Source organism: Myodes glareolus, chromosome 4, assembly GCF_982192425.1.
Source record: "Myodes glareolus chromosome 4, mMyoGla1.1, whole genome shotgun sequence".
NCBI lineage: Eukaryota > Metazoa > Chordata > Mammalia > Rodentia > Cricetidae > Myodes > Myodes glareolus.
In genome coordinates, this window is record NC_142029.1 from 64,998,828 (window position 1) to 65,120,629 (window position 121,802).

Sequence of the window (121,802 nt, forward strand, 5' to 3'; positions counted from 1 at the left end):
CCTTTTTCCCCAGACCCTGGACCTTGAGGGGCCCCTCCAGCCTGGGCAGCCGAGTGAACCTGCCTGCCGGAGATTAGGGACACTCCTCTGTGTGCTCAGGGCTGGTGCACCTGCGGTCAGCAGGGGTCCTACTCCTCCCCTCAGACACCTTTGTTCTCAAGCCTTTGTGGCTGGCCCTGGCCTCCCAAGCCAGCCCACCAGCCCTTGTCCTTTGCCTGGCAGGTCTCTCTCCCAGCCATCCCCCCTCCCCTTTCTTGCATAGCTTTTTTCCCAGATGAGAACCTGGCATGGGACGGGGTGGGACCCTCGGCTCACTGCAGTCCTTCCTCCCCCAATGCTCCCTCTTCTGCCCACATCCCTTACTTGCCCCAATCCCCTCACCAGTTCTGGCTCCTCGCCCTCCCCTATCCTCTCGTCCTGGCCCCCTCCCCATTTCCTCTTCCCTCCTTTCTTGGCCCTCCAGTTCGGGGAGTCGAGTCGGTCTTTCTCTCGGCAGAGGCAGTGGTGGCTCGTTGTCCTCCCCTCTCTCCTCACCCTCTCCCTTCTCTCTTCCCCCTCCAGCCTCCACTCCTCACTCCTCGCCTGCTCACTCACCCTCTCCCTCTCCCGCTGCCCCCCCTCTTTCTCCCCCACCTCTTTGTTTCAGCTGAGAACCGGCTCCTCGGGACAGTTCCCACACTGCAGAGCCTCTGGTGAGAAGACAGCGCCACTGAGGTAAGCTGGGGGTTCGGGGACACAGGCGCGGGGCAGTGGAAGCCCTGGGGGCGGGCAGGTGGGGACACTGGGCAGTCCGGGCCACATCACTTCTCTGCCCAGGGCAACGGAAGCAGCAGAGTGCTAGCCGCAGGTGCCCTATCGGTCAGCAAGAGCAGGATGGGGGAAAGAGCTAGCTAGGAGCTGGCAGGCTGTCCTTGCCCTGGTACCCAGCTCCTGCTGATGGCCCAAGACTGAGGGAAACCCTGGGGGACCCGACAGAGTGAAGGGGGAGGCTGGGACATCCAGAACAGCGCACCCCTGAAGATTTGAGTCTACGCCCAGTCCTCCCTGCCTCTAGCTGGGCTGCAGCTAGATTGCCAGGGGGCGTCAGCCGCACTAACCGGGTTGTGACCCTCACAAGTGCCTGTCCCGGGGTTGGTTGTGGGTCGGAATGTGCTGGGGCTGTTTCTTCTGCTCAGGTGGAGGGGGGCGGGGCAGAGCTCTTTCCCCTAGCACCAGCTCCCGGGTTTCCTCCAAGCTACTGACCCTCACTCAGACTCACAAAGCCATAGGAAACGGGACGTGTTTCCCTTCTCAAGGAGTCTTTGACCAGCTCCCGCCCAAACACGGTGCCCAGCACAGCATTCCCCAGAGTTGCAAACGGCATCTGAGGCCAGGGAACAGATGTTCCTGCAATTGACTCGCTGGGACTGGGAGGGACAGAAAGGTATCGGGTTCTGGGGGGGGGGGGGGGAGGAGGGAAAAGCAGGTGGAGACAGAGCCCTGGCTCTTGGGTGAAGCTACAAGTGCACTTTCTGGGACAACCTGAAGCCACCACAAGAAGCTTAGAGCCTAAAGCTGGGTGGTGAGTGGGAGTGGACAGAAAGGACAGGGGCTGAGCCGCCAGGGCCCCCTTCTCAACTGGGACTCAGGGCTGGTTCTGACTGGGTCCAAGACTGAAAAGTTCATAGTCCCAAGAGCTCTGCTGGTTTCAGGAGAGCCAGAAAAGGGTAGGAGAGTGGTGACCCACGGGGGACCTTTCCAATGGGGTGCATTCTGGGGGAGTGGTCTCAGGCTGCCTGTTTGGGATAGGACCAGATTCAACAGCTCCTGAAACACCCAGGGCTAGTAGTGGACCGGACCAAGAAGGTGGATATGATCCTGAATCAGAGTTACTAGGGGTGGTGGCCTAAGGACTGAGCACCTAGGGCACACACTCACAGAGGCTAATTCTCCCTCACCCTTGTCCAGAATTTCGTTTTAACGGAGCAGCAGCTGCTGCTACTGAGCCTACCACCACTGCACCCAGATGTAGCGGGTATAGCTGCTACAGACCAAATACTCACTTTTAGCCCACACCCTCCAGTCACTACGTGCCAGCCTGAGCCAGAGGGAGGGGGGACAAGCAAAGCCTCAGGACAGGCATGAGTGGTTACCAGGGGGGAAAACTATCCCTCCCAGGCTGGGGACAGCTCACTGCAGCTCTATCTCATGTCTGCCTAAGTCACTGGGTGTTAGGGCTCACCCCTTCCACCCACATGGACAAACCATCTATCTCCTCCTCTAGCATACTCCAAATCATAACCCAGCCTGGGGTCAAACCAGCCGTCTCCTCCCTAACTGGGCCTATGTTCCTCATACATGAACCAAACTCAGAGAGAGGCAGGCTTCCCTGCCTTTTTTTCCTGAGACATCAGGGGATCACCTTCCCACAAGACAGGCAGCTGGCTCACGCTCCAGCTAGTCCCCCTCAGCTCCTGGACCTCCCGGAACTCAAACCATTCCTGAACTGGAGACGGAGCTCAGTGACAGACACTCCCAGACACATACACACTAAGAACGGGGGACTGGGATGTAACTCAGTTGGCAGAGTACTCAGCTACCATTCATGAGGCTCTGGATTTGATCCCCAACACCACATAAAATTGTGATGATGCCACACATCTGCAATCCTAGGACTCATGAGCTAGAGAAAGGGGGATGGAGAAATTCAAAGACATCCTCGGCTATATCTCAAGTTCAAGGCCAACCTGGGCTATCTGAGACTCTGTCTTAAAAAAAAAAAAGTCAGCAAATGTCACTCTAATGTCAGAGGACACAGGTGGCAGGTGGCTTGCTTGGCTTCAGGGCATAAACACCAGAGTCCTGCTGGCTCTAATCTTGGCCTTTTCTGGCAAGAAGGGGCCTCTCTAAACTAAGATCTCCTTACAGGTATCTTTGGAAGATACTAATATCTGAAATATTTTATTTTATATAAGTGGTTTGTCTGCATGTATGTATGTATGTATGTATGTATTTATGCATGTACATCACATGTATGCCTGGTGCTCAAAGAGACCAGAAGCGAGTGCTGGGTCCCTAGAACTGTAGTTATAGACAGTTGGAAGCTGCCATGTGGAGGCTAGAAACTGATCTCGGGCCCTCTGGAAGAGCTGCCATCTACAGCCCCATCTATCTAGTCCCTTTTCCCCCACTTTCTCTCCCCAAGCTTCCTGTTTGCATGGAGTTTTCCCATAGAGATCCACCTGCTACAGATAACCCCGCCCACCAGAGGTAAGCAGGGCACAACACTGTCTACAACAGAATAGGAGGAAAGAAAGGTGACGGGGCCAGGACAAGGGTCTAGAACCTGACTCCCACTCTAATGTGTCTCCCAGTTCACTTAGGTGCCATTCTAGTGAAATTTTTATATGAACACAGACTCCACACCCTCTAATGGATACACTAACTGTACAGTCTCTCTATCTCCCACATCCTCAAGACACTGATGACATTCCCAGGGACAGAGGGGCTCATTTATTCCCAAGGATGTTTGAACCAGGGCTTTCATCTTGATTCCAAAGAGGGCATCTAAAGAGTTGCCAATGAACTGGGTGTGTGGTACCTTTAATCCCAGCACTTGGGAGACAGGCAGATGGATCTCTGTGAGTTGAAAGCCAGCCAGGGTTATATAGTGACCCTGTCTCAAAAAAAGTAAAAGTAGAACAGAGTTGCCAAGGCTAAATGAAGGCTACAGGGATGAGGTCATAAGGAACTTGCAAAGGTGAGGGAAGAAGGGAGAAAGTGCTGGAAGCCACATGCTGTGTCTCTCCGCCTGGAACCCTCCTAACTTCTCACAAACCTTCATTCCCTGCCCTCTTGCACCAATCCTGCACGTCCTCTTGGCTTCACCCACTGCTAAAATCTTCATGAACCTTGCCTCTGTTATCAGAGTAAGGCTAACTCCCCCACGAGGCTCTTTGCCATCCTACATCTCCCAGCCTTTACGGTCTCCTTGCCCACAATGCTCCACAACATCCCCAACATTCTAATCACACCAAACTGCCTACCCCTGGGAATGGCGCAGTGTGGAGGAGGCCTGCTCAGTGGCTGGTTGGAGGTTGCGCTTGACGCACACGCCTACGCATGCGCACTCAGGTGTATGCGCACCTTTATGTAGAAGTTCGCAGTTTACGTGCGTGGGGTTTCCTATCGGATCACTCACCACGCTGCCCTTCCATCCACAAAGAGACCAGCAAATCTGCTTTAGGGATCCCTGAAGAGACTAAGTATCATCTCATGACCGTCCTCCAACCCCTCAGGGACAAGGAAAGCAAAGGTACATCCCCTTTAGGACTCTGCCTGAGCCTTAGGTTGACCTCAGGGTATCTGAACCCCAAAAGGCAACAGGGAACGACCAAAAAGGTACAAACCAGGTTCTTGTGCTGGGCCTGTGACTAACTTGCTCTACTGTTCCAGGTAGACCATCTTCTCTAATTCTCCAGCTACAGGACAAATGGGTTTAGCTAAGTTGACCCCAAAAGGCTCTCCAGACCCGCAGCTCATGCCAAGGTCTAAGAATGAGGAGACTTTAGGATAAGGAGGGCTGGACACCCTCGTGGAACAATCCTCTAGCATCGGCACATAAAGATGGAATGGGGACTTGGGCAGCAAAAACTTTAGTCAGGAGAGCTGGCAGCCAAAATCCAAAGGAAGGGAGTACCTTCAATAATCCATAATTGATACAACTCGTGTATTTAGCCATTCATTCATTTATTTTACTTTTTAGTGCTGGGAACTGGGCTAGGACTTAACACATGCTAGAATAGCAAGAACCATTGACTATATTCCCAGGTTTTTTTTTAAAAGCTCTTTGAAATGGGATCTCACTTAATTGCCTAGGCTGGCCTTGAATTCTCTCTGTAGCTCAGGCTAGTCCTCCTACCTCTCAAGTACCTTGGGATATATAGGCCTGTGTCGCCAGGCCCAGCTACATAATTGACATTGGTGGAGGGGAGAAGGTCCCATTAAGCATTAACTGCGAGGAATTTGCATATTTTCATCATCTAGACTGGCCAAATACATAGGTGAGCAAAAGTCCACCAACTGTTTGCTCTAAGGGGGCCCAATTCAGACCCTGGCCCCCAGACTCTGAAAGCATACAGGAAAGGGACCAAGGTAGGCAAGGGGAGCTCCGGCAAGTTCTGCCCATATTAAAACCCTCAACAGACAATGGTGGCAGCCATACCCACAAGCGACCCTACTCTGAAAAGCACCTGTGGGACTGCAGATGCATTCTGACACCAGTGTCCTGTGCCCACATGCGCACCACACAAAGACAAGTCCTTGGTCCCCGGCCCTCTTCTCTTGAAGTTCTTGCCTACAACTTGGTGTCCAATGGGAATACATTTCCACGGTCAAGGATACAGGGACAGGACCCCTCTAGCGGATGCCAGAACACCAGTGTAAAGACAAAATCCCCTGAGACTTTGACCCTCTACACCAGGAAAGAAAATGGTACACACCATTCCACAGAGCCAGCTTGCCTTGCCTCCCTCTCTCCCCATACCTGGAACATGCAGGATCTAGGTCTCTGCATCATGGTCCAACTGCTAGCCAGACCATCCAGAGTCCATGGTGAAGGGCGGCTCTTCCCAGGACACCTCAGCTCTGACCTAGGGCCCCGCACACCCTCACAGTGGAAGAAGGGCCCATAGGAGCAGCCCCAGGCCTCACTGTTCTCTATGGCTTTTTATTCCTATGTGATTCTACTGCTCACTCATATAGGGATTGGAGCCGTGGCGCACGGTGAGGAAAGCCAACGGAGAGCTCTCTACTGAGCAAGGAAGCTCAATGACAGCCAGACCAGTGGCTGCAGACCAACCCAAGGGATTCACTTCTGACAGCTGTGACGGGATGGGGTGAAGGACTGTTGAACCCTACTGCTTGAGTCCTGGAGACACATACTGAAATGCTGGCACCAGGACTCTGGCTGTGTACCCAGAATACATGGAACATGGCATGTACAGAACATGGCATGTTTAGCCTGGGGAAATGGGATGGATATGAGAAAACAAGCTTAATGCCCTGCAGCCTGAAGAAACCCCTTGGTAAAGAGAGGGTAAGATAAAGGATGAATGCTAAGAGTGGTCCAAATACTGAAGGTATATCCTTAGTAGCAAGTAGAAAAAATGCTACCCAGCAAGGCTACAGCAGGAGAGGAGAAACCACAGCCAGGTTGCCACAGGGAGTCATTGTTGAATAGGTAACAGTCCTTAAACCTGTCCTGCTCACCCACATTGAGGCTGCTAGGGGCCACAGTCAACCCTCACAGATTTCCATCAACAGACCCTGAGTGCCCCACAGAGAAGGGGGTGGGAAACTCTGTGAGATACTGGTACCAGCGCTAGGACCGCACCATGGTCCCCTTCCCAGCAGCTACTTAGAGTTCTGCACCAGAGAAGCATTGAGAGAAGAGCTGAGACCCCACAACATGCTCCTTTTTATTTTCAGGCTCCCTAGCCTCACTCCATGGAAGAAACAGGCTAAGACCTGGACAGATGGGGTCCTGGGTAGAAAATCAGGACTGGGAACTGGAGCTTCTTCTGGGCCTCAGCACTACCTGCTGACATGACAGAAAGTAGGGGAGAAGAATCTTGTTGGGGGAATGAATATGGAGAAGATCGAGGGAGGTAGGTGGAGCAGTAAAGGAACCAGGCTAAGGGAACAGGGATTCCTAATTCACAACAAGGACCTGGGAACCAGCCCTGGATATTCCTAGGAGACCCTGCCCTTGTAAGCTCCTTATATACTCTCAAATATGAGCTATGCCATCACTGAGGATGAAAAATCAGGAGGTGGACATCCATAACATTGGTCCCTGTCAACCCTGTATGCAGCAAGTGTGTTCCACCCTGGAGGCTGCAAAAGAAGGTGTAAGAGTCATTGTGGGAGAGGACGGTGGCTATGTCCAGGCCTTCAGCAGAAGCCTGGCTGACAAGATCAGACATGACCCAGGCCCCAGCCGCCTTTGTAGGCCCATCCTGCCCATCAGTGCCTCCACTCAAAAATAGCACATCAATAGGCCCCAGTGGCTGTGTGCCCAGCTCTGTTCCCACGCGCAGGGCCAGTTCTTGGTTCCGACCACCCTTGCCAGATCCCTGCAGCTGCACCGTGGGCTCACCACCAGCCAGGAGGCAGACTGGGCCTTTAGCCTTTGCCACAGCTTCCAGAGCCTCCTCCAGCTGCAGGTCTGGGAGCTGGAGCTCAGCTGCCAGCTGATGGAGTTTTGCCTCCTCCTCCAAAAGATACCTAGCCATGGGTGAAGTGAGATGGGCCGCAGCCACCCGGGCTAGCAACCCATAGAATTGGGCCACACTTTTTACATCACCCTGCATGGCTGTGCTCAGCACCATGGCATGGTAGCCCAGCACCTCAGCTTGCCTCTGAGCCTCAGCCAGTGCCAGAGAATTAGAGCCAATGATCACATTGAGGACATGACCACAGGCATGTGGCCCGCGGGGGTCAGAGTCAGCTCGAGAGAGCACAGTCTTCACAGAACGTGGCAGAGCAGCACGAAGACCATAGCGATTAAGAATCTGCAGGCAATCTTGCACATTGTGGTCACTGGCTACAGTAGGGCCGCTGGCGATCACCTCCAAAGGGTCCCCAATCACATCTGACAAGATGAGGCTTACCACCTAAACAAAGGACACAAACTAAGGCTCAATCTTGACTCCTCTATGTCCCAGAACCCTTACAAACAAACTAGTCCTGGGTGCACACCGCCTGGCATGCTTCCTTACCCTCTCATTCGCCTTTGGCCTCCTCCCAAGACTTCCCCGTTGAGGCCCCTGCCAACTTGTACGTTGGACTTAGCTTTCATTTCCCTGTCACCTGTGGGGAACCCGGGGCTGGCTGAAAACGTGATGACTGCACCTGAGCAGGATAGGCAGCCTGAGCCAGCCCTCCACCCTTCAGCTGGGACAGGGCCTTCCGGATGGTGTTCAGTTCCTGGATTGTGGCTCCACGGGCTGCCAGCAGCTTGGTGAGCATCTGTTTCTCCTCCAATGTGACAGGTGGGATGGGAGCAGGCAGCAGGGCGGAGCCCCCACCTGTAGAAGCAGCGAGAGTGTTGGGGTGAAGGGAACCAGGTAGACCGCAGGGAAGTGGACTAAGACGATGGAGTTACAGTGCCCCCTGTGGGCATGGAGTGAAGTTGTTCCCCTAGCTGGGGTACTCCACATCCCAGAAGATGCTGGGAGGACTGGTGGTATAGCTCAGTAGGAGAGTGTTTGCCTAGCCAGTGTAAAGCCCTAAACTCGATCCCCAGCACCAAAAAAATAAATAAATAAATAATAAAACAATTAAAAAAACAAAAAAACAAAAACCTGCAAACAACCAAAGAGAGTTCTGTGGGGGCTGAAAACTCAGTTTGTGGAGGTAATACAGTTGCATACAGCAACAGTTTCCAAAGGTTCTGACATGTGTTAGCATGTTAGTGTGCCCTCACCATCAAAGTTCAGGATAAACGACTGCCCTGACACCACCCACAAGGCACCCTCTAGGCACCTCACTGTTTCCCTTGGTTCCAACTTTGCCCTGTGACCATGGAGGCTCAGGTGAACTTCTCAAGGATCTGGTATTTGGGGCACCCCCTGAAGCTGGAACCCACACCTGAGATGAGCACAAGCAGCAGGTCATCAGCCGTGAGCCCCTCTGCCAGCTGCTGGATGGCCAGGGCAGCCCGCAGTGCATCACGATCCGGTAGGTTGTCCTCTGCACCCTCAAACACCTGGATGCGGCTGTGTGGCTTCAGCAGCATCTCTCTGAAGAGAGAGCAGAAAAGGAAGGGATGGGGTGGGATCCTCTCCTCCTACCTGACTTCTCGGCTATACAGGTAGAGTGACATTGAAAGAGATTGCCCACAGCGTGGATCTTGAAACCAGGCCAGACCCAGAAGATAGGGAGGCCAAAAAGAAACAGAGAGGTTTGCCTTCAAAGGGCAGTAGAGAGCAACCTTCCACACACCCCCCCCCCATAAATTCTTACTGCTTTCCAGCGTGCTCCATAGCAGTTCGGATCCCCTTGGGAACGCTGATCACACCCTGCACAAGATGCTGGCCCAGTAGCTCCTCGGCTGCAGCTGCCATGCCCAGTACAGCCTTGCCGAAGCCCACTAGGTAGAGGTTTTCCCGTAGCTGAAAACTCCGGTCCCGCACCTTCATCTGTCTGCCACTAGGATCCAAGGACAGCGCCCTTTGCAGCATGGGGCCTGGCTGCACAGCAACCACGGCACTCTCAAATAGCTGCCGTGCCTGTTCTGCCAAGGCCATACCACTGGACATCCGGGCCACCGGAGGACCCCAGAGGAATGGACGTGACGGAGCTCGGAAGAGACAGGGCAGGACCTGGAGGGCTGCAGCCATGCCCCTGCCTCTCTCAACACAACCTTGTATCCATAGCTGCCTGGAGAGGGAGGAGAATGAGTGAGGCCACAGACCGAACCCCACCATCATTGCCACCCTACTGAGACCTCAGGACTGGTGAGCTCCAAAGCCATGGCTGCAAGAGTGAGCCACCTGAAATGAAAGCTAAGAATCCATGAAGCCTACAGGCAGCCTGACACTACTCCAGTCCTGCAAGCCCAGCCCTGATGCCCAGCCACGTCCTCTTCCTCTGTAGGCCACACACCAGTCTTCTAGACACTCTGTCCCAAGTTCAAAGTTCCTATTCAGTGGACCCTCCTCCTGAGTCACCTCCTCTGGCTGGGAGTTAATCATTCACCTCCCAGTGGTCCCCTGCACCACCCACTCTTTTTCCACAACCTCTGCTTCTAAATTCTCACACCAAGGCAGTGCCCCTTTTGGCATTTCTGCCTTATCTTTTTACCATTTCTACTGCGAGAGAGAGAGAGAGAGAAGAGAGAGAGAGAGAGAGAGAAGAGAAAGGTTGTTGGTTGTCTCACCAACTGACCCCAAGCCCACTGACCTCTAGCCTGCTCTATTGCATTAGCTCATAAGACTAGTCCGGGATTGCTAGTTCTGTGTAGAAAGGCTACCGGCTATCAGTGCACACAACCTAAGGATTCTCAGCACTTGAGACCAGTTCATCAAAAGGTCCGGGCACAAATCAGGAGTAGCTACAAAACTGGACTCAAGGTGAGCCCTTTGGCAATCCCCAGGTCATATGCAAGTGGGCATGTGCTATGAGGCTCATTCTACAGCACAGATGCCCTTCTACCCACACAGCTGGACAGGGTCAGCCTTGCCAGGAACACCCCTTTCTGGCTCCATAATAGCAAAACAAGCTCTGAGTTACACCACTCACAGCAGAAACAGCCCAGTGCCGAAGCAGGCAAAGGCCAGGCTCTTAACTGTGATCAAACAATCATTTTCCCACTGGACAGAGTGAAAAACAGAAAAGGTCTTGGGGTAAAGGTCAGGCAGCTATACAGGGACAATGAAACCAAAGCACTCATCTGCTTAAAAAAAAAAGTATCTAAATTTGGGGATAGAGGAGTACTGGAGACTAAACCCGGGTTTTGCATGTCACAAGTATGCACTCTACCAATGAGATAGATTAAAGCCCCTAAAAATGATACTCACTAGAATAAATGCCTACCATTATGCTGGAAGACAACTGTATCAGTAAGCGTGGATAGAAGAGGAAGTAGTTTAGGAATTGGGATGCTAGCTTTTTTAAAGTGTGTAGTATATCTTTTCTCAAACTGAGCAGCTCATTTGCAAGGTGGGATGAAATTAAGCCTAATTCTTTCAGGGAACTTGAAAAGTACAGTTCTGTGGGAGAGACCACCCGCCGGGCATCAGTTGTGGACTCCTCCATAACAGTGAAGGGCTGATACTCATTCGCCTGACACCTCAGGCTTTCTGATACTCTGTCCAATCCAACAGAGAAAACTCCAGGTAACAATTTATCCCCCTCCTAAATCATGTGCAACTTCCAGACCTGTGCCAGTTAGCCATGTAGCACACAGCTAACTTGCAAAAAAAAAAAAAAAATGAAAAGAAAAGAAGAAAAAAAGAAAAAGAAAGAAAGAAAAGAAAAAAAATAATTGTGTTGTGAAAGGAATATACAGGACACCCAACTTGGGATGTCCGGTTTTCAAGTAAGAGATCCCAAGGGTTTGGAGCTAAACGCATCTTAGCTAAACACAACATAATGCTCAGTTCTAGGTGAACTTAGTCTATCTCACAGAGGTGCAAAAACCTAGAGGCTCCCTATTAGACTCCAGGACAAAGGAATGCTCAAGATCAAAGTTGTCAGATAAAATGCAGGGCATTTGGTGAAATTTTTTTAGTATAAATATGATCGGTACATTTGGGATTATTTGTAACTAAAAATTACGTTGTGGTGAGTTGAAATCTAACTGGACGACTGGCCTTTTCAGTTGCCAAATCCCCAACTCTTTTTAAGACACTACACCTTTCCAGCTCCGGAGCACTCCAATTGCTAAATGAGGAAATGGGAAGATCAGCCTTGACTCCTCCCGGAACAAACTGGAGTTGACATCACTTCCGAATTTAGCCAACCGCCAGGTTACCGGAAGTGACGTCGCCAGAGGTTGGTGGCCTGTGATCTTCGCGAGAGAAATGATTACCGCACAATGCTCGGTGTCGAAAAAATTAAGGGGCTGCTGTCGCCTGGATTCGCCTCCGTCCGGGTCAGGAATGACTTCCAAGGTTCATGTATATCCTTGAGACGCAAACTTACCTTTCTGCCGCGTCCAGCGCCGGAGACCGGAAGTACTCTGGGTGGGTGGGTATTCATCCGGAAATGGCAGATCTAGGGCCACCCTAGAGACCAGGATCGTGACTTAGAACTTTCATGGCTTACTGACAGCCAGAAAATCTGAAAAGAAGTGTATGAAGTCCTCCGATTTCTGTATTCCTGCAGTGGATTCTCGGTGATTTGTAATTATCCTTCCCTCTTCGTCCTGTTAGTTATGGTCAGTCATTAAATACACTCTGAATTCCCGTTAGGTGCCAGACACTGGGCTGAAAGATGAGAGCTACAGCCCACCGCTAGATTTAAGGTCATCCTTGTTCCTTCGCGTATTCCGTGACGATTCATTGATGTTTATCACTCTTCTCCATGAGCTACCAGATACAGCTAATTCAGCAAATGATTTTTGTTCCATGATCTTTGAACTCAAAAGTGCAAACTGCCTGTAAACAAAAATGAGCCTGAGCCTTCTTCCTACCTGCTCTCGATCGCACCTTGTGTCCACTATGACCCAACCATACCGCCTTCCCACATTTAAAATCAGCTATTGACTGGCCTCCCCCCCCCCCAAAAAAAAAAAGTGCCCTTTTTTTTAACTGATGGAAAATATTTCCTCAAACATGTGTCCTTAAAACGTTTTGGATTTTTGTTGTTGTTATTTGGGGTTTTGTTTGTTTTGCCATGTCCCCCACCACACACACAGGGACGCACTGCATAGCCTAGGCTGATTTCTTTCAAGTTTATGATTCTCTTGCCTCAACCTCCTGAGTACAAAAATTGCAGGCATGTACTACTGTGTAACTGAGAAGCTTTGTCACCCACCCACCTCCCGTTCTAAATTTCCTTGCTTCCTGATGCTTCCTCCACTCAGCAACATCTCTCTTCCTTTTTTGTGAAATACCTTCTGTTTTGCAACTCCATGTCTGTTTTGCTATTCCATGTCAGTCTGGCAACCCAGTGGGATCCTGTCTCAAAAATATCTTTAAAAAGAAAGAGGAAGAAAGAGAGGAGGTGGGGTAGGCTGGGTAAGATGGTCCAGTAGTTAAGAGCACTGTCTGCTCTTCCAGACGACCTGGGTTCAATTCCTAGCACTCACATGGCAGTTCACACCTGTCTATAACTCCAGTTCCAAGGGATATGGCACCCTCATATATACATGCAAACAAAAAGCACCAATACACATAAAAATAAACCTTCAAAAGAAAAAAGAAGGGGGAAAAAAGGAAATTCCAGTTTCTGTTTGTACTCAGGACAACAGAGATACAAGAAGGAATTAAATCTACTCAATACCATTCAGGAGTTTACAGTCCAGTGTGTTTAATGTTCTTGCTGTTAAATGCATCCTGTGAATAGTTTGGAAATGGCAATGGAGTATTAAAAACCGGGTAAAGGAAAATGGGTACAGGGAGCTGGAAAGATGGTTCCATAGTTAAGGGCACTTGTTGCTCTGGTCAAGGTCTCGGGTTCTGTTCCTAGCACCCAAGGGGTTTACAACTATCCAGAACTCCAGCTCCAGGGAAGCTAATGCCATCTTCTGACCTCAGCCACCGGGCATTCATGTAGTACACAGACGTGAGGCAAAACATTTATACATATAAAGAAATCTCTTTAAGAAAATGAATATGGGGCTGGTAATGTAGTTCAACTGATGGAAAGCTTGCTTAGCATGCACAAGGCCCTGCGTCTGATCTCCAACATCACATAAAACAGTGTTTATGGTTCATGCCTAAATCTCAACATTTAGAAATCAGGCTCTCAAAGTCATCCTTGTCTATGTAGTTTAAAATCCGTTTAGGATACATGAGACCTTGTTACAAAAAAAAAAAAAAGAAGAAGAAAGAAAGAAAAATTAGGGGGTTGAAGAGATAGCTCAGCTGTTTAGAGTGCTTGATAGTCTTCTTGATAGTCTTTCAAAGGATAGGGGTTCGATTCCTAGCACCCACGTGGCAGCTTACAACAATCTGTAACTCAAGTTCCAAGGAATCCAATTCCCTCCTCTGGTCTCTGAGGGTACCAGGTACACACACAATACACTTACATACATGCAAGCAGCACACACACACACGCATAAAAGTAGAAAATAATAAAACAATAAATGAATAGTACCTGAGGAGTAACACCCGAGGTTTTTTGTTGTCCTCACACACATACACACAAATAAACATACACATTACACACACATACAAAATAAGTTATCCGCAGGTTCGGTGTCTGGTCATGGCTTTGTTTCTGTTTCCAAAATGACAGTTTATCATTGTGTCCTCCAGAGAAGATGAAATAAGACTTCACATGGTAGGGAGTTGAAGGGTCTCTTAGAAGAGGTCTTGATCTCATTTACAAAGGACATACCCTCAGAATCTAACCACCTCCCAGAATCCCCACCTTGTTGTTGTTTGGTTTTATTTCAGGTTTTGGTGTTTGTTTGAGAAAGGGTCTCACTGTGTAGTTCTGGTTGTTCTAGAACTCACTATGTAAAACAGATTCATAGAGATCTGCCTGCTTGTCTCTGGTGTGCTGGCATTAAAGGTTTGCATCACCACACACCTGAATAAGGCCCTACTTCTTACCATTATTTCATTGAAGAACTTTAGGGGGATACAAATACTCCAACAATAGCAGAGGTCAGTGGACCTGTGTCACACCTAATGGAAGGTTCTGCAGACTAATTTACTGACTGGAATTCTATGGTTCTGAGGAGCTAGAATGCTGCACATTCTAGAGCCGAAATTATCTGGGGCAAATTTTAGTTCCCTTGAGTTTTCTTGTTTCTTGAGTCTGGTGTTTCTTAATATTTATTTTAGATTATTTGTATGTGGTGTGTGTGCCTCTGTGGGGGCATATACACATGAGAATTGGTGTTCAAGGAAGCTAGAGAGTCCCCTGAAACTGAAGTTACAGTCAGTGGTGACTCCTCACATGGGAGACTGTATGGGAATTGCTACCCCGAGTTATATTTCCCTGCCCCCATTTGAGGTGCTTATCTGCAAAGAATCTTAACTTCCCTCTGCTCCTGGAGTTGGATGAGGAAGTTTGAGTGCACGTGATTATTCCTTGATCCCTGCTGGGGTCAGGTGACAGTCCCTACTGGGGACAGGTGAAGGTGGAGTGCATGTGATCAGTCCTTGACCCCTACTGGGGTCAGGTAAGAGTTCCTCCTTGGGTCAGGTGACAGTCCCTTCGCAGCCCCTTCCCCATTTGGTGCCATGGTATAAAAGCTAGCCCCAGCAGTACAATAAACGAGCTGCTGTTTCACCTCAACCTCGTGCTCTGTGGATTTCATTCAACCTGGACACCCTCCGCCGAGACTCGTGGTTCCAGACCGTGCTGGCGCGGTAAGACTGGAACTGAGCAAGGGTCCTCTGAAAGAACCAGCACACACCCTTAATCACTGAGCCCTTAGTGTTTTTGGGCCCTTAGTGTTTTTGTTTTGTTTGAGACTGGGCTATGTGGAACTCTGCATAGTCCAGGTTGACCTGGAACTCAGCAATTCTTCTGCCTTAGTGTCTTTTGTGAACTACCATCCCAAGCTTTTTGGTTCCTTAAAAGACATTTATCCCCTGCCTCTCTAACTGGCCTAGCATCACTTTGACTACCATGTGAGCCTCTGGAGTGCAGTGACTTACTACCTTACTAGCAGGCCCCAGCTTCTGCCAACCCAAGAGCTAAGAATGCCGTTAGGTAGCATCTGAGACCGACAGCAGGGTTTTCCTGTTTTGGTAAATGCAATGATTTATACTTCTGTGATTATAAAATTATCATATAACTGCTCCTATGGTGGGCAGTGCCAAGCAGAACAACTTGAATCCATATCCCCTGGTCATGGTCACACATATTTAGCTCAAACCAAACTCTTGGGCCCTGTGGAGCAAGCACTGTGTTTTGCAGTGATGACCCATAAGAGAGAGAGATCCATCTTAAAATTCACAGCGAAAGTACAGTGGGGCAGTGATCCCAGCACTCGAGAGGTAGAGGAAGGAGGATCTCTGTGTGTTCAAGGACAGCCTGGTCTACAGAGCAAGTTCCAGAACAGCCAGGATTACACAAAGAAATCCTGTCTCAAAAACCAAAAGGAAAATACACTGATTTTTACAATTTTATTTATAAAATTAGATTGTGTGTTTCTAATGTATATGTGTAGATACAAGGGCATATGTGGAGGCCAGAGAACAGTTCTGTGGAGTCACCTGTCTCCAGCCACATTCACATGGGCTCCAGGAATCCAATTCAAGTTACCAGGGCTGTGCAGCAAGCATTTTTACCAATGGAGCTGACTCATCAGCCCCAAACTAATTCCATTTATGAAATATTTGAGAGAACTCAGACTTCCATCAGCTCCATAGTAAGAGCAGGTGACCCTCCTAAAGTTGCTTTAGATGTGTGTCCTTCACCTGTCCTTGATATCCTGGATCTTGGACTCCATAGTTTCTTGTCTCTTAGGTACTGTCTAGCCCCTCTCACAGGCTTTGCACCAGCCGGTCTGCTACCTACCATGGAGCTGCTTGGTGGGACTTCCAAGGTCAGCCCTGTATGAGGTTCTGCTGTGCCCAAGAAAGCCAGTAACTCTAGAAACAGAGCGATGGAACAAGGAAAGGGTTTGTTGTTTTGTGGCTCTTTTTTAAGGTGTGGTGGAGAGCAGAGAGCATTCCATGTGTATACAGGTGCCCGTGGAGGCCAGAAGAGGGCATCAGATCCCCTGGAGCTAGAGTTAAAGGTGGTTGTAAATGACCCAGTGTACATGTTGGGAACAGAACTTAGAAGTGCTCTTAATTACTGAGCCATCTCTCCAGCCCCTTTGTGTTTTTATGAAGTGCTGGGGGCAGGGGGGGGCCAAACCCAGGGCTTCATGCATGCAACTGAGCTGCATCCCCCAACAGCAAGGAATATTTCTTCCTTTTTTCTTCTCTTTTCCTTTCTTTTTTCTTTTTGTTTATTGTGTGGTTGCTGTTTTTCATCACCGCCACCCGGCTAGTATTTCTTTTCTTTCAGACAGGGTTTTACTTTATAGTCTTGGCTGGTTGGGAATTGGTTGTGCGGGTCTTGAATTCACAGAGATTTGCCTGTCTCTGCTTCTGGAATACTGGTATCAAAAGGCATGAGACGATCATGTTTTCTTAAATTCCCAGGGGAATCTATGGTGCTCACTGACCTCTGACCAGCAAAAACCACAATCAACATCCCATAACTGGTGTGATGTATCAAGATTAATGAATTCTACTTGTGCACACCTATTTGATACTGAAAGCATTTCCACAAAAGATTCACAAAGCTAAGCCTGGATGTACATAACCTGTAATCCTAGGAAACAGACACAGGAGGATCACACAGAGTTTGAGGCAAGCTAGTTCTACTTAGCAAGTCCAGGCCAGTCGGAGCTAATACTCAATGAGATTTTATCTCAAACAAAATAATAAATGCATTTTTAATTAAAAAAAGGAAAGAAAGGAATAAAAGATCTAAACCGCTTAGTTGCAGCAACAGCCCAGGTGTTAGACTCCTATTTCCCAACATGTTAAGTTGCTCCAAATTAAAACTTTTCTTGGGCTGGGAATTTTGTTTTGTAGTAAAGCACTTACTTAGCATATGTGATGCCCAGGGGTTCATTACCCAGCACCACGTAAAACTGGGCATGGTGGTGCATGTCTATAATCCTAGCACTCAGAAAGTGGAGGCAGGATTAGAAGTTCATGGTCACCCTCACTACACCAGATCTCATTATAGATGGTTGTGAGCCCCCATGTGGTTGCTGGGAATTGAACTCAGGACCTCTGGAAGAGCAGCAGTGCTCCTAACCTTTGAGACATCTCTTCAGCCCCAGGTTGGTATTTTCCTGACAAGTACTTTTTAATTGTAAACCTTCCTGTAACCTGTGAATGGGGCAGCTACAGAAGAATGATCAATACATTTTAATTAACTTTACAGTTCATTAAAGCATGGAGCTGTGTGCAAGAGAGAAGAAAGCCGCCCTAGTGAATTGAAGGACACACAAAACCCTTTCAATTTGGAGTGAGACCTCAAGCTTGGGGCCAGTCCTCCTCTGCCATCACCCTTGGCTCTGACCTGCTAGCTATTCCTTGAGTCCTTGTCTACTGGAGGGATGCAAGTGTGAAGTTGCTCTGTGGAAAGAAGTGGGGTTGGCAGTGCTGGAAGATGGCAAGGTGGAACGGAAGGTGCAAACTGCACAGAAGCAGCTCAACTGTAGAACTGATGGGGGACCGACAGAGTACAGTTGTTCCTTAGGAGGTAAGAATTAGACCACAGAACCACCAGGACTCCCCCCCTCTCTCTCTCTTCTGGTTTTTCAAGATAGGGTTTCTCTGTGTAGTTCTGGCTGCCCTGGAACTCTCTATAGACCAGGCTGGCCTTGAATTCAGAGATTTACCTGCCTCAGTGCCTCCCAAGTGCTAGGATTAAAGGCGTGTGCCACCACTGCCCAGCTATAGTTGTCTCTTAATAGCTGGCAATAATGTCTACCAGTGGGCATGGCGGTACATGCCGTTGATGACAACATTCCAGAGGCAGAGGTAGGTGGATCTCTGTGAGTTTGAACTGAGCCTGTTGTCTACATAGTGAGTTCCAAGCCAGCCAGGGCTACATAGATAGACCTTGTCTCAAGAAACCAGGGAGAAAAGGGCCAGAGAAGATGGCTCAGCAGGTAAGAACACTGGTTGCTCTTCCAGAAGACTCAGGTTCAATTCACAGTCTCAGAATGATGGCTCACAATCATCTGTAACTACAGTTACAGAATATCCAACACCTGTTGTGGAATATTATTTTAATTAGGCAAAGAATATTACTTTAACTAGGCAAATGTAACTTGGTGTTTCCTTTGTTTATGCTGTATTTAATGATGTAAAGGTGTGTTACATTCATTTATGCTGCATTTGTTTCACTATGTAGTTATGTTGTTTTACTTTGCCTGCCTAAGGCACCTGATTGGTCTACAAAGAGCTAAACAGCAAGTGGCTAAGTAGTAGAGGGACAGGCAGCTGAAGAGCAGAGAGAACAAGCAGGAGGAAGAAGAATCTAGGCTGGGAGAAGAAGAGAGAAAAGGGAGAAAGAGAGAGATACACCTAGGGCCAGAAGTCAGTCAGACACAAGAAGCAGGAAAAAGAACAAGAAGGAAGTAAGGAAGCCCCAAGGCAAAACATAAAGAGAAACAGATTTAAGTAAGAGCTAAGATAAGGCTGAGCATTTATAACCAATAAATCTCTGTGTCATTTGTGATTTGGGAGCTGCTTGGTGACCTAAAAGAAAGCCTGCTATAAACACCCTCTTCAGGCCTCAATGTGTATCCATATGGTGCATATACATACATGTAGCCAAAACACCCATAATAATAATAAAATATTTTAAAGTAACAATAATGTCCACCAATAATGGATTCCATATTTCCCATGGATACCAAAACCCATGTACATTAAAGTCCCGTAAAATAATACTTTTGTTTGTTTGCTTTGTTTTTGAGACAAGGTCTAAGTGTGTAACCCTGAATGTCCTGGAACTCAGAGATCCACCTGTCTCTGCCTCCCCAGTGCTAAACACATGGTGTAATGATTCAGCGACACAACATGGCTGACACTTCTGGGTTCCAGGGTCATGCCCTGCGGATAAGCCCACAGGCAGAAGTGCATAATGGCCCCAGGAATCTTAAAGGACCCTACATGACCCATGTGCAGCATGGTTGCATCATCGATATATGAAGCAACTGCAAGAGCCCTTGCACACATGCATGAGCTCTGTCATCTGCATATGACGTAACAACGCCATCGTCCTGTGTGCATGTGCTACGCAGACCTTAAAAGCTGGAGGCACCATCTTCAGCACTCTCTGTATCTCTCTCTCTCTCTCTCTCTGCACACCAACCTTCACTAGGCCTGTACACCCCCCTCAAACTCCTAAGCGGAGTTTATGTCACCCCCCCAAACTCCTAAGCGGAGTTTATGTTCCACGTTTCCTTCTCACTCACACCAAGTAATTTCACATGGGACACCACACCTAGTCCTAAAATAGTTTTTGTATATAAGCCACATGCCTCCTTCTGAGATTGCCTCTTTTGTATTGGGGGGGTTCCAGACAGGACTTCTCTGTGTAGCTTTAGAGCCTATTCTGGAACACAGAGATCTGCCTGCCTCTCAAGTGCTGGGATTAAAGGCTTGCACTACCACCACGTGGTATATAATTCTTAATACAACATGCATGCTGTGTAATCGCTACACTGAACTGTTTAGGAGGCACCCACATGACAAGAGAGTCCTTCCACATCAGTTTAGATCTGCCCACCACAGGCTAAACTACATTATCCATCTGAAATCCATGGGATATAATGCAGGTTAGTTTATCAGAAAGTTTTCCAACACTTTAGAGACAATTCTGTGGGCTTTGTGATAGAGCTTCAGGTCAGTCCATATCTTCGCCTCAGAATAAGACAGCATTGTCTGCCGACAATAGACTTTGTTAAATATAAATGGTTATTTGCCCTTTGCCTTGGGAACAAGGCCAAAGTTTGAGTAGCAGAGCACTGTCTGAATCCAGTCTTAGGTGTCTGCTGTCTTCATGACCTTGAGAAATGGCTCAGAAACCCAGGAAAGCTAGCTTAACGGGCCCTGGGTTCAAACCACAACAAAAAATAAAGAAACCAGGCATTGGAGGCAAAGGCAGGCAGAGTTTGAGACCAGCCTGGTCTACAGAGCAAGTTCCAGGACATCCAAGGCTACATAAAGAAACAAACAAAAAAGAAAGAAGTTTTTGTTTTACATTTAGTTATTCACTTCATGTGTGTATCTTCCACACCTCAAGCATGGAAGGCAAAAGACAGTCTGAGGAAGTCTGATCTCTCCTCCACCATGCGGGCTCCATGAGTGACCCTATGTCATGTCCACCTTGGTAGCAAGCATTCTCACCCCTGAGTCAACCCATTGATCTCACATACATGGTTAAATAAATAAAGCCATCAATGGGGTTGCCACAGAAGAAATTATAATTTCACAATTTCAGAGTGATAGAAAACGTTATCTTCATTTATTTATACCATAGAACATTTATTTCCTCAGGGAATGAAATGAAGCTTTCACTTAGCAAACTAAGTAACTCCTGAGGTCCGCAGCAGTTACCACGAGCTATGCACAATCTGTGAAACGTACTACACAAACCCCTATACAGAGTCACCACCCGCTTCAATTGTGTTCCACACCCCACCTTTGTTCTAGAGTAATTGCTCTTTCCCACACACCCTCTTTTCAAAGGCCCAGAGAAGTCACCTGACTCCAGTTATTTTGAGACTCAAAGAAGCCCTGCTGGGCACTTGCACTCAGAAATGTTCTCCATTAGAATTTGTAAGAAAAAACCTGGAAAGGTGGAGGCACAGGCTTGTGATCCCAGCCCTCTGGAGGCTGAGATTGGACAACTGCCGTTGGCCTAGCCCTTTTTCTGGTTTTGGTTTGTTATTATTTTAAGTAGTCTTACTAGGTAGCATAGATTGTCCTCAGCTCAAAATATTCCTCCTGTCTCAATCTCCCAAGTGCTGGGATTCATGTATCATTCTCAGCTTGATATTCGTATCACACTCAGCTCTGATAATTTTGTTTCATCTTAATAAAACAAAAAACAAAATCTCACTATATCGCCCTGGCTGACCACAAATTCACTAATGTAGACCAGTTTAAAGGTGTGAGCTACTATTTTCCCTTTCAAGACAGGGGTTCTCTATGAAGCTTTGGAACCTGTCCTAGAACTTGCTCTGTAGACCAGGCTGGCCTCGAACTCACAGAGATCCACCTGCCTCTGCCTCCTGAGTGCTGAGATTAAGGTGTGCGCCACCACTGCCTGCTCTCCTAGAGCTCTATTTAAATCCATGCGGTTTATTCCAAACTCCAGCTTCCCCTCTGCCCCTTGCTCCCTGAAGCCAGCCATTTGGGGCTTTTCAAGTCTGTCCTTTCAGGCAGCGGTGTTGCTGGAGCGAAAGCCAGACAAGCCCACCACAGCAGAGCAGGGAGCCAAACACGAAGTGAAACTACAAAGTGTTTCATGACACTCTTAAAATATTTCAAAAAAAAACTTTCTTTGCGTTTTAAAAATAGTGCAGGACGCAAGTCTTGTGAGGATGCACGCTTTGGTCCTGGGGCGCAGGACACAATTCTGAAAGCCACCCTTCTAGGATGTTTTCTGACCGAGAACATTCAGGAGATTACGGCTGTGCCCGTGGTCATCTTTGTATGTTAATATGGACTCTTCTCACAAAAATGCCATCTCCTCAGTGCGTTTGCTACCCAACTACTGATATGAAAGAACAGCCTCGTCCAGGACAAGGAGGAGCCAGTTCATCCTAAATACCTGGTTCTCCCTGGAAGAGATCTCATAAAGGTTTAGTCACAGAACAGTACCCCCAAAATAAAAAATCACCATGTTGACCAATTTTATTTGTGGGACTATCAAGTAGATGGGCCCCACAGCAAAACTGCAAAGTGGGAAATCCCAGATTTCAGATGTAATGCCACAGTCATCTTAGCTGTAGGGTTGATGGAGCTAAACGTTGTGGTGCTCTCGGGAAGTTTATCAGTTAGGAGGATGTTAAAAGTTAAAGTGGGGCTGGAGAGCTGACTCAGCGGCTAAAAGCACTGGCTGCTCTTCCAGAGGACCTGAGTTCAACTCCCAGCACCTACAGGTGGCTCACAACCATCTGGAGTGGGATCTGATGTCCTCTTCTCACAGAAAGTTGTACATGCAGATAGAGCACTCATATACATAAAACAAATGAATCTTCAAAAAAAAAGTTAAAGTAAAGCTGGCAACTAAAAGCAAGGCTGGCTTAGATGGCTCAGCAGCTAAAAAGCACGTGCACACCTGCACACAAGCCCGCGTGCGCACACAAACACACACACACTATACTTCTTAAATAGGCCTAAAATAGTGATCGTTTGGCTCTTGGCTACATTTGATCTCCCATGATTCCGATGTCCTAGTCAGTCTGCAGGATTTTTACTAGAGATGTTCTTCAAAGGCCTTCAGTTCACCCAGCAGGTCCACAACAGGGAACCCGATCTGTCCTTGCCTCTCAAGCGTTCACAGCAGATTGTATCCTCCTTTTTAGATTCAGAAACAATCCCTGGGAATTAAGTGCAACAGTCTGTGAAAGATTTTTCTTGAATCGATATGCAATTTGGGAAGTTGCCATCCATTCAGGTTGCACTCAAACCGGTTTTTCCCCCCTCAACTCCCAGAACAAGCTGCAGCCATGAGCTCTGTTTTGTTAGGTGGCAGCTTCAGTCCAGGCTTAGAATCTCTCTCTTTTTCCCTTAGCCAACAATTTCTCTATGTAGATACCTCAGGTTTTTTGTTTTGTTTTATTTTGTTTTTACAGAAGGATGTGGGATTCAATTTCTAGTTATTTCCAAGAAGACTACAATTTTTCTTGTGTTTCCATGTCGTGGTTTTCATTTCGCTCACCACTGTCCAGGTTCTATGGGACTCAGACCTTCCTTCCTCTTAGCTGCCAGTGAGTGAACCTTCATTAGGCTCCCCCTCCTTCCGCACTTGAAGTTAGCTATCTTCATGCGCTGAAGAAGCTATCTTCTGAAGCAGGTTTTAAAGAAAGCTCTGATATTCTGAGCATATTATATCCAATTGAAAATAAAAGGTCACCCACTTAAAACTGTTTATGTTGTACTTCATTAAAATAAGAAATGGAGGCCTCCTGGGTTGGTGGTGTAGTGGTCAAGCCCCTCAGTGATGGGTTCCCTTGAGTCACCCCACGAACAGGCCACGCGGGACGATCACGCTAGTACCGGTCGCCCCAGGGATACCTGACTGTTCCTGGTAGCACTCACAAAGGCACCAGTCCCGAGGCGACCTCAACTTTCCCGCCCTCAGGAAAGGCTTTTCCACTCCACGCCCGCCGGCCTCCCCCAGCACACCAGCGAGCTGCGATCCCGGGCCGCGGAAATGTGCGCCCGCCCCGCTGACGTCATCTCCCCGCCTTCTCGACTCGCGCCTCCGTTCCCGGCCCGCCCCCTTTCCCGGCGTTCGTCGCGGCCGAGCCTCCTCGCCCTCTGATTTTGCTTCTCCCTTCAAGATGGCGAACACAATGAGCCGGCACAGCGCCGGTTGGCCCTGAGGTGACCGCGGAGAAGAACGGTCAGCGAGGTCCCGTATCCCGACGCGAGAGCGTGACCTGAGGAGGACGACGCGGCGGCCTGACTGTCAGCCGTCCTCCCGCTAGCCGCCAGCGCGGCGCCCGCACCGCTGGGGTTGGCCCTGAGCAACCCGCCCGCTCTCTCGCCTCTCGGCCCCGCCCCGGCCCTGCGCCGCCGCGGCTGCCTCCAGCAGCAGCAGCCGCCGCCATGAAGCTGACCGACAGCGTGCTGAGGAGCTTCCGCGTCGCCAAGGTGTTCCGCGAGAACTCGGACAAGATCAACTGCTTCGACTTCAGTCCCAATGGGGAGACGGTCATCTCCAGCAGCGACGATGACTCCATCGTGCTGTATGACTGCCAGGAGGGCAAGTGAGTGTGGCGGGGGCCGCGGGCCGGGCTCCGAGTGCCCCCCTCCTTTCCTCCATCGCTGGTCCCCGCCTGAGGCCCCCCCAGCCTGTCGCTCACTCCGCCTCCATCCTGCAGTGCTGCAGGAGCTCTTTCCTTTCTCTAAGACGATGGTGGTCGTAGTAACACCAGCCTTGCTATTGCATGTGTCTCCGGTTTCTCCCGAGCGCGCTTCCCCGTCGCCCGCCAAACCCCACCTTGACCTTGACCTTTAAACGCCGCGTCCGTACACCCGGCCACCAGAACGGCGGCCCTTTCCGCCGCTCTCGACTGTCAGGAGGTGCGGCTCGGCTCTGAGCTCGGTACAGAACCGTAGCAGCGGCTCTGCCCAGCAGCGGCGCCGGCTCTCTGCCCTCACCGCGGTGACCTGGATTCAGCCCTGGCACCGCGCCCGTCCCTGCCCCTCCGCTTCCCGCGCGGCCTTTCTGCCAGCAGTCCCCGCGAGATGCAGTTTTTAGCTGTCAGGATTTATCGATTGTGACTGTGTGAGCGTACTGCCCTTTGCCTATCCCGATGCCCACGCTTGCTTACAGTTAACTTGTTAAACAGCCTCCCGGAAACTTTTCTTTGCCAGACTCATGCGAACTTGGCCGCCCCATTCTGGTCAGAATGTGAGCTCCCTTTAAAACAAAGAAAGCATTCTGAACAATTTAGTGTTTCCTTTTGCATTACAAAAGAAAAAAAAGTTTCCCGGGGTGTGGCGGCCCAGCCAGCAATCTCAGCTTTTGGGCGACAGGAACAGGCAGATTCTGAATTCTGGGCTTAGTAGGCGAGACCCAAAACAGTCCAAAAACCCCGCCAGTATGGTTTGCTTGGGATTAACAAAATTCTGGATCTGGTTATGGGTGTCACCTATTGGAGAACTTCCGCGGACAAGGATACTGCGGTTATGTATCTTTGCTGAGCAGAGCACTTTGCCTTTTTCATACCCTGAGTCCGGGGAGACATTGTCTGCCTAGTCTTACCCCTGTGAGTCCAAGTCCTTGATAAGCAGTGACCTCCTTTGCAGCAGAAACTAGTTTTAGGCTAAATTTGATGTCCCTTGTCAACTTTAGCCAACAGTTCCTAAGCAGATGTTTGGTTTAATTTAATAGCTACTGTTTTTAACATTTTGTTAAAGCTACCTATGATTTTGAAACTGTTCCTTTTGTTTATTTTTTCAAATAACAGACAGTTTTCTTTTGGAACTTGCCTCTCTGAGTTCATCTAAAGTAAGGCTGTGTTGTAGACTGAGCTGTCTGTGATGTTTTTCTTGACTGTTTTCCTCACTGGGGCTGTAACAAAGTATTATGTAACTGTCTCTGGACCGGCCTGCTGTGGGGAAGAGTTCCCTACAATGGTGGTCCTGGAGATGAGAGAATTGCTAGCTGGACAGATAGTTGTTTGAATTGATGTTCATTTTAGTGCATTGATTTTTGTTTTTGCCCTACTCTGACCATTCGAATTTGTTTGGAAGAGCTGGTAGAATTTTAAAGTTGGAAGCTAGAAGTAATTTGAAGTTGGTTTGCTTGAAATGTTTAATTCAGTACATAGATCAGAATCTTCCCCCCCAAAAGCAAAAATGGAAATGCATATTCCTTATTCAAAGGAATAAAATGCTAAGACTTTAATACAGTTTATTCATGCATAAAACCTTTTTACATGACTACAGACTTAATAGAAAGTTACAATGTTCCAAAGAACTTTCTTGCTCAGCAGTACCTGTGATTCCAGCACTTGGAAGAGTGGGAGTGGGAATATTGGAATGCAGCGTGAACTGCATAGCAAGACCCTGTCTCAAAAAAAGAAAATAAGGAACTGGAGATCCTTAAAAGTATGCTTGCTGCTCTTAAAGAGGGTCTGGGATCAGTTTCCAACTACATCTTGGAGGTTCACAACCATCTGTAACTCTAGTTCCAGGAGATGACCCCTGCTTCTAACTTCCCTGATACCAGGAACACATGTGATACACAGACATACAGGCAAACACCTATACATATATAAAAATAAAATAAGTCTTTAAAAAACAAAATACATGTTTGAAAAGAGGATCCAGGAGCTAGAGAGATGGCTCGGGGTTAAGAACACATGCTAATCTTGCAGAGAACCTGGATTGAATGCCAGAACCGACTTGGAAGCTCACGACTACATTTAACTCCAGTTCCAGGGGATCTGATACTCTCTTCTGACCTCCACAGACATTGGAAGTGCACAGCATGCACATGCATAGATGCAGGCAAAACATGCGCATACATAAAATAGATCTAACAATGTATTTTAGAAGAATAATCCAACATTCTCAACATTTGGAACTCAGTATGTCAGGATGGCTGGCTTCAAACAGCAATTCTCCTGCCTCAGCCGCCTGTGTGCTAGGATTACAAGTGTGAACCAATAATGTTTGGCTTAAAAAATGTTTTCTTTTTACATTTTTCTTTTGTTTTTTTTTTAAAGATTTATTTATTTATTATGTATACAACATTCTGCCTTCATGTATGCCCGCAGGCCAGAAGAGGGCGCCAGATCTCATTACAGGTGGTTGTGAGCCACCATGTGGTTGCTGGGAATTGAACTCAGGACCTCTGGAAGAGCAGCCAGTGCTCTTAACCACTGAGCCATCTCCCCAGCCCCTACATTTTTCTTTTGTATCAAAAGTAGTTTTTCATACAGTTTTTTTGTGTGTGTGTGAGCTTGCTGTACGTGTATACGTCAGAGGACAGTTTGAAGGATTTGGTGTTTTCCTTCTATCAAATGAGTCCTGGGGCTTTAACTCAGGTTTTTGGGCTTAATGGCAGTTGTTTTTAGCCCAAAAAGAGATTTTGAGGATTTTTTTGTTGTTTTCTGAGTTATATTTCAGCTTGAAAGAATATAAGGGACTTTTGCTTGTGGTTGGCAATACAAATTATCCAAAGCATTTTGATTTTTAAATTTTATTCTAATTATGTGTGTGTACGTGCACGCACACAGAGACACACACATACTTAGCCTTAAGACAACAGTTTCATGTAACCCAGGCTACCTTTCAACTTCCAATGTATCCAAGGCTGGCCTTAAACTCCTAATCCTTCTATGCTCCAAGTGCTTGATTATAGATGTGCACCACCCCACACACCAGCTGGCTTTACTGTCATTTTCTTTGTTCATACTTTGCCTCCAGAATCATAGTTCTAAAGAAGGAGCTTGCCAGAATACTTGGGGGAAAAAAAGTGCATGAAAAGACATATGCAATGGTAATTTAGGCTCTTACTTTCATAATAGAACTGAAATAAAGAAATAGCGTTCTTTCATTAAGAACAAATCTCAGTGTTTTTTTAGATTTAAGACATACAGGTCTTATCTTAGTGGAACCACATGCTTTACTGCTTTGTCTTTGTTTATTTGCAGTGTTGAAGTTAGAATCCAGGACCCCATGAATGCTAGACAAGCCCTCTGTGATTGAACCATATCCCCTAGCCCTGTTTTCAATTTCAGATGGGCTGAAGTACTAGGATTTCTGATAAATGCAAAGTCATCAACCTTTAGTGTAGGCACATCCTCAACTTTACTTAATCATTAATTACCAAACACTCCAGACAGAAGATTGGATCTGGTAGTATGTTATTTCACAAAAGGCAGACATATAGGAAGTATACTACAATTTGAAGAGCTCTTGTTTGGAATAGGTTTCATGAGGCAGAAGGCCTCACCCTCAATCACTTTAACAATTGAAAATGCAAATGATTGACTTGATCACTTGGATCAAGCAGCCTGGATCACTTGATTGCTTAACCTACTGGTTCCAAAATAATTTTACGTTGAGAAAGTAAACATTCTTTTACATAAATTCAAACATTACTGCGGGAGCTTGATTTCTTTTTGTTTTTGAGACAGGTCTCATTTTGTAGTTTAAACTGGCCTTGAATTTGTTGTGATCCTCCTGCAGCCTTTCAAATTCTGGCTGTAATTACAGATGTGAGCCACCATGTCTGATTTAAAATTCTTCTAGACATAAATGTAAAATATGTTAAAGGTTTTCTTATTTTCTGACCTGATTCATATGGAGAATTCTAGCATTCAAATTTTGTTTTCTAGAGGTATTTGGGTTAAAAAAAAATTCTAATTTAAACAGCATGTGACAAACGTTTTGGTTATAGGTTTTTCTGAATTTTTTTTCATTTATTTTATGTATGAGTACTCTAACTGCATGTATGCATTTATGCCAAGAGATCGCATCAGATCCCCCTGGAGATCTGTGAGCCACCATTTGGTTGCTGGGAATTGAACTCAGGACCTCTGGAAGAGCAAGCAGCCAGTGCTCTTAACTATTGAGCCATCTCTCCAGCCCCTTGAGATTCTTATTAGATCATCAAGGTTTGCATTAAGGGACTTTAACACATAGTTTGGAACTTTGGTGTTGGAGACACATACTTTTACATTAAAGTAAAAGAAAAAGGAACCAGGCTGGATAGATGGCTCAGTGGTTAAGAGCACTGGCTTGTCTTTCAGAGGACCCAGGTTCAATTCCCAGCACCCACATGGCAGCTCACAACTGTCTGTAACTTCAGTTCCTAAGGGTCTGATACCCTCATACAGACACACATGTAGGCAAAACACCAGTGTACATAAAATAAAAATAAGTCATTTAAAAAAGAAAAGAAAAAGGAACCATTGACTAATTTTGCTGGGGAGAGTTAGATTTGCCTGTTTTCTAAAAGGCTCAGCCAGAACTTTGTATCTCTCTATAGGGAAGTTGTGCACCTTCAAGAGTGAGTGATATTAGGAATATAACAGTGTTACATCAGGTTTCAATTTTGATAGATTATTGCCTTTAAGAAAGTGCTTTCTGCAAGGTGGTGGTAGTGTACACCTTTAGTCCCAGAACTCAGGAGGCAGAGGTAGGTGAATCTCTGAGTTCCAGGACAGCCAGGACTGTTACACAGAGAAACTCTGTCTCAAAAAAAGAACAAGAAAGTGCTTTCTGAATGAATGCTTAGGAAAAGTTACTGGCTTTCAGTTACTCATATCCCTCTGTTGTAAGTCATGATTTGTGATGTTTTGTATACCCTTTTCTCAAATAATATTCTCAGAGTTCTCATTTGAAGCCAGGTGTGGTGGCCCACTCTTATAATTCTAGCACTGGAGAAGCCCAGGCAGGAGAATCATGAGTTCAAGGCCATCAACTACCTAGGGCCTTGGAGGTCATGTGAGATCCTGCCTCGCGCGCCCCCCCCCCTTCTTTTGAATATTGTGTGGTAAAGAAATTGAATTTATGCCCTGTATTTACTTTTACTTTCTAACTTGTGTTCACAAGTGAAAGACTATTATTGGAACAATTACACTCAGGAGATGGGTTTTGGTGGCTGGAGAGGTGGCTCGGTTGTAAAGAGCTTGTACTACATTTACAGAAGACCTGAGTTGAGTTTACTAATAATGCTTGCCCCTGCCATATCAGTCAAGTGCTCCTGTTTATGTGGAGAGCTCTAGTGTTTGTGATACTGGATTCTGATGGCTTCTGTTTTTCCCTCTGTTTGCTCATCAGACCAAAGAGAACCCTGTACAGTAAGAAGTATGGTGTGGACCTCATCAGATACACTCATGCAGCTAACACAGTCGTTTACAGCTCTAACAAAATAGACGGTAAGCAAGCCTTTTTAGGAGGTCACGGTCATGGTTCCTTTGAAGTCCTTGACAGAATATGTGTGAGAATTTGCGCTTTGGTTATAGTTGGTTTAAATATTTTCCTATAATGTTAGTAGTGTTAATTACATCTTTAAAAGTGAAAGGATGCTGGAAGCGAGCCACTGCACTTTGGAAAGACTTGGAACAGAATATGAAAATGTCTACTTTACAATGGGGAGTAGGAAAAGGAAAAGTAGGAAGTAACTAATTGTTTTATGATTTATACTCCTTGAAACTTGAAAGAATACTTAGAAAAAAACGAAAGGAAGACATACTTGACACATAGCAATTAGTAAACTAATGGGCCTTTCCGTTCAGAATGTGTGGGTTAAGCCAGGTGTGACTGACATGTTACCTCTGTATTCCCATCACTTGGGAGTCTGAGGCTGGAGGAAAGGCTAGCCTGGACTCTACGTAGTGAAGCCTTATCTTCAGAAACTAAAAATAAAAAAGGCAGGTGTTTGGTATAAAGATAACTTTTACATTTCTAACTGAGGGAGAATAAAACAATTTGCAAATACTCTAAAGGCAAACTAGAAAGATCAGTGCATAAGATTAAGAGTAGTAGAAGCAGCCAGTTGATGGTGTCACGTGCCTTTAATTACAGCACTCAGGCAGATCTCTGTGAGTTCAAGGCCAGCCTGATCTACTAAGGGAGTTCAAGGACAGTGAGGACTGTTACACAGAGAAACCCTGTCTTGGGAGGAAAAATAGTAGAAGCATCTCAGCACTCAGGGCAGTTTAGCCCTATCTGGACAGTTTAGCATTTGTAGCTAGACCCTTTCTTAAAAACAAGCAAAAAGGCTTACAAATCATTCAGCTGTGCTAGTTTAGGGGAAATTAGAAGAGTTTGGCTCTTTTATGGTCTGTGTCATAAAGAATAGTGCAATGATCTTTGTGGTCTTTGATTCCAGGAATACTTACTGTTTTTTTTTTTTTAAGTAATTTTTTGAAGAATTGAAACTTTATTTTTAAGAAATAGTCTTTGCTTTTGATTGATTTCCCGTGGAATAAATTCCTAAATTGTCACACTGTCTCAGTTGTTGAATTATCACATGCTTGTATTTTAATCTTATTTTATCCTTATTGGTACCGGTTTACTGATTGGCTTTTTGCAGTAAGATTTCTTAGTACAGAGATAGTATCACTGTAATTTAGGTTGCCCTTGATCAATGATATTCCTGCTTCATACACCTGAGTACTGAAATTATGGGTTTGTGCCACTGTGGCAGGCACAGTTAGATTTATTTTTATTTATGTGTGTGGGTGTGTGCCAGTACCCTTGGGACAGAAGAGGGCATCAGGTTCCCATGTGCTGTGAGTGCTAGAAACTACACTCAGGTCCTCTGGAGGAGCAGCACTGATAACCTCTGAGCCATCATCTCTCTGGCATCTGGCTTTTTCTTTTTTCTTAAGGTTTATTTTTGATCTAGTGTATGTGTGCATGGAAGTGATAATGTGCACATGTGAATGCAGGTGCCCACAGAGACCAGAAGGTATCAGATCCCGGACGTGGAATTACAGGTTGTTAATAACTGTCTTGGCATGGGTACTGAGGAACTGAGCTAAAGTCCTGTGCAAGTGCAGTATGTGCTCTTGGTCACAGAATAATTTCTTCTGCCTCCCTCCCTATTTTGAGACACACTTTCACTGTGTAGCTCTGTCTGTCCTGGTACTCTGTACATAGACCAGGTTGACCTTAAACTCAAAGGAATTCTACTCAGTGCTAGGACTAAAGGCAAGCACCACCATGCCCGGCCACTCAGCAAGGATTACTTAAATACATATTGCTATTTTAATATGTCTCAAAGCAAATAAGCAGAAGTTTTTCTTTAATGAGACTTGATTTTAGTACATATCTAATTTCTATTTTTCTTGACTGTTTCAGAAGTAGTTTTCTAAGTAGGCAATACTGTTGATGCTTTTGGATAAGAATAATTACTAAGATCTTGAGGGTGGATGGTTGGATGTATGGATGAATGGTTAGTTATATCTAAATAACTAGTGTATTTCTTTTGTTGGGCTACTTTTCTGAGTGATTAAACGATTCTCCAAATATGGTACAAGATGAGGCAAATGTGTGGCACTTGTAGCTTTGCTGCCAGGCCTCTGCTGTGGGGATGTTGCCTTTCCTGCCTCGTGTGCGTCCTGCAGAGTTCCTCCAGTGCTCCGTTCTCTTTTGCCTGATTCCAGGCTGAGGTAGTAGTTTGTACAGTTTGAGGGTCTATGATACCACCCGGTACAGGAGATAACTGTACAGGCCACTGCCTTGCCAGGAACAGCGCACCAGCTACCAAGTGGGGTGGAGAAGATGGCGAAGCCCTGCTCGTCTCTAGGAGTTCAGGTAATGGGGAAGGGATCTCTTCTCTTAGGGCAGGTGAATAGTTTCTAGCACTTGAATAACCAGAAATGCTTCATGATTGTCATTTGAGAGACTTGGAGTTGTTCAAATAAGCCATGTAGAATTCTGTTATTGATCCTATAGAAAGGATTCCTTTTCTCAGACTGCATCCCTGCAAGCCACGTGTGTACAGTAATCCCAGCATTTGGGAGCCTGAGGCTAGAGATTTGCTGTTAGTTTTGAGGCTATCCTGGGCTATATAATGGGTTTCAAGTCAACATTTACTATAGAATGGGACCCTGGGAAAAAAACAAACAACAATAACAACAAAACACCTTTATAAGCCACTTGATGCTTTGGAACTCTTTATGCTTTTTCCTTTGTTTGTTTGTCTTTGTTTTGTTTTTTGAGACAGAGTTTCTCTGTGTAACATCCCTGGCTGTCCTGAAATTCGCTTTGTAGGCCATTCTGGCCTGGAACTCACAGGAATCCACCTGCCTCTGCCTCCAGAGTGCTGGGATTAAAGGTGTGCCGTCACACCTGCCTTGAACCTCTCTTATCTTCTGTTAGCCTTTATAATAATATCTTTTGTCCTTCCTGTATTTGGTGCCATGTTTATTATCTGTTTCTCAGCAACAGTTTGTTTCTCTTCCTATTTTTTGTTTTTGTTTTCATTGGCATTTCAGTTTGGTTTTTGAGACAGGGTTTCACTAACTGTACAATGCTAGTCAAGCACTATGCACTGACCTGCACACCCAACCTCACTTCATTCTGTTGTCATCATACTCTTCTTTCCTTCCTCCTTTCTTTTTTAAATGTGTATGAGTGGTTTACTTGTATGTATATCTATGTATCACATATGTGTCCGGTGCCCAGGGAGGTTAGAAGAGGATGTCAGATCCTGGAATTGGAATTACACACAGTTGTAATATACCTTGTGGCTTCTGGTAATGGAAGCTAAGTGCTCTAAGCGTCTGAGCCATCCTCTAATCCCTATTGTTTACTTTTCTAGATAGAATTCTTTTTTTTTACCTCTCTTTCTGTCTTTTCTTTGACAGATCAGATGTGTAGCTACACTATTTTCAAATTCACTATGTAGCCCTCTGATTTATGGGCCTGATACTCAATGTACGATTTATCACTTTGCAGACACTAAAATTAGTCTATAGCTAGTGATTTTTTTCCTTGCCAAAAAAAAATTTATATAGGACAGATAGAATTTTAAATTATGAAGAATCTAAAGATTGGTAGCAAAACAATTATTTTTTTTAACTGTAGTTTTCACTCTGAGTCCCCCACCCCTACCGCAGTGCTGCAGATTGAACTATCGAGATTCCCATACACTGGGCAAGCACATCACCATTGAATTGTACATCTGGGCCCCAAAATAGTGATATTAAATGTTGGTATAAATGCTGTCAGCTGAAACACTTGGCTTTTGAGTTGTATGAACCTGTATGTGTACTCTTCATTGAGAGAAAAGTTGTTCCCCTTTAGCTATCTGTAATTTGCTAAGGTAATAGGATATAGTAAGTGCTTAGACGTTGTCTTTTCAAAAATGAAAATGCAACGTAAATTTTATTTAAATAGTAAAATGTCATCCCTTGTTTGTTTTCTTACAGATACTATTCGTTACTTGTCATTACATGACAACAAATACATCAGATATTTTCCTGGACACAGCAAAAGGTAAGACTCAGTAGTGTATGGTTATACCTTCCTTTATCCCTCAAGTGACTCAGAAAATGGACGAGAAGGGAAACGTTTTCTTGGTAAATCCAGCTTTCCTTACTGCTGTTCAGCCTTCCTCTTCATCTTGTTAACTGAACTCAGTCACTTCTTGGTTTGCTGAGGTTATGGAAGCAGAAGATGAGTTTCAGAGATAACTTACCACGTGATCTCTACTAAAATTTTAAGTAAGGAGCCAGACAGTAGTGGTGTACACTTTCATCCAATCACTCAGGAGGTAGAGGCAGGGGGATCTCTGAGTTTGAGGACTTTCTGGTCTACACAGAAAAACCCAGCCTTGAAAAACAAAGGACCTTTTTAAATAATGAACTTAGAGTACAGTGGCTGAGTACATGCTAAGCATGTATGTGGCTCTATATTCAGTTCTTCTTACCAAAAATAAATATAATTAAGGAGAGGGTTAGGTGTAACTCAATGCAAGAGCATTGCCATACAAGAATCCTGTGTGTGCTTAAGAAATGTGGGCTAAGGACTGGAGAGGTGGCTCAGAGGTTAAGAGTCTTGGCTGCTCTTCCAGTGGTCCTGAGTTTGATTCCTGGCAACTACATGGTGACTCACAATTTGCTATTCTTCTGGCCTGCAGTATAGAACACTGTATACATAATAAATATATAAATCTTTAAAAAAAGAAAAAGATATGGTGGACTAAAGTTATTGGGTGATAACCTATGCTTTAAAATTAGACTTAGTGTTTATTTAGCAAAGCCAAATCTCAGTTAGCTCTTAACAAAAGAACTATTTGCATTTATAAGACCTTCCATTACAGAGCCAACATTGAATTAGCCTCAACATGCTCCTTATGATGTGAAGGAAGACTTTTGTTGTTAGTTTTTTAAGACTTATTTGTTTATGTGTTTTATGTATATGGTTGTTGTGTCTACATAAATGTCTGCATTCCAGAAGAGGGCATCAGATCCCATGGGGCTACAGTTATAGGTGGTTGTGCACTACCATGTGGGTGCTGGGAATTGAACCCAGGACCTCTGGAAGTTCAGCCAGTGTTCTTAACTACTGAGCCATCTCTCCATGGCACCATTTGTAAATGGACTTTTATTTTTGTCTCGCCTGTCAACTCCCAAATAACAATATAGAAACTTATTATTTATTATAAAAGCTCAGCCAGTAGCTTAGGCTCGTTGTTAACTATCTCTTACAACTTAAATTAACTCATATTTATCTGTCTGCTTTTTGTCTCACAGCTTTATTACCTTTACTTTGTAATGCCCATGCAGCTTCCTTTCTTCTGACTGGTGACGCCGCCTTTCTTCTTCCCAGCAGTCTCTCCCCCGAAAATCTTGCCTAGCTATTGGCCATTTAGTTTTTTAGTAAACCAATCTGAGTGACACTTCTTCACAATGTACAAAAAGATTATTCCACAACACTCCAGCCCTCTACTCTTTATCTTTCTTTCCTTTCTCTCTCTCTCTGTCTCTTTGAGACAAGGTCTTACTGTGCGGCTTTGAATGTCCTAGAGCTCATTGTCTAGACCAGGTTGGGCTCAAACTCCTAGAGATCTGCCTATCTTCCTCCCAAGTGCTGGGATTAAAGACGTGTATATAAATGTAGATGGTAGAGTGCCCTGACAGGTATTATGTCACTTTTGCTGAGAGGTGTAAAAAGACATCTGTCTTTTTTTTTTTACTGGTATCCAGAATAGGATACCAGTGATGGGCCAAAGAAATGATTTCACCCAAGTCTTAACTTTGTGAACCAGTAAGTTTAATTCTAGTTGTTTATAGGAGCATGGGACTTAAATGGCAGCTATACCCATCTCTCTTCTCTTCCACGTAATTGTTAACTCCTTATATATCCTTGGAAGGGATCAGGGTCTTTTGAGGGTTCCACAGTAGTAGTCACAGCTGCCCTGATTTCAAGAGGGCCACATCATGCCTGAAGGATGAAAAGAGAGATGACTAAGAGCTGCCTGTTGGAAGTGGTCCGTCTGCTGTACATGGTGGAGCATGCCTTTAATCCCAGCACTCAGGAGGCAGAGACAGGCAGATCTCTGTGAGTTCCAGGCCTGCCTGGTGGTGTACATAGCAAGCTCCAAGACAACTAGGACTACATAGAGACTTCACCTCAAAAAGCCGGGGGGGGGGGGGGGGAATGTGTTTCTGGCTGAGCATGGTGGTATGTCCTTGTGATTCTAGTGCTATAGGGGCTGAGCTAGGAGAATGTTAGGACTTGGAGGCTTGCTTGGATACAGAGTAAAGTAAAGGTCATCCTGGGATACATATTAATACCCTGTCTCAAACTCCTTCTCCCTAAGGGGGGAAATCAGTAAAGAAGTTGCACTTAGAAACAGGCAGGGTATTTCTGTGCTGCTGAAGACAGGAAGTGTCAGTTACTGTGTAAGCCAAAGGATGGGCCACTTTATTCACTTTGGCTCTAGTGTGTTGGCACAGTGTGAACTGGCAGGTAAGTTTCCTAGGGCCAGGGTTTAGTTCTTATGTTCCCTGTACTTATCAGCACAGAGCCTTTTGTATCAACTTAGTCCTTGTGAACTTTTGAGCTAAACAATGTGACAAAATGTGTCTATATACATTCTGCTCTCCCTATTATATTGTCATGGCAACCTGGGCTGCACGAAACCCATCTCAAAATAAGAAACACAATTTTGTGATTGTCTGTATGTATGTATGTATGTATGTATGTATGTATGTATGTATGTAGTTGGGCAAGCACTGCTACTATAATTCCAGAATATTTTCATCTCCTAAGAGAAACTCTATACCCATTAGCAGCTAGTCATCTAAGAGCTGTCTCTAGACATTTTGTATAAATGGTGTCAGATAACATGCGGCCTTTTGTGTTTGTCTTTTTTCATGTAACATGATGTTTCCAAAGGTCGTCCCTGTTGTTATGTAAATTAGCACTTGGTTTCTTTTTGTTCTCAAATAATATTGAGTCATGTTATATAGCTAGCCCATTCTTGTTGATTTGTTAATTAGTGAGCATTTGGGTTATTCCCATTCCAAATGCTACTGTAAAAATGTGTACATTTTAGTGTAGATATTTTCAGTTTGCTAAAGTATATATATCTAGGAATGGAATTTCTGAGTCTTTCCAGAAAATGTATGGTTGGTTTGTTTGGTTAGTTAGTTTTGACTTTTTGTGATGGGGTCAGAGGATCAGACTTGGAACTGGCTTGGAACTCACTATATAGAGCAGACTAGCATTGAACACACCTGCCTCTCTCTACCTCTTAAGCACCACCACACCTGGCCTGAAAAGAGCTTTTATAGAGCATCTGTACCCCATATTTCATCAGTGGTGTATACAGGGGTTCTAATTTTCCGCCATGCTCCTCTTCACCAGTGCTGAGCAGTCCTTTTATGACAGCCATTAGTGTTGTGAAATAGTATATCACTGTGCTTTTGATTGTCAATAGAATTACATATTTTGTTTTTAACACTACCACTGAACTGTATAGCTTCAACTTGAGACCATGCTTTTTTTTTTAAATACAGAAGCTTTAGGTTGATTTTTTTTTTTCATTTTACTATTGCTTTATTGCTTTTGGTTGCCTAAGATAGGTTTGCGTGTGCTTCTTAAGATGGTAGTCTTGGGAAAACAGGTTTTATGTAGACAGGCAGAATGGTTTAGGGTTCACATCCAACTTTTACTCGTATTTTGCTTCAACTCCTATTTATCTTGATACATTGCAGGGTGGTGGCCTTGTCCATGTCACCTGTGGATGACACTTTCATTTCTGGGTCTCTTGATAAGACCATTCGACTCTGGGATCTCCGGTCTCCTAACTGCCAGGTAATGGTACCTCACAGTTATATTTTTGAGCATTTTCTGTGGAAAGCATTATCGGCTCTCCCTCTCAGTTAAGGGAGACAGCAGCGGTTCCATTTTGGGATCCCAGAGTCTTCTTATGTGGCAGCAAAATATTTTCTCAGTTGGCTACTGCTTGATCAGCAGATCTCCTACTCCAGAGCAGATTGCATTATAATGTGGCTTAGTGTCTGAACAAATGCCTAAACACTTTAGCCTCAAGGGGTTTGTTTCTCTTTGAACTCTTTAATATTGTACAGTTAAGGCTGATTGGAAATGCATCATATAATGACTTTTTACATTTTAGTCAGTTTACTTCTAATGTTTTATAGGTAGCTGGGTGCAGTTCCTATTCCTTCCTTAGTTTTCATGGAAAAAGTCCATGATTGAGTGGTAGACTCCTTCATTAACTTGTTGTCTTCTTTTCTCTTAGGGCCTCATGCATCTACAGGGCAAACCAGTTTGTTCCTTTGATCCAGAAGGGTTAATTTTTGCTGCAGGTGTCAACTCAGAAATGGTCAAACTTTATGACCTTCGTTCTTTTGATAAGGTAAATCTTTGAGTTCTTGAGCTATACTAAGGTTGCAGAAAATTTAAGGGCATGTTGGAGTGTGAGAACCTTTTCTAGGCCAGGCATGGTGGTGCACTCCAGAGCAGATGCAGGGGATCTCTGTGAGGCCAGCCTGGTCTACATAGTGAGACCCTGTCTAAAAAGACAGCCTTTCTGTGGTGGAGGAGGAAGTACTGCGCAACAGAAAGTGGCAGAGCTTGCCCACTTACGAAGACTCTAAATGGATAGAAAAGAAATTCTACTCAAGGAAGTACTGATGTGTGTGGAGCCTGGGAACTGCTATTTTTTGTGTTTTGCAGGGACCATTTGCAACCTTTAAGATGCAGTATGATCGGACTTGTGAGTGGACAGGACTTAAGTTCAGCAATGATGGCAAACTCATACTCATTTCTACCAACGGCAGCTTCATCCGTCTTATTGATGCATTCAAGGGTGTGGTGATGCACACATTTGGGGTGAGCTGACAGCTTTGAAGTATGGCTATTTCCTTGCTCATAAGGCCTGGGCTGGGAATGCTGTTAGCTGGATTGTGGAGATAATGGTTATCGTTGACTTAGTGATGGGGCATGGGCATATGTTTTCTTCCTGCACATGAACTTTACCTCCTTTGTACTGGAGTCGTTCACCTTTTACAAAGTGCCCTAAGTTTACTTTTTAAGTATAATTATTAATAACAATAGACAGGGGTTTTTGTACCCTCCCCGCTAAATATGGAGTTAGGGTTGGGGGTGTTTTGTGTGGAATAGCAGCTACATTTGGTCTTGGTGACACTGTACATTCAAAGACCTTTGGTGAAAAGGGGTTTGTGTGTTGGGTTGGTGTTTTTATGCAATTGTTTTTATCAATGGCCCTATAATGAGAACCATTCTCTTTTGTTTCAGGGTTATGCTAACAGCAAAGCTGTTACACTCGAAGCTTCGTTTACTCCAGATTCACAATTTATTATGATTGGTGAGCTGATTTCATTTTCCTCATTATTCCTCTTTACTATGCATATGTTTATGTTATCAAGCAAAGTAACTAATGCTGTTTAATAGATGGTTTCAGATTCCTGTACAGCACCTTCAGACTTCGTAGTTTCCTTTACTGTGGAGTGGATGCTAGCATACACGCAGTGCCATGTATGTGGAGGTCAGAGAACATCTTTGGGGAGTCAATTTTCTCCTTTCACCATTTGAGTACCATTGGTTAGGCTCATGCCATCAGACTTCCTGGCAGGCTACCTTTACCTTCTGAGCCTTCTCTCTGGCTTTGTTTGTTTGTTCATTTTTCTTTCTTTTTTTTCTCCCTATGGTCTTGTTTATATATAGCCCTTCTGAACTTGAACTTGCTATATATATAGTCAGGGCTTATATTGGATTTCTGATTCTCCATCTCCCAAGTACTGGGATTGCAGGGTATGTCATCACACTGACATGGGTTCTTTATTGGAACTGGCAATGTGCTGGTTTTCCCTTCGTGGCTTAAAAAAGCACTACTGTGTTGTATTGGTAATTTGATGTAATCTTCAGTAGTCTCGTTGGTGAGATGTTGGCAGGCTAATGGTATTTAGCCCCCTTTCTAGATGAGAATGTAAAGGCGTGAGGGGAAGATGGCATAGAATAGTAAAGCACCCTGCATAGCCACTCCAATTGCCAGCACTTGGGTGCTGTTACTAGAAGGCAGAGGAAGGAAAGTTAAGAGTTTGAGGCTGACTTGGGCTACGTACAGAATTCAAAATTAATCTGGGCTATTTAACAAAACTAAGTCCCTAAAGAAAAAGGAACAAGTAATTAGGCCAAGATAATTCCCAGTGTCCTTCCGCCATTGTCCTCTCAGTTTCTGCTGAGGGATATGTCCTGAAACTTTTTTCTAGATCTCAATCTATCTTGTTCTCATCTGTCTCTATTTGCCTCTTGAAGTGTTACTGTCTCCATCATTCTCTTTAGGTTCAGAAGATGGCAAGATCCATGTCTGGAACGGAGAGAGTGGTATAAAAGTAGCTGTATTGGATGGTAAACACACAGGTCCCATTACCTGTTTGCAGTTCAACCCCAAGTTCATGACCTTTGCCAGCGCCTGTTCCAACATGGTATGTAAACAGTAAGAGATATTTTCCATTATGATCCTTTGATTTGGGGTGTGGTGCCTCAGGCAGCAAGCTAAGTATTCCATTCACATAGTACAAGTTCATGTTTCAGAAGTGGTGGCTTCCCTGTCGCACCACCACGTCATGAGATACCTGAAGGAGTTTCACGATTACTCCTTCCGGTAAGATGGGATTATCTATGCTTTCTAAAGATTTGCAGAACAGTTTTTGCTCTGATCCTGGGTTTGGGTTTTAGGCCTAAGCTACTGGTTTTTGTTGTTGTTGTTGTGTTCGTTTGTTTGTTTTTCTCCTTAAAATATTCTGACCAACGTTTTATAGGTGCATTCTTTCAGGAGTTTTGAATATTGTTTTGTTTTGGTATGGCTTTTGGAAATAAGGTCTCTCTCTAGCCTTGACTGACCATCTACTCCAATTAATCTATCTGTGTTAGTCTCCTGAATGCTCAGATGAAAAGTGTAAGCCACCATGCCTCCATTCTTTTCCATTGAGTTCTTCAAAAATTCTTCTAGTAGCTCATAAATACTTATTTTCACACTTACTTTGTTTTTATTAATTTTTAATTTATTTATTTGAGGCAGGGTCTCTATATAGACCTAATTGTCCTAGAACTCTTTGTAGACTGGAGTGGTCTTTCTTGAACTCAAGAGATCCACCTGCCTCCCAAGAACTGGGATTAAAAGTGTGCACTACCGTGCATAATTTCATTTTGTTTTTCCTTCGTGTGTTCTTGAACATGTGCCATGGCACACATGTAGAGGTCAAAGAATGACTTGTGGGAATTGGTTCTCTCCTTCCACCGTGTGGTTTCCAGGGATCAAACATCAAGCTTGGTGACAGACATATTAATCTTAGCACTTGGGAGGTAGAGTCAGGGTAACCAGGAGTTGAGTCCAGCCTGGGTCACACAAAAATGAACTAAAAACAAGAAGACTGCTCTACGGGTATTGAAACACTTATGCCTGACAACCTGTGTGTTTGATCTCTGGAACTCATAAAGAGAAAATCAACTCTCACAAGTTGTGTGACCTTTACTCATGCACTATGGTTCACACAAACACAAATATAATTTTAGAAAGCGGAATTAGCTGGAGATGGTGGTAGATGAATCTTGGTTTCTAGTTTCCCTTGAAGATAGGAACTTGGATGAGGTATTTCACTACTGCCTTTATCCAGAGCATAGTACCCTCTTCCTCTAATGTTGAGGCTTGAGCCTGGGGCCTTTACTACTGAGTTGCACCTTTAGCCCATTTCTTGTGTTTGGAAGCCAAGAAGATAGTATCAAAGAAATGCAGCAATGGTTGTAAATACAGCTTAGTTAGAGCACGTGCCTGCCATGTATGAACCCTGGCTGGCTGGGTTCAGTTCTCCAGTACTGGAAGGACAAAAGGAAACTAATTTAAGCTGGACGTGTTGGTGCACACCTATAATCTAAACATTTGGAAGGGCTTATGTGGTAAGTTTGAGATCATGTGAAACCAAAAAGCCATCTAGCCCTGAAAGGCAGCAAAACCATCTCATTCAAACCTTCTTTCTTCTCAGATTCTAGGAGGAAAGGGTATGATTGAGGCCACCTTGAGATTAGCAGTAAGGCCAGGTTACTCACAGGAGTGGATGTTGGAGGTAAACAGAACCAACTTTTAGAGTGTCTCTGGCTCCATAGAGATAATGGTTTGATCAGAAATAAGGGCCACCAGACGAATTCTTCATACCATTGGGGTTGGGTACCTTGATGCTGTGAGGTGGGGGGAACAACCTTCCATAGTGAGAAGCCTAGCTTTGTAAGAAGCCTATTTATGTTCTCCTTCCAGGCCTTCTGGTTGCCCACCATTGATGACTGATCCTGACACTGCTCAGCTATTTGTACAGTGAGGGCGGCCAACAGGAAAGTCAGAGGTGACTGAGATGACAGTGGGATTGACTGGACTGGAGAACATCTTTCCACATGGCCTTCCCAGGGATGTGCTGTCCATCGTTCTAAAGAATTACTTTGCTGAGCGCCTTCCAAAGGACTCTTGGTGCTGCAGACTCAGTCGGCACTCAGCCTTTCCAGCTCTCACTGCACCGAGCTCTTCAGAGGGTGGTTACTTAGGATCTGGTTACAGTGGGGCCCTTGGGCCCTTTCAGTTTTGAATATATTTGCTGCTGAAGAGCCAGTGACGTCACCAATCTCCGCACATCCTTCTCCCATCCCAGAAATGCATGGGAAGCCACAGTTCTGGTTTGAGATGCTAGGGCAGCTCAGCACCCCTTGCCCTCACCCTGCATGTCTTGTTACTGGGTCTCCCTGTGTAATTGTGGCATTATTCCACAACCATCATGTTTTGTAGGTGCCAAATATTTACAAAAATAAGTCTTCATATACCTTGGGGTCAAAGAAGGAAAGAAAGGGACAAATAGAGAAGGACCTTGTTTGTCAGGAGGCTTTACAGTATTCCTGTGTATGTGGGTGGGGTAGGTCTTGGGCTTAGATGTTGGCTAACAAAAGGCCCAAGAGTACGAAAGGGAGGGAAGGGAGTAGCAGGTAAATTCTGAGAGCTGAGAGGTTTAGCCGCCTGGTGCAATTCCCCCATCCAGACAGTCCCGCAGTCTTTTTGTGGGGATCCTACCGAGCTGGGCTTGTACAAAAGCAAGGTAGTAGTTTATTTTTGTACCTGAGTCACATCACGTTTTCCTGTGGGCCAGTATTGTGGAATGAGTCTGAGTTGTTTACACTGATGCCTTCCTTCCCTGCCCACCATAAATTGTGTACATAGTCAGCAGATGATGCCCCTCTTACCCAGCTCTTTACCCAAGAGCTGGCTCTAGGCCTGTGTTATATGTTATATTTAGCCTTTTTATATATGACCCTTGATCTGTTTGTATTTGAGCACAGTGTGCGTTTCCACTTAAATACATTTGTGCAAACATGCACATAAGTGTGTATATGCCTACTATCTCTCTCGTCTAGTTTATCAAGAGTTCATCAGGAGAGGGAACCCTGCAGCTAAGAAAGACTATTTGTGGGTAGTGTTTGCCACAAGTGTTAGTCTTCTCTGTTAACCTTAGGGAGACAACGTGAAGCAGAGCTTCTAGTGTTTGCTGTTTCATGGCAGCTAAGTAAGAGCCTTGGGATGACTCCCGTGCTCTTCAAGCCACACTTCGGGGCCCTCTCTACAGTATTAGAATCTTTTTTGCCTGATTATGCTCTGTCTGCACCTGTATATGTGTGACAGTCACTTTTGCATGGCTTCTGTGCCTGGCTTGTGGCATTTGGGGACAGGGTGCTAGAGCCACAGTGTTTTAGTTTGTCAGGACTTCTCATCTGTTTGTCTACATCATTGCCCTTCTGAGAGCAGGCTAGGGCCAAACTGAGAAGAGCCACGACTGACCTTTTCTTCCCAGTATGGCCATAGCAAACAAATGGTAGTCAAACATTTAGGCAAGCAATACCCCTGCAGATCCAGAAATCAAGACCCAATCAGCTATGATTTGCCCATGAGTACCCAGCTGCTAGGTGTCAATCAGGCTATCGCTGCTTCTGTTCAGGAGCAGACATAGGCTTCGAATCACTAATGCTATTTTTTGAGCAATTACTTTTTGACTTGTTATTCCAACTGAAAAGGCGGCTACCTTCGCTGAAGTCTAAGTGTTGCTGAGCAGTCCTGCCTTTCCAGAGTCTGTAGGAACCAGGTCGGAGTTATTACTGCCTACCTTCAGAATCTAAGAGTGAGAGTCCATGTTTAGATAAACTGTTGAGAGCAAATGTCTGTAACCATGGATTAGCAAGACTGCATCACCTGAAAGAGCTATGAAAGAGCAGCCTGCCTGGCTGCAGGGAAACTGAGTTCAGGAGAATCCGAAGCTGAGGTACCGTGCTCTTGGAAGACATACTGCCTCACTGCCACTGCTGGGCCCTGTGGCAGCAGAGCTGAGTTCTGAATTAATAGAAGATGCAACTGGAACTGATAATACTGTATGTTGTCACAGGGTAAGCAAGAGGGAGAAAGCAGAGTTGCAGTTTGGGGGTGTATCCCTGAGATGTAGTAACTGTCCTCTGGAAAATCGGCTAGAGCCACTGCTCTGTGTGAGACAACTGACACTGCACTGTTCAACCACCAGCCACTGGGGTATTTTTTTAATAAATTGTTCCCAGTTGTAACTGAAAATTAACTGCTTATGAAGGAAAATTTGGGAATTTTTAAGAACCAATTTGCCACCCAGATGGTACCACTGTTAATCTTGATGTTAAATGTTCTTCTAGATATCTCTGTGCATAGACTTTGATGTGTTTACATAGTTGTTATCCTACTGTATATACAATTTTATGTCCCTTTTGTACTTAACATAAACTTTTTTTTTGCCATGTTACCAGTCTTAAACAGAATTTATGGCTTACAGTCTCTTCTATTGAGTTTCTGTGACATGGTTTGCCTGCTTTACATCAGAAGGGATGCACTGGTCCAGTGCTCTGGCTCAGGTTGTGTTGTGTGAGCTGTTGGGCCTCCTTCAGGCCTGTGGGCAACAGGAGTCCCTTGGACCCATCCCTTAACCCCAGAATCCAGTTAAATTACCACAGAGCCAGTAATGAATGCCTGGAGAAGGTGAGCCTGACCAGCCCTGTTCTTCAGAGACCTCCTCACTGTCTGCCTTGCACTGTTTACCTCAAACTTTGACCAGATTGGCATCCTAGGGCCCTGATTGATGGAAAGTGATCATTGCATTTGGCAGGACCAGCTGGCTGCCTGGTGAGCCACCTGCTTGGGTAATGCATTGGGAATCGTCACTTGGGACCTGCTTTCTGCGTCCCTGACTGAACCAGAATAGGTAAAGTTGTGGCCTGCTACTTCGGAAGAAAATGGCTTGGTTTAGTTGACCAGGCTTTCCTACTTAGTCTACTCTAAAAGACCCCTCAAAGCCAGCAAGTATCCAGCAAAATGGGTAACTGAAAGCGCTTACCACGTAAGCATGACAACCTGAGTTCAGTACCCAGATCGATCCCATGGTAGAAAAGCCACTTCCTGAAACTTGTCCTTAGATTATGGCATGTGCACATAAAACTCACAAATGTAATAGAAGTTCACTGCAGCTACTACTCCGACATGTTTGCAATGTAGAGACCTGATATGCCCAATCCCTTGTAGTGTGTGAACAAGAGGAACAGACATAGGTTGTGGGGGCGAGCTGGCTCAGCAGTTGGTGTGGGCAAGAGGCAGCACAGGATGTTGCCTGCACTGTGCTGAGAGGATGTGGAGGGATGTACTGAAGAAAGAGGAAGCCAATTTAGCAGCCTTATACAGTGACACTAGCATCTGCCAGCTATCTGTCGGGCTTAGGGGGCCAGTTGAGGGTCTGTTTGTGTTACGCAGGAAGTGGAAAATACCAATGTGGCTGTCCTGTCTTCCTTGGATAACATACAGGAAATGGGTCTGCGCATCCTAGGCAAGTTAACTACACAAGTTTTGTAACTGCAATCTAGAGCTGTGTGTTACCTGAAGCCCCTTGGTTGTGGTATTAGGAGTCAGGTAAAGTTCATGTAATGAGTACTATATTTCAACAGATAATTCTGAACCTCAGTAAGTTTTAGATGGAGACAGAATTTGGTTTGGTTTATCGAGACAGGGTTTCTCTGTGACAGAACAGCCCTGGCTGTCTTTGTTATTTTTTTGAGACAAATTCTTTGTGTTGCCTTGGAACCTGTCTTGGAGATAGCTCTGTAGACCAGGCTGGCCTCATACTCAGAGATCTACCTGCCTCTGCCTCCTGAGTGCTGAGATTAAAGGCATGTACTACCACTACCCGGCTTCCCAAGTACCGCAATTAAAGGCATACGCCACCACCACCACCCAGCCTGGACTGGAAAGTCTTAAGGGGAAGATGAGTGAAGTTTCACTAACCCGCCTTATATAAAACCTTTACTAACTCAATGTAAAGCACCAGGTCACTCAGAAATAAGTGAGGAATCTGGTAATGATCCACACCTGTAATCTTTGTATTTAGACTGAGGGAGGAGGATGAGACAGGCCAACTCAGGCTACCTAAGTTTCAGACCAGCCTGGCCTACATAGTGAGAAACCAGTCACTCTAGAGGCAGAAGCCAAAGGATCACAAAGTTGAGATTACAAAACAGTTTTAGGATTGCCAAGGCTATATAGTGAAACTCTCGCAAAACAATTTTTAAAGAGTGGAAAGGCAGCCCTTCTGGTACCTATAATCCAGAGTTCACAGGTATTAAATGCCTTTTCATTCCCTAGCAACAATGAGGGATCTCAGAATGGAAAACAAGTCCTGATTATATACAAGCTTGCATGGTAGATCTAAAAGGAATTTACTGAGAGGCCACAAGAAGTGGCAAGATGTGTCGACCAAAGCTGTGTGAGCAATTCATAGTTCACAAGGGCTCTTTTACAACAAACATTTAATACCAGAGACTGGCTGAGTTCCTGCAGGGAATGCTACATGTGGCCAATGCTGCGGGTAGAGGTGAATGAATCCTTGGAGGCTGGGCAGGGTAGAGTGGGCAGGAGAGCAGCAGAGTGGGTGGGGACAATGCTAGGTGACTAAACTTGGGTTAGAAACAAGAACTGGATAGCTGAGAAGTAGATAAGATCTGGCATAAGATCTGGGGAAACAACAGACACTGTTGGCATAGATATAGGCCTGGGACTGGTGAAAAGCAACCAGATTGGCAGTCAGGCTCCAGGCAGTGACAATTGGCCTAGCCAACTCTGGAAGCTTCTCACTCTGTTTTTGCTCTTCCAACTTTATCTGGGACCTGTGCCCTTCATGAGTAGAGCAGGACAGGACCTGAACTAGTCTCAAGAGCTATCTTCAAGATGGCTGGTCCAGCCAGGCATAGTGGTGCATGCCAGCGCTCAGGAGGCAGAGGCAAGTGATCTCTGTGAGTTCAAGGCCAGCCTGGTCTAGTCTACATAGCAAGTTCCAGGACAGTCAGAACTACATAATAGAGACCCGATATTTAAAAAAAGAAAGTTAAGATAGTTGATCCAGCAGATGTGAAGGCTGCCCAGAGATTTCAAGAAGGTACCCTGTGTTAATGGATGGTTAGATGGATGACCTGACATTCATGAGTTAGAACCAAGTGAGTTTGCTGCCTGCTCCCCAAAGCATCTTAGTACCCTAAACCCTTTAGGCCACTGAGGAGCCAACAGACACCATATGTTGCTGCCAGAAGGATGTTAACCACTGCAGAAAGTAGGGTCTGGTAGGTTAGGCTCTCCACCCACTGCTGTCTTTGAAACAGTTAAGGCAGAAAGTAAGAGCACTGAGCTGTGGTTAGGGACAGGTCAGACAGGGTCCGCTCTTGGCCACAGTGGATGTCCAGTATGTCCAGACTGCACTGGTTGTGAAGAGGTCATAGAGTGCAAGTATCTGAATCCTCAGTGGCCACCACTCCCTTGGCCTGGGCTGTGCAAAGGAATCACGAACACAGAGACGTCATCGTAGGACACCTGCCCTTCTCCATTGGCACCATCATCCTTCCCCTGTGTGTTGTGTATCAGCACTTTGGCCAACTCTGAGAACCTGTAAAGACCAGATGTACTTTGGGGATAGAGCAAAAGGCCAAAGCCAGTCCTCCAGAACTCAATGCACAAGAAAGAACACCTGGGAGACCCCTTGTGGCACAACCATAAGACAATCAGCAAGCCTGAAAGGGCCACAAACTAGATTATCAGACTAGACTTAAATTTTTTTCATATCCCCTCTCCTTTAGGTCACTTGAGACCTTTATCAGGCTACCCCCCCCTGAGTTAGTACTGTCTTCGCAGCTGAAGCTACTTGGACCAACCCAGGTCCAGTCAGGTCCCCTTCAGCTACAGTACCTATGTGGGTCCTCTCGGTTCCCAGTGAGGAAGCTCCGCACAAGCCGTGCCACCTGCTCGTTGGACAGGACATCCCAGAGCCCATCAGTTGCCATGACAACCACATCCTCCTCTTGCAATGCCAGCTGGTCCATATCCAACACAGTCACCTGCAAGTTAAGCCTGAAGATCCTCCAATGCTCCCTTCCCAGCTCCTACCAGGTTTTCTCTGCCCTTTGTGGGCAGTTTGAACCTGGAGTGGGCTACATTGCTCTATCACCTGTGGGATGGAGAGCAGGAAGGGCTTGAGCTGGATGTTGGTGTCCAGGACTCTGAGTTGATGGTCCCCCAGGCCTCGGGAGACAGCCAGTGTTCCTAGTAACCGAGCCTGGGGGAAAGGGAGGATGCAATGACAGTAAGAAGCTTAGATATGTCCAGGGTCTGGCTCTGCTGAGCACAAAAGGGGAAGTGGACGTGGCTTCTAAGGGAGAAACATCATGAGGGAACAGACACCAGGATAACAGCCACAAGTAAGGGACAAAGGAGCTCCCACCTTCAAGGAACAACTAAAGAGGGATTCTTGGGCAGGGGGCACTGACCTGCCTACCCTGTCCGTGAATCAGTGGATACTTGAGATCAGACTTTTCCACCTGTTTGTAGCTCCTGCAGGAGCGGACCTAGAATTAGCCAAAGGCCCACACCCTACTGCAGCTTCTCCCATCCTCCACCCAGCTACCACACCTTCACATGCCCACCTTGCCCAAGCAGGACTGCCTCAGGCCATCCAGGTGAGCCTGGACCGTTCCCCACCCTGTCTCCCAGCTCACCAGCCGTTCATGTGATGATCCCGGAACAAAACCTTCTGCCCTAAGTCATCCCCCTTCAGCCGCCGTGGAAACTCCAATCGGGTGAACTCACCAGCCAGAAGCTCAGGGTAGATGAAGGCCTAGGACATGGAAGCCAAGTTCAGATCAGGATCCCTTCCCAGAGCCCTGTGTGGGCCTCAGCCCAGGGAGTTGAGGGGTCCCTCTGCCAAGAGTGCCTACCAGCTGCTGGATCCGCTGCCGCTCGGTTTCTGGAGTGAACTCAGAACTCAGCACCCGTATCTCATCTCTCCGCACCAAGATGGCTCTACACGGGTTGGGGGAGCGGAACAGGTCTATGAAACAGCTTCCATACTCACCCATGGCCACCCTCCTACCACCCTTCTCCAACCACCAGGGGCCACTTCTGGCCATTCTGATCCCTCCATGACTGCTTAAGACCTAGAGAGTAAAGATACAGCCCTTTAGCATGGCCCCTGTAGCCCCTTCCTGCTTTGGCACCACTGTCCACTCATACAAATGCATGGTCAGCCAGTCCCCTCATTTCTAAACATTTCACTGCCTCAACTCCCTCTGGTACCCTCTTGCCCACTACCCTGCCCTGCCCTCCAAGGTTCCACTCACCTGCTATCCCCAGCATTGGCCACATACAGCTTCCCCTGCAGGGACACAGCCACCAGGGCTGTACAGCCACCCACCTGGCCTGAGGCCTCCAGCTCTCTCCCAATCACATCATCCTGGAGCAAACCAAGGGCATCACAGCTGCTGCCAGAAGTGTCAGACATCTCCAGTTCCCCACCCCTTATTACAACCACATTCTCACAAAGCAAGCCTACAAATCCCAGCTCAAAAGCTTGACCAGTAGCCGGGTGGTGGTGGCGCATGCCTTTAATCCCAGCATTCAGGAGGCAGAGGCAGGTGGATCTCTATGAGTTCGAAGCCAACCTGGTCTACAGAGTGAGTTCCAGAACAGCCAAGACTACACAGAGAAACCCTGTCTCAGAAAAAAAAAAAAAAAAAAAAAAAAAAAAGGCTTGGCTCCTGAATTCCTGTATAAAGAGATTTTACACAAGGGAAGTGTAATTCAAAATAGGAAGAGAAACCAGTGTTTGCTCTGAGGGCCAACAGCAGTACAGGTGAGCAATTAGCACACAATAGGAACTAGATAAATGGAGAGTTAAGCTGAAGACCTCGGGGCTATGACTAGAAATGAACAAATACACACAGTGGACTTTCTCTCCAGAGTCCAAGGAAGGGGGTGACTATGGTATGCAGTTACACCCCAAAGGCCCCACTCACACATTCCTGGAAGGCGTTCTCCAAGGCCCCAATCACCAAATCTTCTGCCCGGATGCCCTTTTCCTTCACAAACTGAGGGTCACTGGAACAGACACAGCGGCCACTGAGATGCATGGGAGGCTGGGTGGCCAGCAAGCCGTCTACCACAGCCTCCAGCTGCCGGCGCAGGCAGGAATGCAGGGTATTAGCAGCCAAAATGGCTGCTGCAGGTCCGCCATGCCCATCAAACAGGGCCCAGTAATGACCTGTCAGGAACTGCATAGGAAGAAGGACTGTCAGGCTCCACCAAGCACCTCCTGGCCCTAGCCTGAAAGTGGGGTTCAGGCTGGGCTGTACTCACCTCCTCTGGGCACACCGTCAGCCACTCTTCTTCAATCCCAAACTCACATCGCTGGATGCACAGCTTCCCACAAGCAGCCTGGTCCTCATTGAACTCAGATTTCTCAGCATTGATAATCCTGAGGTCATAGACATCACCAGTCTCATCTATGCCTCTGTGGTACAGAGACTTCACCGGGGAAAACTGCTTCTTGGGTGCCATCCCTGACACACCTGGACAACTTTTTTCTTTTTCTTTTTTGAAGTTCTTTTGTGACTGTGAATGTGTGTGCAGAGACCAGAGGTGGACGCCAAGCGCCTTCCTCTATTGCTCTCCGCCATAGTGTTTTGAGACAGGTCAGTCTCTTACAAAGCCTGGGGCTCACTAATTCAACTAGACTGCCTGACCAACAAGTCCTGTTGGTCTTCTTTCCGCGTCTACCTCCCCAGTACAGGGCGCAAACGCCACATGCAGCTTTTTACAAGGTTGCTCTGGGAGACCCGAACTCAGATCCTCATGCTTGCTGTGCAAGCCAGTTACTTTACACTGCCCCAATGATGGAAGTCTTCTAACAGTTCATTGGCTTTGTCGCTAGGGTTTAAATCAGTGCAGGCCCCTTATAGTTATTGGGCAGGTCCAGGGTTGGTGGGGTATCATCTCTACCCCAACCCTATCCCATAGAGCATAGGCCAAACCCAGAGTGAAGTGTGAGGTGGGACATACATCTCAAAAGACCAGAATAAAGGGGGGCCCAGTTGGATGATGGCCCTCCAGGGACCTACAACCTTCTCCAAAAGAAAATGCCAGAGTGGTTAATGGAGGAATGTTGTCAGGAGTCCAGGGGTGAGAACAAGAAGGGGGTTAACGGGAGTGTCCATACTCAGCCAGTTTTCTAGGTCAGTACAGAGCCCAACGAGATCAAGGAGGGAGTCTGAAGGGGACACGGGGGCAGGGACACTCACTCGGCGTAGCCTGCGTTCCAAGGCAGCGTGCGGCCTCGCGCCGGGCAGCGCACGGGCCGGGAGTCCGAGCGGCGCGAGGAGTCGGTGGCGCCGAGGCTGGAGCCCGAGCCACGCAGGAAGCGGGGCCGGTGATAGGGCACCGGGCTGGAGCGCGGCCCCGGTGGCTGCGGCTCGGGAAGCGGACCCCCGGGTAGAAAGCGGCGCCGGAACCAGCCGGCGGACATTGCGTGGCGGCCGGGGGCTGCCCGCGTAGAGCGGGACACCCAGGTCCCGCCCGCCCTAGAGAGGAAGCGGGCCTTGGGGTGGAGCCTAGGGCGGGCACCACACCCCCTCCTGTCCCTCCCGCCCCTGTGTGTGCGGCTAGAGAACATCACCTTCACCTGTAAGGAGGGAAAGGCTTTCGCCCACCCCACTTTACTAGCGAGGTGAAGCCGCCTGCCTGAGGCCGTGTGGCACTGAGCAGGTGCGAAGGCTCACCCGCACCTGTGGGACTCGATCCCACTGAGAGGGGAAACCCTTCCCTCTATTCTAGGAACCGTTAAGTCATCTACAGTGGGTGCTGGGCGAGTGCACACAGAGCCTCAGCCTCGCGCTGCTAGCAATCGCCTGACGCAAGAGGAGGATGGGGACAGCATGTCCTTGGAGGTGTGAGATGACACATTGACTAAGAGCGTGCCCAGAATGCTCCAGAGTTCTGCTCGTCCTGGTGCTCATTCTCAGAGGCCCACTCCCAAATGGCTGTCCCTGCAGTCAAGATGGCGTCTCTGGACAGCACAAGATCCTCCCTGGAGTGTGAGTGATGGACAGCAGGAACCTATGGGAATTTAAAGCAGAGCATGGTTCCTTTCTCCAGTTTGTCAAAAGTGCAACCTTGAACTGAGGGAAGTGTAAGAATTTCTCTGACATATTTTGTTGCTTTGAGACAGGCTTTCACCATGTAGCCCAGGCTAGCCTGGAATTTATAAACCAGGCTGGCCACAAAGTCTAGGCACTCCTTCTGCCTTCCATGTACTACAATTACAGGTAAGTGCCATCACTCTGGCTCAGAATGTCTCTTAAATTCTAGGTAGCTGTCACTGTTGGGGCTAGCCGCAGTGTTCCCTTTTATGTCTGCACATTAACAGAGCCCTTGTCACTTTCTGTCACCTAAGCCCAGCTGCCCCTCTGCAAGGCTGCAATTTCCATTTCAGGCCCACAGAGGGGAAGTATTAGCTACCCAGGGTTTGCAGTATGACAGTGCAGCGGAGTCGGACCACCCCTCAAGGGATTTCTCTTCCTCTTTTCTCCTCCAGGAAGCCAATTCAAAAAATCTCTTAAGGGCCAAGGATAGATGGATGAGGCATTCTCTCCCTCCCTTTGTCACTGTCCCTAAACAGGCGGTTGCTCTGTGGGCCTCACTTCCTTCAGTCAGCCAGCCCAGCTCTGCTGGCATGTCCTCCTACCCAGGGAGAGGAGGGGTCTTAGGAAACAGAGCTGCACCCTGGTAACTTGGGGGAGCTAACCTACTGAGCCCACCGAGTAACAGCCACACTCAGGGCATAGGAATACGGAGCTAACGCTGAGCCCTGAAGATCGGTAGGGTTCTGCTAGGTGGTGCCTGATCCAGGTATAAGTAGAGACAAAGTCTGAGAAAGTTACAGCCAGACACCCTCCCCCACCTCACCCCACTGCTTCCAATAAAAGGGATGGATACATATGATGATTTCGTCCACACCAGTTGCCTTAGTTTCTTTACTTCTTGCTGTAACAAAGTATCTGTAAAAAGCAACTACCGGAAGGATAATCTATCTTGGGTAATCAGGAATCCCAGGCAATTGGTCACAGTGTGTCTGCCACCAAGAAGAGGGGACTCTTCCCTAGTTATTCAGACCGCTGCCCACATTCAGGGTGGGGCTTCCCTCCTGATTAAACTGTCCTGGAAATGCCCTCATAGACTAGCTCAAAGGTTCCCCTCCTAGATAATTAATTCAACACTCAAGATCAGTCATCACACTGTTGTATATACACTTCCATATCCTGTTTCCCCATCCTTGGCAATCACAACTCTTATCAAAGTTTTAAAACCTTTGCCTACAGATAAATAAAATTCCAATACAGGGGGGCTGGAGAGATGGCTCAGTGGTTAAGGGGCTGCTCTTCCAGAGGATATGTGTTCAGTTCCCAGCACCCACATGGCAGCTCACAACTGTCTGTAACTCCGGTTCCAGAGGATCTGACAACCTCACACAGACATACATACAGGCAAAATACCTCACATAAAATACAAATAAATAAATTATAAAGAAGTTTCAAATACAGTTCAGTTTTCATTTATTTGGCAGTTTTTCTGACTCCTTGCTTGTTTGTTGATATTGTCCCATGTCACCCAAGCTGTCCAGGAACTCACTATGTAGCCCGGGCTAATCTTGAACCTTTTTCTTTTTCCTTTCTTTCCATTCATTCATTCATTCATTCATTCATTTGTTTTTGAGGAAGAATCTAGCCATGTAGCCCTGGCTGGCCTGGAACATAAGGATGGCCTTGAATTCAAAGAGATCCACCTATTTTTGTCTCCCTAATGCTGGGATTACAGTTATTTGTCACCACGCTTGGTTTATGTAGTGCTGGGGACCAAACCTAGGATTTCATGCATGTTAGAAAAGCACTCTATTGGCTGAGTCAGATCCCCAGTCCGAGGATGTTGTTTAAACTAGCTAGTTATTGCTTGTGTTTTCTCATAGACTTGGAACAGTGCTGGACATCAGCCATCCGCCTCTGTTGCTCCCCATCTTACTGTTTGATTCTCTCACTAAACTTGGAGCTCTCCATTTAGCTGGGCTGGCTAGCAAATGAGCTCCAGGTAGGTACTGGCCTGTCTCCTCCAACTCCCTCTCCTCCAACGCCCCATGGTCTCCCTGCCCAGTCCTGGGGGTAAGGGGGTAAAGCCAAGCTTTTTCACCCTGGTGCTGGCTGGGAATCTGAATTTATATGCTTGCCATCTCTCCAGTTCCTGACCTGGAAACTGGAAATTCCCATTAATTCATCTAACTTTGGGTTGTTTTTTTTTTTAAGTTTTTATTTCAAATTTATTTTATTTTATTTTATTTTTTTTACGTCTGAGTGTTTCGCCAGCATGTATCTCTGCACATCTGTGCCTAGTTCTAGATCAGAAGGAGCTGGAGTTACAGACAGGTGTGAGCTGTTATGTCACGTGGGTGCCTGGACCCAAACTTGGGTCCCATGCAACAGCAGCAGCCAGTGCTCTTAACCAGTGAGCCATCTGTCCAGTTCCATTTATCTATTTTTAAATAACAATCCTCAGGGCCGGAGAGATGGTTGAATGGTTAAGAGTACTAGCTGCTGGGGCTGGAGAGATGGTTCAGCGAAGAGCATTCCAAGTTCTTCCAGAGGTCATGAGTCCCGAGTTCAATTCCCAGCAACTACATGGTGGCTCACAACCATCTCTAGCAGAATCTGATGCCCCCTTCTTGTATAAAGTTGTTTATGTGTATGAATTGAGAATCCATACACATAAAATAAATAAATCTTTTTTAAAAAAAAATCTAAGTACTAGCTGCTAAATGACTGTTAGTAATAGCAGCAGAAAAAGCCTCTGATAATGGAGACAAGTTCATTAAGAATTGGGAAGTGTCTCAGACTAAGTTCTGGTCCTTAGAACTGTTGGGCCTTTCCACACGCACCTTTGTTCGGGAAAACTTTCCTCCACTCTCCACTCTACTAGGTCACCCCGGTCTCTCCTACCGTATTCCATCCACAATTCACCTCCTCCTACTGTTCCTTTCTCAGCGTAAGGCTCCAGCCACCACATACACCATGCACCAGATGACTGATAGGAGATCATCAGTCTAGGCTTCCACCTGTGAAGAAAGGCCTGGGGACCAAGAGCCCCCTACACACACAACCACACAAGCGCGCATGCCCACCTATACTGAGATTCCCCTCACGTGTCACAAACTAGGGTACGCCTGGATCGGCTCCCACTCTCAAGCCTCCTCAGAGGCAAACGCACAGTCCCTCCCACGCCCAAGCGCGGATCCGCCCACAAGACTCCTGGAATTTGGCAGATCAGCGCTCGCCCACACACCCCTCGGGCACCTCCAGGTCCCTTCTGTGTCACCGAGAGGGTAGCGGAGAAGCACTCGGCCATTCGAACCCCGGCGGCCCGCGGCGCGCACGCGCGGCACTAGTGCCCGCCTCTGCCGGCCTCGCCCTCCGGGGGCGGGGCGCGCTGGGGGCGGGTCCTGCGGCACCGCCCGGGAAGCTGAGTGAAGCTGGGTGCTACCGCCACATCCTCCGGAGCTCTGGGTCCAGGCGAGCCGAGTCGAGCCGGGCCAGGACCAAGCGGAGCGGTCCGACGGCACGAGCGAGCCGAACGCTGAGCCATGGCGCACCAGACCGGCATCCATGGTGAGGGCGGATGGAGGGCGGACAGGGGGCCCAAGGGCTCTGCCGCGCCTGGTCTGCGCGCTTGGTCCCTTCGTCCTCCTCTTCCTCGCACCCTCCAGGGAAGCTTCCTGTTCTCTTTTGCAGCCGCGAGTCACATCTTGGGGGAGTACAGACTGGTGTACCTAGCCGGGAGTGGGTGCACATGGGTGCACACAGCAAGGGTGGAAGTATCTTGTGTACTCATCTGGGGGCGGATGTGCCTGTATGTACCCATCTGAGTATTTTTGTTCTTTTCTGAAGGTGGGGTGTACCCGGATGTGCACATCTGGAAAAGTGCACACGCATGTGCACATGTCCTCTGTATACAATCCTGTGTGTGCACATCTGGATGCGACTTGGTTATGGTCGACCCAAGCTGCTTCGTGTGCATACACTAGTAGCTGGTTTTGGACACCGTAGGTGGCATGGACCATCTCAGACAACAGTGTTTCTTGGCAGCATGCACACATCTATGGGTGTCTGCATGTGTGCACAGTTCAGGCACATCTAAGTGTGTGTGTGCTACTGTGGATGCTTGCCCGGGTGTCTTATGACTGACGTAGACTTGGGTATATATGTGGAGAGGGTATCCTGGCCTTTTCTCCTTCCAGAACCCCCATACTCTTACACTAGGTTGGACAAAAGCTGGCATAGAGCCCTCCCTCTTCAGTAGACTGGGGAGAGTTGCACATCTGACCTTGGCCTCTGGCTTCTTCCGTTTTCCACTGTGATCTGCTCCAGCCAGGACTGCAAAAGTCCCAACTTCAAGCTGAAAGCAGGGAAGAGGGACAGGAGTTGGGCTTTCTAGGAGTGTTCCTGCCTCCACCCTCATCTACAGGAAGTGTCTACAGCCCAGAGTGTCACACCCACAGTTCCTCTCTAGGGTCCCAGTTTCCTCCATAGATAGACTGAGACAGAAGCAATAGCTAGAAGCCAGGTGTTTTGGCCCAGCCTGGTCTCGCTGTCCCCATCTATTACTGGCCTGGGAGGACTACTTCCCTGGCCAGTAGGGAAGGCCAGGCTGCTTGCCTAGACAGCTTGTTGGTTTGGCCATCCGCCACTCCTGTCACCACATCATGATCCCCTGCCCAGGGCTACTACCATCGACCTGCCTGACCGCCTGAATCCCTGCTTGCGGTTGTGGCCACTTGGTGGATGGATAGTCCTCAGAGGCTTTCCCCTTGGCTCTGCCTCATCCCCATCCTGCTTGTCCTGAGCCTGCCAGGAACTAGATCGGGCCTGGCCTCCCTCAGGTGAGCCAACTTCTCCTGGAGATGGAGGGTCAGGTTTCCTGAGTCAGCCTCAAAGTGGGAAACTGTCGGGGGAAACCACCGCTTGGCCTGCCCCTTCCTTCCTCTTTGTCTGAACTGCTGCCTCCAGCTGGGAGGAGGTGCTAGGAAGTTAGTGCCCACACACACTGCGACAGACCCTGTGGTGGACTCTGTCCTATTCCTTCATTCCCCATGCTGGGAGACAGGCCTGCTTAGGGGAGCTTCCCACTGTCCCACCTATGAGGGTGTCCACTTTCCTGTTTGGAGCCTGCTGGAGATAGCAAGAAAGACCACCCCGGAAGATCAGGTGCCAGCCTTAGTCTGGCCATAGAAGTAGGCCTGGTGACCTCAGAGTGGGCCCCGAGAAGGACTGTAACCTGAAGCTTGCTGGAGTTGGAGGTGGGCAAGGTGGGGGTGGGGAGACATGAATCTTTGATGACAAGGCTCAGGTATCCCAGGTCTGGCCTCTAGATTATTGATGGTGACTGGGGAGGCAATGGGGTGGGGTAGAAAGGGATGTCACTTTCCCTACTGGCTTTCAGTTCGTGCTGGTAACAGTAGAAGGGGTTTGTCAGCCTCTCCCTCTGGGGAGCTTGCTGGCCTCTCTCTCAAGGTCCAGGCAGGTAGGAGAAGCAATAAAACACAGCCACCCTTAGATCAAAAAAATAATTATTAGCAGAAATCCCATTCCTTAGCACCTTCTTCCATGGACTCCTTACCACCAACCTTTGAGTCTGAGGGAATTAGCTCTGTTTTATAGAAGAGGTTGAGGTTCAGAGAGGTCAGAGGTCACACAGCTAAGCGGAAGCTGGGGCCCCAAAGATCAGGTTTAAAACCTCAAGCATCTGCTGATGGTTACTACTTGTTCATGCCCAGCAGGGTTGTGTTCCTTGTGTATAGTACCAAGCCATGCTTCTCTGTCCCCAGGACTGGATAGGCCCTGATAGGCCCCTGGCCACATAGTGACCTTCATGAATCTACAGCCTGAGGTTTCAGGAAAAGGGGAGCACCTGAGGACGTGACCGAGAGTTTGTTTACCTAAAGCCCCTCCACCCCGCCCCTAAGCTGCCTATCAGCTGCCCAAGTCAAGACCTATAAATATTCTGTGACCTCAACTTTCCAGCTGTGTTTCTGCCGGGGTTCTTCTGACCCTGGCAGCCCCAAGGTCACACTCACCTAGAGACCCAAGCAGGTCCCTTACACACTTGGACTGTGGTTTTCCCTCTCTACTACCAAGAGTGGAGTTGAGATGATTCGATTCATGATCCTCTAACCGTGACTGTGGTCCTCACCTCGGCACTGTATCCTTGGTCATTAATGACCTTCCAGCTCTGCCCGCCACCCAATTTCCAAGGTGGAGTCTCTTTTCCAAGCTCCACTCCTCCTCCAGGAAGCCTTCCTTACTGCCTGGGAGCTGAGGCTTCGTTGCCCCTCGATAGGATTATGTTGGGGCGGGTGGGCCCTTCTTTTGGTACAAACTGGCTGGGAGCTCAGACTGCAAATGCATTCTTGTGTCGTGCACGCCTTCGTCTGTATGTTTGTCTGTCTTGCCAGTTCACATGGCGTGGATACACTGCAGCTGTGTCTGTTGCCTGTGTGTGTGTATCTCTAAATGAGTGTGTCCACTTACACTGACCAGCTGAGTGGGTGCCCATCCACTGCTGGACCATCCTATTGCCAGGGGACAAGTGGCTGCCCTTCGTTCTTACCAACTTGACTTGTCTTTGAACCTGCTCCCTCTTCATGCAGACAGTCCCATCCATTCCTGCCTGCCCTGTCATCAGAGCTATCCCAGCCAGCAGGCCATCTGCCTACCACTCCTACTAGCTAAATTTGGGAGCTTATGCTCAGTGGCCGTCTCGGGTTCCCAGTCACATGGGGGAGCCATATTTAACCCACTTCCCAGCCTAGCCCTCAGACCCCTCGGGGACAGCAGCAGACCCAAACTCATCCCTATCCACTCGGCCTGCTCACCACCAACAACTATGTTTCTTGTGCTTGTAGCCACTGAAGAGCTAAAGGAATTCTTTGCCAAGGCCCGGGCTGGCTCCATCCGACTCATCAAAGTCATCATTGAGGACGGTGAGTGTCCCCCACTGGCTGGGGCATGGCTTGGAGGCTGAACCCAGTTGCTTCTGGGGATAGAGACAATGGGTATTAGCTTTCCGCCCCCTTCAGGCTTCATTTTCTCCATCTGAGAATGGAATGAGGCCATTCACAGAGGAGCCTCGGGGTGGGGGGGCCCTATGGGTGCGGATGGTGGCCACTCTGTTGTGGAGAGCCCTGTCCTGTGGTCGTGTCCAGCCGCAGTACCTAGAGGCTGTGAGATGGGCCTTGTTGGGGTGCTGAGCTAGGTAGGTAGCAGGGGCCCAGTGACTATGTGTGTATGTATGTTGTTTGCATGTGTGTGTGCGTGCCTGTGTGTGTATGGTCATCAGACTGGACCTGGTTTGGCTGCTGGCTATAGGAGAACTAAAATGCCAAGGACCTTCCCCAGAATGAGAAGGAAGAACTTACATCTTGCCATTCTGTAAACAGGATAGAGTAACTAACTCTGTCCTTGACAGGGCCTTGAGCTGACCGTGGGACCCAGGGTTCTTACGAGCCAGTACTAGGGGTATGTGGGTGTGAGTCTTGAGTTAAGGCCTAAAGCAGACGTATCCAAGAAGGCAGAGGATCCATCTGAGGCTGAATAGGGATGGGGAGACAAGAAGTCCCTCTCTCTTCTGTGCCAAGCGACTGCCTCAGCAGGGAGGGATTAGATTCTAGGAGTAGGTGTGGGGTCCTTCTGGCATCCTCAGAAGGCATACTGTCGTGAGTCTTTGGCACCAGGCACTCTGAATGAGTCTAGTATCCCATTTCCTTTAGCAGGGCCCGCCAGACCCAGAATTCATCTCGGGCTTTAGGATCACAGCTAGGCTGGGCTTTGTCCAAAAAGATGCCCTCAGAGGCTACTGGGCAGGGGTCATTATGGTGGGTGATGAGTGGAAGCCTCCTGGGGCTTCCCACCCTTAAAGAGACAGTTGAGCCGGGTGGTGGTGCATTCCTTTAATCCCAGCACTTGGGAGGCAGGGGCAGGTGGATCTCTGTGAGTTCAAGGTCAGCCTGTTCTACAAGAGCTAGTTCCAGGACAGGCTCCAAAGCTACAGAGAAACCCTGTCTCGAAAAACCAAAAGAAAAAAAAAAAAGTAAATACACAAACACAAAAGAGACAGTTGAGCTCCTTGGCCCCCGTTTTCAGCCCTGTCCCCTAACCTCCCAGGGAAGATGTCATTTGTAGATGGCACCCATAAGCATAAGAATCTCCAGGTAGATTATTAAACCCTAATTCTGCATTCCAATGTTGGGGTACCTGGGAATGCCTGGGGTAGGGGTTTATATTCTACTTGAGTGTGATTGGAGCACCTGATTTTTCTACGGTTTGGGGTATTTGTTTAGTTTTTGTTGGGGGGGGGGTGTTGTTTGTTTTTCGTTTTTGTCCAATACAGAGTTTCTCTGTGTTGCCTTAACTATCCTGGAACTCTCTCTCTTTAGATCAGTCTGTCCTTCACTCACAGGAATTCCCCTGCCTCTGCCTTCCGGGTACTGGAGTTAAAAGTGTGTGCCACTGTCCGAGTTCTTTGTTCAAACAAAATAGCAAGAACCTGTCGGTGCCTGTGTGTGCAGTGCCCATGGAAGCCAGAAGGGGGCGTCAGAGCTGCTGGTGCTGGGGTCACAGGCAGTTGTGAGCAGCCGACGTGGGTTCTGGGAATCAAAGACAGGTCCTCTGGAAGGAAGAGCAGCCAGTGCTTTCAGCTGAACTATCTCTCCAGCCCCAAATTACACTTGTCATGCAAAATTCCTGGTATAGCTTGGCATGATGGGATATGCCTATAATCCCAGCACTCGAGAGGGCTGGGACTGGAGGAACTCAAGTTCGAAGCCAACCTAGACTATATTGACTTGTCTCCAAATAGAAAAAGGAAGCCTTGGGAGGTAGAGGTGGGAGAATCAAGAATTCAAGGTCATTCTTGGCTATATAGTGAGTTGGAAGCCAGCCTGAGCTACATGAGCCCTGGTCTAAAAATATCAAAAATAATAATAATAATAATAATAAAATTCTGGTTTATTTTAAAAATTTACATTTAGTGTGCATGAGCGTGCAAGTCTGAATGAGCATGCATGTGTGCATGCATGCATGCATGTTTGTAGATTGGAGAACAACTTTGACCATGTAGATCCCTGGGATTGAATTTAGATCATCAAGCTTGGTGGTAAGTACCTTTCCCCTCTGAGTTATCACACCTGTCTAAACATTCTGTCTTAATAATGTCAAAACTAGCCACGTGGTGGTGGCGCAAGCCTTTAATCCCAGCACTCAGGAGGCAGAGGCAGAAGGATCTCTGTGAGTTTGAGGTCACCCTGGTCTACAAGCTAAAATTACAGGGAAACCCTGTCTCGAAAAGCCAATCAATCAATCAATCAATCAATCAATAAATGCAAACTACCCAGAGAGATGGTTCAGCGATTATGAGCACTCATTGCCCTTGCTGAAGAACCAAATTTGATTCCCAGCATCGACGTGGTGGTTTAGAACCATCTGTAACTTCAGTTCCAGGGAATCAAATACCTTCTTCTGACCTCCATGGGTACCAGCCATATACATGTTGCACATACATAAATCTAAGTGAAACACTCATGAAATAAATAAAAACTTAAAAAAATGTGACCAACAAAGTAAGCAGTACTGACTGAGGTTGCTCCCCTTCCCCAACCTCACAGGTTATAGTCACTAACTTACTTTATTTTTTTCTTTTTTTTAAAGTTTATTTATTTATTTATACAGTGTTCTGCCTGCATGTGTGCCTGCACACCAGAAGAGGGCACCAGATCTCATTACAGATGGTTGTGAGCCACCATGTGGTTGCTGGGAATTGAACTCAGGACTTCTGGAAGAGCAGCCAGTGCTCTTAACCTCTGAGCCATCTCTCCAGCCTTCTTCTTTTCGGGGGGGAGGAGTCAGGATTTCAAGACAAGATTTCTCTGTGTTTCCCTGGCTGTCCTAGAACTCGCTGTGTAGTCCAGGCTGGCCTCGAACTCACAGAGATCCGCCTGCCTCTGCCTCCCAAGTGCTGGGATTAAAGGCTTGCCCCACCACTGTCCAGCTTTAACTGCTAACTTTCAACCCTGATTCCCTTCTGAGTTCTGGGTAGGCAGGCAAGGAAGCCAGGACCTATAGAGCTGGTTAGACTGGAGGCCTCACATGTTAGATTCTCAGGCAGCTGGATTCTTGACCCTATCCAAAAGACCTGGTGGGATCTAGTGAAGTGCTGACGTGGTCCAGCTAGGATCACCCGTGACCCAGCTAGGATCACCATTGCCCAGTTCTTCCTCTGGGTTAGCATGTGTGACCAAGTACATGTATGGTGTCTGAATGATGTCTCAGCCTAAAACTGTGATTGGATGACCTGCTTGGCCAGAAAGGTGGTAGGTCTGTCAGGACCAGGCTGGCCAACATGATGGCTCAGTGGGTAAAAGTATTTGCTGCTCAACCACCTGAGTTCAGTCCCTGGAACTTACAGTGGACTGAGTCCTGAAAGTTGTCTTCTGACTTCTGCATGCACACTGTGAGATGCACGCACCCATACTCATAGATGTCACACACACACTAATAATAATAGTAATAGCCAGGTGGTGGTGGCACACACCTTTAATCCCAGCACTCTGGAGGCAGAGGCAGGCAGAGCTCTATGAGTTTGAGGCCAGCCTAGTCTACAAGAGGCAGTTCCAGGACAGGCTCCAAAGCTACAGAAAAACCCTGTCTCAAAATTAATAATAATAATAAATAAAAAATAATAAGTTGGTTGTTAGATAAACTGGGTGACATATTCCTGTAGTCCCAGCACTTGGAAAGCTGAGGCAGGAAGATTGCACGTTAAAGGCTAGCCGCCTGGGCTGTATAGCAAGATTTTGTATCAAAAACAACCACAAGCAGAAGCCGGGCATGATGATGCCCATATGTAATCCCAAGCCTCCAAAAGGCTGATGACCATTGCAGGAGGATCATAAATTCAGGGTCAGATGGGGCTATGTAGTGAAACCCTGTCTTTTTTTTTTTTTTTTTTTTCTTTGAGACAGGGTTTCTCTGTAGCTTTGGAGCCTGTCCTGGAACTAGCTCTTGTAGACCAGGCTGGTCTCGAACTCACAAAGGTCTGCCTGCCTCTGCCTCTCGAGTGTTGGGATTAAAGGTGTGCACTACCACTGCCTGGCGTGAAACCCTGTTTTAAAAAAGTAGTTGGCTGCTATTGGTTTTTACTTTGAGGGAGAGGGCTGAAGCTAGGCGTGGTGGCCTCTCCCCTAGCACACTGTCCTAAGATGGGCATATCAGAGCCAGTGGTTGAGGGATTTGAGAGCAAGAAATCATACACAGTTAAGAATGCGCAGTTAAGGGGCTGGAGAGATGGCTCAGTGGTTAAGAGCATTGCCTGCTCTTCCAAAGGTCCCGAGTTCAATTCCCAGCAACCACATGGTGGCTCACAACCATCTGTAATGGGGTCTGGCGCCTTCTTCTGGCCTGTAGGCATACACATAGACAGAATATTGTATACTAAATAAATAAATAAATTTAAAAAAAAAAAAAGAATGCGCAGTTAAGAATGCACTGATCAGCGCAGCGCCCGGTGTAGGAGTGCCTTGAGGGGACTGCATTGTTGCTGGCAGTGGGTACAAGCTGTGTTCCTTTGTGTGTTTGTGTGTGCACAAATACATGAGTGTACATGAATACAAGCGTTTGCAAGTGTGGGGTGTGTGCAAAGGAAGCCCCTTGCAGCTGGCATGTGTGGCCTCCTTCATTTGCTCATACTTAATCACTCACAATTCAACTTCCTACTTTGGAGATTTGAGGGCTCATGGGAAAGTGGGGTGGAGTGGCCAGCATGTCTGAGAAGGCTCAGGAAGCTACATCCAGAGGACAGAGGTCCACAGGTGGAGGGGGAGGTGGGATGCGCCGCTTCGGCTCACCCAGCCTCTGCCCCCAGAGCAGCTCGTGCTGGGTGCCTCGCAGGAGCCAGTGGGACGCTGGGATCAAGACTACGACAGGGCTGTGCTGCCGCTGCTAGATGCCCAGGAGCCCTGCTACCTCCTCTTCCGCCTTGACTCTCAGAATGCCCAGGGTTTCGAGTGGCTCTTCCTGGCCTGGTCACCTGATAATTCTCCTGTGAGTCCTAGGCACCGTTGCCCATCTTCCTGCTTGGGGCCAGTGGGAAGTGGGGGAACAGATGAAAGACTGGCTTAAGAAGGCTAAGGGAAGGAATGTTAGGGGCTGCCCTAACTCATCAGGGCTGTTTGAGCTGGGTGGAGGCGCCCCCTGCTGGCGAAAGCTGCCTGATTCAGCTTTGCCGCGCCCCCTGCTGGGCATGTGGGATCAGTGAGATGACCTGATTCCAAGCCCTGCAGTTGGCCCCTAGAGCGTCAGCTTGGCCCAAGGGCCTTATAATTTGCCCCATCTCAGGTGCGGCTGAAGATGTTGTATGCAGCCACGCGAGCCACAGTGAAGAAGGAGTTTGGAGGCGGCCACATCAAGGATGAGCTCTTCGGGACAGTAAAGGTTAGTCAACCAAGCCAGAATGCAGAATGGGGACCAGAGGGTGAGGCACAGTGTGAGTGTCACAGAGCAACTCAGCGCCAGGCTCAGGGTGAAAAACAGGAGGACTGGGAGCTGGGATGCACCATAGTTGTTACATTGTTTGCTTAGCATGCATTAAACCCTAGTTTTGATTCCCAGCTCTCAGAAGTGGCGACAAGAGGACCAGAAGTCCAAGGTCATTGTTGACTGTGTAGTGAATTTGAGGCTAGCTTGGTGCTACATAAGATGCTGTCTCAAATTAAAAAAAAAAATGAAAAGATGAGGAGTCTGGGAGCTGCAAGCAGAGATTCACAGTGGGCACCTGCCTGCCTGGGGTGTCCATTTTTACCTCTGAGCCTCCCCACAGGACGACCTCTCCTTGACTGGGTACCAGAAGCACCTGTCATCCTGTGCCGCACCTGCCCCACTGACGTCGGCTGAGAGAGAGCTCCAGCAGATCCGCATCAACGAGGTGGGTGCGCAGTAGGGTGTGCCCTGGGGGTTGCTAAACATGGTAGGCTGCAGCTTGTTGTGAATAGTAAAGCCTCTCTTCGTGGTTGCCCCCACCCCAGGTGAAAACCGAGATCAGCGTGGAAAGCAAGCACCAGACCCTGCAGGGCCTGGCCTTCCCCCTGCAGCCTGAGGTCCAGCGGGCTCTCCAGCAACTCAAGCAGAAGACAGTTAACTATATCCAGCTGGTAAGCACACTCAGGCCGGGCACTGTGGGCTCCTCCTGTTTCTGCCTATGTGTTGCACAGCCCCATCTCCATCTCCTGAACCATTCTGCTAGTCCGTGTTGTTCTTAGACTGAGCATGCAGCTCAGATGGTGGCGTGCTTGCCCAGCACACACCAGGCTTATCCTCAGCAGCAGCACGTCGAACTGGCTGTGGTGGCACACACCTGCAGCCTCAGCCCTCAGGAGGCAGAGGCAGGAGCATCCGACTGACTGTAGGTCATCCTTGGCTACATAGTGAGTTCGAGGTCAACCTAATCACATGAGACCCTGTTTTAATCTTTTTTCTTTTTTTCTTTAAAAAAAAGAAGAAGAAGAAGAACTTACTGTTTTCCTCTCCTCTCTCTGCCCCCCGCCCAAGTCCTGGCCATAACAGGCACCCAGTAAACATGTGGCCTTGTACACCTTCACAATAAATAGACACCTATGGTGGCCCTTAGGGCTGACACTTGTCCTATACCAGAGTTTCTCTGGAACCTCCTTGACCACCTCTTTCCCAGGCAGAGTCCGATTGCCTCCTCTGCCCAATCAGAATGGCTCTCCCTTACAGACACTTTCCTGGGGCTTTGCCTCTGAGGATGGAGTTGTTGCAATGCCTTTGCTGAGATCGAGGTCTTCCTCGCCACCCCAGACAAATCTCAGTGGGAGCTTCATCCCCAGCTGAACCTTCAAAGGGGCAGAGTTGGGGCCAGGCCTGGAAGGTCTCTTTAGAATAACCCCTGCAGCCTGAGGTCCAGCCTTGGGAAGGGGACCCCAGGGAGAAGGGCCCTCCAAACACTCCTGCCTGCCTACCAGTCCTGCTTCCTAATGGGTACAGTGATACCCTCACACCTCCCCGTCTCCTCCGCAGAAGCTGGACCTGGAACGGGAGACTATCGAGCTGGTACACACAGAGCCCACAAATGTGGCCCAGCTGCCCTCCCGGGTTCCCCGAGATGCTGCCCGCTACCACTTCTTCCTGTACAAGCATACCCATGAGGGTGACTCCCTTGAATCTGTGGGTGAGTCGCTATGACAGGGACTTCAGTTCTGTGCTGGCCAAGAGCAGCAATGACAAGTCCACTGCTTGGGTCTGCTATGGGGGTACCCCAACCTATGCGGGCTCACCTCCTTGTCCCCCACAGTGTTCATCTACTCCATGCCGGGGTACAAGTGCAGCATTAAGGAGCGCATGCTCTACTCCAGCTGTAAGAGCCGCCTCCTCGACTCTGTAGAGCAAGACTTCCAGCTGGAGATAGCTAAGAAGGTATAGCCTGTCCCCAGGGCCCATGACCCCACTCTCCATGTGGGACACTGCAGTCCTAAGTCATACAGGATGCAGACAATATTGGATGGGTGGGGAGCCTAAGATCTGGGACAACCCAAGACACACACAAGCCCAAGCCTTGACCTAGGTCACTTCCTAGGTCACTTCCTTTCCCTAGGTCACTTCCTTTCCCTAGGTCTTGGGGGGTTAGGAGATGGTGACTCGGGCCAGCAGAGTGACAGCCCTACATTATATACCTAGTGGTGACCTCAGAGAAGATGATCGCTATCAGGGTGACCCTAGGAGTGAGACTTATCAAGAGTGGTATGTGTTGGGACCTCAGCATAGTGATGGCTTCTGTCTTAATCCACACAGATCGAGATTGGTGATGGGGCAGAGCTGACGGCTGAGTTCCTCTATGATGAGGTGCATCCCAAGCAGCATGCCTTCAAGCAGGCCTTCGCCAAGCCCAAGGGCCCTGGGGGCAAGCGGGGCCATAAGCGCCTCATCCGGGGCCCCGGCGAAAATGGAGATGACAGCTAGGTGTCTGGACTGGGAACAGGGCCAGGCGTGTGGACTGCAGGGTTGCCACCCCGCCACTTCTGCACCTCCTTCCTCCCCAGCCTGGGCTCTAAGGAATCGCATCCTGTGGGACAGGAGGACAGGTGGCTGAACACATTTGCTACTTTCAAGGGCCATTGGACCAGCACTTCGTGGCCTTGCCCTGTGGCTGTCCCTTCCTCTCATCTGTGTGCACAGGGTGGCTGGGGAGCCCTACCTGGCTCTATCAAGGAGATCTGAGTGGGGAGCCTGGCATGAGCCTAGCCTCCAGATCTGATGCTATGGCCCCAACTCAGTCCAGAAGCCTTTGGCCACAGAGGGTGGGGACAGTTGGCAGGGGCCAGATGTCACAGGAAGGGATGGGTGAACGCTGTATTTTCTAAAGAATAAAATATTTTTAAATCAATATTGAGCCTCACCTTGTGAATTGAATGCCTTTGTTGGCATAGCTGTCCTTTTCCTGTTTAGAAGGGGCTTGCTGGCCTGCCAGGGTGACGCCCAGGCACCCCTGACCGTGGGTATATGGGAGATGCTTGAGTGTACGGCTGCAGCCCTTCCCATGAGGCTCACATGCTTCCATGAGGTTGTAGAGAACTGGGTGTCTGTTTCCTGTGGGTGCTGTGACAGGTTACCACAAACTCGGTGGCTTAAAAAAGAGGTAGTTTGAGCCCAGTCTGAGCAACATAGTAAAATGCTGTCTGAAAAAAAGGAAAGAAAAGCCTTCCACATTTATATATACAGATCTGGAGGCCAGACAAGGCTAACACCGTGGGGGCAGACAGCTGACTTTTGGCAAGGTTAGCCATGTTCTCAACTCTGAACTTGAAAAACCAGATTCTGCTGCTCTGGGCTTTCGTGGATTTGTGCCTTGATCTGTAGTCAGATCTTTCCATCTTTAAATTTTATTCTTAACATCTTAGCATTTTGTTTTGAGACAGGGTCTTGCGGTGTAATGAATGAGACAGTCTTCCTACCTCAGCCACCCTAATACTGGCATTACCAGCATATATCACTGTACCTGGCTTTGTCTCTGTTTTGTTGTTTTGGTTTTGGTTTTTCGAGACAAGGTTTCTCTGTAACTTTGGAGCCTGTCCTGGAACTAGCTCTTGTAGACCAGGCTGGCCTCAAAATCACAGAGATCCGCCTTCCTCTGCCTCCCAAGTGCTGGGATTAAAGGTGTGCACCACTACACCTGGCTCCTAAGAAGGCATTGTAGATCCCACCACCCTGGTAAGGGCTCTCTGATTGGGTTTTCACGGCACTGAAGCTATAATGGGCATTCTTAGATCTGTACCTTGGCATCTCCAGTCCTGTGTGTCTTTGTCAGCAGCCCTGTGTCCCTCTTCAGGCCTGCTTTACTATTCCCAAGGAATGCAGGGTGGTGAGCGAAAGTGGACAACTGACTCTGTGGTCCATAAGGAGTCCCTTGGCCTCTGGGAAACTGCCCAAGTTTGATACTCAGCAGAAGTCATGGGTGAGGCTATGCCTCTGAAGAGTGGGTAGACACTGCCTGTCCCCAGAGAAGACGGATGGAGAAACATTGAGCTGCTGAGTGATGCTGTCCTTTCTCCTGGCTCAGGGCATTGTCCCACTGCAGAGGTTCTTTTCAACCCCTGTTAAAGCCCCTAGGATTATGGACAGAAAAGCTGGGACCCTGGCAAAGTTCCACAGGAGACTCAGTCCAAATACTGAGTTCTCAGGCAAGCAAGATCATGCAGATGGCCTCAAGCTGCCAAGCCAGCTAAATCGTTGGTACCTTGGATCCTGCCTGCTATGAGATCCACTCTGATGAGGTTCTGGGCAGAGCCAGGAGACTAATGTAGAACTCTGCCCCTTTCTGGAGAATGGTCATTCATTCATTCTCTCATTCATTCATTTATTTATTCAAACTTCACTCAAAGATAACCCGACCACCAAAGCTGAGTGCCGTGGACAAGACATAGCTTTGTCAGATACTGAGCAGTGCCGCAGACACAGATCGGAGCTTCTCTCCTCAAGAAGTCAGCGTTCCAACAAGAGAGTAAGACAGTATCCGGCAGAGCATGAAGGGCGGGTGACGTGTTGTGGCAGCGGTTGATAAACATTATACGAAAAGAAAACCAGCAGGCCACAGTGCTCAGGAGAGCCAGACCTGGCAGGTTTACTTACTTATGTCTGAATTTCTTTGGAGTCAGTGTCTCACTATGTAGCCCAGTCAGGCCCTCACGGTGCTGGAAGAATGGGTGTGAAGCTGAGCTGAGAGGTTCACAAGAGGTCAGGGAAGGCTTCACGGAAAGAGAAGATGATATGAGCAGTGTGTAAAGGCGGGAGACAAACTGGACCATGTGGGGAATCTGGAAAAAAGAGTGTCCAGGCAGAGGGAAGAGTATGTTCAAAGGCCACCAAGCTAGCAAGTGCACAGCTATGTCCAAACAACAAAAAGCCAGTGTGGCTATCAGCAGATCAGGGGGGAAATGGAAGGACAGGGAGCATAGGATCTTGGCTCCTGTTTGGACAGTGACTAGGGCTCCAAACAGTTAAGGAGGATCTGGGCAGAGGTGGGACCCAGAATGAGAGTTTTGAACAGAGGAGCTGGAGAGAGGGCTCAGAAGTTAAGAACATTGGTTGCTTTTCCAGAGGACCTGAGTTCAGTTCCCAGGATCCACATGGCAGCTCACAGCTGTGTGCAGTGCCAGTTGCAGGAGATCTGACATGTTCTTCTGACCTCCTCAGACACTAGGCTTGCAAGTGGTCCACAGACACACATGCAGGCAACACATACACATGTATGCACACACACATATACTATACACATATATACATATATACACTATATGTGTATATACATGTGTATATGTGTGTGTGTGTGTGTGTGTGTGTGTGTGTGTGTGTGTGTGTGTGTGTATGTGGAGAGAGAGAGAGAGAGAGAGAGAGAGAGAGAAGTTTGAACGGGTCTCTCCGGAGGCTCAATGTGAAAAGGCTGCAGGGGATGGGAGCAGGAGCAGGATGATGTTAGAGATGATGTCAGCTCAGACAGGCAGAAAGATATGCAGGTTGTGAGCGGTGGGCAGCTTCTAAAGGGACGCTTTCAGGGCATAAGGTTTCTCCAGGGTTTCTAGAGCTTTGGACTTAAAAAATCTGAGTCCCAATCACCAGGGCCAAAAGAGAGTGTGCAGAGTTGAGTAGTCAGTGCTGGGTAGCACTTTCTTCCAAGGGAGGTGGATCATGCCATCCTTCAGAAAAGCTCCTTACAGCTCAGGATGGAGACAACCGAAAAGCTTCGGGAAGTCCCTGTTAGTGAGCAGATGATGGGCCAGGCCCTCAGACTGTTGAGAGGAACTCTCAGGTGAGAAGTGGGGGTGGGGTAGGGGTGGGGGGTGGGGGCTGCCTGGAAGAAGCGGAAACCAACTGAGCTGCCTGCAAAAGCCCCAGGCCAACTGAATTGCTTAGAAAATTTACTCTCCAACATTTTGAGTTGCCAGTAAGTTGTGCCGTGAGCACAACACTCCATCCAGCTTTTGTGGAGTTCGTGACCTATGCTGGGGTGGGTTTTTGGTGGTGCTGCTGTCTTTGGGGTCATTGCTGCTTCACCCCTCACCCATGCTTCTGCCAGTAACTCCAATCAAACTCATTGATTAGCCAACTTGGACTTCATTGACGTCCTCAGCTTTGGTCTGCCATCGGTTCCCTTCCTTGGGTGAGTACCCATTTGCACACGTCTCCCCAGGAATCGTATCACACAACAGCAACATGAGCCAGAGTTGGAGCTGGACCAGCCATGGAGTCTGGGGCCTGGAGTCTGATGGGGCATTGTGGGAAGTGGGCATGCAGAGTGGGAGACACAAGTCCCGGGAGAGATGTCACGGCTACTGCCGTGCTGAGGGCAGATGTTGGCTCCAGCCCCCGGCTCACAGAAGCTCTACAGAGAGAGAGTCTGTCCTGCGAGCACCCATGGGGTGAGCACTGAAGCTTGAGGGTGAGGTGACACCCTCTTCGTGGGTGTCCGCACTCTGTCAAGCTCTGGTGCTACGCTAGATTCTGGTTTCTCCTTGACCTTGGGCAGCAGTCTGGGCTTTGGTCCCTTCCCACACCTCCCAGAGGACAGATGTGAGGCCGTCATGGCTGACTGTGGGGTGAGGAAGAGAACGGAAAGAGGAAGGGGTGAGGAGGACTGGCAGCCTGCCATCTAACTATGCAAAAAACCTGTGACTCACTCTACCACCTGCCCTCCCAGGGAAGGGATAAAGTATTAAATTGTAGTGAAAGTGTCACTTCCTCAATTCTCTAAGGGACCCCGGTGGAGCATCGTTCTCTGCTGCTCAGCTCGTCAGACGGAGCCTCTGGAGGAGCCTCCATTCCCCAACATGGTAGGACCCCAGCTCTTAGTCCCCATGGGAAGGGATGATGATAAAAATGGGCCCTTTGAATATTCATGTACTTCCCCCCCCTAAGGAAATTGGAGCAAACATCATTCTCTGAGCAGAGAGAGCTGAACCTGCTAGGTGGATAGGGTGGCTGAGCCCCTGGTCTTCAGCCAGTGGTGGCGCCCGGCCTGCACATGGCAGAGTTGCTGCCCATTGTTCCCTCCGAGCCTTCTGATTTTTAAGGGGTCTCAAGTCAGTCGGGGGGAAGCAGATGGAGGGTAAAAAGACCTAGGTTGTACCGGTGAGGAGCCAGCCCACACCTCAGGGGGTTCAGGTCTCCCTGCATTTCAGCCAAGGAGAGGGCAGGAGGCTAACAGAGCAAGGCTTCAGGGAGGAGGAGAACCAGAGCCCTGGCAGATGCTGTGTTCAGGAAAAAAGAACTGAGGCCCCAGGGGAGAGGAAGAGAAAGTGTGAGAGGCCCCGGAGGCCTGCTGGAGTCTGTCCTGGCCCTGCTGTGTGTTGTGTTCCGAGCAAAAGCTCCAAGTCTGGGGTCTGGATTCCAGACCACCCTGGTTCTGTGCCCTAGCCCTGAGTCAGCGCTGAGCCTAAAACCAAATAGCGGTCTTGAGTGAAGGAGGCTGGAGGGTAGGGCACTTGGGGAGGACTTGGAAACCCTGAGAAAAGCCCCAGTGAGAGGGAAGGAGAGGGTAGTATGCCACTAGACACTCATCCAGTCCTGGCTCTCCCAGGTTCTCTGCCTCAGGACCCTGCACCCCTTGTCTCTTCTGGTGCAAGCCGCAGTGCTGACCGGGGCTCTGGCCATGGGCACCCTTCCTGCCTTCCTGCCCTGTGAGCTGAAGCCTCAAGGCCTCGTAGACTGCAACTGGCTCTTCCTGAAATCTGTGCCCCGCTTCTCTGCAGCCACACCCCGTTCCAATATCACCAACCTCTCCTTGATCTCCAACCGCATCCATCACCTGCACAACTCTGACTTTGTCCACTTACCCAACCTGCGGAAACTGAACCTCAAATGGAACTGCCCGCCCACTGGCCTCAGCCCCATGCATTTCCCTTGTCGCATGACCATCCAGCCCAACACCTTCAAGGCTGTGCGGACGCTGGAAGACCTGAACCTGAGTTACAATGGCATCACCACTGTGCCCCCACTGCCCAGCTCCCTAATTAACCTGAGCCTGAGCCACACCAACATCCTGGTACTCGATTCTGACAGCTTCACTGACCTGTACAACCTGCGCTTTCTCTTCATGGACGGGAACTGTTACTATAAGAACCCCTGCCGTGGGTCAGTGGAGGTAAAGCCAGGGGCTCTCCTGGGCCTGAGTAACCTCACCCATTTGTCACTCAAGTATAACAACCTCACGAAGGTGCCCCACCAACTGCCCCCCAGCTTGGAGTATCTCCTGGTGTCCTATAACCACATTGTCAAGCTGGCACCTGAAGACCTAGCCAACCTGACCTCCCTGAGAGTCCTCGATGTGGGTGGGAACTGCCGCCGCTGCGACCATGCCTTCAACCCCTGCATAGACTGCGGGCAAGAGTCCCTCCTGCTGCACCCCGAGACCTTCCATCACCTGAGCCACCTCGAAGGCCTGGTGCTGAAGGACAATTCCCTCCACATGCTGAACCCCTCCTGGTTCCACGGTCTGGCCAACCTTTCAGTGCTGGACCTGAGTGAGAACTTTCTCTATGAGTGCATTACCAAAACCACCGCCTTTCAGAACCTGACAAGCCTGCGCAAGCTCGACCTGTCCTTCAATTACTGCAAGAAGGTATCATTTGCCAAGCTCCACCTGGCAAGGTCCTTCGCGAGCCTGGTGTCCCTGCAAGAGCTGAACTTGAACGGCATCTTCTTCCGCTTGCTCAACCAGTACACGCTCAAGTGGCTGACCCCTCTGCCCAACCTCCATACTCTGCATCTTCAAATGAACTTCATCAACCAGGCCCAGCTCAGCATCTTTGGTACCTTCCCAAGCCTTCGCCTCGTGGACCTGTCAGACAACCGCATTAGTGGGTCTTTGGTAATGTCAGCAGTCACCCCCAAAGAGGCAGATGATGGGGCACAGGAGAGTCTGTGGTCTGGGGTTCTCACTCCAGCTCCACTGAGCACCCCTGACCATAAGAGCACCATGGTCAGATGCAGGAACCTCCCGTTCACCTTGGATCTGTCTCGGAACAACCTGGTAGCAATCCACCCAGAGATGTTTGCCAACCTCTCACACCTCCAGTGCCTAAGCCTGAGCCAGAACTGCATTGCACAGGCTGTCAACGGTTCTCAGTTCCTGCCGCTGACCAATCTGAAGGTGTTGGACCTGTCCCATAATAAGCTGGACTTGTACCATGGGCGCTCTTTCACTGAGCTCCCACAGTTGCAGGCTCTGGACCTGAGCTACAACAACCAGCCCTTCAGCATGAAGGGTATCGGTCACAACTTTAGTTTTGTAACCCATCTGTCCACGCTGCGCTACCTCAGCCTGGCACACAATGACATTCACAGCCGTGTGTCCTCACACCTTCGCAGCGCCTCGTTGGTCTCCCTGGACTTCAGTGGCAATTCTGTAGGCCTCATGTGGGGGGAGGGGGACCTTTATCTCCAGTTCTTCCGTGGTCTGAGAGTGTTGAGCAAACTGGACCTGTCTCTGAATCGCCTGCATATTCTCCTGCCCCAGAACCTCGCCAACCTCCCCAAGAGCCTGAAGGATCTCAATCTCCGTAACAATTATCTGTCTTTCTTTAACTGGAGCAGTCTGGCCTTCCTGCCCAACCTGGAAGTCCTGGACCTGGCGGGAAACCAACTAAAGGCCCTGGCCAACGGCACTCTGCCTTACGGCACCCGGCTCCAGAAACTGGATGTCAGTAGCAATAGTATTGTCTCTGTGGTTCCAGCCTTCTTTGCTCTGGCCTTGAATCTGAAAGAGGTCAACCTCAGCGACAATATCCTCATGACAGTGGATCGCTCCTGGTTTGGGCCCGTAGTGGTGAACCTGACAATGCTAGACGTGAGAAGCAACCCTCTGCACTGCGCCTGTGGGGCGGCCTTCGTGGACTTCCTGCTGGAGGTGCAGACCAAGGTGCCCGGCCTGCCCAACCAAGTGAAGTGTGGCAGTCCTGGCCAGCTGCAGGGCCGAAGCATCTTCGCGCAGGACCTGCGGTTATGCCTGGATGAGGTTCTCTCCTTGGACTGCTTTGGCATTTCCCTATTGGCTGTGTCTGTGGGCATAGCAGTACCATTACTACAGCATCTCTGCGGCTGGGACGTCTGGTACTGCTTCCATCTGTGCCTGGCATGGCTACCTTTGCTGACCCGGGGCCGGCGGGGAGCCCAAGCCCTGCCCTACGATGCCTTCGTAGTGTTCGATAAGGCGCAGAACGCGGTGGCCGACTGGGTGTATAACGAGTTGCGGGTGCGGCTGGAGGAGCGGCGCGGGCGCCGAGCTCTGCGCCTGTGTCTGGAGGACAGAGATTGGCTGCCCGGCCAGACGCTCTTCGAGAATCTCTGGGCCTCCATCTACGGCAGCCGCAAGACGCTCTTTGTGCTGGCCCACACGGACCGGGTCAGCGGCCTCCTGCGCACCAGCTTCCTGCTGGCTCAACAGCGTTTGCTGGAGGACCGCAAAGACGTAGTGGTGTTGGTGATCCTGCGTCCCGATGCCCACCGCTCCCGCTACGTGCGCCTGCGCCAGCGCCTCTGCCGCCAGAGTGTGCTCTTCTGGCCCCAGCAGCCCAGCGGACAGGGCAGCTTCTGGGCTCACCTGAGCACAGCCCTGACTAGGGACAACCGCCACTTCTATAACCAAAACTTCTGCCGGGGACCCACAGCAGAGTAGCCCAGAGCTACAGCTGGCACCTTCACGCCTGGCCACCCGGGTTGCTCGGCCTACCTTGCTCTGTCCTTCTGCTTTTCTCCAGGAGCATGCCATGTACGCTACCAAACCACCAGCCCTGGGTTCCTGGACAGTGTGGGTGGGAGGAGAGATGGGGAAATTCTCCGTGTCTCCACAAATTGAAGAGGGAGAAGATGGGTAAAAATAGGACCCACAGAGCAAAGGTTGGCTGTGAAGGGCGATTTTCTTCTCAGGCATCTTTCAGTAGGGTCTGAAGATAGTCACCAATTGTGCCTGGGTTCTTCCTAGAGAACAGGGCCTAGTCTGACGGTTTCTTTTGTTTTTTTGTTTGTTTGTTTGTTTGTTTGTCTGTTTTTTTAAATTGTTCTCTGAATGCCCTGCTCTCTGAGCTGGCCTGTGTCATCACCTCTCTGCCTGTCTTGTATTGATCTGGGGTATCTGCCTCCCTCACCTACTGGCCTATCTTGAGGGCAGAGAAGATGCAGGCCTAGTTTATCTCTGGTCCTTAGCAAGGTCCTGAGAAAACTCCCAAACAGGGCAGCGTTCATTACTAGGTGTGTAAGAAAAGAGGGATGATTGCACACTCGGGTGGCCGTGACTGAGCTGGACAGGGATGATTACACACTCGGGTGGCCGTGCCTAAGCCGGACAAAGAAGGCCAGCCTGGATTAGAGTTCTGCCAGTGGCAGTAGCAGCAAGGAGCTGAGAGCCACAGGAGATCAAAAATATATTCAACCTCTGTGTGTGTGTTTGTGTGTGTGTGTGTGTGTGTGTAGTGCGTGTATGTGTAAGGATGCATGTATGTATGAGGGTCCATGTACACATGTGCAGCGGGGTCCAGAGGACAACCTCACATGTTATTCTTCTGGTGCTGTACGATTTTTTTTTCACCAACCCAGCGCTCACCAATTAGCCTGTATCAGCCGGCCACAGAATGCCAACCATCCCCCTTCTCCCAGCCCTGGGGTTATAAAGGTGCCACACTGAGCTTTTCCACACAGGTTTTGGGATCAAATTCAGGCCCCTGTACATGCACGACAGGTGCTTTACAGACGGCATCATCTTCCCAACCCCGTGTCTGCCCTTTTGACATCATGACAAACAGTGTCACCTGCATAGTTCACATTTGAGATCTGTGTGCCGAGTTAAAACACAAAACAAATTCCACCAAAAATGAAAACTTCAGTGGACAGTTTTGTATCTGACTACATTCCCAGCTATGCTGGGGCACATCAGGACGTGGACCACAGCCTGAACATACCTATTCAGATGAACTCACAATGCAGCCCTTCCCACTTCCATCTAGAGGATCATGCCAGGTCACTGTTCAGATATCAAAAGAGACCAAGGTGAGCTGCTACCTGGCTACAGAGGGGAGGGGGCCTCTTCCATGTACTTGTCTCTCAGACCTGCTTAAATTTAGACTGAGGCCTAGTCACATCTGATCAAGATGGAATATATATACATATGTATATGTTTCTTTCTTCATTTTCTTTCTTTCTTTCTTTCTTTCTTTCTTTCTTTTTCTCTTTCTTTCTTTCTTTCTTTCTTTCTTTCTTTCTTTCTTTCTTTCTTTCTTTCTTTCTTTCTTTCTAAACCAGGCAGTATCTCACTACAAAGACCTGGCTAACCTGGGAACTCTATGTAGACCAGGCTGGTTGGGAACTCCCAGAGATTCACTTGCTTCTGCCTCCCAAATCCCGGGATTAAAGGTGTGTACTACCATGCTCAGTGTTTTGTTTTGTTTTCTATTTTAAAGTTGCACTTATTTCTTGTGTATATGTAGAGGTGAGCAAGTGCCATGACCAGCTTGTGGAGGTTAGAGGACAAAGGTCAGGTCTTCTTCCACCATATGTGGTCCAGAGATTGGACTCAGGTTGATGACACAATTAAGTTCCAGGAAAGAAGCTGCGCTGCACATTCCACCGAGCCTTCTGCAAGGCTGATTACTGTTACAGACTGTTAAAGAGTCCAGAAACTAATTACAATTCTAATAAATTACAACTTATCTTAGCATTCTGACTGGCCATTCTTTACCTGCCTCTCTGTCTAACCGAATAAGATATATGTGTTCACTTAACAAAAAAGCACAGTTGTTTTTTCCCCCACCAACCAAAAAGCTAAGAATGTTACCATATAGCAACCAAGGTCTATAGGGAGGTCCACCCCACCCCTGCTTTTCTTGAACCCACCTGCTTAATGTTTCTATCTGTGTATTTGAAAGGTGACTTGTAGTGTTTTGTTTTGTTTTGTTTTGGGGAGGGGTTTTCTTTTTGGTTTGTTTGTCTTTTCAACAAACAAACAGAGGGTATCTCTGTGTAGCCCTGGCTGTTCTGGAACTCACTCTGTAGATCAGGCTGGCCTCCAACTCACAGATATCCACCTGCCTCTGCCTCCTAATCTGCTGGGATTAAAGGTGTGTGTCATTATGCCTGGCTTCTACTTGTGATTTTCTTTGTTCTGTTACTAAAAAAACTTCATCAAACTGTTACCACATTGAAACATGAAATTTGAAATAAACTACATCTGTATTCCTAGACCATAGTCACTCGTATTTGGTTCCAGAATAAACTCTCATCCCCTTTAAGTCAAGAGTTGTGTTTTTGTGTCAACGGAAACAAGGACCGTAATCAGATGGGTCTTCTAACTGGCCCCTAAACGTTTTTACTATGTTTATGTATTTATTTATGTGTTGGGAATCTCCACTTTGATCTCACTCCTCCTATTCCAGACCCCTCCCCTCAGAAAGCCCACCAAGGGTCAGCTTCTCCCCTGGAGCTGCTCAAGACCACGCCTACAGGGTATTTAAGACCTGGTTGCCAGACCTGCTGCGTGATTTCTTTCCTGCCTTTCTGAGAGTCACCCGGAAATTGCTTTGCTCTGTTTTTATTAATTCGGTCTGATTTGGCTTATTGCATCAGCAGTGGAACCCAATAACCAGAGAACTAATACTAATCAGTGGGGGCCTTTACCCACCGAGCTTATCTCATTATCCATCTTTCCTTCCTTCCCCTTTTCCTTCCTTCTTGTCTGTCTTTTCAGACAGGATCTCACTACATATCTAGCTGTCCTGGAACTTGCTATGTAGACCAGGCTGGCCTCTAACTCACAGAGATCACTTATATCTGCCCACTGAGTCCTGGGATTAAAGGTGTAAACCACCACTCCCAGATCTGTGCTCCTAATTTTGTAGGTACAGCATAGATTTCAGAATGCAGCCAGTGTTGGTGGATAGGATCGGTATCCAACGAGTCCATTGACCTTGTGGGTAGTGTTGTATCTGAAGCCCCCAGGATCCTGAATCTGAGACTACTGTTTTCATCATTGAGAAGCAGAGGAGACCACACAACCTCACAGAGTCGGGGTCTAGAGGGGTGATGGAGAACTGAACCAGTTTGGCAGGCTTAGGCCAGTGGCCACTCAGGGGCCTCCTACGTGAGGGTGGGGGAAGAGTGTTGGAACTAGGCACAGACAAACTGCTGATTTTGCAAAATGACTGCCAGCTTCCCTGTCGTCCCCCACCCCTGCATCTCCAGGGCATAGCCATGAAGGAAGTACGGGCCACCTTCCTCTTTTACTTGTGTGTGTGTGTGTGTGTGTGTGTGTGTGTGTGTGTGTGTGTGTTACTGTTGTCTGAACTCAAGACCTTGTATATGCTAGGACTTTGCTGCTGAGCTAGAACTTCTAACTCAAGCACAGGGGCTTCTGCCATGATATTCCTTCTTATCTATCAAATGAAAGAAAGGACAGTCCTTGACCTATGGAGTCCCGTGCAGGCTCTGACCTGGGTGGCCTGGAGAAAACAAAACAAAACAAAACAAAACAAAACAGGAGGATTCCTGTGCTGAAAACCTGGGGAAGTCCCTGTTGAGTGGCTCTGAGAGTATTTCGGCCACAGCCAGAAACAACAGAAGTAGGAAGCAGACTCCTGCCCAGGGCCAGTGTTTGGCTTGTTTATCTCCCAGGCTGGCAAGGCTACTCTCTGCATTTCCAGGTAGAGCATGCAGCTACCCGCTTGTCCATCCATCTCACACTAGCTCTGAGCAGTGAGGCTGGAGTGGGCAGAGTTATAGCCAACGAGGTTGAGTGGGAACCAACCCTGCTGCACTGTGGTTAGAAGGGAATTTCTGGATAACTTCCGGCCCTCTCTCCCACTCTGTTATTGGCTCAGCACACCAGGAAAGAGATAGGACCCTGGTCAGGCTGCCAGGGGCTGCATCTCAGCTTTGCCATCTGAGTTGTCTTGGGCAGGGGACTTCCTGTTGGAAGCTTCAGTTTGCTCATCTCTAAAGAGATTGGCCAGAGCTATTCTGCTGGCTGTTGATCATGTGTATAAAGGCAGTGCCTCAGCTGTCATTATTGGGTACAGGGATTGATGCTTGGAACCACTAACTGACAGGGCTCCAGGGTTTCTCTTTCCACCCAGAGAATGACATTCCTAGTCAGGAGTCCCTGCCCGGGTCACTGACGGAGTCTAAAGATGAGCACTGGAAGCTCTCTGTGAGAGAATTTGTGGGCCTTGGTGTTGCCCCCTCTGGTTGGGGAGCAGTGAGGACCAAACAAGCTGAACTATCAGACACGAAAGGCTGACAGGAGGAAAATGTCAACTTGAGGAAAATCTGTATACTAGGATTTTTTTTATACATGCTTGTATGTGTGGATGTGGGCATGTGTGGATACACCTGTGGGTACACGTGGAGGCTGGAGGACAAGCCCAGGTGCTATCTTCAGGAATACTGCCCGCCTCCTTCAAATCAGAGTCTCATCTTGGCCTGATGCTCACCAATTAGGTGAGACTGTCTGGCCAGTGAGCTCCATGGGTCCTCCTGTCTCTGCTTCTGCAGCACTGGAATTATGGGAATCATCCTCATGCAGGCATTTTTAAGTGGGACGAGGGTCAAATCCAGGCCTCGTGCTTGCAAGACATGTATTTTTGCTGAGCTATGCCCCCTGCTGGTCTACTGAGATTTTAACAAACAACTCACTTGGTGCCCTAAGCCTCTAAACATCTTGCAAACAAAACTTTCACGCCACCCTACAGTTTCACATTCGATGGACTTGAAAAAACTATTGTTATTTTTAAGTAGTCACATGTCCCCCCTGCTACCTACAGACCCTTCCGTCCTGTGTTCTCATAACCCCAAGAAGCAGGGAGGGAAGAAAGACCCGCAGACCTTATTCACCCGGCTGGCTTCATCTTAGGAAGGAAAAATGGGTCCTCCCAAGCATTAGGACATTCCCTGCCGAAGGCAAACAATCCCACTTGAAGAAAGGCGGTAGAAGGCGTGAGAATGTGAGGAACAGTGGTAGTTCTGGAAGTTGGCACGAGGCAACCAAACTGGGAAAACCCATCAGGAAGGAAATATACTGTGGTTCTGAGGTGTGTGACTTCTCTCATGCCCAGTGGCCTGTCTGGGTATGATGCCTTTATCTGATGGGACCATGATGCAGCCAACTTCCACACAATGCTGTCAAGTAAAGGGACAGTACCTGTAGGCCCGGCCTCAGCATAACCCTGTCCAGTGAGAACATGCAGTTGTCCCATCTACAGCTGTGAGACAGAATGCACAGCAGGATTCTTATTGCCAGCTGCCTAGCCTTTCCTCAGCTCAGTTGTCCTGCTCACATGATTTGGATGTCACCAGGGCCCCCTTTCATTCAATCAATACATATTTTCTCAGCACCTACTGAACACTGGGCTCTGTGCTGGACTTGGAGAGGACAGAATGGAAAAGACAAGGCACCTATCCTCAAAGCGATATTACAGCCAGGTGGTTACAACACAAGTAATAATATGCCACTATAGGCAGTGGGGGCGCACACCTTTAATCCTAGCACTCAGGAGGCAGAGGCAGGCGGAGCTCTGAGTTCTAGGTCAACCCGTTTGACAAACAAAGTTCCAGGACAAATAGGGCTGCACAGAGAAACCCTGTCTCAGGGAGTGGGGGTGGTTAAGCAATATTACAACCATGTGTGGAGACCAAGTTCTTGAAGGACACGGAGGCAGGAGGCCGAGAGAAGTGTGGTGATGTCAGAGGCTATTGCACAGGACTGTTCTCTGGGCCAAATGGCTGCCATCTGCAGGGATTCAACTGGACCTGCTGGCCAGAGAGCATCACAGCTGGGCTTGTTAACTCTTCGAAAAGGATGTGGAGAGTCTCTCAAGACTTTTACTCAAGAATCCAGCCACCCTCCTGTGGTAGTTTTAATGTAGTTGGTTCCCATAAGCTCATAGAGAGTGGCAATATTACAAGGTGTGACTTTGTTAGAGTAGGTATGGCCTTATTGGGGGAAGTGTGTCACTGTGGAGGCAGGTTTTGAGGTCTTATATATGCTCAACATATATAAGTTGAACACGACGTGTTTCAGTTCACTTCCTGTTGCCTGTGACTCAAGATGTAAGATTCTCAGGGGTTGGAGAGATGGCTCAGAGGTTAAGAACACTGACTGCTCTTCCAGAGGACTAGGGTTAAATTCCTAGCACCCACATGGCAGCTCACAACTTTCTCTGAATCTATAATCTGACACCCTCACACAGACATACAAGCAGGCAAAATACCAATATAAATCAAATCAAAGTAAATATATTTTTTAAAAAATTAAAAAAAAAAGCCGGACGGTGGTGGTGCACGCCTTTAATCCCAGCACTCGGGAGGCAGAGGCAGGCGGATCTCTGTGAGTTAGAGGCTGGCCTGGTCTACAAGAGCTAGTTCCAGGACAGGCTCTAAAACTATAGCAAAACCCTGTCTCGAAAAACCAAAAAAAAAAGAAGAAGAAAGAAAGAAAAAAAAAAGAAATAGGAATTCTCAGCTCCTTCCACACACCATGTCTGCCTACACACCATGTTTCCTACCATGATGATAATAGACTGAACCTCTGAACTATAAATCACCCCATGGTCATGGTTTCTCTTCACAACAATAGAAACCCTAAGATACCTAACTTGTATGTAATTCCGCCCTAATTGCACATGGCCTGGGGGTGTCTGGGAAGGGCTAAAGGATATAGGTGAGGAGGGATGAGGGGAGGAGGGAATTCCATCTTCTCTCTTTTTTAATATTTTTTTAAAAGATTTATTTATTATTTATACAGTGTTCTGTCTGCATACATGCCTGCAGGCCAGAAGAGGGCACCAGATCTCATTACAGATGGTGGTGGCTGGGAATTGAACTCTGGTCCTCTAGATGAGCAGTCTGAGTCAACTCTCCAGCCCCTGGGAATTCCATCTTTTTTGTTTGTTTGTTTGTTTTGGTTTTTGAGACAAGGTTCCTCTGTAGCTTTGGTGCCTGTCCTAGAACTAGCGCTGTAGACCACCAGGCTGGCCTCGTACTTACGTACTCACAGAGATCCGCCTGCCTCTGCCTCTGAGTACTGGGATTAAAGGCGTGTGCCACCATGGCCCAGCGGGAATTCCATCTTCATCGGCCTGGGGGAATAGTCAGTCATCCTAGATGGGTGTAGACCTCCCAGGTGCCTGTGCTGTCACTCATACCCTTGGCCATAAACTCTTATCTATTGTTGAGATGGTCTGAAAGAAAACGGCCCCCAAAGGGAATGGCACTATTAGGCCTAATAGTGGCCTTGTTGGAGGAAGTGTGTCACTGTGGGGTTTGAGGTCTCTGTTACTCAGGCTTCCGTGTTTTTCTAAGACCTCTCAGACTGCTGTTGGGGTGGAGGCAAAGGCAGAAGAGGGCAGTAGCAGCAGCCCAGCCTGGCCTAAGATGGGTTTTGCTGCTATGTAAGAGAGTAGACAGCTGGCTCTAGATGAGAGACTGCATCACCTGAGCCAATGATGTGAGGACCAGGTGCAGAAACAGTTGTGGGGGTGCAGGGGGCAGAATGCTTTCTACACCCCATGGACCTGGGAGACCCCAGGAAGACTGTGAGGTGGAGCACTTGGTGAAGCAGGACCAACAGCAGTCATAGGAGCACCCAGCTTAGAGGGAACACTATTGGGGGCAGGGAACGGCATGGCTTAGACGTGGATGGAAAAGCTGTAAAGAAAACCAAGGCCAACCGCTCAGATACCACGGAGGGACCTAGTGAGAGGCAGAAGAACCAGTGGCTGGGTTTGGCAAGACTGGCAATATGTGTGGCAAGGGAGGGGTGGCAAGGGCTGTGCAGAGGTGGGACAAGGACAGCTGCAGCTGTGAGGGGTGGAGCCTGGGTGACAGCTTGGCCATTGGCTAAAGGTCATGTCTGCTTCCGGGAGGAAGAGACAGCAGAGGGGGAGAGGTATGTGACAGAAGACAAGGGGTGGCTTCAGACTGCGCAAGAAGCGGCAAGACCCAAATACAAATGGAGAGGGCACACGAGGTGCAGAAAGAAAGCCCTGCACATTCTCTGCAGAGGGCATGACTAGGGGTCAGGGAGGGGCAGGCCACAAGACTTGGTAAACACAGATGGGCCCTCCTTCAGGCTTGACTGAAGTGTGACTTTCGGTGGGAAGGGTGAGGTTGAGGCAGTGGCTGAAGGAAAGCGGGAAGGACCGAGCTGTGATGGGGCTGTGGGCACTGAGGCAGGAGGTTTAAAGGGAAGTCAGCAGCAGGTGGCATCATTGCTGGCAGTTACTAGGGTGCCAGCTGGCCCACCTACAGGCTCAGTGCCGTGCTGGTCAGATCTGAACAGAGCACAAGGCCTGCAGGACATCAATGTATACAGCCACAGCACAGCCCAGGTAAGTTATTTCTCCATTCAGCAGTCAGCAGCAGAGACACCTAACACACAAGAAGTTATTTTCAGGACTATAATTTTACTATAGATTAAGATTTAATATATAATTTATTTCACATATAAAGACAATTCTGGCTACTATTGGATATGGTAATGGCCGGGGGTTAGGTGAGGAACTGAGGTCACAGTCAGGCCTGGGCAGACACCATCTTGCTCATGCCTGAGAAATAGGCTTTCTCTCTCTCGCTCATCACTTCGAAATGCAAGGGTCTCCTGCAGAAGTTGCACTCCGCTGACGAATGTGGCTTTAGCTCCAACCCTACTCGCTTCCACGTGACCAGCAGCTTCTCTGTGGGGAAAGACAATGTTTGAGCACCACAGGGATCTTCCGCCCCAAAGAATCAGAGCACGTCCACACAGAAGCCTGCAGCAATCCTGAAGCATCCAGCGCCCATGCACAGATGCAAATAGGAAATTGTATGGCAATGAAAAGAACAGAGCTAATCAACACCATGAATGTATCTAACCCCCCCCACTCCCCCACCTCCCCATCCCCCCACCCCCCACCCCCACCCCTGTCGAGACAGGATTTCTAGATTTCTAGCCTTGGAGCCTGTCCTAGAACCAGGTTGACCTTGAACTCACAGAGATCCACCTGCCTCTGCCTTCTGAGTGCTGGGATTACAGGCATGTGCCACCACTGACTTTTAATTCTGTATTTCAAGAAAGTAAAATTTCCTTTAATTCCAGGACTCAGGAGGCAGAGGCAGGTAGATCTCTGTGAGTTCAAGGCCAGCCTGGTCTACAAGAGCTAGTTCCAGGACATGCACACAGAGAAACCTTGTCTCAAAAACCAAAAAACAAAAAAGAAGGTAAAATTTATGATATGTGAATTAATCTCAGTGACACAGTTCTAAGAGTAAAAACAAAAACACAACCCAGAGTTGGGTCTTACTTCACAAACCAGCTTCAGTAGCTACTGCTGGGTCAGTACGCTAGCCTGAGTATCTCGGGAACCTGGGGAAGGGGAGCTCAGGGGTGGAGGGCCTACCTAGCATGCTAAGACCCCGAGTTCAACTCTAGCACCAAAACCAAACAAAAGTCCTCTGAGCATCTTCAACATAAAGTCTATCCTTCAAAGTTACCCTGACTTGGGAAGGTCCAAGAGGGCCTAGGGAGGCAACGGCCAACTAAAGCTAAAAGCCCCTTCAGTGTCCACCTCAGGAATGGACAAGGCAGGTGGGGAGCAGCACAGAGCCACCAGAATGACATAGTTCAAGGACCTCATGTCAGGAAAGAGAAAATGCAGAGAAATGTGAGTGGGATTCCAAAGGCCAGGGCAGACTTGCACCATCAGAGGCCTCTTGTCCCCTCAATAGCCACAACTCACATGACAGAAGAGAGGGCATGGGGGGCGGGCAGGCTTCCTGAGAGTTTCCAAACAGACCATGCACACTGTCAAGTGAGTCACTACTGTCTAATTTTAGAGTTTTGTCATGTGCCAACCGAGGGCATGCATAGCTGCTCAGGACAGGAAGAAACTACTGCCCGCCTGAAGCATCAGGTAAACCCTGCCAGAGCTTTGTGCGGGCTTCACACGGCTCACTGGAGGCGCAGCCCCAGTGTGGTGGAGATATTTCCCTGAACCATTGCACCAACTCACCGAGGAAGAAGTTCATCATCTGCGGGGTGTGATGCGGGGTGGGGGCGATCCGTAGGAGCTCCTCCCCACGTGGCACCGTGGGGTAATTGATGGCTTGGACGTAGATGTTATGCCTGGTCATCAGTTCGTCACAGATTTCTGTGTTTTTAGCAGCATCGGCGACCTAAGGTCCATCACAGCAGGAGCAGGGTCAGAATAAGACATGATAATTTGGCAGAGACCGTCAAGAACAAAGCGTCCACGCATGCGGCTCAGACTCAAGACCAGACTGCAGCCAAGTGTACAAGCCTGGGGGAGGTGGGCGATGCTGCCTGAACGCCTGCAGTTTAAGGGAGCTACATTCGCAGGATGGGCTACAGCCTGGCTGCCCTCTCAGGTCCTGTATGGCCAAAGAGGTGCAGACGGCTGCCCTCTCAGGTCCTGTATGGTCAAGCAGGTGCTCTTTTTGTTGTTTTGTTTTTTCACACAAGCAAGTCCTTGTTCCCAGGAGGGTCTGCCTGCTCTGGGGTACTAGCTATTTCCTTACATTAACGGTGACGTCAGCAGGGATCTGATTGCAGAGGAAGTGCAAGACCGGCTTTGAAATGCACCAAGTGAAAGTCACACCTCAAAGCTGCCCGTGCTTCCCTTCCAGAGCTGTCCAGGCACACGTTCTGTGTTTACCCTGTTAAGGTTACTGCTCTGGAGAGGGAATCTGTGCTCCAGCTCAAAGACTTCCTTCTTATTGTGAAGGCAGCCCAGGCAGCTGAAGACAGAGGCATGGCAGAGGGCCACTGGCTGTGGTCCCAGCCCTAGCAATCACCCTGCACAAGCCCAGCTTTAGGAAGGTGGACAGAACACTGGTACATCACGTGTGGAGTTCGACCACAGACAGGCCATTACCCGCACAGGGATGATGTGACTCGGGCAGTGGATGACCGGGAGGCCAGCGTCCATCAGCATCTGCCTCATTAGCTTGACATTGCGCTGGTGCTGGCGGCGGAGGGCGCGCCCCTCGGCACTCTTCAGGATCCGCACAGACTCCAGGGCTCCAGCCAGCAGCATGGGAGGCAGGGAGGTGGTGAAAATAAAGCCAGCAGCGTAGGACCGTACGGTGTCGATCAGCAAACTTGTGCTGGCGATGTACCCTCCGACACAGCCGAACGCCTTACCTGGGAGGAAGAAGAGCTGTTAGGTTGGCAACAGCAGCATGGGCGCCAAGAGGCACCGCAGACTTGGTGGCCGTCACCCGGCTAAGGCATCTGCAGCAGGACTGAAAGAAACCTTACTTGCTGTTCAAGCAAAGGGCAAAGTCTGGGCAATTGGCATTTGCTGGATAAATACAAACACTCAGAACCAGTCAGGGCTGACTTAGAATCAGGCTTGTTTTTCAGTTCTGGCCAATGCCCTTGTATAATCTGTGTCTCATATTTCAGGATTAAGGACTCCAAAAGGGTTGGTTCTCAGGAGCCTTAACTCTCTGTTCTGAAGTGAACATTTTTCTCAACCGCAAGAGGATTAAGCAGGGGCAAAGTCCTAGGGTGGAAATTTCTCTGCCTAGCACTTCCGCCTCACTGGGCCACACCTCCACCAAGCCTACCCCCCACTCCCACCCCCCCCCCCACCCCCACACTGGAATTGGCATTTGAATAGGGGGCTTCCCTCTGCTATCTCCAGGTCTGGAGGAGGCTTCACTCCCTTGACAGGGTTTTCCTTGCTGGTCCTTAATTAAGTTTAAGTTCTAACTTAGCATTCACTGACTGCCACACAGGTTTCTCACTGCCCTTAACAAACTCTAAATTTTTATGAAAAGAGAAAAGAAAAAACCCTCAATTTCTACAACCTCTCAGCAATGCTCACAGGCGAAGGCAACATCTATAGTAAGGATCTATAAATACTCATTTATCTTCTCTACGGGAATCCGGACACAGCTCCCAGTGCTGTTTCCACCACATTGATGGGGAAAAACAAAACAAAACAGGCATGGAAAGGTCACACAACCAGGGAGCTGCACAGCTGGGACTGAGGGCCAGACTTCGGAGCCATATGAGGAGAGGAGCAGGCTGGAACAGCGGAGCACTCGCTCCCTGGGTCAGGCACAGAGCACAGCATTTCCCAACACCTGCTGGAAGATCACTGGGGTGCTCTCTCCTTCAGAACCCAGCAGCACAGAGTGAAGGCTTTTGTCACAGGATGCAGTAAGAGCCACAAGAATGGCTGGAATGAGCTCAGATGGCAAGTAATATAATTCCTGTCATATTTAGCTGTGGGAGTCTGCGAGCCTCCATGTCCCTAGGGATGCTCCAAAGCGGGGCATCCACTGGCAATCCACTGGACTGAAAAAATTCACTGCACGATGGAAGTGGCAGCACGCCTGCAGAGCCAGCACTGGAGAACCTGAAGCAGGAGGGCCGCCGTGAGGTCAGCCTGGGCTATAGACTGAAACCCTGTCTCATGGAAACAAAGTTCGCCCCAAAGAGAAACGGCCCAGGCTTTACATGCTACCACACTGCTTCCTATCCTGGTGCCAGTCAGACCCGCCAGTCGTTGGTCTTGTTACGTATCTGAAGTTCAGCGTAAAAGGGCAGAATTTACAAAGCATACACACCAAGTGTACCAGAAATGATGTCCATTTTTGACATGACTCCGTCCCGGTCACCAATCCCTCCGCCTCGAGCACCATACAGCCCCACCGCATGGACTTCATCCACAAACGTGATTGCTCCAAACTCATGGGCCACATCGCACAGCTCTTCCAGTGGGCACACGGCTCCTAAAGAAAGCCATGGAAAATATTAATATTCGTGATCAGAGCCAAAGCAAAGGACTTACATTCTTTTTCTGTTTTGTTTTTTTTTTTTTTTTTTTTTTGAGTCAGGGTTTCTCTGTATACCCTGGCTACCCTGGAACTGTCTGTAGACCAGGTTGGCTTTGAACTCAGTTCCATTAGTCTCTGCCATCCGAGTGCTGGGATTAAAGGTGTGTGCCACCAATGCCTGGCTTGCCTTATACTCTGTGGGGTCACTTTTAGTACTGGAGAGAAAACTAACTTTCCCCAGTTCCTGTTTGCCTTGAGGTCATAGTTAGCAACAGCCAGAGCAGAAACCCAGTTCCCCCCTCCATACAGTGTCTCTCAATTACAGAATCCCAGCAGAGACAAAGATGCAAAACCAAAGGAAACATCCTATTTTTGTTTGTTCCTGGCACTGGGTGTAGCCGGAGACACCGTGAAGCAGAAGCTTGACGACCAGTTACATCCCCTGAGCCCACACATTGTACTTTTTAAACAGTTCAAGGCTGGTTCCACATCTCAGGCTTCTGATTGGTCTCAGCACAGGCTTACCATCCATGGAATGAACAGTTTCAAATGCGACAATCTTGGGAACTGAGGGGTCAGATCTTTGCAGCAGTTCTCTGAGATGGTTGACATCGTTGTGGCGGAAGATATATTTTGGCACTCGACTGTTGCGAATCCCTTGGATCATGGAGGCATGGTTCCCAGAGTCAGAGTAAATTTCACAGCCTGACGTAAGAAAAATGCAACTTAGGGGCAGAGGCATCAAAGACACTCGACATCCTGGACAGGTACAACAGGTCTTTTCCTGCTGACAGTGTCTTGAAAGTGTCCACTATGAAAGACACTGAGTCAGTATCTGTGCTGATATGGTAACTAGCTACTGCTTCTCTTCTCGGAAAATGCAAAGGCAGAGAAAGCCCATGGCTCTTAGGATGGAGCTCGGCTGCAAGGCATTTGATTTACATGAGCTGACGCCCTGCATTCCATCCCAACATCATGAAACACAGAACACAAAAACCATGGAGAACAATCCTTAAAGCCACAATGTCACATACTTAAAAGTCCAGCATTCTGAGGCAGGAGAACCAACAGTTTGAAGCCAGCCTGTGTTACACAGTAAGATTATGTGCAAAAACAAAAACTGTCTCAAAAAAAAAAAAAGGGTACCTCATTTCAAACTCAATGAAGATATGACTAAATGCAATGAAGCATTTGCTAAAGGGGCTTCTTAGAATATGACTACAATCGAGTCAGGGGCTTCAGGACAGGACCTTCCATGTTTCAGTCATCACTGACCACGTTCTGCTGGAACTCCCAGTCAGCACCTTGTGCTGATCCAGGCTGCCAGGCTGACTTGGAGCGGGCCTTCTGAGTAGCCAATGCTCTTGTCATTATGCAGACCCCTCAAACGTGCTAGGATGCTGACACAAGGCCTCCTTACCAGGCATCATCTTAGCCAGGGTGAAGAGGGTGGAGTCGTTGGCGACGAAGCAGGAGGAAAACAAGAGTGCTGCATCTTTGCCATGGAGGTCGGCCAGCGCCTGCTCCAGTTCCACGTGGAACTTGCTGGTTCCAGAAATATTCCTAGTTCCACCAGCTCCTGCACCATGCTGCTTCACAGTCTCCCTGTTAAAAATAAGTGAAATACTAATACGCCAGGGTTCAGATCTCCAGAACTCATCTATTTACTTATTAAAGATTTACTTATGTACTATTTATATAGAGTTCTGTCTGCATGTATGTCTGCAGGCCATAAGAGGGCACCAGATCTCACTATAGATGGTTGTGAGCCACCATGTGGTTGCTGGAAATTGAACTCAAGACCTCTGGAAGAACAGCCAGTTCTCTCAATCTCTGAGCCACCTCTCCAGTTTCAGAATTCATTTAAAATCCAGGGGTCTTATATTCCTACAACTCCAGCACTGGAGCAGAGGGGTTCTCAAAAAACAAAGATAAAAGGCTATGGAGCAAAGACCTAAGGCTGCCCTCGGGCCTCTAAGCACACCCCATCCACCCATCCCCACCACCCCCACCCCCCCCCCACCCACCCCCCCGCCACACAAACACTTTAGGGTTGGGGCTGGAGCTCAGGTGGTAGAGTGCTTACTTAGTATATAAAAAGCCATGGGTTCAATCCCTGGTACTGCATAAACACACATGGAGTATGTGCCTGTAACCCCAGCACACACAAAAAACAACAACAAAACCATAATTATACTTCAACTAAGCAAGAAAACTCATGGTTCTACTTTTATTTCATTTTAATTTTTTGTTTGTTTGTTTTTGTTTTTTGAAACAGGATCTCACTATGTAGCTCTAGCTATCCTGGAACTCACTATGCAGACCAGGCTGGCCTTGAATTAAAAGAGACCCTTTGCCTCCCAAGTGCTGGGATTAAAAGCATGCACCACTATGCCCAACTTATTTTTTATTTTTTTAAAAAAGAACCTTTTAACCCATGGTTCTAAACATCATATAAATTGGTCCTCTTTCCAGAACCCAAGAGAATGAAAATTCTGTTGATTTTATCTAGGATCTCTCTTATTATGAAACCTGGGCCTAAATCTTAGCGGGATTGTTAAGAATAAGTAAGTGTTCAGGGACTGGAGCAATGGCTCAGTGGTTAAGAGCATTAACTATTCTTTCAGAGGACCCAGGTTCAATTCCTAGTTCCAGAAGATCCAAAAACCTCTTCTGACCTCAAAGGCAAACATATGGCAGACGTGCAGGTAAAATATTTGTACACATAAAATAAATAAATCTTTCAGCGTAAGTGTTCATTTAACAGTCATTAAGACATATTAGCCATGTAACTTAAACTAAGGCTTCTTTTTCTAAGAATAATCATTGCCCCAACAATAAGTTAAGAGAAAGCACACTCTAGAAGACTGCAAAGCAGTCACACATTAGGACATATGCAAACGCTATTGCTCAACCTCACATGGGACTCTCTTTAGCAAGTCCTTGGAGAATTTGATGAGCAACTCTCTCAAGCCATGGCGGTCCTCCTGAAGGACAAAGATGGGACCTCCATCCTTTTAAACACATCATCCTGAAATAGCCTTTTCCACTATCTTCATATTTGTCTCTAAGAAAGTCAATAGTGGTGGTTATCAAAGGCTGAGAACATGTGCCAGTGAGATGGCTCAGCAGGCAGGGGCTTTGCTGTAAAGCCTGGTGGCCTGCGCTCAATCCCGGAACTCCTGGACCAGTGGACGGAGAGTTGTGTCTACAGGGAACAGCAGTATCACCGTGGCACACTTACAGTGACTAAATATTCTCCCACAAAACGTCCAGTTGTATACACCATCTATGTCTTGCCAAATAATGCCAGTTACTTACATGACTGCCCCACACACGCGCGGGTGGCGACTCATGCCTAGGTAGTCGTTACTGCACCAGACTGACACCTGCTTTTTGGTGAGGAGGGAGTCCGTGTAGTCGTCTGCCATGGGGAAGATTTGTGCTCTCCGGTTCACAGTTTTAAAAACTCGGTAGGTATGGTCATTTTTTTTCTCATCAATTTTCTTCTCAAAGAAGCGATCATATTGAAAAGTGGAAACAGCTAAAATAAAAACAAACAAAAGACAGCGCAGTTTTTTTTAAGAAGACTCTCCGGGTCTGGAGGAAAGACAGACCTGAGTTCAGATCTCAGCTTGGCCATTTCATGACTATATTCAGGACTAGAATGATGTCCCAGTACCATGAGGGGTAAACAAGACTGCACTTGTCAAGTGTTGGGTATACTGTCCAGTACATAGGCGATGGGTAACAAAAGAGAGGAGGCCAATAATCAGTGGCATTCAGTGCCACTGAGCCCAACAGTACTCAAGCAAGGACCACAGGGCTCTCCCTCCCCACGCCACTTCGCCTCTAATCTGACATACGATTAACTCACAAACGACAAGACTCACATTTTGGCAAATTATCCTGAAGAAGATGAGACACTCTTTCTGGCCTCTGCTTCCGCATGATATCCTGGAAGTTCTTTAGCTGCTGGCTCGGATCCTCTCCACCGGTTTTCACACTGGTTACACTGGGGGTCACAGAGTTCTGGGCAACCTCTATGGCAAAAGTAACACGAGGCATAAAAGATGGACTTTTTATTCTTAGTTCACAATACCTTCTAGGCATAATAGTTTATGGGGGTGGGCAGGCACAGCTGGAGCTAGCTCATCAGCTAAGAGCACTGGCTGCTCTCCTGGAGGACCTGAGTTTGATTCCTAGTATCCACATGATAGCTCAGCTGTCTGTAACTAGTTCCAGGATCTGACATCCTCTTCTGGCCTCCTTGAGCACTAGGCACATTTTGGGGCACAGATATACATACAAGCAAAACATTAAAATCAAATTTTTCAAAAAAAATATCTTGTTGTCTGGGCATCTTGATACATGGCTTTAGTTCCAGCACTCGGGAGGCAGAGAGAGGCAGATCTCTACAAATCCGAGTCCAGACTGCATTACACAGTGAAACCCTCCCTGTCTCAAAACAAAACACAAAACCAATAGAATAGCCTATTGTCTACTTCATGAAAAGAAGCCAATCATAACCAAATTATGATCAGTTAGTTGTAATGAGTATATAGAATGTCTCCTCCTTTAGTGTGCTTATTATATAGTGGCATTTGATCCTGGGCTGCTTTTGGGCTTTTCAAAATGGAGTATTGTTGTAGCCCAGGCTGGCCTTGAACTCAAGACCCTCTTGCCTTGCATGTGTAGTCCTGAGGGTACAGGCTTCAATGTTATTTTGTTTTCATAGCTATCAGCCAGTTCCAACGGACACGAATTAGAGCCTAAGGCTCCCAGCTGGCCGGCACGCCTCCTAGCACAGCCTACTCCCCTCCTGAATACTTCTCGCATGATAGCAACTTTTACTGAGGTAGCCTTCCTTTTTTTTTTTTTTGGTTTTTCAAGACTGGGTTTCTCTGCATTGCTTTGGAGCCTGACCTGGAACTAGCCCTTGAACTCACAGAGATCCGCCTGCCTCTGCCTCCCAAGTGCTGGGATTAAAGGGCGTGCGCCACCACTGCCCAGCTCTTTTTTCAAGATAGGGCCTCTCTAAGCAGCCATGGATATTCTGGAACTGTCTATGTAGACCAGGTTGAACTTAAACTCACATTGATCCTCCTGCCTCTGCCTCCCAGGTACTGGAATTCAAGGTATGTGCCATGCTCAGCATGCTAAGGCTTTTAGGGGTGGTTGGAAGCTCGATGAGGGTAAGGTTGCTCTCCCATGACCACCAGAAGGACAAACAGCTAGCTAGTATTACTGCAGTAATACTATGGTTCTACCGTCTATCCTTCGAAAGGGTAAGAAGGACCAAAGAGACAAATAAATGCTGGCATCTGTTCAAGAAGACAGGTTATTTCCAGAAAGTGAGCATGACTTGGGAAGCTGGCTACTGCCTATACCTTCACCAGAAAGCAAGTCCCACATTTCGCAATACAGTCGGGATGGTCTAGCTTGACGATCCCCCTTCCTCTCTGGCACTAGAGAGGACGGTATTCCCATTAGTACTATGCTGGCCTATTAAGAGCTCACACATAAACCGGAGGTCCCAGGGGCCCAAATGACAGGCTCCCTCTTCCCCCTGGCCAGAGTCATTTCTGTTACCTTTCCTCACGGCATGCATTTCCTGCACATCCTCCTGAAGCTCCAGGCTGGCCTTCCGGAAGACACTGCTGCCTGTCTGGCTCAGCTGTGCGGCCAAGAAAGGGCACTTGCTCCCAGAGCCCTGGCTTGTCGCGGGTGACGGGTGTCCAGACGGGAGCTGTGCGCCATCGTCAGGAGCCTGCTGGACTGCGGCTTTGGCAGTTTTCTCTTCTGAGGGAGGAAATGGAAAGAACAGGCATCAGGGCCTGCTTGCATCAGGGCACAAGCAAGTCACCGAGTCGCAGCGCCTCAAACTTCATGCTTGTTCTAGTGTGTGAACCCACACACGAGTTTCCTTTGTTAAACTCTGCTAACATCCATTCTCGCCCGCCTCACCGTACAGCGGTCCTCTGAAGGGCTGGTTGGCCCAGCCCAGTGAGCACCCAAACTCACAGGTGTTCTTCTAAACCCAAGATCACTATTTTACACTTTCAGACAAACCAACAGTCCTTTTCCATTTGTTAAGATGGGGTCTTGCTCTGTAGCCCATGATACTTGACTTGGCAATCCTCCTGCCTCAGCCTCCTCAGCACTGGGATTATGTGTGCACTTAGCCCCCAAAGCTCTTGACTTGGATCACTGTCAGCAATTTCTACCTCAAGTCCACTCAGCGTATTTCAGGGGAGCCATGCTCCCTAAGGCAATTAGTAGCAGTCACCGTTACTCTCTTCACAGTTTCTAAATAGATTCCCAGTAAAGTTTAACCAGTTTTTTTTTAATTTTATGATTTATTTATCTTTTATTTTATGTGCATTGGTGTGAAGGTGTCAGGTCCCCTGGAACTGGATTTTCAGACAGTTGTGAGCTGCCATGTGGGTGCTGGGAATTGAACCCGGGTCCTCTGGAAGAGCAGTCAGTGCTCTTAACCACTGAGCTATTTCTCCAGCCCCCAAGTTTAACCAGTTTTAATAATACTTCTGAAAAAGAAAAAGGCTACCACTTAGATCTTTGCACTGACCTCTCTGGGTTCAAGCTATTAGTGTGCCGGAAAGGATACAGGTTCCACGCACATAGCTCACCTACTTTCTCGTTTAAGTTCATCAGAGCTGCTGACGTAACCCAACTGGCTGGTTTTGGGCTCTAAGTTACTGTGACTCCTCGAACCCTTGAGCAATGTGCTCACCTTCCTTCTAGAAAAGTCTTCCTTCATCATTTTGGAATACTCCCATGAGTCACTGGCTGCTCTTTCTACAACTTGGGTAAGGTGTCTCAATACAGTTTCCATAACATTTTCTATAAAGGGAAGTTAAGAAATGTTATTTTGAAATTAACTTAATTTTACAAGCAGATCTGTTGTGGACAGTCTAGACAACAGAAAGGAAATGAGCCTTCAACTCAAACATGGCCACTTTTCTCAGACACGCTGAGAAAAGATAACTAACTCTGGACAGAAAATCCCCTGAAGGACTGAGCCCTGTTCACTTACAGAACAAACGTTCCTTTCCTACAGGTTCACACCAAAGAGAAGCCCGGAAGGCGAAATGCTCACTAGGATTAGGCAGACTCCGAAAAGTCCTTCTCCTAGAGATGGCTCAGTGGTTAGGAGCACTTGCTGCTCTTCCAAAGGACTCAGGTTCAATTTTCAGCACTGAGATAGTGGTACAACCATCTGTAACTCTCCAGAGGATCTGACCCCTTCTTCTGGCCTCCTTGGACACCAGGCATACATGTGGTGCAGTCAAACACTCATATACATAAAATACCATAAATACATCGTCAAAAAAAAAATTAAAACCCGGCAGCGGTAGCTGAGGTCTGTGATGTCAGCACTGGGGAGGCAGAGGAGGGGTCATGACTATGTGGCCAGTGTGAGACCCTGCCTCAAAATGCTAAGCAGGGCCAGGCAGTGGTGCACACCTTTAATCCCAGCACTCAGGAGGCAGAGGTAGACGAATCCCTGTGAGTTCGAGGCCAGCCTGGTCTACAGAGCGAGTTCCAGGACAGTGAGAACTGTTGCACAGAGAAACCCTGTTTCAAAAAACTTAAAAAAAAAACAAATACTAAACAGATTGTAAAATCACTGCTTTACGAGTCAAAGGCCAAATCTTCATCAAGGAACAGACTGCAAGCGGCTGCTCGCACCAGACAATGAGGAAACTCTAGAACCCAGCTGGCCTGACAGGCAATCCAGAAACCTGCTTCTGCTTTGTTTCTCTTTTAAATCCAGGAGCATGAAAGGCTCCTAATCCAGGAGTCAGAGGCCAGTTACACAAGATGACCCCCTCCCGTGCACAGTGCTGATCCCTCCCTCAGAGTGGCCCTTACCACCAAGGAGGTGTCCCTCACTGCTAACCCGACTTACTCTCATCAGCTGGAGGGGTTTCTTTGGTCTGCTGGCAGTGTACTGCTGAAGTGGACAGGGTTCGAGGGGCCGGCTTGGCTCCCACTTCCATCATCATCTTGGGGCAGTTTTGAGCATAGAACAAAAGAGATTTTCCTGCCTTCTGCAGAAAGGCCTGAGGGACTCGCGATAAGAATGGGCATCTTCGAACCACAGTCTCCATGTCTGCAGAGGTTGCTGGCTCCTGGAGAAGAATCCACTGTGAGTGATGTCAAGGGTGCCCTGGGCTTACCTCTCACTCAAAACCAAAACAAACAAACAAACAAAACTAACGACAGCACCGGACAGCACCGAGGTAGGACTCAGTAAAGGAGTGGCGGCCACACTCTACCCTGGCCACCACTTTATTCTCCACCTACATAAAAGCCCTCCGGCAATGCAACTTCTCCAGAGTAAAGAGGGACGTTTAACAACGAATGACCAAGAGGGTGGAAGAGATGAAGGACAAAGCAGAATAGGTGTGGGAGGCCGTAGGCTCCTCGAGGAGTGCGCACCTTAGCAAACACACAGCGGCAACAGCGAGGCTAGCGAAGTCACTGTCGCCTAAACAGGTAGGGAGGACGCCTGGGGACCCTAGCAACCCGAGGAAGGGGAAAGAGTCTAGACCAGCCTTGAGTTCCCGAGACAAGGTCATGCCCCTACAGCTGGAATCGGGAAAGGGAGCAGAAAAAAGGATAGGGTCAGGGCTGACTCGGACAGGAGCAGGGCTAGCCAGCCCAGAGAATCGGGCTGGTGGAAGGGGTCAGCGGTGAGTCAGAGGTTCCCCGGGGTCGCAAGGGTAGGAAGGAGATTCTGAAGCCGCCTGTCAAATGCCGAATGACAGGAGAGGACGGAACCGGGCCTCTGAGGTAGCCTAAGAGGTAAAGATGGGGTGGTGGTGGTGGACGCTGAGCCAAGGTGGGGGCCAGAAGGGGATGGGGCGTGTGGCCGCGGTGGCGGGGCGCGCCGGCCTCCCGCGACCACTGAGCGCGACCCTTACCTGCGCGGGCTCTCGACGGGACGGCGGTGGGCGCTCGAATGGAGGGCGCTAAATGGACCAATGCCCTTGTCCGCTATAGCAGCCTAGGGGACGCAACTGCTATGTGTGGCCCTAATATAGAGCCAGAGTGACCGCTGCGCATGCGCCGTGGGCGCGGCCTCTCCGGCGCACGCGCGCCGGAGTTGGCAGAAGAAGGAGGCAGGTCTCTCCGTGTGGGCTCAGCTCCAGCTGATGGACTGTGACTCAGGCCTAGGCTTCCAAGACCAGGAGGGCAAGGGGGTGGGCGGGCAAGTTCCTTTTTGGACCCCATCCTTCGGCCCTCTGTCACCTTCCACGAACAGCCCTGTGTGTCAGACCCCTACGCCCCATTGTAGAGTGTAAACCAACCACTCAGAAACCTGCCTGCTAGTAGTAAAAGGGTTTCTTGGACTTAGAGGTAGGGGTTACAGATAATAGAACTCTAATTAACTAGGGGCTTAGTTTCGCTTGTGACAATGACAGGGCTTTTCTACTGGATGGATGGCCCAAGAATAGAATGGTCCTGGTGAGGATGTGCTGAGGAGTCTTGGACATCGGACGGAACAAGCAGCAGCAGAAGGGAACCCAGTGGTAGCACATTCTGGTCCGAACTGAAGAGAGAGAGAACTGAGGAACTGGCTAGTTGGAGCCCAGAGCTCATAGTGCTAGCCTTCCAGATGGTGAGGGCGACATTACAGCAAGAGCCCGACACAGGGTTTAACAGCCGTAAGTTATTGCGCTTGGGTTTTGTTGTGTTTGCTGTTTTGAGATAAGGTTTCTCTGGACTCGCCTTGTAGACCAGGCTGACCCCGAACTCACAGAGATCCACCTGCCCCTACCTCCCAAGGACTGAGGTTTAAAGGCATGTGCCACAACCTTCTGGCTCTTGTTTTTATTTTGAGACAAGATCTTCTATAGCAAATCTAGGCTGGCCTCAAAGTTTTTTAAAAAGGATGACCTTGAATTTTTAGTCATCTTGCCTCTGCCTCCCCAGTGCTGGGATTACAGGTATGAGTCACCATGTCTGGAGTGTGTAGCACTGAGGATTGAACCCAGGGGCTTGTGGCAACAACTCTGCTAGTTGAGCTACAGCCCAGACCCTGTTTTTGTTGTTTTCAAGAGCCAGGGTCTTGCTCTGTGGACCAGGCTGCCTCAGACTTCCCCAGATTCTCTGACTTCTGTCTCAAATGCTGGGGTTACATAAAGTGCCGCAAGACTTAATTAGCTCATGTTTATTTTCTATTGAGCACCGTCCAAAGTCCTTGCTGGCCGTGATGTACACCAGTTGAATGGATTAGTACTCCATTCTGTGTTAGTCCTAAAGATGGGAGGAGTACACTAACCCAGATCTTCTTGGCCAAATTAATTAGAGCAAGCAGTTAATTAAGGCAAGTTTTTTTTTATTTGTGTACATGGTCTGCCCCCTACCCCAAAGCAGGGTTTGAGAAGTCAGCATTGGATGTAAGGAAGCATGGTTTTCATAGCTCAGGGTAGGGGGTTTCCAAGTGGGGAATTTGGCAGGCAAAATAGGTGGGGTTACAGCAGCAGAACATAGCATAGCAAGTTAGTCCTAATGACCTCTTGAAACAATTGCAAGGTGGTCATAAGGTGAACATAACAACAGGTAGTCATAACAACCTTTTGAAACTAAGGTTTTCAAGATGATTAAAACTGAAACAAAGACACAGTTGCCATTTCCTGGAATAGGCAGAGCAGAACCATGTGTAGTAAAGGTTACAGGTGGGGTATAGCCTAATCCTTGAGGAACAGATTTAACCATAATCAGGAATGAACCAAGTTTGTCTTTACTATAAGGTGGCTTTTAAGCCTAAAATGGAGGCAGGTTGATTCTTCGCCTGGAAGAATCAGAGTTTGAGTCCTGCCTCCTTTGAGACTCCTGAGACCTTACCTGAGGGGAGGGGCCTGGCAGTCTCTCAGGAATGCCAACTTGGCCTCCTTATTCCACACCCTTCTCAGCTTGCCCCAGACTGGACCTGTGCCAGGTCAAGAGCTGCCCTCCTGCGTTGAAGAAAAAAACATTCTGGATGCTTCTTTCCCAGCTGGACATCAATAAGCAGAACAAAGTCCAGAGTAATAAAGATGGATGTGTACTTCCTGGTTCTCCCCCAAATACCCAGTTAGCTGGCATAGTGAGCCTGAGACTGCTGAGGGGACACTTGAATCCACTGCGAGCATGCCAGGGAGAGGGCTCCGTTCAAGTTGTCCAGGACCTGGCTCCCACTTTGCTAAGGGGTAGCACCTGTCAGCTGGAGAGGAGAGAGAAGGCCAGTACTTGAACTCAGAGCTTAGACCTGGTGCTGGTTTGGTTGCACTTGCTCTTGCTCGGGGCCTCACTTTCCTTATCCGAGCAATGGGATCATAATGCCCACTGTCTAGCTGTCTTAGGAACCGGTTAGGTGGTGAGCAGCAAAGCAGACGCAGAGCTGAGTATTGGAGCAGACATGAATTCTAAACCCGTCTCTGAATTTCCAGAGGCTTTGGCCTTCACAGCCAAGGCTTGATTTCTTCATTTGCGAAGCTTTTCCAGCTCCGCAGCTTGTCATCGGCAGGAGTGTCAGGGTGAAGTCATGACTGCAGAGACTTATTGTTTAAACTCATGGGAGCCAGCTCTCTGGGAATTTCCTGTTTAATAAGGGGCGGAGGTTAGGGGACGAGGAGGCCCACCCACAAGGAAAGTGAAATAGGAATAGGATGTTGTAAAACAATCCCAAATAGAGGAACTATTACTTCAACAGGAAGGAGGGAGACTCCAGTCACCAGGAAGCATCCTGAAGAGAAGTAGGCGCTGGCTGGAAGGGTGGGTCTATGTGGTGCCGGGAGAATGCTGGGTAAAAACAGGAGTGGAGAGTCCCAGGCCTGTGGGAGGGGAGCGTGGTGTGTGAGTCAGCCTGTGTAGCTTGGCCACTTGTATACAACAGCCAGAAGCTGGGGCAGGAGGTGAGACCAGACGGGCCTTAAATGAGCCACAGTGTCAGAACCCAAAGCATCGTTACCAAGGTTCTGCCCAAAATGCAGGTCTCTGGGCTACACGCCTCAATTTTTTTGTTTGTTTGGGTTTTTTGTTTGTTTGTTTGTTTGTTTTGTTTTTTCGAGACAAGGTTTCTCTGTAGCTTTGGTGCCTGTCCTGGAACTAGCTCTTGTAGTCCAGGCTGGCATCGAACTCACAGAGATCCACCTGCCTCTGCTGGTGAGTGCTGGGTGGCGTATGCCACCACTGCCCAGTTTACACTCCTCGAGTTTTTGAACCAGGAGTCTGTATTTTAAACAGACCACCCTTCCGGTTTGGTGGGCATTGGGTCTCTTAGGGTCACATGTTGGGATATGCCATTCCAGTGGTTTGTGTTTAAGACCTCAGAGGACAAAGGTAAATTGAAGAATCCTAATCCTAGTCCGGCTACAGTCCAGCTTCCTGAGCAGATACTCCAGTCCTCAGCTTCCATCTTTGTGAAGTAGGAGTGACCTCACCTGCCTTGGTTTGTGCCTCAGTGAGCCTGTGCAGGTTGGCAGCCATCCTCCCCTGGGGGCTGCTCCCAGGCTAAGTACTCCCTCCTCCAAGGTTCGCCCCCCTTCCCTTTCCCTCCCTACCCTACTCCCCCTGCATCCTCCCGCCACTTCTCCTGACCTGCAATATAAACTCTTTATCCATTGCTCTGGCCCTGAGCAGGGTGCCCAAACCGCTAGAGTTCAGGCAAGGTCAGCCTTCATTCTAGGAATGACGTGCAGACCTTACTACTTGTCAGCCAGTCTGCGTCACTGTCATGGTCAAGGGCTGCTACACAAAGCACCGGGCCAGCGGTCAAGGCAAAAGGAAAATGTCAACCCTTGCCCCCCAGAATCTCCACTCCTTACTCTGGGCCCCACGAGCTGTTTTCAGGAGCACCCCTCCATGACAAGTTCACTAGCCAATCTTACTGATTACCACTCTCTGGCCTCAGTTTCCCCTCAAGGAGACCCTGGTAGCAGGGGGCAGTGCTACCTAGCATGCGCACTGTCCTAGATTTAACTCCCAGCAATGCAAGGCTAAACTGAAAAGAAAAGAAAGTTTTCCAGCCCAGGCTGCTGCTGTTTCCTATAGCTTTGGACCAGAGGAACATCTTGGGCCAGTACTCATATGTTAAAGTAGGTGAGGGCTACTGGGCAGCCTGGCTCTGCCCCAGAGGGCTGGAAATGTGAACTCCAGGTTTACAACGACAGGGCTTAAGAGCAATTGTGTGAGATGGACTGTAGAGGCTGAGGAGAGAGACTGAGGTACTTGCTTTGTTTTGTCCCTGCCTTTGGAGTGACTTCAGGTGCTGGTTATCTTGGGGAAGGGGAGGGGAGTAGACCCTGACTTCTGTTCATGAAGCTGAGTATGAGATTGGGGACTCTGGCTGGAGGGGAGCTATAACAGGACACCATACCTTAGCACAACAGACTCCATGATGGATGCACCTACCATTCAGGCTATAAAACTCAGCACACAGACAGCACCACCTGCCAAAACTAAAATAAAGGCCTCATCTATCAAAGTCTATAATTCTGGGGAAGTTTCTAAATGTACTAATTTTGTTTTTTGACTTCTGTAGTTCCTCTTCTGGCTAACTGTTCTTGTCAACTGAAATATGTCATCCCAGAACATGGTTTTTGTGCTTAAAAGCCACTCTGAGAAGCTGGGCGGTGGTGGCACACATCTTTAATCCCAGCACTCAGGAGGCAGAGGCAGGCAGATCTCTGTGAGTGCAAGGTCAGCCTGGTCTACAAGAGCTAGTTCCAGAACAGGCTCCAAAGCTACAGAGAAACCCTATCTCGAAAAATCAAAAGAAAAAAAATAGACAAATAAAAAGCCACCCTGAGAAAGGTTCAGTACTACACTGAGATCCCAAACACCCAGTGTAGTTGTGGACCAGCTAATAAAGACTTTCTATTGGTTTATACCCACGTCTGAACAGTCTTCTCTGGTGGATATCCCACAACAGAACAAGGCTGTTAATGCTTCCAGAAGCAGGTTTTCATTAGGGTTCTTTCAGGACAGCCCACCCCAACCCCATTCTAGAGATCAGAAAATCCCCAGAGGGCTCCAGAGATCCCCAGAATCTAGACTTCCAGCCGTATACAACAAATTATAGCCTAGATATCTGCTTGACTCAGATATCTTATATTTTGTTTTAATTTTTTGTTTTTGTTTTTATGTTTTGTTTTTAGTTTTTTAAAGAGAACCTACATAACTTGTTTGTTTGTTTTCAACTTAAAAAGCAATGCCAGGCTAACCAGATGACTGGCTGCCAAGTCTGACAGTCTGAGTTCAATCCCTAAGATCCACATGGCAGGAGAGAACCACCTCCTGAAAGTTGTCCTCTGACCTCTACACACATGCATTCAAACTCAGTAAATTAATAAAAACATATTTTACAGCCGGGCAGTGGCAGCACTTGCCTTTAATCCTAGCACTTGGAAGGCAGAGGCAGGCGACCTCTCTAAATTCCAGGCCAGCCTGGTCTACAGAGTGAGTTCCAGAACAACCAAGGCTACACAGAGAAACTCTGTCTCAGGGGAAAAAATATAACAGTAATTTACAAAATCAATGCCTCTATTGCAAACAAATCTGGGTCAAAATAGATGACGTCAAAATGACATCAGTCCCATTTGTCTGGGTGTAGGGTTTTCAGCTAGCCAAAGAAACCGTCAAATTTGTTAGCATTGTTTCCATTTCTAAATCATCTTGAAGAAATATAGGGGTCACATTGTCCTCAAGGTAATCCAGAAGGTGACACTTGCTGTCCACACTCATGTTTTGTTCACCAGTTAAAGTAACTTTTTTTTTTTTAGACAAGGTTTTGCTATGTAGCTCTGGCTGACCTGGAACTTGCTATGTAGACCAGGCTGACCTTGAACTCACAGAAACCTGCCTGCTTCTGCCCTGGCTTCCACACGCACGCATGTTAAGGGTTTGTCCTCTGGCTTGGCAGTAAGTGCCTTTACCTGCTGAGCCATTTCTCCAGCCCCTTGTAGGCTTCTTTTGTGAAGCTGTTTCTTGTCATGATTCATGACAACATCAACCAGGGATTTTAGCAGAGGCATTTTCACCAATGGGCAGGTCCTCAGGCTGAGCCTCCATCCTGTTGGCCATCTTCCACTCTGTCCAGGCACAGGCTGTCTTTGATCTCTCTTCTCACCTTGACTTATGGTCTCCTGAGCTGTTGGGGAAACAGAATCCAGGAGAAGTCCTGATGTGGGCCAGGGTTCTTGGGGAAAAGGAAAAGGAGGTGGGAGGTGGATTCTGGTCAGGGCTGAGGCCTGGTATCAAGGAGAGGCAACCTGAGACAGAGCAGTGGAGCCAAGGATTTCGCGAAGGCCAGGAAGCCTCGTGAGGAAGAGAAACATGATGGACACCAGAGAAGCTTGAGCCAATCAGACAACAGGGGAAGACAGATATAGTCACAGATGGGAAGGTGGCAGTCCCAATCAGCTGCAGCCAGATTTCCCCTGTTAGTCAGCTGCATGCCTGCATTGCCTGCAGTGGCCTAAGTTCTGTGGAGACCTCTACTCCCTAGAAGAGAGATTCTTGACTTGGCTGAAGAAAGAATTTTAGGAAGAGCCAGTGTGAAGCAAAGTTAGATTAGGGAGAAGGTTGAACATTGTTTTCTTTGTTGTTTTAACATAGCTTTAAGTAGAGAGTTGGTAGAAAAAGAAGTTCTTGGGGAAAGACCAAATACAACCAAGTGTGGCTGTGGACTGTTGTGTATAGTGTTGGGTTCATGCGATCGTGGAGAGAAAAAACAGGCACTGGAGGATGGTTTTTAACCTTTCTAGCTGCAAGGGAGTCAGCCTCTGGGGAACTGACTGTCTCTAGCTTAGCCAAGGGCTCCTTTATTGTTATTGAATTTACATCTTTTAGCAAGCCAATTTCCATACACCAAAAGTTCTTATCTGAAGCTTCCAAAGAGGCGCTGCCAATGTGAATTCCTAGCTCCTATGACCAAGTTTTGCAGAGGTTTGGAACCTTTAGGAAACTCTCAGATAAGATTTACATACTTCAAACAGAAGATACCAGATACTGTTAACACTCCCGAGTCAAACCAGCTGCAGAACACTACAGGGTCTCCCGAAACAATGGACCTTTCAGGAGTAATATCCAGCCCTCTGAGGAGAGCCACAGACCTGACTTGGGAGCTCTTAAAGGTCCCTCCCAAATGGTTGCTAAGAAACGTCTGCTTTTCTTTCTTTGCCATCTTCTTTTTATTATTTTCTTCCTCTTCTTCATCCGCCTCTTCTTCCCTCCACCCTGCCCTTTTTTTTTTCTTCAAGACAGGGTTTCTCTATATAGGCAGGGTTAGTCTTGTGAACTCACTGAGATCTGCCTGCCTCTGCCTCCCAAGAGCTGAGATTAAAGGTGTGAGCTACCACACTGGGCTTTCTCCTCCTCATCCTCCTCCTTCTTCTTCCCCTTCCTTCTCCTCCTCCTTCTTTTTTTTTTTTTTTGAGACAGGGTCTTACTGTGTAGCTCTGGCTGGCCTAGAACTCACTATGTAAACTAGGCTGGTCTCAAACTCACCAAGATCCACCTGCCTCTGCTGAGTTCTGAGTTCAAAGGAGTACAGCACCACACCAGACCCTGTCCTCTCCTTGGATAAATGAAAGTATAGGGTAGATCTAGAGGTGCCTAGGACAGGACTACAACCTAGTAAGACAAAAGCAGTGAGCTACAAGGGTTTCCCAAGAGTGTTAGGACCCATCTTTTACTGTAAATGGAAATTTCTTGTGATATTTCTAGAAAACAGCAGATTTATAGCTGGCAAAGGAGGAAGACCATATATACACCCCCACCTAGACCTTAGTATGATCCATTGCTATCTCAGAATTCTTATTTAAAATATCTTTGCATAAAAGGAATCTTGTCTCTGTGTGGGCAACCTTCATAGCAAATGTGTCAGTTGTACTGGAATATTCTTAAGCTATTTTTTTAACATTTATTTATTTTAGGGGGAGGTGTACACACACCATGGCACACACGTAGAAGCCATAAGAGGACAACTTTCTGAAAGAAGCTGATTCTGTCCTTCCACCTCACGGAAGACCAAACTCAGATCATCAGGCTTGGTGGCAAGCACCCTTACCTGCTGAGCCATCTCATCAGCCCTGTGCTAGAACTGAAAGGCTTTGGCGGACTCTGGACTAGCCCCTCCATTCCCTTCCCACGTCCCTTTATTTCCCCCTGTCTTTCTATCCTAAGCAATGTGGTTATCACCCACAACAGGGGCCTTGGTCTATCATCCCATAGGCATTTAAAGGCCTACTCTTCAACTCTTCATTCTTTGAGGAACAAAAAGGAGGGAGAAGCCAAGAAAGTGAGCAAAGGCTGCAGTATGGTGGCAAATGCCTGCAATCCCGGCATCCTGGAGGCAGAGGCAGACAGATCTCTGTGAGTTCAGGCTAGTCAGGACTATCTGAGAGCCTCCTGTCTCAGAGAGAGAGAGAGAGATGGAAGGAGGGAGGGATTAGGGACTCAGAGGGGAAGTATATCTAGGTGTGCATGGTCGGGGGGACAGTTGCTAAAAATGCAGTTAGCAAATACATTCATGTGTTTGGTCAGATGCTGTTACTGTTGCCAACTTCAGGTTCCTCTTGAAGCAGCCGTACAGGATAGTGCCACAATTAGTCCCTATATGGTACAGAGTCCAGGACAGGTAACTTGTATACAGGTAGCAAGAGGGAAGTGTGGCTGACTGTTGGTCTTCAAACTTAGAGAAAAACTTCAAGGAACCAGGCTGTAGCTGCATCGAGGGTCTTAGGTCTCAGTGGAGGTGTTTCTGTACTTTGGGTGCCTGGTCCAACTGGAGTCCCAGGACCACACTGTAGCCAGCCAGGATCTCAGGAGGCAGGACTCCTTCCAGACCCCACACACTTGGGAACATCACCCATTCCCATCACTGTATGGTCAGTGACTCTGAGCTTCTTCCCATTTTGGGAGTCTCTGGAAGGAGACAGGCTCTTCTGCCCCACACCACAAAACTTTCTTCTAGTAATAGAAAACAGGATCTTTTTCTTTCTGTCTCTTTGCCTAGCTCCAATATCTCTATCCCTTCTGCATGTTAACAATAGAAGGGTAACAACCACTACCTGTCATGGACATGAGAAAGTCAGGCAGGTGTGTGTGTGTGTGTGTGTGTGTGTGTGTGTCTGTGTGTCTGTGTGTCTGTGTGTGTGTTTCGAGACAGAGTTTCTCCATGTAGCCCTGGCTGTCCTAGAACTAGATCTGTAGACCATGCTGGCCTCAAACTCACAGAGATCCGCCTGCCTCTGCCTCCCAAGTGCTGGCATTAAAGGTGTGCACCACCCCACCCAACATGTGTGTTTTAAACCTGATTCTTACAAGCACCTATCCAGTGTCCATCTCCAATATTTCCCCTCCAGTCTCAAGCAGTCAGCACAGGCCCTGAGCTTCACTTCCCTCACACACAAAAAGCGAGTGATGCTTCTATGATGGTCAAATGTCCCATGTAACCTTAGCTTGAGCATGGATCACTGTTTAAACACTAGTCTAGATGTTGCTGTGACTGACACTTGTGAACAGCTGGTTTTAAAGGAAAGAGATTGCTCTGGATAACGAGGGTGGGCCTCCATCAGTCAGCTGAAGGCTTCCGGAGCAAACACAGATTTCCTGGAGGAGCAGGCCTTGTGTTACAAGCTGGAGATACGGAAGTCTGGCCGGAGTGTCCAGACCACCCACTCCTCTAGAGTTCAGACGTGTCAGTCTCTGCAATCCTCGCGTCATTTTCTCCCTCACCCTCCATCCTGTCGCTTCCATTTCTCAGGAGAACCCCAACTGGTTTACACAAGATTGGGGTGAAGACTCTGCGAAAGGACAATGTCTTTCTGGAGTCAGCTCTTCCTGGGAGCAGCAGGCAGGAAGTGTCAGTTGTTGGCTGGAGTCAGGATTCCAGCCAGACCTGCCTTTACCTTGTCACCTACCTCCTCACAGGCTAGCCAAGGGGCTCACTGGCTCTCTCTTCCCAGGAGTTCTCTTCCGGTTTACTTAAAGTCCTTAGGCGCTGGTAGGGGAAGTAAGACCAGAAGCCCTATGAGGACTCTGGTATTGAATTAACCGATTCTTGTGCAAGAGCAGTTGAGGGTGGTGGCTTGCCAACACTTATTGCTGCAAAACTGTCTTGTGGCTTTGAGATAAGTGAAGTTAACAAAGGAGCAGCGACAGCTGGGAAGTCTGGCCCATGTCCCAGCAGCCCTAGGGAGCTAAGGTCTTTGAGAGACAGACCTGGGATCTGCGTCACAGAAGCCTTTGGGACCCACGGAGGTGAGGGCAGTGGAGGAGCCAGAAGGCCCTAGTCCTCCGAGCTCTCAGAGGTCCTGGAGCCTGGTGCAAGGGGTAGCAAGGCACTTCTTTACTGGGTTCCTCGGGCTTCAGTCCTCATTCTCAGCCCTTCCCCAGCTCCTCCCTTGGACTTTATCTGCTTGGTAGATGTGAGAAGTTTCGGGCACTAAGGGACCCATAGGGCTTGGGCACACAGAGAGCAGATGGACACAAGTACTTCTGGCTTAGTGGAGAAGGTGGGAGGGCACCACAGCCTAGTGGCCAGAGGCACTTGCCATGAAAACCTACTGACCTGATCCTCAGAACCCACATCGAGGTGGAAGGAGAGAACCAACACGTGCCCGCACACCTATATCATGCACACATGCAATAATAGCATAAAAGTATAAGAAATAGTCATTGAGACCCTATGATCATAGATTACCAAGACAAACTCTACTACTGTTAATATTTGGCTGTTAATTTTTTTTTTGTTTTTGTTTTTTCGAGACAGGGTTTCTCAGTAGTTATGGAGCCTGTACTGAAACTCGCTCTGTAGACCAGGTGGGCCTTGAACTCTTGAGATCTGCCTGCCTCTGGCTCCTGAGTTCTGGGATTAAAGGTGTGCACCAGCACCGCCCGGCTTTTTTTAAACTTTTTTTTTTTTTGGTTTTTCATGACAGGGTTTCTCTGTGTTTAATAGTCCTGGCAGTCCTGAAACTCACTTTGTAGACCAGGTTGGCCTCGAACTCACAGAGATCCGCCTGCCTCTGCTTCTGGAGTGCTGGGATTAAAGATGTGAACCACTACTGCTCCACCTCTAATTTTTTTTTTTTTGAGACAGGATTTCTAGTCAACACTGGCTTCTAGTTCCCCAGGTAGTTAAAGATGACCTCATACTCCTGGTCTACCTATCTCTATCTAAATGCTGATTTATGCAGTGCCAGGATCGAACTCAGGGCTTATTTATACACGATAATCAGGCTGTCTATCAACTGAGCTACATCCCAGAATGATGAGAAATGCTTTTACTTTTTATGTTTATTTTATCTCTTATATGTATTTATAAATGACTGCATGTATATATATGCCCCTGATTGTATGTGGGTGCTGGGAACCAAACCCAGCTCCTGGATGACACATTCTCATTGTGAAGGCACCCTTAGGTGGTTTGCAGTGATAATCTGTTCGGAAATAAATTGTCGAGAAAATAACTTCACCCAGCTCGGGACTGTGCTTGCTAATGGAAGCTATCTTCTCGGAACCTGCTGAAAACCTTCCATTCTAGTGGGTTCTTCTCAGAACCATGGTGGAAGGCATGGTGACAGCAGCCCCTGGGGATGGAACAGGGGAGGAAAAGGGGGAGAGGCCTGAGGTCACCTCAGAAGTGAGGTCACCTCAGAAGTTATAAGCCATTCAAAACAGACAAGATGGTGAGGGGTGGGATGGTGGGGGTAGGATGGTGGGGGTGGGAGGGGGCTAAGAAAGTGGGTCTAGTGGACTGGGCTGACGTGCTTTCAGCTTCTAACCTGCCACAGCAAAAATAACTTGCTTCAACTGCAGGGTCTTGTTCTGCAGGGTGAGAAGACAGCTCTGTAGTCTTGAGGTTCAACCCCAGGCAAAGCAGGCCTTAGGGTCAGCAGGGTGGACTATGTTCGACCCAGCCTGGGGGGGGACCAGCTGGCAGGAGGGCACTCCACTCATCTTCCTGACCTCCAGAGTTGTCGGCTTAATGCAGTTACTGGTTGTGACACCAGTTCTGTGCTTCCCCCCAGCTAACTGCCACAGGTCACTAAGCCCCAGGTTCCTCTTTGCTTAGCCTCCCTCAGAGAGGTCTGCTGAGCTAGCTGTGCCTTCATTACCCTGACCTGGGGCTTTGGAGGGCAACATGCCAGCACCCCCGCGCCCCCCCCCCCACAACCCTAGGGTACACAATAAATACATGTCGAATGAATAAATGAATGCATGAATGAATGCCGTATTTAAATGAATGAGGATTGTATGCTGACTATGTGTGAAGGCGTTTGACGTGGTTCCCTAGGCCCCAGAGAAGGAGTAGTCTGTTAGTCTTTGGGCGTATTGCGTCAGTCAAGCAGTCAGTGTGGAAAGCTAGAAGCGGATGGCTGATCAGCAAGGAGCCTGAAGAGAGGCTGGGGAACATGAAGTGAGATCATGCACAGGCCACCCAGTTCTTGGACACCCTCAGGGGCCTGCTCTAGTAGGTTCCATAAGTGACAGGTCTGGATACCCGCCACCACATGTCAACCAGGCATTATATATACATAATATACATATATACATGTATGTATATATAGCTATGGTCATACAAGTCCTCCAGTGTGTTCTCAGCAGCGGCAGCAGCACCTTTTGCTCCGCTGACCCTAGGAAGGCCTGCTCTGAGTCTCAGCCTATGAATATGAAGTCAATAAAAACCCTTTGAAACTGACTTAAGGTAGAGATTGTGAGACTGTCCACAGCATGTGCATGTGTGCTGAGTCTTTGTTTGATTTTGTTTTTATTTGTTTGTTTTTCACGACAGTGTTTCTCTATGTAGCCCTGGCTGTCCTGAAACTCATCCTGTAGACCAGGTTGGTCTCGAACTCACAGAGATCCACCTGCCTCTGCCTCCCGAGTGCTGGGAGTTGTGCACCACCACTACCCGGCTTTCCTTTATTTTTTTCTTTTCATATGGCAAATCTTCATCTCAGACCCAAGTACTCCTTCTAGACACTTCTCCCATATCCTTTTGTGGCCTGTTCATTAGAAGATGACTATGACTAGGCGGCGTCACCAGGAAACAGCCGAGGCACTGAGTGGTCACCCCGCACCAGGTACAGTACTGGAGGACACAAAGTCCACACTCTGAACTGGCATGTTTCCCTATGACCAGAAGGCTATTGGAGTGTTCCGTGCTCAGATAAGTTGGTGTATTATATAATTCCTTTTGCGTTAACTGTATTTCAAAAACAGTTTTCCTATATTCTGCCTGCATCTTAGTAGGCCAAACATCGCTGGCCAGCTCGAATGTGACAATTCAAGCATGAAAGATTTTATGGTCAGTTTCCTTTCAGGATTGCCCGCTGGTCGCGTTCACATGCACAAACCCGGACAGCTCTCGAATGCATGCACAATCTCAGACCACGAGAACGAAGAGACACAGACTCCCATCACATATGGTCATGTTCCCAAGCTCCCGATTACAGGGACAACATCACAAATACCAGCTGCCTTGGGTAGCCACCATGTCACATTGTTACAAGTGGCAATATAACCAATGTGAGCCCCAGGATTGATAGCCACCATGTGCCATGGTTGGGACTTCACCATACACACATGGGCTGAGTTAAGCACGCATAGCCTTGCACTGCTTCACATCTACTGTGTTGACCCCCCCCCCCAAGGGCTTCTGGGACATGTCGTCACCTGCACTCCCATTGAATCCAGAGGAATCATAAGGCCTGTCTCATCCCCCTGTTACTTCCTCAGTAGTCCCCTGCTCAGAGCTGTCCTGAAGGCCCTCGACACGCCTGAAAAAGTAGAAAAAAGTGGACTCTGGGATAGCGTGATCAAGCTGAATGGCCCTCACAGCCCCTCTCTTTCTGGGTCTCAATTTCTCCACCCACCAATGGGAATGTGAATGGAGGGGGCAGTCTCTTCTAGCTCCTGTGACAGGGACGTCTCCAACTCTTTGGCTCCTCTGACATTCCCTAAGTCTCTACTCCAACCGCATTGCCCGAAACCTGTTGTTAATTAAGATTCCTGCAAGGTGCCCTTGCCCTAACCCTAACCAATCAACCATTTCTGAGGCCTAGGAGGGGCTCCTGGGGCAGAGCTGGTGTTTGGTTGTCTACAGAGCTGGGAGAGTGGCTCTTCAGCTTGCCAGCAGAGAGCTTGCTGGGTGACCTCCTGGCACCCACCTAAAGCCTCTGGAAAAAATGCCACCTGAGCGCAGAGGGTTAGTCTCCAGAAACAAAGTGAAAAGGCTTCTAGAGAAGCTGCCTTGCGACCTGGCAAAGGACTCAGGCAGGATGGGCACTCTGGACATGCATAGGTGGCTGTTGTTCTGGGAAAGTCAAGGTGGTGGTCTCCCTGGTGTCTTTCTTGTTCTTTGCTCTTCCCAGATGCTCAACCTCCACAGACAGGCCGGAGTTTCGATGTTTGAGGCTCTGTAGCAAAGGTCAACTGGTGTGTACCTAACCCAAGTCCTGTCAGGGTCACCATGAAACAACTGAAACTTTTCTTCAAAGAGCAATTGAGTGGCCACTCAGTGCCAGGTACACTATAGGAGCCAGAGAACACAAACAACATTCCGAACTGGTATTTTTCCCTGTGACTAAATGTTTACTGGGTGTCCTCGAGCCTTCTGTGGTGAGGCAAGTTAGTGTGTTATATAATTCCCAAGTTCTGAAGAAAGGTGAGACGGCTTCATTTCTGTGGGTTTTGGCAGGCGTTGTGAGTACACTGTGTACGTGGGGATTGTTTAGGGATGTGGGCGGAGGAGACACTCAAGTGTGCTTTGTTTCCCTCATAGCTGAGCATAGAACCTGTCCTAAGAGCATCTAGTGAGATCTAGTGGGGTCAGAGGTCTCCAGAAGTACTTGAGGGCTGAGGGCCTAGTTCAGTGCTAGACCACTTGTCTGGTGCACTTAACCACTGGTCCCTAGCACTTCAAAACAAATACAAAACAACATAAGACAAAACAAACCAACAAACAAAAAACCTTAGAAGCCCTGGAGCACAGCGAGCCTCCCCTGGCGCCCTCCCCCCACTCATTTAGATCCACATCTGTGTGGTCCCAAGGTTCCTTTATCAGCAGGTGCCTCTCTGCCCACCACACCTGAGAGGCCAGACGACAGTGACCATATCTCAGCAGGACCAAAGAGCCCTTTCAAAAGCCAAAGTAGCACTGTCTTTCCAAGGTTTAGAGCAGACCAGTGGCTCCTTTTTAGAAGCTATTTCCTCATAGGACTCTGTAAAGCCTCGCAACTGTATTGACAGCCCTTCAGCTTTCCATCCAGCTAAGAAATCCCTCCCTGGGGCATCTTCCTTCCCTCCGTTTGAGGGTGTGCCAACCTCACTCTTTCCTTCCCCTTATTTCCCCATCCTAGTGTCTGCCCTTCTACAAAGCCCTGGCTCGCCATTAGGGCTTTTGCCATCCCCTGCCCCTCCCCACCTTTCTCTCAACTTTCCTCTCTATGCCTGAACTTTCTGATCTCTTTAACCTCTGTCAACTCCAGGAGGCTAAAGCTTGTTAGCCTCCTAGTACACAGTACACAGTTCAGGGGTGGGGGTAGGGAATCGTTATCAAATGAGAGGAGCCTGGAGCAGCCCAAGGAACCCCCACAGGCCTGATGTTTGGACCTCTCAGGCCGGCTGGGCTGCAGAAGATGGAACTATCCCACAGGAGGGAGCAGCCCCCTGACAGGTCTGGAGTCCTAGAACAGTCTAGGCAGGGAGCACAGGTATCTAGACCTGGGCAAAGGGAGTGGCCCTGTGGGTCGTGTAACCGGCTCCATGAGTCTTATCAGTGCGAACCTGTGTCGTAATCCCTAGAGCTTGTCGTGTTCCTGACAGCGCACACGGGTCAACGCGGTACGGATGAACTCGGCTCACCCAGTGATCTGAGCTCTCCACAGTGAACCTGATAAGCTCCCAGGCTATCCCTGTGGCAGAAGGTTCTGAGTGGAACAGGAACCTGATAGAAACAAGTCTGTCCATCCTAACCCACCTTCCTGGCCCAGGAGGACTCCAGTGGGCAGCTGTAGGAAAAAGGGTTTAGCTTGGGCCAGACTGATTCCATGGAGGGATGGGGAAGGGCAGACACCTTTGACTCACTTCTTTCTTTAGCAGGAAGTGGTTATCCATAATCTCCACGGAGGTTCCCTGATCCCTCACTCCACAAGTGGTGATGCCAGCTGGACTTCCCCCCACCACACACATACACCTCCTCCATCAAGTCAAAGCTGTGCTTTGGGGTAGCCTTGGAAGTCCAAGGCTCTCTGTGCATCTGCACAAGATGTCAGTTCCGGCCTTGCTTAACGTTCCTAAGGAAAGTTCTGTGGAGCAGAGCCCTAGTGGCTCTTTCACAGAGGAAGCTGACATTGTGCCCTGGGCCTGGCTTGTAAGCTGTGGTCCTCTAGTCACTTGAGCCGGACCTTGGATGTAATGCCATGAATGTGTATGTAACCGCCCAGGCACACACCTGGATGATCTGTTGGATATGTGGATACATGGCTGTGTATGTAACCACCCAGGCACACACCTGGATGTTCTGTTGGATATGTGGGTACATGGCTGTGTATGTAAGCACCCAGGCACACACCCGAATGCTCTGTTGGATATGTGGATACTTGCATGCAAAGTTTCCTGTCCGCTCTCTCTCAGCTTCTCCTATCTACTCTTGTTTCAGACACCACTTGTTGACAGGTAAGAATGTGCCAGGCCATGGAGCAGCCCCATGCCCCAGGGAGATACATCCAACTCCATCCCCCTGCTGTCAGTGAATCTGATCTTATTTTGAAATAGGGACTTTGCAAATGTCAGATTAAATAAATCCATCCTAGATAAGACTGGGCTCAGAAGAGGGAAATCTGGACACGTAAGGTAAGATAGCCACGTGAAAAAAAGGAGGCAGAACATAGAGATACTGTTCACAGGGGAATGTCTAGATGGAGGTGGGAAGTGTGCCCCTCCTTGGCATGCCCAGCACACCCTATTGCCTATAAATAGAAGGTTCATGTCCCCTGCATAATATTCAAAGCCTCCCTGGTTACTGTCCAGGCTCCTGGGGCCCACAAGGTTGAGAGAGAGGAGCCCAGGGTCTAGACTTAGCATCTCCTCAATATCCCCATCCCATTGCCCTGCACCCACTGAACTCTGACTCCAGTTTCTATACTGACCTGAGGACAGGCCCTGCTGCTGCTCCAAAGCAGACCAGAACAACCTGGTCGCATTTGTGGAAGCTTGGCACGATTTGGTAGAACCCGAGCCAGGGAGGTGGGGAGGAAGAAAGGGCAAGGCCATGTCCTGCTGGCTGTTGAACTGATCTTTCTGTGAACTCACAGAGGTTGGTACAAATAGAGGTTTCTAGAGTCCCTGTGCCCATGAGCATGACAGGGCACCAGCACACTCGATAGCATGGACGTGGGGTATAATGGTTTATATTGACACTTCATCTGGTCCCCTCTGTTATGCCTTTTTGACAAACCTCACTTCCAACTACTACAAGGACTGGAGACCCTATGCATGAGGACTTTCTTTGTCCTAGGAACCCTGAGGCCCTGTGTAGGGCAGAAGGGAAATCCGGGCTCAGCTGTGCCTGCTGGGAATGGGTGGACAAGAGGACTCCCTCACTCTTCAGGGACAGCCTTGGGCATTGATTGTTGTGTGACATGCCCCAGGGGCTTTTCAGTGACAATGAGTGTTTGTCACTCAACATGGTAACTTTCATAGTAACAAAACTACCTCTGTCGCTTTCCCTTCCCTGTAGGGGTATTTTGTTTGTGTTCTAAGTGACCTGAAGACCAGAGTGCAGAGCTAAGCCACTAGAGGCCAGGCGGTGGTGGTACACACCTTTAATCCCAGCATTTGGGAAACAGAGGTAGACAAATCTGTGTGAGTTCAAGGCCACTCTGGGCTACTCAAGATTGAATCTGTCTAAAGGAAACAAAGCGCACACAAAAGTAATCCCATGCCTTTAACTCCAGCACTAGGCGATATGACTGGAGAGAGAAAGGAATATAAGGTGGGAGGAGACAGGAGCTCAGATGCAGTCTGAGGATTCAGTCTGAGTGTGCAGTCTGAGGTTTTGTGGAGACAGATGCAGTCTGAGGATTCACAGGGACAGGATGGCCCCTTTGGTAGAGGTAAGAACTCTCTAGTGGCTAGTCGCTCTGCTTCTCTGATCCGTCAGTTTTCACCCCTCATAGCTGACTCTGAGCTTTTATTATTACGACCAGTCAAAATTGGTGCTACACTTCCCTGCTTCACTTTCCCACACCATCCTGGTATTTCTTACAGGCACTCTCCAGATAAATGAAAAACCTTCTAACCCACTGGTTCTCGACCTTCCTAATGCTGAGACCCTTTAATACAGTTCCACATGTTGTGGTGACCCCTCACCATACAATTATTTTTGTTACTACTTCATAACTGTAATTTTGCTACTGTTATGAATCGTAATGTAAATTTATTTTTGGAGATAAAGGTTTGTTGAAGGGGTTGAGAACCACTGCTAGTCCTTTCTCCAGGTCAGAAAAGCCCAGATTAAAATACACAGGCAGAGGTACATACACAGTCTTACATAGGTACACACATATAGACACACACACACCCTGATCCAGATACACACAATCTCAGACAGCACAATCACACAGATCCATAGACTCACACACAGCTGCTGTGAAACACATGCACACAGATCCAGCCATAGATACACAGGTGCAGCCATCCCCAGAATATCCATTAGTGACATGCAAACATGCATTGGTAGAGTGACACATGCACACATAACTGTTCATATACTTGCACCCCATTCCATATGATGAAGAAAGGACCTAAATGAAGCAACTGACTCCTCCAGGAATATTCAGATCCTCAGCTAGAACAAGATGGGGTCCCAGGAACCCCAGGAAGAAGTCTGAGCAGCCTAAGCTCTACGTATTCAGTGATGGGGCATCCACAGAGGATGGAGACATTGAAGACCCCATTCAGGGTAGGGGTCAGTGATGGGGCATCCACAGAGGATGGAGACATTGAAGACCCCATTCAGGGTAGGGGTCAGTGATGGGGCATCCACAGAGGATGGAGACATTGAAGACCCTATTCAGGGTAGGGGTCAGTGATGGGGCATCCACAGAGGATGGAGACATTGAAGACCCCATTCAGGGTAGGGGTCAGTGATGGGGCATCCACAGAGGATGGAGACATTGAAGACCCTATTCAGGGTAGGGGCCAGGCTTCCTCTGCACACTTCACATAGTATTTATTAGGCAGAGGGAATATATAGAGTAGGGATAAGGGTGGGAAAGTGTGGCCCAGGAAGTCATCCTAGTTGGGAGGAGCACAAAGGGAAGGTAGAGAGGTGACAGGGGCTGAGCAGGTGGACAATGGGGAGTCTGGCCTTATCCTGGCCATGGAGAACCACAGGTGGACTTCAACTGAGGGACCACATAGTGGGCCCCAGGGAGGCAGACAAGTACTTTCTCTCTCCGGCTCAATCTTTGCCTTGTACAACCTGGTAGTTCTGTGACTTGTGACTGAACCTGAATGGGATACAAAAATGACTCTTCATAGAGAGTTTCACCACCTGGGTGAGCCCTAGCTTCTCAGAGCTGGACTGAGAGGTAACAGTCCCTGAGAAGTGAGTTCACCCTCTAGGGAGAATCTGTCCCTGCTTGACTCTGTGACTTTCCCCTTAACTTTTCCTCCTTGATGTTTTTGCTACTCTGCCACTGGAGTGCCTCCCTGCCCCCACGCTGAGTTGAACTCCAGTCAGAACACTCACCAAGTTCAGCCTGTTTGGCGGCCTTTTTCCTGTCTGTCTTCCCTTACTCAGACACAGTCACTAGCCTGGCCTGCTGAACCAGGTACGGAGCTGGGATGCAAATGCTACTCCCCAAATGTGTGGATCCTGTAATCAGGTTGAGGACATAGCAGTGTTCCACAAACACCTGTGGAATTGCATTGCTTGCTCCTGAGTACACAGGAAGCCCCTCCCGAGCCCAGGCTTCACGGGGGATGGTGGAAAGGATCTCCAGATGTCTGTGGGTTCCAGGGGTTGACTTGTTAGACAAGTCTGGATGACTTTTCCTGTGCCTTGTCAGGGACAAGTGCCCAAAAGGCCATAGTCAGTCTCTGCCTGCTCCCAGGGAGCTCCAATTCTACCAATGGAAGAAAAACCCAACCACCTAAGCTGAGAGGAGACTGGAGTCTCAGGGTGCAGTCTGGGGTCATAGAAGCATCTCTGAGGAGGTGGTGTGCGGCTAGACCTGGAGAATGTGATCTTACAAAGTAATAATTTGGGGTGAGCCAGGCTGGCAGAGAGGAGAGCACATGCAGAGGCCAGTGTGGTGCAGTGAGACCCGGATGTGTCCCTTGACCACATCCATCCACTAAGACCAAAAAATCTCCTATGTGTCTGGCAGTCAGGCCTGAGGTTAAACTCCGTCCACTAGAGTGGGCAGGCCCGGTCAGGGCCAGTGGAGGGAGAGAAGGAGGACAGACCTGGAACTGATTCTTCTAAGACCCAGAACCTTCTGGCTCTAACCGTAGGGCAGTCTGGGAGTTTGCGAGGATCACCCTGGAAGCTGTGTGCACTGAGATGGCACAGAAAACGGCCATCCAGACTTGTTTAGTCTGTAAAGGGAGGCAGCCGATGGCATCGTGAAACAAGATGAAGTCACACTGCTTTGCACCTCCGGTCAGTCTCACAGCCAGGTGATGGTCCCCTACTTCCTGAGGACAAGACAGGGATCTTCCAGTGAGGCTCCAGGACTGTCTCACAGCCACGATGGGGACTTTTGCAAACTCAAGTTTCTGCCATCTTCCCTGACAGAAGTCAACTAACGCAGGTCTGAGAACTGACATGCACAGCAAGACCTCTGGGATTCTCTACTGTACCCTACATTCCCTGGAGGCCTGGGCTGGGTGGACTCACTCTATTCAATGACCAACTGTGTAGTCAGGCATGGCATGGCGGTACACACCCAGAATCTGAATGAATACTCAGGATGTTGAGCCAGGAGAATTTTGAGTTTGAGGCCAGCCTGGCTACCTCCTGAGTTCAAGGCTAGCTTGAGTTCCACTGTGAGATCCTCTCTCAAGAAAACAAGGTTGGGTGGTGATGACGCATGCTTTTCATCCTAGCACCTGGGAGGCAGAGGCAGACAGATCTCTGAGTTTGAGGTCTACTGAGTTAGTTCCAGGACAGCCAGGGCTACACAGAGAAACCCTGTCTTCAAAAAAATCAATCAATCAATACCAACCAACAAACAAAAGCAAGAGCTGTCAGTAAGACAGTTTAGCAGGCAAAGGCCCTGCCACCATGATGCAAGTCTGATGATCTGAGTTTGATCCTAGGAACTGAAGGGACAAGGAACACATTCACAGAGTGGTCCTCTGACCTCCACATGTATGCTGTGGCAAAGTAACACGTTAAAAAGGGCCAGGGATGCCAGGCGGTAGTGGCGCACACCTTTGATCCCAGCACTCAGGAGGCAGAGGCAGGTGAATCTCTGTGAGTTCAAGGTCAGCTTGGTCTATAGAGTGAGTGCCAGGACAGTCAAGGTTCCACAGAGAAACCCTATCCTGGAAAAACAAAAACACAAAACAAAACAAACAAACATAAAGACCAGGGATGTCGCTCAGTGGTCAAGAGCAGGCTTAACACAAGCAAGGTTCTGAGTTTGAATCCCCCCTACTGAAAAAAAATAGTCTTAAAAAATACGACCAGAGACTGGGACCATACATAGCTCAGTGGTTAAGAGCACTGGTTGCTCTTCTGGAGGACCCCAACACCTGCATGGAAACTCACAACTGTCTCTAATTCCAGTTCCAGGGGATCCAACACTCTCTTCTGGCCTCCACAGGCACCAGGCACACATGTGGTGCACCAACAAGCATACAAACACCAATAAACATGAAATAAAATTACAAAATATGACCATCTGCATGACAACTCTGAACTGACTGGCTGCTGTAGGACAGTCTTGGCTCCATCTCTTTTGTGGGGGCAGGCAAATCTCCAGGCCTCCCCCACCTTAAGTATTGCAGCAGCCCAGACTGGCTCAGATCTCTTAGTCATTCTCCCTGAATACATTAGGACTAAGAGGTCAGGCCAGCAGACAGACGAGTTCTAATCCTAGTGCCTCAGTTTCTCCAACAGTAAAATGAGCTTAGCTCTGCACTGCTCCTGGGGTCGTGGTTAAGACTTCATTTGCTTTAGTTATCTATCCACTCAGCAGGTGAGGGTTATTTTCTGCTGACAGTTTGGCACCAGGCTACTTCTTGAAGTCCCATTATGGCCTCTTTGGGCATCTATGTTCTTAGCTCAAATCCTCTGGAAACAGACGGAGAAGTCCTTTTATGCGACATAAAGAGTTATGGCCAATCTCATTCTGTCCTGCTCCAGGAATCTAGGTTGGACTAGTATACCTGAACCCTTGCCTTTCCTGGGATAGTGGGGCATAGGCCAAAAACCCTCCGCAGGTACCATAGATTGGGCACCACACCCTTTCATGACCTTACCGGAAGATTGAAGTCCAAGTGGTCAATGATTTTCTTGAGGCCACAGAACCAAGTCATTTCTGGAGCTGTGCTGGCCAATACACAGCTAACTATGTTTAACTGAATTAAGGTAAAATAAGAAGAAGGACATTTCAAATGTTCCCTACTCACATGTGACCAGTGGATACCATGTTAGACAAAGCACATGACATTTGCACAGCCCTAAGCCTTTTGGTCATCACTGGCCTAGAACCAGAGTCCTCAGTCCTGGCTGTCCACTGGACTTACTTGGAGAGCTTTAAAACACTGATGTTAGGCCATGCATGATGAGCAGGAAGATCTCTGTGAGTTCCAGGACAGCCAGATCTACAGAGCAACTTCCAGGCTGGCCAGGGATATATAGTGAGATCATGTCACAAACAAAACCAGTGATGTTAGGCTGGGCATGTAGCTCACTAGGTAGAATGCTTGCCTAGCATGTACAAGGCTTTACATTTGAGGCTGGTGTTTTTTGTTTTTAATATTTATTTATTATTTTATGTATATGGGTGCTGTATCTTCATGTATGCCTGTAGGCCAGAAGGGGCATCAGATCCCACTATAGATGATTGTGAGCCACCATGTGGTTGCTGGGAATTGAACTCAGATCCTCTGGAAGAGCAGTCAGTGCTCTTAACCACTGAGCCAGCTCTCCAGCCCTGAGGCTGGTCTTAGACCATACACCACCACCACTGCCGCTGCTGCCATCAATGCTGCCGCCCCTGCTGCCACCGCCACCACCACCACCCTGGTGCCATCCTGACATGATGAGACCCTGGGTTTGATTCCCAGCACCACATAAACTGAGCATGGTAAGGCATGCCTGTGATCCAAGTATTTAGGAGGCAGAGGCAGGGGATTGGAAATTTAAGATTCTCTTAAAGCGGCAACATGGTGAATTTGCTGAAAGCCTAGTATACAGGAAACTGTTTAAAACAATAAAATACAGTGGGGCGATGGTGCACACCTTTAATCCCAGCACATGGGAGGCCGAGGAAGACGGATCTCTGTGAGTTCACGGCTAGCCTGGTCTACAAAGCAAGTTTCAGGACAACCAGGACTACCCAGAGAAACCCTGTCTCAAACAAACAAACAAACAAACGACAATAAAACTAAAACACCGATGTTGGAGCTATCCACGCAGAGGTTGTGCACACCAATCAGAAAGCTGCTATTTAGAAGCTGTGGCTGCTTATCTATTGGAAAAGATCTACACTTTTTTTTTTTAGTAAATTTTATTAAATTATAAAAGTTTCCATTTCCGCCCCCCCTCCCAACACCCTCCCACTCCCCCCACTTCCCCCCTCCTTCCCCTCCGTCCCCCAGGGCAGTCAGGGTTTCCTGCCCTGTGGGAAGCTCCAGCTCCCTCCCCCTCCCTCCAGGTCCAGGAAGGCGAGCGTCCAAACAGACTGGATCCCCAAAATCCAGCATATGCAGAGGAAACAGGTCCCAGTGTCATAGTCAATGGCTTTTCAGAAA

At 48.3% G+C, this 121,802-nt stretch overlaps 6 protein-coding genes and 1 long non-coding RNA gene across 10 annotated transcripts; 4 read left to right on the forward strand and 3 right to left on the reverse strand.

Moving 5' to 3' along the window:
• Positions 1–4,707: 4,707 nt before the first annotated feature.
• Positions 4,708–12,152, reverse strand: Glyctk (glycerate kinase). Of its 3 annotated transcripts, none has more exons than XM_048416926.3 (5): positions 11,689–12,152; positions 9,007–9,423; positions 8,632–8,783; positions 7,894–8,069; positions 4,708–7,655 (listed from the first exon to the last, which is right to left on the reverse strand). In XM_048416926.3, the coding sequence occupies exons 2-5, from the start codon at positions 9,381–9,383 to the stop codon at positions 6,789–6,791; spliced, it is 1,572 nt and encodes a 523-aa protein (XP_048272883.1). In that variant the 5' UTR covers positions 9,384–9,423; positions 11,689–12,152; the 3' UTR covers positions 4,708–6,788. The 3 variants fall into 3 exon arrangements, with proteins under 3 accessions (XP_048272883.1, XP_085545789.1, XP_048272882.1); XM_085689663.2 differs by lacking the exon at positions 11,689–12,152 and adding an exon at positions 11,401–11,418; XM_048416925.3 differs by lacking the exon at positions 11,689–12,152 and having other exon boundaries at positions 9,007–9,676.
• An 11,583-nt stretch (positions 12,153–23,735) lies between these two features.
• Wdr82 (WD repeat domain 82) lies at positions 23,736–44,765 on the forward strand. The gene is made up of 9 exons (XM_048417525.3): positions 23,736–24,196; positions 29,730–29,827; positions 33,833–33,899; positions 37,628–37,727; positions 38,176–38,292; positions 38,613–38,768; positions 39,195–39,264; positions 40,242–40,384; positions 42,211–44,765. Exons 1-9 carry the CDS (start codon positions 24,036–24,038, stop codon positions 42,238–42,240), a joined length of 942 nt encoding a protein of 313 aa, XP_048273482.1. The 5' UTR covers positions 23,736–24,035; the 3' UTR covers positions 42,241–44,765.
• Positions 24,204–25,846, forward strand: LOC148122292 (uncharacterized). Its single transcript, XR_015737707.1, has 2 exons — positions 24,204–25,257; positions 25,288–25,846. It is a non-coding gene; the product is annotated as an uncharacterized LOC148122292 (long non-coding RNA).
• A 2,014-nt stretch (positions 44,766–46,779) lies between the features above and the next one.
• Ppm1m (protein phosphatase, Mg2+/Mn2+ dependent 1M) lies at positions 46,780–51,881 on the reverse strand. Of its 2 annotated transcripts, none has more exons than XM_085689666.2 (10): positions 51,606–51,881; positions 50,665–50,782; positions 50,325–50,579; positions 49,650–49,762; positions 49,248–49,332; positions 49,029–49,147; positions 48,801–48,864; positions 48,482–48,589; positions 48,223–48,347; positions 46,780–47,923 (listed from the first exon to the last, which is right to left on the reverse strand). In XM_085689666.2, the coding sequence occupies exons 1-10, from the start codon at positions 51,827–51,829 to the stop codon at positions 47,779–47,781; spliced, it is 1,356 nt and encodes a 451-aa protein (XP_085545792.2). In that variant the 5' UTR covers positions 51,830–51,881; the 3' UTR covers positions 46,780–47,778. The 2 variants fall into 2 exon arrangements, with proteins under 2 accessions (XP_085545792.2, XP_085545791.2); XM_085689665.2 differs by having other exon boundaries at positions 48,223–48,371; positions 51,606–51,878.
• A 3,973-nt stretch (positions 51,882–55,854) lies between these two features.
• Twf2 (twinfilin actin binding protein 2) lies at positions 55,855–67,851 on the forward strand. The gene is made up of 9 exons (XM_048416909.3): positions 55,855–56,012; positions 59,306–59,383; positions 64,318–64,496; positions 64,791–64,886; positions 65,272–65,376; positions 65,477–65,602; positions 66,489–66,639; positions 66,763–66,884; positions 67,260–67,851. Exons 1-9 carry the CDS (start codon positions 55,988–55,990, stop codon positions 67,425–67,427), a joined length of 1,050 nt encoding a protein of 349 aa, XP_048272866.1. The 5' UTR covers positions 55,855–55,987; the 3' UTR covers positions 67,428–67,851.
• Positions 67,852–71,708: 3,857 nt separating this feature from the next.
• On the forward strand, positions 71,709–78,243 carry Tlr9 (toll like receptor 9). The gene is made up of 2 exons (XM_048416907.3): positions 71,709–71,791; positions 72,538–78,243. The coding sequence occupies exons 1-2, from the start codon at positions 71,789–71,791 to the stop codon at positions 75,631–75,633; spliced, it is 3,099 nt and encodes a 1,032-aa protein (XP_048272864.3). The 5' UTR covers positions 71,709–71,788; the 3' UTR covers positions 75,634–78,243.
• Positions 78,244–84,383: 6,140 nt separating this feature from the next.
• On the reverse strand, positions 84,384–97,891 carry Alas1 (5'-aminolevulinate synthase 1). Its single transcript, XM_048416715.3, has 11 exons — positions 97,736–97,891; positions 96,718–96,940; positions 94,377–94,586; positions 92,678–92,827; positions 92,106–92,328; positions 90,205–90,389; positions 89,310–89,489; positions 88,575–88,739; positions 86,870–87,138; positions 85,988–86,150; positions 84,384–84,673 (listed from the first exon to the last, which is right to left on the reverse strand). Exons 2-11 carry the CDS (start codon positions 96,917–96,919, stop codon positions 84,513–84,515), a joined length of 1,908 nt encoding a protein of 635 aa, XP_048272672.1. The 5' UTR covers positions 96,920–96,940; positions 97,736–97,891; the 3' UTR covers positions 84,384–84,512.
• Between the last annotated feature and the right edge of the window lie 23,911 nt (positions 97,892–121,802).

What these genes read in the sequence shown, in the direction of transcription:
- Glyctk (XM_048416925.3), bottom strand. Translation starts at nt 9,473, where the DNA reads ATGATGGTGGGGTTCGGTCTGTGGCCTCACTCATTCTCCTCCCTCTCC. An exon ending in ATGGAGCACGCTGGAAAGCA is followed by an intron (nt 8,784 to 9,006) that starts GTAAGAATTTAT and finishes CTCTCTCTTCAG; the next exon opens with AGAGATGCTGCTGAAGCCAC. An exon ending in GCTGCTTGTGCTCATCTCAG is followed by an intron (nt 8,070 to 8,631) that starts GTGTGGGTTCCA and finishes CTGCTTCTACAG; the next exon opens with GTGGGGGCTCCGCCCTGCTG.
- Wdr82 (XM_048417525.3), top strand. Translation starts at nt 24,036, where the DNA reads ATGAAGCTGACCGACAGCGTGCTGAGGAGCTTCCGCGTCGCCAAGGTG. An exon ending in TGGTGATGCACACATTTGGG is followed by an intron (nt 38,769 to 39,194) that starts GTGAGCTGACAG and finishes CTTTTGTTTCAG; the next exon opens with GGTTATGCTAACAGCAAAGC. An exon ending in TTCACAATTTATTATGATTG is followed by an intron (nt 39,265 to 40,241) that starts GTGAGCTGATTT and finishes CATTCTCTTTAG; the next exon opens with GTTCAGAAGATGGCAAGATC.
- Ppm1m (XM_085689665.2), bottom strand. Translation starts at nt 51,829, where the DNA reads ATGTCCGCCGGCTGGTTCCGGCGCCGCTTTCTACCCGGGGGTCCGCTT. An exon ending in GATCATCACATGAACGGCTG is followed by an intron (nt 48,865 to 49,028) that starts GTGAGCTGGGAG and finishes CCGCTCCTGCAG; the next exon opens with GAGCTACAAACAGGTGGAAA. An exon ending in AACCGAGAGGACCCACATAG is followed by an intron (nt 47,924 to 48,222) that starts GTACTGTAGCTG and finishes TGGTCTTTACAG; the next exon opens with GTTCTCAGAGTTGGCCAAAG.
- Twf2 (XM_048416909.3), top strand. Translation starts at nt 55,988, where the DNA reads ATGGCGCACCAGACCGGCATCCATG. An exon ending in CAAAGTCATCATTGAGGACG is followed by an intron (nt 59,384 to 64,317) that starts GTGAGTGTCCCC and finishes CTCTGCCCCCAG; the next exon opens with AGCAGCTCGTGCTGGGTGCC. An exon ending in TGACTCCCTTGAATCTGTGG is followed by an intron (nt 66,640 to 66,762) that starts GTGAGTCGCTAT and finishes TGTCCCCCACAG; the next exon opens with TGTTCATCTACTCCATGCCG.
- Alas1 (XM_048416715.3), bottom strand. Translation starts at nt 96,919, where the DNA reads ATGGAGACTGTGGTTCGAAGATGCCCATTCTTATCGCGAGTCCCTCAG. An exon ending in CGCGTGTGTGGGGCAGTCAT is followed by an intron (nt 90,390 to 92,105) that starts GTAAGTAACTGG and finishes TATTTTTAACAG; the next exon opens with GGAGACTGTGAAGCAGCATG. An exon ending in AACTGTTCATTCCATGGATG is followed by an intron (nt 88,740 to 89,309) that starts GTAAGCCTGTGC and finishes GGCTTTCTTTAG; the next exon opens with GAGCCGTGTGCCCACTGGAA.